At 63.7% G+C, this 131,622-nt stretch overlaps 11 protein-coding genes, 1 long non-coding RNA gene and 2 other non-coding genes across 24 annotated transcripts; 7 read left to right on the forward strand and 7 right to left on the reverse strand.

The window, feature by feature from the left end:
• Window positions 1-764: 764 nt before the first annotated feature.
• TIMM10B (translocase of inner mitochondrial membrane 10B) lies at window positions 765-2,089 on the reverse strand. The gene is made up of 3 exons (XM_075096822.1): window positions 1,959-2,089; window positions 1,560-1,655; window positions 765-1,469 (listed from the first exon to the last, which is right to left on the reverse strand). Exons 1-3 carry the CDS (start codon window positions 1,995-1,997, stop codon window positions 1,206-1,208), a joined length of 399 nt encoding a protein of 132 aa, XP_074952923.1. The 5' UTR covers window positions 1,998-2,089; the 3' UTR covers window positions 765-1,205.
• A 118-nt stretch (window positions 2,090-2,207) lies between these two features.
• On the forward strand, window positions 2,208-10,195 carry ARFIP2 (ARF interacting protein 2). 2 transcript variants are annotated; one of them, XM_075096691.1, is made up of 9 exons: window positions 2,208-2,267; window positions 3,627-3,734; window positions 3,879-3,987; window positions 5,623-5,733; window positions 6,750-6,865; window positions 7,369-7,590; window positions 7,893-8,050; window positions 8,151-8,325; window positions 8,690-10,195. In XM_075096691.1, exons 2-9 carry the CDS (start codon window positions 3,636-3,638, stop codon window positions 8,843-8,845), a joined length of 1,146 nt encoding a protein of 381 aa, XP_074952792.1. In that variant the 5' UTR covers window positions 2,208-2,267; window positions 3,627-3,635; the 3' UTR covers window positions 8,846-10,195. The 2 variants fall into 2 exon arrangements, with proteins under 2 accessions (XP_074952792.1, XP_074952706.1); XM_075096605.1 differs by lacking the exon at window positions 5,623-5,733 and having other exon boundaries at window positions 2,244-2,267.
• A 1,114-nt stretch (window positions 10,196-11,309) lies between these two features.
• LOC142052001 (uncharacterized) lies at window positions 11,310-15,381 on the forward strand. Its single transcript, XM_075081860.1, is given in 9 exon segments — window positions 11,310-11,444; window positions 11,660-11,713; window positions 12,128-12,230; window positions 12,519-12,584; window positions 12,669-12,801; window positions 12,803-12,917; window positions 14,005-14,071; window positions 14,231-14,511; window positions 14,604-15,381. Coding segments are annotated over 9 exon segments (1,659 nt in total). The 3' UTR covers window positions 15,309-15,381.
• Window positions 15,382-19,114: 3,733 nt separating this feature from the next.
• Window positions 19,115-26,269, forward strand: TRIM3 (tripartite motif containing 3). Of its 6 annotated transcripts, none has more exons than XM_075097399.1 (12): window positions 19,115-19,214; window positions 19,792-19,954; window positions 21,723-21,960; window positions 22,077-22,228; window positions 22,311-22,491; window positions 22,789-23,512; window positions 23,604-23,707; window positions 23,780-23,947; window positions 24,019-24,278; window positions 24,785-24,855; window positions 24,981-25,121; window positions 25,500-26,269. In XM_075097399.1, exons 2-11 carry the CDS (start codon window positions 19,824-19,826, stop codon window positions 25,106-25,108), a joined length of 2,157 nt encoding a protein of 718 aa, XP_074953500.1. In that variant the 5' UTR covers window positions 19,115-19,214; window positions 19,792-19,823; the 3' UTR covers window positions 25,109-25,121; window positions 25,500-26,269. The 6 variants fall into 6 exon arrangements, with proteins under 6 accessions (XP_074953500.1, XP_074953060.1, XP_074953331.1 ...); XM_075096959.1 differs by having other exon boundaries at window positions 19,116-19,214; window positions 24,019-24,199; XM_075097230.1 differs by having other exon boundaries at window positions 19,116-19,214; window positions 24,019-24,187.
• A 1,466-nt stretch (window positions 26,270-27,735) lies between these two features.
• Window positions 27,736-31,908, forward strand: HPX (hemopexin). The gene is made up of 10 exons (XM_075097542.1): window positions 27,736-27,864; window positions 28,129-28,199; window positions 28,346-28,426; window positions 28,961-29,115; window positions 29,546-29,699; window positions 29,985-30,197; window positions 30,396-30,503; window positions 30,746-30,876; window positions 31,351-31,495; window positions 31,575-31,908. The coding sequence occupies exons 1-10, from the start codon at window positions 27,791-27,793 to the stop codon at window positions 31,799-31,801; spliced, it is 1,359 nt and encodes a 452-aa protein (XP_074953643.1). The 5' UTR covers window positions 27,736-27,790; the 3' UTR covers window positions 31,802-31,908.
• A 2,128-nt stretch (window positions 31,909-34,036) lies between these two features.
• APBB1 (amyloid beta precursor protein binding family B member 1) lies at window positions 34,037-41,367 on the forward strand. Its single transcript, XM_075097664.1, is given in 15 exon segments — window positions 34,037-34,113; window positions 34,415-35,153; window positions 37,044-37,234; window positions 37,328-37,384; window positions 37,464-37,549; window positions 37,805-37,841; window positions 38,141-38,278; window positions 38,359-38,486; window positions 39,066-39,130; window positions 39,133-39,179; window positions 39,748-39,832; window positions 40,053-40,136; window positions 40,246-40,361; window positions 40,453-40,629; window positions 40,707-41,367. Coding segments are annotated over 14 exon segments (1,998 nt in total). The 5' UTR covers window positions 34,037-34,113; window positions 34,415-34,534; the 3' UTR covers window positions 40,875-41,367.
• Window positions 41,368-41,470: 103 nt separating this feature from the next.
• Window positions 41,471-45,136, reverse strand: SMPD1 (sphingomyelin phosphodiesterase 1). Its single transcript, XM_075097797.1, is given in 9 exon segments — window positions 41,471-41,907; window positions 41,910-42,011; window positions 42,092-42,237; window positions 42,497-42,573; window positions 42,654-42,825; window positions 43,415-44,178; window positions 44,863-44,906; window positions 44,909-45,068; window positions 45,071-45,136. Coding segments are annotated over 9 exon segments (1,821 nt in total). The 5' UTR covers window positions 45,122-45,136; the 3' UTR covers window positions 41,471-41,602.
• A 2,935-nt stretch (window positions 45,137-48,071) lies between these two features.
• On the reverse strand, window positions 48,072-51,609 carry CCKBR (cholecystokinin B receptor). Its single transcript, XM_075097934.1, has 5 exons — window positions 51,352-51,609; window positions 49,897-50,148; window positions 49,543-49,807; window positions 49,284-49,411; window positions 48,072-48,983 (listed from the first exon to the last, which is right to left on the reverse strand). The coding sequence occupies exons 1-5, from the start codon at window positions 51,512-51,514 to the stop codon at window positions 48,469-48,471; spliced, it is 1,323 nt and encodes a 440-aa protein (XP_074954035.1). The 5' UTR covers window positions 51,515-51,609; the 3' UTR covers window positions 48,072-48,468.
• A 791-nt stretch (window positions 51,610-52,400) lies between these two features.
• CNGA4 (cyclic nucleotide gated channel subunit alpha 4) lies at window positions 52,401-55,498 on the reverse strand. Its single transcript, XM_075081861.1, has 5 exons — window positions 55,368-55,498; window positions 55,012-55,122; window positions 54,774-54,880; window positions 53,140-54,135; window positions 52,401-53,063 (listed from the first exon to the last, which is right to left on the reverse strand). Exons 1-5 carry the CDS (start codon window positions 55,496-55,498, stop codon window positions 52,447-52,449), a joined length of 1,962 nt encoding a protein of 653 aa, XP_074937962.1. The 3' UTR covers window positions 52,401-52,446.
• A 1,122-nt stretch (window positions 55,499-56,620) lies between these two features.
• FHIP1B (FHF complex subunit HOOK interacting protein 1B) lies at window positions 56,621-68,658 on the forward strand. Of its 2 annotated transcripts, none has more exons than XM_075098063.1 (13): window positions 56,621-56,722; window positions 57,082-57,131; window positions 61,660-61,945; window positions 62,032-62,634; window positions 63,228-63,386; window positions 63,457-63,543; window positions 63,688-63,855; window positions 64,935-65,014; window positions 65,253-65,422; window positions 65,523-66,551; window positions 66,634-66,812; window positions 66,897-67,059; window positions 67,884-68,658. In XM_075098063.1, the coding sequence occupies exons 3-13, from the start codon at window positions 61,808-61,810 to the stop codon at window positions 68,177-68,179; spliced, it is 3,072 nt and encodes a 1,023-aa protein (XP_074954164.1). In that variant the 5' UTR covers window positions 56,621-56,722; window positions 57,082-57,131; window positions 61,660-61,807; the 3' UTR covers window positions 68,180-68,658. The 2 variants fall into 2 exon arrangements, with proteins under 2 accessions (XP_074954164.1, XP_074954247.1); XM_075098146.1 differs by having other exon boundaries at window positions 63,276-63,386.
• A 19,681-nt stretch (window positions 68,659-88,339) lies between these two features.
• RPS11 (ribosomal protein S11) lies at window positions 88,340-91,424 on the reverse strand. The gene is made up of 5 exons (XM_075098266.1): window positions 91,314-91,424; window positions 90,855-90,986; window positions 90,215-90,290; window positions 89,395-89,524; window positions 88,340-88,514 (listed from the first exon to the last, which is right to left on the reverse strand). Exons 1-5 carry the CDS (start codon window positions 91,326-91,328, stop codon window positions 88,391-88,393), a joined length of 477 nt encoding a protein of 158 aa, XP_074954367.1. The 5' UTR covers window positions 91,329-91,424; the 3' UTR covers window positions 88,340-88,390.
• On the reverse strand, window positions 89,092-89,184 carry LOC142052187 (small nucleolar RNA SNORD35). The gene has a single exon (XR_012658758.1). It is a non-coding gene; the product is annotated as a small nucleolar RNA SNORD35 (small nucleolar RNA).
• LOC142052186 (small nucleolar RNA SNORD35) lies at window positions 89,992-90,084 on the reverse strand. The gene has a single exon (XR_012658757.1). It is a non-coding gene; the product is annotated as a small nucleolar RNA SNORD35 (small nucleolar RNA).
• On the forward strand, window positions 91,421-97,038 carry LOC142059489 (uncharacterized). Of its 4 annotated transcripts, XR_012661437.1 has the most exons (3): window positions 92,640-93,597; window positions 94,385-94,430; window positions 94,621-97,038. It is a non-coding gene; the product is annotated as an uncharacterized LOC142059489 (long non-coding RNA). The 4 variants fall into 4 exon arrangements; XR_012661430.1 differs by lacking the exons at window positions 92,640-93,597; window positions 94,385-94,430 and adding an exon at window positions 91,421-91,521; XR_012661392.1 differs by having other exon boundaries at window positions 91,528-94,430.
• Window positions 97,039-131,622: the final 34,584 nt, after the last annotated feature.

The following is a 131,622-nucleotide window of genomic DNA, read 5'->3' on the forward strand; positions in this document are numbered from 1 at the left end:
CAGGACCTACAGCTTCAAGGACATTTGCATTAAAGTATTTCCAGGCGAGCATTCTCCATGAGTCCTCTGCTCAGCTCGGTGGCTGTCCCTTGAGGCCGGTTCCCAGCCCGAGCAGCCTGCAGACAGGCATGTGGGTCTGGGGCTGGAGCATGGCCTGGGACACCTCCCAGGCAGACCGCCAGCGCAGGCACCCAGTGCCCACACTCCACCAACACACGTCGGTTGGCACCAGCGAGAAAGGAGCCAGAGACAGCCGCCTGTGCCAGTCAGGTCCAGGCAAGTGCTGGGTGCTCAGGTGGGCGCCAGCAGAGGCAGTGCCCTGCGTGCTCTGCACCCATCACCAACGCTGCCTGAGTGCCATGCACCTCCCAGGGATGCGCTCGGCCTCTGTGGCTGCACCTGGCAAGGCCCGGAACGCCGCAGTCTCGTATCTGTCACACAGCCAGGGGGAACCAGCCTCTTTCCACAGCTCACCGAGTTCAGCCACCCCCAACGCCTCCTTGCCGTGCCGAGTGCCAGACCTGGCTATGCTCCACAAGGACGCTTCCCCTACCTCTGGGAGGAATGGCAAGTACCTGCAGAGCTGTGACCCACAGCTGTTCTGATGCCAACAGCCAAAGTGGGGACAAAATGGCTCCTGGAATAAGCGATGCCAACTCTCAGCCATGGGGAGGGCAGCCCTTGCCCCCGCAGGGCGCACTGGGCACGAGGGGCTGGTGGGACCAGGGCGCTGCTCACCGTCATGATGCGTTAGCAGCAAGACATTAATGAAGAGATGTTTTATTAGCGGTAGGAAACTGTTTCCTAGAAATACAAGAACCCCAGGCCTGGAGCAGGGAAGCCCAGCGCCGGGGCTGTTTAGGTAGAGTTCAGGGGGGGAACCACCCCCCGCAGAAGGGCAGGCACTGCAATTTCTTTCTCGGTGCCCCCTGTGCCCTCTGCCGTGCCAGGCACAGAAGAGACCTACTGCTGCCAGGAGGCCCTCGATGCCAATGCTCTAGAGGACACAGACCTGCAAGGCCGGGTCTCAGTGCAGAGTGGATCTGCTGCTCCAGACCAGGACTAACAGCAGCCTGCAGAGGCCCAGGCTGTGCCACAGCACCCAGAAGTTACCTTTCCTGCAGGTAACGCAGGGCCTGGGTCCATCATGCAGCCACTCCACCCGCCGCTGCCGTCGGAAGGTGTGACTCAGGACAACAGCCGTGCTACGTGCCAGCACCTGGAGCCCGCTGCAAGGGTGCAGCGGGGCCCACTGGTGGGTCAGAAGAGGCTGGGGGTGCCCCAGCCCCCGGCAGGGCTGTGGGTGCCGCCAATCCCGCCTGGGCAGAGTCCTGGGATGCAGGAGCTATGCTGGCCTCATAGTCGGAGATGCGGCGCTGCATGATGGAGGGCATCAGCGCCACGTAGGCACTCATCAGGCGGTGGTTGGAATGAACCAGCTTCCCGGCGCAGCTGTCGAGGCACCTCTCCTGCGGGAGCGGGGGATCAGGGTGGCTGGGGGCTCCCATGGCCCACCACCCCGTGCACTGGGCTGCCCACCAGACCAGACCCCGTCTCACCTCACGGCCGGTGAGCAGGCGGTAGTTGAGGTTGGAGACGCAGTGCCGGAAGCAGAGCTCGGTCATACGGTTGTAGACCAGCAGGAAGTCCCGCAGCTGGAAGGGAGGTGGCACCGCCGCGCGCTCACACCGGCTCCCGGGACTCACCAGGGCCCCCCGGGACACCCCAGAACCCGTCAGGGCCCCCCAGGGACCCCCGAGACCATTCAGCACCCGTCAGGGCCCTCCCGGGATCCGCCGAGACCCCCCCACGGTCCCCCCCAGGACCCATCAAGGCTCCCCGGGACCCCCAAGACCCCCCAGGACCCATCAGGGCTCCCCGGGACCCCCCGCCGACCCGGCCCCCAGCGCCCCGCCCCCCCAAGCCCCCACCGCCCCCGGCCGAGCCCCCGCCCTCACGCTGCGGAGCTGCTGCTGGTGCTCAGCCCCCGACTCCATGCCGCGGAACTCGGCCCTGCCCGGCCACCCTCGGCGGGGCCGCTCCGCGCCGCCCGCCCTCTCAGGCGGCGCTCTCGGACGGAAGGTCACTTCCGCCCCACTTCCGCCCGGCGTGCCCGTCACACCGCTGACGCCACGTCCGGCCCGTCTCGCCTCGCCTCCCGGCGGCCCTTGCCCGCGACATAACGCGGCTTCCGGCGCGTCCTGGTCCGAGGCCAGCGGGGCTGTGAGCTCCGGGCGGGCCGGGCCGCGGCGGCGGCGGCGGCGCAGGTGGGCGGAGGCTGGGCCGGGGCTGGGCCGGGGTGGGCCGGGCGAACCGGGACCGGGACCGGGACCGGGCGCTCATAGGCCGCTTTGGCGGGGGCTGCCAGGGGCGGCCGTGCCGGGGTCAGAGCGGCGGGGCGGGCCGGGACTGCGCACCCCTGGGTCGGTCTGTGTCCTCCTCTCCCCCCGCCCCCCGCCCCCGAGCCAGCGGGTAGGCGGCCCGAGGCGCTCCGGGCCCGCCCTACCGCGCCGCCCCCCGGGATGGGCGCAGCCCCTGGCGACCCCGCACGGCCCCGGCCCCCCACACCGCCCGCCTCCCCCTGGGGGTGACGGTCCCGGGCGCGGCCTGGTCTCAGGGCCGGGAACGGTGGGTGTCCTGATGCTGGTCCGGGCCCGGGCCCTGGTCCTGGCCCCGGCCGTGCCTCCCCCTTGTGCGGCCGCCAGCCTCGTCCCATCCGGCGCCGGAGCCGCGGGGTCTGCCGTGAGGGTCGCTCCCCGCTTCCCCCCCTCCCGGAGCCGGGCCGCCGTGAGGGTCACTCCCCGCTTCCCCCCCTCCCAGGACCAGGACAGCTGGCTGGTGGGGGGTGTCCTGGGTGACCTGGGGCAGTGGGGCCAGGCAAGGCAGTGTCCCCCAGGGCAGGACCCGGTTCTGGGGCCCCGGTGGTGAGGCCGCATCCCGTCCGGAGCGGGCACCAACCTAACGGACCCGGGGGGGGGCGGCCCTGTGCAGGTGCCTGGCGCCGCCTGCCCTGGAATGTGGCCGGACCGGTCTGGGCACAGTGGGGCCCTCGCTGCTCCCCCCGCCGGTGCGCGGCCAGCCTGTGGACGTGGCTCTTGGCTCCCTCCTCACGGACTCTGGGCCAGGAGCTGCTGTGTCGCAAAGCCCCACTTGTGCTGGGGTAGGGTCTGCTGCCCAGCCGGCACAGATGGACCACTGCTGCGCCCCGGAGATTAGTGAGGGGCAGGGGAGAACATCTTGTTTCCAAAAGGCATGAGCTGCGGGCCAAAGTGGGGGTGGGAGGGAATGTGGCGGCTATGCTGCAGGGTTGTGAGCAGCAGCTCGGGCTGGCTTCTCTGGGATGTGGAGGCAGGAGGCCTCAGGCAGGGCCAGGCAGCACATCCCGAGGGACTGCTGTGCCGTGGCCGCAGAGGCTGCTCGGTGTGAGCAGCTGCCAGCACAGGACTAGCTGTCTGCTCTCCTCTGCCTACTCTCTGTCGGGAGCTCAGCCTTGGCCCTGCGGGGTCCTGGCCTGGGAAGCCCGGGGTTTCCCTGACTGGCTGAGCACCCTGCGATGCTGGCCACAGGGGGTGGTCTCTGTCTCTGCCTGGTCCCCAGGCTCCAGCAGTGCATCTGTGTCCTTGCAGGCCCTGAGGATGTCGGACGGGATCATGAGCAAGGCTGCCACCATGGAGATCCCCATCAGCAGCAATGGGGACACGGGCAGCCTGCCAGAGGATGACGGCTTGGAGCAGGTTTGTAGCTGAGGCCAGGTGGGGATGTGCCAGACCCCCGGGTGTTGTTTTCCGGGCCATGCTGCTCTGCCCCAGGCCCACTGCATCCGGGCCACACATCCTGGCTCTGCGCCTCAGCTGCCTGCACTCCTCCCTCCGCTCCAGGACCTGCAGCAGGTGATGGTGTCGGGGCCCAACCTCAATGAAACCAGCATCGTCTCTGGCGGCTATGGGGGCACAGCCGAAGGCATCATCCCCACCAATACCATCAAAGGTAGGCTGGGCCGTGGCGCAGGCTCATGTGGACAGGCCTCGGGCTGCCTGCCAAGGGAGTGTTGCTCCTTGCGTGTCCTGGGCTCCATCCTGGGAAGGAGGGCACAGCTCACCTCGCCACCTTCCAGCTCCCTGCTGGGATGCTGGAGTCTACAGGGAAGGAGGCATGCTGCTTGAGCTGCTGGGCGTGGGAGCCTGGTCCCTCTGCCAGGGCACGGCCCGTGGTGGTGCCAGGCAGGGGGGTCTGGTGTGGGCCCACGGGCAGAAGCTCTGTTGTGCCTCGACTCAAGCTGGGCTGTCACCTGGGCCCCGCAGCGCATGCCCTCCCTGGTCCCAACGTGTGGTTCTGCCTTGGCCTGGCCATTTGGCACAATGCCTCCTTCCCAGGACAGCAGCTCCTGCCAGCACAAGGCAGCTCCTTCCCCTTCTTCATGCTGGGCTGGGGCTCTGCTGCTGGGCTGGCAGACACATGGCCCTGGCAGAGCCTGGCTGCCTCAGGGTGGGGGCTGCTGCCCCTCTAGCCCTGCTCCTCTGGTGCTCCCTGCGCAGGGTAGCTTACAGGGAGGCGCTGCGGGAGGACTGGGCCACCGGCACTCCCCTCTCGCTGGGGCCTCCTGCTGGGCAGAGTCTGTTCCGTCAGCCGGGGGCACCCCTGAGGCCATGGCTTGTGGCACCTGGGCTTCGCACCCTGCTGGGGCCGGGCAGTTGTTGGGTCTTTCCTCCAGTGGTGGGGAAAGACACTGGCGTCCCACCTCTTCTCCAGCCCTGGGTGAATAGGGACCTCTGGGGATGTGCTGGTGCCAGCGGTTGTGCAGCAAGGACTGGGGATGGCCTGCCCACGGGGGTGGGGTGGCTCTGAGCACCCCACTCTCCACTTATTTCCTCTTCTTGTTGCTCAGGCCAGTCCCAGGGTTGCAGGTGCTCCTGATGGCAAGGCCTGGCTGCGAGCGTCCTGCTTGCCAGGCAGCAGTGTGGGCAGGTGTACCATAGCCTGGGGCCCTGGTGGTCCCTGCACCCCCCAGGGCCCTGCCAGGCGCAGGGGCAGCGATGGCCCAGTGTGTCCATGGTGAGCATCGGTGGTGTTGGGCTGGGCCAAGCCAGCACTGCTGGGGCAGCTCTGGCTCTGGCCACCTCCCTCACCCCGTGTCCTTCCTGGTCCTGTTTCACACAAGCCTCTGTCCCCCAACTCTTGCCCCAGGTGTCTCTTGCAGCAGACAGGTGCTCAACCCCAGCCGCTCCATGCACGGCTTGAGTGAGTGGATTTGCACAGGCAGAGGGCACGTGTGCGCTTGCTCCCAGCCTGCTCTGCCGAAGAGCAGCACGAGTGGCTGGCAGGAGGAGGTGTGTGCCATGGTTGCCATCCCCCTGTCTCTGTCACGCCAGGCCTGTCCAGCTCACAGGGCATGACGACACCAGCTGACAGGAGGGAGGGAGTGGGGAGGGAGCGCCTAGGGCGGGAGGTGTCTGTCTGGCAGCCAGCCGTGTCTTCTGATTTCACATCACACTCATCTGCTCCCGTTGCTCTCCCCTGCTGCTGTCCCATCCGCACACTCATCCTCTGTCCTGGCTGTTCCTGCCCCCATGCCCATCACACCACCCCATCTCCTCTTGCCCCTCTCTGCTCAACACCCGCCAGCCCCTCCGTTTCCAGGCTGTCTTGTCCAACCTCACCCACCCCGAGGACCATCCGTCTCCCCCAGTGCATCTGCCGCCAGCAGGATGGCCAACCAGGCTGGTGCTTCAGCAGGTACTGCGGCCGCACAGCCCCGGCTGGTTCTCCACGGACCCCCCGCCTGGGCTTGGGCTCTTCACCCTGGGTTAGGGTGCCTGGTTAGTGCTGGGGTCCCTCAGGGCACCCCCACAGAGATGTGGCTGCAGGCTGGCAAGCCCGCTGCCACAGGAGGAAGAGCTTCCCAGCACTCGCCTCCCCAGCAGCTGCAGCCAGGTCTCGGTCCTGGTGCTGGCGGGGAGAGGACAGCACTTGACAGGTCCCTGCGTGGCTCGAAGGTGAGACCCAGGCGGTGCCCAACTGTGAGAGATCATTCCTGCATAAAGGAGCTCAAGGCTGTGCCTCCCCTGGGTGCTGCTGGTTGCCTTCTCTCTCCTCTGGCCTGCTCAGTGTCGAGGGGGGTCGGGCAGGAGGCTGCCCGGGGCTGTGAGGAGCACTGGGGCCCTGCCTGCAAGAGCAGAGGTGGCTGGGCTGGCGACAGGGCACCCCGGGGCCAGGTCCTACCAGCTCCTACAACCAGGCTGGGGTCGGTGCCTTCCCCTGTGGCTGCCAACGCCAGGGCCCTGCCTGGGGCCACTCTGGAAGGGCCCATAGGAGCAGGTTCCCTGCTGTATGCACGAGGCCTCAGGTCACGACGTCTGCAAGCCCGTTAACGGGCATGCACAGTGCGAGACCAGCTGGAGCCCGCTAATGCAGCCAGCTCATGCCCTCGCTGCTGGCAGGGGAGAGCTGCTCCAGCCTTGGGCCAGAGCGGGGCGAGGTGCCCAGTGCTGTGCCACGGCAGGCACAGTGGCAGCTTCCTAGGCAGGGCTGGGTGCTTACTGGGCCACAACTCTGTTGTGCACGGGCTTTGTCAAGTCCCAGTTCAGCCCCCTGTGGTCCTGCGCTCCTTGACATGCCCTCGGTCCTCCAGGCGCAGCTGCAGCACCCCACTGTGAAGGCACCATTGCTTTTGGGTGAGCAGCCTGGGCTGTGCCCTGGCAGGTGCTGCTGCCCTGCTGAGCCAATGCCGTGTGGGGCTGTGTCTGTTCCAGGCTCTGGGCTGCACCAGCCCCACCCCAGCCCGGCCGTCGGAGGAGAGGAGGTTGTCCGTGGCATCGCCGTGGAGAAGTTTGACATTGTCAAGAAATGGGGTATCAACACGTACAAGGTGAGCTGCTTCCAGGGACCTGAGGGAATAGCAGGAAGATATACCAGGGGAGGGTTAGGTTGGGTATTAGGAAAAGGTTCTTCCCCCAGAGGGTGGTGGAGCACTGGAACAGGCTCCCCAGGGAGGCATCACGGCACTAAGCCTAGTGATGTTCAAGAAGCACTTGGACAAGGCCCTCAGGGATGTGGTGTGAATTTAGGGTTGTCCTGTGCAGGGACAGGAGTTGGATTTGATGGTCCTTGTGGGTCCCTTCCCACTCAGGGCATTCTATGACCGTCGGCATGGCCCGGCTCACTGCTGGTGCTTGCAGCAGGCTGAGGGTCAAGCTGCCCCTGCACTAGGAGTGAAGGAGCAGTGGGAGGTGGAGGACATGTCCTGAGATCTCCCCACAGAACTTGTGGGGATGGCTCTGCAGCTCCCCACTACCGCAGCAGCAAGGAGCACTTCCTCCCCATCGGCCAGGGACCCAGGGCCTCCTGACGCCATCCTCCCTCACCCCGCAGTGTACCAAGCAGCTGATCTCAGAGCGGTTTGGCCGGGGCTCACGCACTGTGGACCTGGAGCTGGAGACACAGATTGAGCTGCTCCGGGAGACGAAGCGCAAGTATGAGTGTGTGCTGCAGCTTGCACGGGCTTTCACCAACCACTTCTACAGCCTGGTGCAGACACAGCACGCCCTGGGGGATGCCTTTGCTGACCTCAGCCAGAAGTCTCCGGAGCTGCAGGTATGCCTGCTGGGGAGATGGCACGTGCCTTGCCTCTCCTGTGCTCCTTGTGCCTGGGGAGGAGACTCAGAGACCCAAATCAGCCTCGGGCTGTGCCACAGTGGGGGGCAGCTCTCTGCATGAGAAGAAGCAGGAGGAGGTTGGGGATGAGAGTGCTCGGTGAAGGCTGTGGGGCAGGGGAGAGTGTGAAGGGCTGTGTCGCAGCACCTCCTTGGAGCACTCAGGGCCAGGCTGACTGTGGGGGCATGGGAGGCGAGAGTGGGCCTCGCTGGTACGGACCCTGATGACTCCTCCTCTCCCAGGAGGAGTTTGGTTACAACGCAGAAACGCAGAAACTGCTCTGCAAGAATGGAGAAACACTACTGGGGGCTGTCAACTTCTTTGTCTCCAGCATCAACACGCTGGTGAACAAGACCATGGAGGACACGCTCATGACGGTCAAGCAGTACGAGACAGCCAGGTAGAATGTCGGTGTGGCCCACAGGCTGGGGTAGTGTCGGGCATCCTGGGGGGAATTGCGGGGCCGTGGTGCAGCTCTGACACAAGCTGTCCCTGCACAGGCTGGAGTACGATGCGTACCGCACAGACCTGGAGGAGCTGAGCATGGGCCCTCGGGATGCCAGCACCCTGTGCCGGCTGGATGCAGCCCAGAGCCAGTTCCAGAGCCACAAGGACAAGTACGAAAAGCTGCGTGCTGATGTGGCCATCAAGCTCAAGTTCTTGGAGGAGAACAAGGTGGGAAGGGACGTGGGGCTGGGAAGGGGCTGCGGGGCGGGGGTCTGCTGCATGCTCGTTTTGTCCCTCAGCCGTGCTGCCTTGCAGCCCCCTGCTGAGATCAGTCCTTGGGTGGGCGGCAGCTGTGAGGGGACCAGAGCAGAAGGGCATGGGAGTGTCCGTCTCTGCCTGCCTCTCGCTGTCGTGGCTTCTGCCGTGGGGCCTTCTTGTGGCTTTCAGGGCCAGCCTTTGTGAGCTGGTGGCAGCAGCTCTGACCACCTCTCCCTGTGCAAGGCTGGGGTCACATCCCAGCTCCCTGCCCCTTCTCTGGCTGCTGGGTGGCAGGGCCGCCTCGCTGCGAGCTGACCCCTCATGCTCCTCCCAGATCAAGGTGATGCACAAGCAGCTACTACTCTTCCACAACGCTATCTCTGCCTACTTCGCTGGGAACCAGCAGCAGTTGGAGCAGACCCTCAAGCAGTTCAACATCAAGCTGAAGACCCCTGGTGCTGAGAAGCCCTCTTGGCTGGAGGAGCAGTGAGCCGCCCCCGCCACCCCCTGCCAGCTCTGGCTGGGGGCACCATGGACCTGAATTCTGGCTGCTGGCATGGGGCCAGACCAGCTGCTCGTGGGGCAAGGGGGGGGGCGCGGCTGGGGCCCTGCTGCAGCTAGGGGCCGCCCGCCGGGCATGGGGTCCTGGTCTGGGGGGAGCAGGAGGTGGCGAGCGGGACCCTGGTCCTGCCTGGGGAGAGGAGCCTGGAGCAGCTGCGGCTGCCCTGTCCCACCTCTCCCCTTCGGGGCAGGGTCCAGCACTGCCCAGCCTGATTGTGCTCCCTTAGCACAGACCCCTGGCGCAACTGCTGGGAGCTCCCCCTGCTTCCTGGCACCCCTGCGGGGCAGCGGACACCTCCCTTTCTGGGGGGCTGCATGCCCCAGACCCCACCACACACCTTGGTGTGGGGTGGGATGCTCCACAGCTCTCCCTCTGCTTCCCCTGGGGCAGGATGGGACTGTACCCCCCCTGCTGGGCTTCCTCCCTGCTCCCCCAGTCCCCTGGGGCCCAGCCCAGGAATACCCCTGCCCTGTGGCAGAAGTGTTCGTTTCCAAATGAAGGCAAAGCTGCGGAGGGGCAGCACCAGGATGGCTGCATCCCCTCCCTGTCCCCAGGGTGGCTGTGGGTTCCCACCTGCAGCAGGGGCTCCTGCCCCCTCTCCTGGCTTTGGGGCTGCTCCGTCCCCCCTTCTGGCTGTTCCCTGGTGTTCCCCGGGCAGCTGCTCTTGCACTGTCCCTGAGCCTCACACTACACTCCCCCATGCAGGGCGGGCTGCCCCGGCTGCCCCGCAGCATGGCAAGGCAGGGCCTGCCCTTCCTCCCTTGTGCGTCCCCTGACTGGAGCCATGCTCGCCCGGGGTGTGGCCGTCCTCGGGGCTGGGGACCCTGCGTGCCACAGCTAGCGTGGTGTGGGTGGGTGGCTGCTGGCCGGGCGCGGGTCCTCTCCCCGCCCTGATGCGTAGGCCAGGGCCGCCACCGGGAGCTGTGGAGACTCCAACCAAGGACCAAAGGCTGGCTGCGCCCTGGGCAGGTGCATGTGCATGTCTGTGTGCGTGTGCTGAGGGCGTGTGTGCCATGCGCCGCTGTGCCAGGGCCTCGGCCAGCGTCCCATGCGTGAGCGCTCTGTCCTCCTGCTCCAGCTGAGTGTTGCTTCCAGCCCTGGCCACATGCAGCACTTGGGCACTTTCCTGAGACAAAACAGTTTGTTTTTTTCTTGCTAATTTAATCCTTGGTAATTTAATGTCTGGATCTGACACTCCCTCCCCTTTCCTGGTGAAGGTCTGACCCTCCTCTTCCCTCCCAACTTCTGTAAGACTCCAGAATAAAACGGTACGGATCACTCGGGTCACTCGCGTATGCAGAGCTGGGAGCCTGGCCCCCTGGGCTGGAGGCTGGCAGCAGTGGGAACGCAGGGACGGCCTGGGGAGGTGCTGGTGGTGGGTGCGAGGCAAGGTGCCCCTCCCCGATGGCTGCGGACCTCCAGGCGCTGGAGCCAGGGGGCCTGGGGAGGCAACAGAGGTGCCCCGACGGCAGGGTAGCCCCTGCGTTCACCCAGCCCAGCTGCAGGGGCTCTGCTCCCTCGGCCCCCTGCGTATGGAGGTGGTGGCCAGGGGCTGGAGTGGTGACCCGCAGTGCCTGATCCTGCTGGTGCACAGCCTTGCCCAGGTCAGCGACTGCGCAGGAGCATGTCTCAGGGAGCTTGGGGCTCCTCCAGCCCGGCCTGCCCTGCGGTGGGAACGGGGCCGCCCGGAGCCGGTGGGAGGCAGGCCCCAAAAAGGCAGGGAACCTTGTGACACGGCCAGGCATCATCGGGTTTGGACAGTCAGCTGGTGCTGCAGAGACCATCGCGGCTGTGCGGCACCTTGCTGCGGGGCTTGAAAAAGTAGCTGGACAAGTGCGCAGGGGAAAATGCGTCAGGAGGTGCTGCAGGGACCCCTGCCCTGGCTCAGGTGGGTGGGAGGGGACGCTGAGGGCTCCTGCTCGTCCTAAAGCCCTCCCTGGGCATCTGCGGCTGTTTGCCGTCACAGTCCTGTGGGTCCTGGGGCCTCTACTCTGATCCCCCACAGTTTTCACCTTCCCGGAACGCCGGCGGCAATCGGTACCGGGCTGCCCGGGCAATTCCATTCCAGCCGGGGTAGCGGCCGTTGGGGAGCGACCCCAGAGGAGAGGGGTCGGCGGGGGCCGTTCCCCAGGGGCGGAAGGAGTCTCCGCTGCTGCCGGGGGTCTCGGCGCCGTCTGTCACCGCAGTCCCGCCGGCAGCACCGGGGGCTCGGCCGGGCGCGGGGGGTCCCGCGGGGCAGCCGCCGGGCGCCTGCAGCGGTGCCGGGCTCCCCTTCCCCAGCCGCGGCTCCGGCTGGGGCTGCAGTCCTGGGGAGGGCCGGGACCGGGGCAGCGAGGGGGCGGGGCGAGCCCCCCGCCCCGTCCCGCCTGCCCCGTCCCGTCCCGTCTCGGCCATGGGCGCCCCGCGCCGCCGCCGCCCCCGGGGCCGACCCCCGGCGCTGCCCTCCCCGCCGGCGCCCTCCCCGCCGGCGGCCGCGCAGGGCGGGCGGCTGCGGGCGCTGCACTGGGAGCCGGTGCCCGCGGGGCGGGTGCGCGGCCGCCGCTCGGTCTTGGGCCCCTCGGGCCGCCCCGCCGCCGCTCGACCTGCCGCGCCTCCGGCTGCTCTTCCGAGAGCCCCGCGGGGCCGCGCCGGGGCAGCGCCCGCCGCCCGCGGTGAGACACACCCCCCTCCGGGCCGGGGTCCCCCCGGGGTACCCCGCGGTGCCTTGACCGTCTCGTGTCCCGTGTTGTGTCCCCCCCCCAGGCCGCTCTGCTGGAGCCCAAGCGGAGCCTCGCCCTCGGCGTCTTCCTCAAGCAGGTCAAGCGGTGAGCGGAGCTGCCCCCCCGGGACCCCCCGGACACCCCCGCGGGACTCTGTCCCACCCCCCACGGGCGTCACACCCCACACCCCCCCCCCCCGGCAACCTGCACCCCCCAGGGGACTGACAGTGCGGGCCCCGCACACGGAGGGCTGGAGGAGACGCCCGTGTCTCCCCGATCCAGCCCAGGGTGGGACCTTTCCCCAGGGGTCCCGGCATGGGGGACGCTGCAGGTACCTGCTTCCCCCGCCGGGGTCCTGCAGACGTGCCCACTGCAGGGGTTGTGTTGGCATCTGACCCCCTGGGAGGGATGGGGAGGGTGTCTGCGGGCCGCCGGGGGGGTGCTACCCCATCGGGGGGCAGAGTGCTGCTCACTGGCTGGGGGGTCACCCGTGTCTGATGTGTCCCCCCAGGCCTGTCCACCAGATCGTGCAGGACATCCAGGAGGGCGTCGGGGCATCCTATGGGCCGGAGAGGCTGCTGGAGCTCTCCCGGATGCTGCCCAGTGCCGCAGAGGTGAGGGCTGGGGTGGGGGGCTCCCCCAGCGGCCCCCCTGACACCCCTCCCTGCCCACAGGTGGCCCAGCTCCGCTCCTTCCCCTGCAGCCCCTGCCAGCTCCCCGACCCCGAGCTCTTCATGCTGCTGCTGACAGAGGTGCCCAGGTGGGAGCCTGGGGGTACCATGCAGCATGGGGGTCCCATGTGCCGGGGGGTCCTGCGCACACACCTGCTCACCCTCACGCTCACCCCCAGCTACACTCAGCACCTGGAGCTGCTGGTGCTGAAGGAGGATTTCTTTCCCCAGCTCAACACCCTGCACAACTCCATCCAGACCCTGACAGACGCTGCCGTTGGTGAGCGGCACTGAGGGGTGCACTGGGACTGTGGGGTGGAAGGGCACCATCCCTACCCCCACTCACCCCTTGGCTGGTCCCCAGAGCTGCTGGAGTGTGAGGAGCTGCACACCATCCTCCACCTCATCCTGAGCACCGGCAACCACCTGAACACGGTGAGTCATGGCACAGGGGGCCAGCCACCTGCCTCCCACTCCTGCTGCTGCAGCAGGGCTGTGGCGACTCACCTGCTCTGCTCCCAGGGTGGCTACGCCGGCAGCGTTGCCGGCTTCCACATCGCCTCACTCCTGAAGCTGCCCGACACCAAGGCCAATGTGCCGGGCATGGACCTGCTGCACTTCGTGGCCACGGTGAGTGTGGTGGGGCCACAGCATCTGGCCTCCCCGCACTGCTGGGGCTGGGGCTGGGTTTACTGTGGGGGACTCAACCTTGGCAGAGCGTTGGGTCTGTGTCTGGAGCAGGCGTTTCCCTGATGGGGTTCCTAAATGGAAGGTGGTCCCTGTGCACCCCCTCACTCCTCTCCCTGGCCCTTGGGGCTGCTTCAGATGTGGCTGCGATGGTCAGGGCCTGTCCTTGTCCTCTGCCCGCCATCCCTGTGGCCCTTCTCTGGGCAGCGGCTGACACGGAGGTGCCCGGCTCCATCCTGGGCTGCAGCCACCAGCCGGCACAGGGAGTGTGGCCCGGCTGAGCCGTGCTGCTCCGGGGGGGCACTGGGCTCTGCGGCAGCTCCTCTGCCCACCGGCCACTGAAGGCCCTGGGCCAGCCCGGCCACGTGCGCCTGTTCCCTCCTGCTGGTGTGCCACCGACAGCCGTCCCCGCTGCCTCCCATAGCCCGGTGCTGCTGCTGGCCTGGGGCTCCCATGGCTGTGGGTGTCAGCATGTCCCTGGGGGGATCTGGCTCCCACATCCTGTGCAAGGTCGCTAGCCATGCCGCCCCAGCAGGGACGTGCCCTGCCCGCACACAGGGGAGGCTGTTTTCCCCGGCAGATGAGCTCCAGTGCAGTTTTTCCCATGCCCGCCCCTGCTCTGCCCAGTGGCAGCTGCGCTTCTGCCTGCAGGGACCCGGCGCTGCTGCCATCTCTCCCTCCTGCCCTCAGCACTGGCACGGCCCCCCCCCTCCTTGGCTGGGTCTGGACCCTCCGGTCACCGCTGCCACACCTCCCACCCCCCCCCAAAGCCCTGTGTGCCTTCGAGGACGTTTTTATCCTTCCTGGCCATTTGGTTGCAGGTGTTGGTTCAAGTCACTGCAACAGCAACCTGGCAGCGTGTCTGGCCAGGGGGACACGCCCCGGGCTGGCCCCCTGGACCCTCCAGGGAGTCAGGGGATTACCTCTGCCATCCCCCTGAGCTCTGGCTCTCCCAAGCTGGCGGCTCTGCCAGGGCCCTGGGGGTGCCCCGGGGACGGTAGAGGCTGCTTGCTGCCCCTCTCGCCTGCAGGAGGCGGCTAGGGAGGAGAAGAGCCTCCTGGACTTCCCCCACAAGCTGCAGCATGTGGGGCCCGGCTTTGAGGTAAGGGTGTCCCCATGTCCCAGGGCCGAGCGGGGACCCAGCCCCACGGGGTGGCACCCGCTGGGGGTGGAGCAGGGGGACAGGAGGGGTCCCAGCTGCGGGGGGCACAGTGGAGGGGGTGGAGCAGTGGGGTTTGGGCAACCCACGCATTTCCGCAGGATCGAAGTGGCGGAGGTGGAGGGGGAGCTGCGGCGGCTGGCGGGGCAGCTGGAGGGGGCCCAGAGCCTGGGCGCCGAGGGGCTGGGGCCGCAGCTGCAGCCCTTCCTGCACACGGCTGAGGAGGAGCTGTGCGGGGCGTGGGATGCCCTGGGGCAGATGCACCACGCCGCAGCCACCACCCTCGACTTCTTCTGTGAGGACGAGGCGCCCGGCGGCCTGCAGGAGCTGTGCTCTGTCCTGCACGGCTTTGCGGGCAGGTTCCTCGCCACCGTGCAGGTACGGGCCCCCCACACCCCCAGTACCCACGGGGCTGCTATCGGCTCTGCCACCCAGCGCCCAGCCGGCCCCAACCCACCTCTGCGCTGCAGGAGAACCGGGCGCGGGAGCAGGCACAGTGCCGGTGGCAGCAGCGGGAGCGGGAGCGGCTGAAGCGTCACTCCATTGCCACATGCTCCACATGGGACGTGGTGCCCGGGGATGCAGGGCGGCACAGCCCCTTCCCACTCACACCCCAGCCCAGCCGCCCCAGCATCTGCTCCCCATGCCCCATCTCCGAGCCCTGCCTGGCCACCCCGCGGGGGGATGATGCCCCCAGCCCCCGCCAGCTGCGGGATCCCCCCACTCTGCAGAGTCCTGCCTGGCTGCCCGGAGCCCCCCTGGCCCTGCTGCAGTGGCACACAACCCCCACGCTGCTGGCCCTGCCCGAGGTGGGGGGCTGCAACCAGCCCTCCCTGGGCACCCCAGCCAGCAGGCAGGGAGGGCTTTCCAAGCCCAACCTGCCCGAGCCACCCCCACCAGCTGCAGCCTCAGCCCCCACCAGCCCCGCACCCTTCTTCAACCTGGCTGGCCTCTTCCAGCGGCGTGGGGCCCCAAGGGGGCTGGAGTGTCCCCAGCCACCCTCAGCCACCCCCCCGAGGGCTCTGCCCTGCTTGGCTTCCTCCGGCGCCTCGCGGGCGGGAAGGGGCTTGGGGACCCTCCCAGCTGAGGGGCTGCCAGGGCGCCTGGCTGGGTGCTGGTTTTATCCTTCCCCGTCTCCCTGCTCCCATCTGGTTTGTTGTGATAATAAATGTTGAGGATCTCGCTGGTGGTGGCCACGCTCCGGGCCTGCCTGCTGCCCCATGCTGCCCCTCACCATCGCACAAGGCCGTGGTGGTGCCCAGCTGGCTCTGTCGGGCACGGCACAGCACAGTGCTGGCCCTGCTGCCCACGGGCCCCGTAGCTGCAGTTCCCTGCCTGCCACCGCCATGCTGCGGCTCCGTGGCCGTGCTGCAGCGCCTGGCACTGCTGCCGCAGCAGCCACGTCCCCTGCTTGGCACTGCCCTGGGGCTGGCCCGTGGCTGTGTCCTCGCTGAGCAGGCCCTCCGCCAGCCCTGTCACTGCGCCTGTTGTTGGGCTGGTGCTGGCCGTGCCAGGCGGCGCGGAGGCAGGTGGTGCAGGACCCTGTCCCCTGTGGGAGCTGTGCCCGGGCTGGCTACCCCAACCAGTCAGTGGGCCTGTGTGTGCCCTCCCATCACCGCGACCTGGCCTCAGGACCCCGGTGCGGGTCTCTCCCACCCTGGCAGCTGGTCCTGTGTGGCCATTGGGGGGGCCCAATCCAGCCTCGAGTGTGACCTGGGACGGGGAGTGGAGCTGAAGAGAGGGCCCAGGCTGGACAGGTGACCCCGGGGTGCGGGGGTCCCGGCACTGTACACCCCCTGCTCGAAGCAGGGGCAGCTGTGGAGTCAGAGCAGGCTGCTCTCAAGCCTCATCCAGTAGCATCTTGAAAACCTCCAAGGATGGAGGCTGCACAACCTCTCTCAGCAACCTGCTGCAATACCGGATGGCCCACACAGGGAAAAAAATTTCCCCTGGATCCAGCCTGAAGTTCTCATTTGAACCGATGCGGTCTCTTGTCTCCTATCGTGCACCACTGTGAAAAGCTGGGCTCTGTTTCCTTGCTAAGCTCCCCATCAGTGTTGGCAGCTTGCTGTTAGGTCTGCAGGCTTCTCTCCTGAAGGCTGAGCAAGGCCTGGTCCCTCAGCAGCTCCTCACAGGGCAGGGACTCCAGACTGACCGGCTCAGTGGCCGCCCCTGAACTCACCACAGTATGTCAAGGTCTTTCCTCTACTGGAGGCCCAAAACGAGATGTGGTGTCTAGATGTGGTTTAGCAAGGGCTGAGCGGAGGGGAGGATAATCCCCGCCTTCAACCTCCTAGCTGTGCCCCTGTTCACATAGGCCACGGTGCTGCTGGGCTCTCCTTGCAGCAAGGGTGCATCATAGCTTGTGTCCCACTTGCTGCCTGCCCAGACCACCAGGACTTTTGCCCTGGAGCTGCTTCCCCAGCCTGGCAGTCCCAGCCTGTGCTGTTGCAGGGGTGCTCTGCTTCCCAGAGCAGGACTTGGCATTTGTCCTTGCTGAGTTTCATGCGGTTCCTGTCAGCTCATTCCTCCCGCCCACCCAAGGCCCTCGAGGTGCTTCACCCTCCCCACGTTGGTGTCATTTGTGACCCTGACAAGCATGCGCTCTGTGCCTGCACTGGAGATGTTGAAGGCGATCTCCAGCTGAAGCTGTTAAGCAGGAGAGGTCCTGGGGCTGGTCCTTGTGGTGCTCCACTTTGTGACCTGCCTCCAGGCAGAGCATAAGCCACCACCCTCTGAGCCCAACCCTCCAACCTGGTTTTGTCCCCACCCCAGCTGTCCAGCCCTCCAAACCATAACATCCTGCCTTGAACAGGAGGATGGTGGGAGGTGGCGTCAACAGCCTTGGTGGAGTCAGGACCATCATCACCCATGGCCGTCGCCGGCCACCGCACCCCCGTCACGATGCCGTGGAGGGCAGGCAGGGTGGCCGGAGGGGGGGTGACTTCGCCCCGGTCACCCCCCCCGGGCCTCACTCAGCCACCACCGTGGCTGTGGCTGCGGTGCGACCCTGGCACAGCCCTGGCCGATGGCGGTGGTGTGAGGCAGGAATGCCGCCTGGCTGGTTCCGCCACGCGGTTGGGGACAGGCCCCCCCCCCCCCAGGGCCACCGCACCCACGGCCAGCACCCGGCGCGCAGCCGGCCCTGCACCATGGCCGCGCGTGCGCTCGCACGTGGGTGTGCGTGTGCACCCCGGGGCCCCCACGCCCGCAGCGTCCACGGCCACCGCCCACCTTCCGGCGCCTTTCCCACGCCCAGCACCCAGCAGTACCGCGGGACGCGGCCAGACCCGGCCGCGGGGACACCCTGCCGGACCCCCCGTCCCTCCCGCCGCCCACCCGGGGCCTGGTGCCGCAGCGGGATGGGTCCCACGGGCAGGTGAGCCGGCGTGTGCCGGGGCGCGTGGCGCACGGGCGGGGGACGGTGGCCCTGGGGGATCCTCGGGGGGGCGTCCCCCGAGGGCAGCAGAAGGCATGGGGACACACACACGCGTGTGCAGGCGGGAGCGCGTGCACACCCTGCGCAGGTGGGGCGTGTCTATATCCCCCATGTCACTGCTGGGGGGGTGCCGCCCCCCTGCACCCCCGGGGCCGGCGGCACCCCACATTTAAGCCGCGAGTGGGCTCTGCCCCACCTGTGTCCACACAAGGTGTGTGGGGGGGTGGGACAGGCGGCACGCGTGCCAGCCCCCCCCAAGGCACACTGCACCCCCCCCCGCACACTTTGGGGTCCCCCAGCCAGGACACCCCCCCTCACTGAGAGGGGGGCGGAGCGGGGCGGGATGTGGTTGCTGTGGCGACAGCCGGGTACCCCGGGATGCAGGAGGCGCGCCCGGAGCCCCCCCCACTGCAGAGCCACAGCCCGGACCCGACCATTCCTGTTGGGGGGGTGGGTCCTGCTCTCCCCCCCACGGACGCCCACGCTGGGCACCCCCCCCGGAACGGCGGACTCGGGAACGGCGATACGTCGCTCGCGACGCGTCGCCGTTCCCGAGTGGGGCGTCCGGGGGGGCGTCCCGGCGCAGTCCGGGGGGTAAAAAACGCGCGTCCCCCCCGGCACCCCGCCGTGGTGCGGCCCGGTCTGGCAGCTGCCTGCCCTGCCCATCCCTGGCGCAGTCCTGCCGCGCCGAGCCGGGCCGGGCCGAGGATGCGCGGTGCCGGTCCGTGTGGGGGGCTGGACCGAGGAGGGGGCTGCGTAGGGGGTGAGTAGGGCGAGGAGGAGGATGGGGTTTGCACGGGTGGAGATGTCACGCGTGGGGATGGGGTGTGGGACAGGCCTGCCCGGGGGTGGGGGGTCTGGCAGGGATGGGGTGGGGGCAGCGCCGGCCTGTCGCGAGTGGCGGGCAGCCTGGATGGGCTGGGGCTTGGGGGGACCAGGACAAGGCGGGAAGGGGGATCAGGGAGAGGAAGGACGGGGGACAGGGACAAGGGGGCGCCGGGGACAGGAGGATGCGGGGGGGGGACAGGGCTGCGGACGGTGGGGTGGGGGCCTGGACACGAGGTTGGGGGACAGGGGCAGGACGGGGGAGGACACAGGGACAAGGAGGGGCGGGACGTGTGGCCGTGCCGTGCCCGCAGCATCACGGCGGGGTCCCGCAGCCGCTGCGGCTCCCCGGGCCCCCCCCGGTGCCCAGACCTCCCCGATGCCCCGCTGACCCCCCATGCCCCGCTGACCCCCCATGCCCCGCTGACCCCCCCTGGTACCCCTCTGACTCCCCCGCCCCCAGTGACCAGATGCCCCCCCACGTGCTCCGCTGGCCCTCACACTGATCCCCCCCTCCGGTGCCCGGACCCCCCCGGTGCCCGGAGCCCTACCCCCGTGCCCCACTGACACCCTCCGTGCTGTTCCCCTCCCCGGTGCCGGGATCCCCTCCGGTGCCCCACTGACGCCCCCCCCGTGCCCTACTGTCCGCCCCGGTGCCCGGACCCCCCGCCCCGAGCCCTGCTGTCCCCCCCGGTGCCCGGACCTCCCCCTGTGCCACCGCCGCGCGGGGGCGGTGCCGTCGGGGCGGGCGGTGCCGCACAATGGCGGCCGGGGCGGGGCCGGGCCGGGGCCTGGGGTGCGGGGCCGCTGCAGCGCCGTGAGCGGGGCTGGGGGCGCGGGGGCCCGGGTGTGGGGTGGCTGTGGCGCGGGGGGCAGGCGGCGTGTCCCCGTGGGGCGGGGGATGCTGGGGGACCCCAGCCCGGGGGTGTCCAGGACACGGCGGGGGGCGGGATCAGCGGGATCCGTGGGGCGGGGGTTGCCGGGGGTGCTGGGGGGCTGGCAGGGGTGCCGTGGGGCAGGCGGGGGGGTGCCGTGGGGCGGGTAGGGGTTGTCGTGGGGCAGAGGGGTGGTGGGGGTGCCGGGGGACGGGCAGGGGCTTTACCCGGAACCCACTGCTTTGGGGCGGGGGGGCTGCGCACCCCGGCGATGGGGTGCGGGGCAGGGCTGTGGGTCGCAGAGATGTGTGGGTCTGGCTTTGGGCACCCAGGGCCCATGGGCATGGACCGGAGCAGGGGACCCCCACCCGTGGCCCCCAGGGCACGTGGGGCCGAGGGCTGCGGGCACCTCTGTGGGGCAAGCGGGCCCGGTGTGTGGGGCAGCGTGGGCCGTGATCGTGCGGGGCCGGGGGCTGTGGGGCGCCGTGGGGCTGCCCCACTGACTGCCCACGCCCACAGGCTGAGCGCCGTGGGGCCGCGGGGACGCCGCCATGGCCAAGCGGGAGGCCAGCGCCAGCCCGGTGGTGCGGCAGATTGACAAACAGTTCCTGGTGTGCAGCATCTGCCTCGACCGCTACCGCAACCCCAAGGTGCTGCCGTGCCTGCACACCTTCTGCGAGAGGTGAGACCCTGCCATGCCTCCCGCCACACCCCACCGCGACCTGCTGTGCCCCTGCCCCACGCACCCCACCGCATCCCCTTTGTGCCCTTGGGCCACGCTGCATCCCCGCTGTCTCCCTGGTGTGTCCTGTGCCCTGCTGCATCCCTGCTGCGTCCCCTCCGCAACCCTGGGCCTTGCTGTGTTCTCACCCTGTCCCCGCTGCACCCCTGCTCTGCCCTGCTGTGTCCCTGGGACCCCTGTGTCCTGACCGCGCCCTGCTGCACCCCTGGGCCCCCCTGCACACCCCCCGCAATCCCCCCATGCCCCCAGCCCTGCTGTGTCCTGCTAGGCCTTGCTGCATCCCCCAGCTTGCGTCCCTCTGCTGCACTCTGGGCCCTGTTGTGCCCCCCCACTGCGTCCCACTGCATCCCCCAGCAGCCCCTCACGCAGCTTCTGCAGGAGGAGGGCTGGAGTCCCCGCATGCAGTGTGAACTGCACCCCTGCTGCACCCCGTTGCACCCCGACTGCATCCCCGCTGCACCCATGTGGCACTGCACTGCATCCCCACGGCATCCCTGCTGCACCTTGTTGCACCCCCATGCATCCCTGCTGCCTCCCAGCTGTACAGCACTGCATCCCTCCAGCATCCCCCAAACCCGCAGCGGGTGCGGAGGTGCCCTCCTCAGCCCGCCCTCCCCACATGTCCCCCAACACCTGCCATGGGGCAGCCAGAGCCCCCTTCTACCCCCCGGCCTCCACAGCTGGTGGTGAGCCAGGACCCATGGCAGCCCTGTGCCCCCCTGCCCCTCCCAGTGAGAGCTGGGGCCAAGTCCCCCTGCACCCCCAGGGGTGGGGAGCCGGGGGCCCCCCCCACTCCATGGCTGCTTTCCGCCTGACACGGCCGCCCATGTGGGGGCCAGGACCCCGCTGCCCCTGCGCCCCCCACTTCTCCGCAAGGGCTGTGCAGCCTCCCCCTGAGCCTCGCATGGCCACCCACCCACTGGGCTGCGGCAGCCGGGGCTGATCTGGTGCTGGGTTCTGGGGGGGGCGGGGGGCTGCATGGCGGTGCTGGGGGGGCGGGGGGCTGCTGGGGGCACAGCTGGGCTGGGGGTTGCGGCTCTGGTCATCAGCGGTGGGCTCTGTACTGATGTCTGCTCTCTCTGTGCCCCCCAGAGACCCTCCCGCAGCCTCCCTCGTCCCCAGATCTGCCCCAGCCCCATCCCCAGCCTGGTCCACCTGGCCTGTCCCCTCCTGTCCGTCCGTCTGTCCACCCCTCCAGGCCCTGGCGGCGGCTGCTCATGGCACCGCAGCACAGCTCTCCTGTCCATCTGTCCTGCCGTCTGCCTGCCCCTCCGGCCCCCACACTCACTCTTGCGTCCCGGTGTGCTGCAGTGTAGCCCTCCTGTCTGTCTGTCTGTCCTGCTGTCTGCCCTGCCAGCCCTGTCCCTCTGCTCCTGCCTTGTGTGCCACAGTGCAGCCCTCCTGTCCGTCCATCCGTCCCGTCTGCCTCCCCCTGCAGCCCTGTCCCTGTGCTCCTTCCCCACGCACCCTGGTCCCTCCTGTCCGTCCATCCGTCCCGTCTGCCTCCCCCTGCAGCCCTGTCCCTGTGCTCCAGTGCAGCCCTCCTGTCTGTTTGCCTGTCTGTCCTGCTGCCTGTCTGCCCCTCTGGCCCTGTCCCTTTGCTCCTGCCCCATGCACCCTGGTCCCTCCTGTCCGTCCGTCTGTCCCTCTGCCCCCTGTCCCCGCCGCGTGCGGGTCCTGACCCTCTGGTTGTCCCCGTTCGCCCCAGGTGTCTCCAGAACTATATCCCGCCCCAGAGCCTGACCCTGTCCTGCCCCGTGTGCCGCCAGACCTCCATCCTGCCCGAGCGCGGCGTCGCCGCCCTGCAGAACAACTTCTTCATCACCAACCTGATGGAGGTGCTGCAGCGGGACCCTGAGAGCTGCGGCCCCCACCCCGGCCACGGCCTGGACCCCGTCAGCGCCGTCACTGGCCAGCCCCTCTCCTGCCCCAACCACGAGGGCAAGGTGGGTCATCTGGAGGGGCTGTGGGGGTCTGGGGAGGGGCTGTGTGGGTCTGGGAGGGCTGTGGGGTCCGGGTGCCAGGGGGGCCATCACGGGCAGCCCTGAGTGCCCATGCGCAGGTGATGGAGTTCTACTGCGAGCCCTGCGAGACGGCCATGTGCCGCGAGTGCACAGAGGGGGAGCACCGGGAGCACGTCACCGTGCCGCTGCGTGATGTGGTGGAGCAGCACAAGGCGGCCCTGCAGCAGCAGCTGGATGCCGTCAGGAGCAGGTACGGGGATGGGGGGGGCAGGGCTCTGGCAGGGTCTCCCCCAGTGGAGCCAGACGCACGCCCAGCGCCGTCTCCTCCACAGGCTCCCGCAGCTGGCGGCGGCCATCGGGCTGGTGTCGGAGATCAGCCAGCAGCTGGTGGAGCGCAAGAACGAGGCAGTGTCGGAGATTGGCAGCACCTTCGAGGAGCTGGAGACGGCGCTGCGGCAGCGCAAGGGGCTGCTGGTGCGGGACCTGGAGGCCACCTGTGGGGCCAAGCAGAAGGTAACGCCGCCATGCCCCACAACATCGTGCCCCACACTGTCATGCCTCCGTGCCACGGTGCCAGTGTCCCTCCCCTGTGCCTGCCTGGCTCGCCTGGAGAAGGGTGAACATGCCTTGGCCATGCCAGCAGCTCCGCCAGCCCTACTGGCACAGGTGGCTGGGCTCTGGGCAGCCCTTGCTCTGGGCAGCCGGGCTCCAGGTGCAGAGCTGCCGGGGCTGGCCGGAGCTGCGGCCGGGATCTGGGTGCCAGCGAGGGTCCCGGCCCGGCGGTGAGGGTGACGTGCCCTGTCGTGGCAGGTGCTGCAGGCGCAGCTGGACGCCCTGCGCCAGGGCCAGGAGAGCATCCTCAGCAGCTGCGCCTTCACCGAGCAGGCGCTGCACCACGGCACCGCCACTGAGGTGCTGCTGGTGAAGAAACAGATGAGCGAGCGGCTGAGCGAGCTGGCCAGCCAGGAGTTCCCCGAGCACCCCCACGAGAACGCCCAGCTTGACTACGTGGTGGAGACGGAGGGTGTCCGCAAGTCCATCCTCAACCTGGGCGTGCTGATCACCACCAGTGCCACAGCCCACAAGACGGTGGCCACGGGCGAGGGGCTGCGGCACGCCGTGGTGGGGCAGGCCTCCTCGCTCAGCGTCACCACCAAGGACAAGGACGGGGAGCTGGTGCGCAGCGGCAGCGCCAGCCTGCGCTTCCAGGTGACGGCGCCGGACGGCGGCACAGCCGAGGCGGAGGTGCAGGACAACAAGAATGGCACCTACGAGCTGCTCTACACCCCCCGTGCCGAGGGCGACTTCCTCCTCTCTATCCTGCTCTACGGGCAGCCCATCCGTGGCAGCCCCTTCCGTGTCCGTGCCGTCAAGGCCTCCGACGTGCCCCCCTCTCCCGACGACGTCAAGCGCCGTGTCAAGTCACCCAGCAGTGGGCACATCCGGCAGAAGGCTGTCCGGCGCCCCTCCAGCATGTATAGCAGCGGCAAGAAGAAGGAGAACCCCATCGAGGATGAGCTCATCTTCCGCGTGGGTGAGCGGTGGGGGCTCCCTGAGGTGGCAGGGGCTCCCTGGGGCTCCCCCGGGCAGGTGGGCCCCCCCTGACTGCCGCCTCCCCGCCGCAGGAAGCCGTGGCCGGGAGAAGGGGGAGTTCACCAACCTCCAGGGCATCTCCACCTCCAGCAGTGGCCGCATTGTGGTGGCTGACAGCAATAACCAGTGTGTGCAGGTAGGACCGTGGCCCCAGCCCCTGCCCCAGCCCAGCCCCCCACCCAGCTGACCCCCCCATTGCCCCCCGCAGGTGTTTTCCAACGAGGGGCAGTTCCGGCTGCGGTTCGGGGTGCGGGGCCGCTCCCCTGGCCAGCTCCAGCGCCCGACTGGTGTCACCGTGGACATGAATGGGGACATCATCATCGCAGACTACGACAACCGCTGGGTCAGCATCTTCTCCCCTGAGGGAAAGTTCAAGGTGAGGGGGCAGCGGCCAGGCGGGGGGGCCGCGGCTCCGCACCCGGCCATGACACCCCTGCCCGGCCGCAGACCAAGATCGGGGCTGGGCGGCTGATGGGCCCCAAGGGCGTCGCTGTGGACCGCAACGGCCACATCATCGTGGTGGACAACAAGGCCTGCTGCGTCTTCATCTTCCAGTCCAACGGCAAACTCGTCACCAAGTTCGGGAGCCGCGGCACGGCTGAGCGGCAGTTTGCAGGTACACTCGATGGTAATACACCGACTGGCAAGTCCCCTCTTCCTTACTGCATGCCTTTGGCTTCCCGCTGCACCGGGGCCGGGCCGGGCTGGTGAGTACCGCACACCTCGCTGAGGGCGGCTGGCACCCAGCTGGCACTGGGGCACCTGGGGCTGGGGTCTGGGATCTGCTTCTAGTTCTGGGCTTGGGTTTTGGTTCTGGTTCTGGGCTCTGGTCTTAGGCTCTGGTTCTGGGCTCAGGTTTTGGTTCTGAGCTCTGGTTCTGGGTTCGGGCTCGGGGCTCTTGGTTGTTGTTATGGACTCTGGTTCTGGCAGTGGGCTCTGTCCCTGTGGGTCGGGCCTCTGGGGTCTTGGTGCTGGTCCTGCTGTGGGGCTGGGCACCCCCTCCAGCCATGGGGGGCCGGGCACTGCCTGCGCTAACCCCCTCGTGCTGGCCTCACCAGCTGCTCGTGCAGCACTAACCACACTAACCGGGCACGGGGGCTGGGCTGCCCCCTCCCCAGCGTGGGACCGAGGGGCGTCCCCCTGTCCCCGCAGCACTGGTGCTGTGCCAGGCTGGGACCCCCCATCCCTGGGCTGAGCCCCCTCCCCTCCCCAGGGCCCCACTTCGTGGCGGTCAACAACAAGAACGAGATCGTGGTGACCGACTTCCACAACCACTCGGTGAAGGTGAGTGCCGTGCGGCAGGCGCTGGGTGGTCGTCGGCGTCCCCGGCTCCATGCCGTCCCCACACCCTCTGGGGCTGGTGCCGGTGCTGTGTGCTGGGGTGACCCACAGTGATCCGCTGTCCCCAGGTGTACAACGCAGACGGCGAGTTCCTCTTCAAGTTCGGGTCTCATGGGGAGGGGAACGGGCAGTTCAACGCCCCCACGGGGGTGGCCGTCGATGCCAACGGCAACATCATCGTGGCCGACTGGGGTAACAGCCGCATCCAGGTACCAGCACTGGCAAAACGCTGCCCCGGGGGGCGCAGCCCTGCAGCCCACAGAGCCCCCCGTGTGGCCCTGGCCCCAGGGGTGCTGGGCCAGCTCCATCCCCTCCCCATCCCGTCCCTGTCCCCATCCCCGTCCCACTGCAGGGAGCGAGTCCCGCCAGCAGCCCCGGCGCAGGCCAGGGGTGGCAGCCGGGGACCAGGGTTTGTAGCCCAAGTGCTGAACCACAGGGCAAGGCAGGGGGGGCTCAGCAGAGTGGGGACAAGGTCCTGGCAGGCCGGGTCCCTCCATGGCGGTGGGGTCCTTCCATGGCGGTGGGGTGCCTGGGCAGCAGTGGCAGCAGCAATGTTGGGGACAGCATGTCTCTGCCTGTCCCCGCAGGTCTTCGACAGCTCGGGCTCCTTCCTCTCCTACATCAACACGGCCGCTGACCCCCTGTATGGGCCGCAGGGCCTGGCCCTGACCTCCGACGGACACGTGGTGGTGGCCGACTCTGGCAACCATTGCTTCAAGGCCTATCGCTACCTGCAGTAGCTGCCACGGGGCTGGGGCTGGGGCTGGGGATGCTGCCACGCCAGGACAGGGCCTGCGGGCCCCCCGGGACAGCACCTGCAGCAGGGCATCCCGAGCAACAGCTGCCCCACAGCCATCGCTGCCCCACAGCCATTGCAGCCCCACAGCTGTCGCTGCCCCCCAAGCACCGCCCCGGCCTTCATGTGCACTTTATCCTGGGGGGCGGCCGGGCCCAGAGCAGGGGTGAGGACGGGTCTGGCTGGGGCGGGGGCTGATGGGGATCTGTGGTCATGCCCTTCCTCCTGCACCATGGCAGGGCTGGCAGCCCCAGTGCCCCTGCGGCTGGGGGTCCTGACGGTGCGTGGGGGCGATGGGAGCGTGTGGGGCATGGGGAGGCGCCGGGCAGGGCTGGGGGGCTGCGTGTGCTGCTGGGGGCTGTGGGGCAGCCATGGGGTGGTCGGTCCCGGAGCCCACTGCCCCACAGCGGCCCTGCTCCCCCAGCACTGTGGCCCCCTCCCCTGGCTCGAGCCCCAGCCGTGGGGCGACCGCGCGTGCCTGCCTGCCCCACGGTGGGGCTGTGTGGGGCTGCTGCCGCACGCTGACAAACTGTATGTACAAAATAAAGTATTCTGGAATTACCCTGCCTCCCAGCACTGCCAGCCCCACGGCGGGGGGTGGGGGGAGCAGAGGCAGTTCCCACCCCATGGATCCGTGTCACAGCCATGGCACCACCTTTGCTGGGGTTCCCTGGGTCAAAGCCTCACAGGATGCGGTGGTGGGACTGCTGTCCTGGGGGCTGGGGGTGATGGGCAGGGGCCCAGCACCGGGGGAGGGGGGGGCTGAGTGGGGCTGGGTGCCTGGATGTGCTTCTGGAGACACCTAGGCTGTGGTGGGCCCCCTAGGCCATGGTGGGACCCCCAGGCCATCATGGTGGGACCCCCAGGCCACAGTTGGACCCCCCAGGCCATGGTGGGACCCACAAGCCATGGTGGGACCCCCAGGCCATGGTGGGATCCCCAGGCAGCGGCAGAGGCGGGCAGTGCCGGGCAGAGCGGGGCCGGGCACCGTGCCCGGAGCTCCCCGGCACTGCTGGGCACCCGCCCGGCACAGCCTCCGGCCGGCCCTGACCCCGGCGTGGGGACGGGGTCGGAATCCTCTCTACTGGGAGCAGGGACTGGGTCGGACCGGTCCGTACTGGGAGCAGGCAGTGGGTAGGACTGGCCCGTACTGGCCCCGGGAGGGGGTGGGCTCTGTGTGCAACCTGGCCACGGGGCTCTGCACCCCCAGGAGGTGCAACCCACGGGGGTTTCGCCCGCACGCAGGGGCCTATGGGGCAGGTAACGGCGGGGGTGCGCCCCACAAGTGGGTGCGCCCCTACCCCGGCCGTGCCCCCCCCGGCCGTCCCCGCCCGCACGGCTGGTGCCAAAGCAAACAGGCGCCGCGGGGCCAAGGCCCTTCCCAGCACGGGGAGGGGGGGCTGCTGGGAAGGGGCTGGGGCGGTGCCAGCCCCTGCCCGCTGCACCCCAGCACCCTGCTGGGGGACCCCTCCCCAGCCCGCCGTGTCAGGGGCTGAGCCCCACGGGGGGGCTGAACCCCCTCCCCAGCGCTGCTACACCGGGGCCGGAGCCCCACGGGGGTCCGAACCCCCTCCTCAGACCCGCCCTGTCAGGGGCTGAACCCCACGGAGGGGCTGAAACCCCTCTCAGTCCCACCGTGTCAGGGGCTGAGCCCCGCTGGTGTTAGACCCTCATCTCTGTTCCTGTTCCATGAGACCCGAACCACCAGCCCCAGCCCTCCCGTGTTGGGGTCTGAACCCCCTGTCCCCAGCCTCACTGGGTTGGGGGTCTGAACCCTGCCCCCATCCCTGTCCCTGACACTTTCGGGGTCTGACCCCCTGTCCCCAGCCCCGCCTCGTTGAGGCTGAGGCCCTACCATCCCCCGCAGTGGGGTGTAAGCCCGTCCCCAGGCTATGGGTCCCTGTGCTGACCCCGCCGGGTTGGGGTTGATGATGGGGAGGGGCCTGCCCACGCCATGCACTGCCCTGCGGCCCCCCCGGCCCGACAAAGGTTGCGTGGGGCGGGCCGGGTTGAGCAATGGGGCAGGGCAGTTGTGCAACGGCCCCTCCTGCCCCATATAGGGTCGGGGGTGGCAGAAGCCCCATGCACACCATGGGGGTCGTCACAGCTGCTCTCTGCCTGGCCTGGGCCCTGGCCCTGGGGTGTGCCCACCCACTGTGAGTGGGGCTGCAGCGGGCGGGGGGCACGTGGGGCGCTGGGGAGGGGTGGGGGGCAGGGGGCTGGGGGGGGCATGTGGAGCAGCTGGGGGTGTGGAGCGGCAGGTGGACTGGGGCAGGGGCCTGCAGAGGGCTGTATGGGGCGGGGGGGTATGTGGGGTGGGTTTGTGGTGGGGTATGTGGCAGCCTGCGTGCTGATGTGGGGTGTGTACATGGCTGTTTGGGGGGGCTGCACTGTGAGCCCCCGGTGCTGCCTGTTCCCAGGACCCACAAAAAACCGGAGGCAGCTGGAGGAGGACACCCCCATGGGGCTGAGCCCCCCAGCAATGACACTGGTGAGAGCCTGTGGGATGGGGGGGAGGAGGGCAGAGTAACGTGTGGGGCACAAGGTGCTTGTGGGGCACGGCAGGCACCGTGGGGCAGTGGGTGGGATGCAGGGGGTCTGTCTTGGGGGTCCGTGCCATCCTGACCCCCCCACCAGACCTGGCCCAGCTCTGCACAGACGAGGCCAGCTTCGATGCCGTCACACTCAGCGAGAATGGCACCATGCTCTTCTTCAGAGGTGGGGCTGGGGGGCACAGGGCCGGGGGGGCAGGGAGAGACATGGGGCTGGGGGGTCACAGGGCTGGGGGCATGGGGATGGGGGTGCACAGGGCATTGGAGGAAAATTGGGTCTGGGGAAAATGGTGGGACATGGTGTCTGGCATGGGGGTGGGGGGAAGTGGGATATGGGGGGCAGGGGAATGGAATTTGTGGTGCTGGGGTAACTGGGGAAGAACATGGGTCACTGGAGGGGGGAGTGTCCGTGGGAAATGGGGGACGATGAGCTTGGCACTGGGAGGTTGGGGAGGGGGTAATGGGATGTGGGGGATGGATGGGGTCTGGCGGAAATGGGGAGGGGTTGGAGGGGGGAAAGATGGGGTCCATGGGGGCAGATCGAAATGGGGGACCTGGGAGGGGAAATGGGGATCTGGATAAACATGGGGTGGAGATGGGGCCCTGGGGGACAACAAGGAGTGGGGGGGCAGGGGGGCTGTGGGGCAGTGCCGTGGGCCCCCCGCTGCCTGCCGTGGGGCTAGCTGCTGTACCTGCCCAGGTGAGGAGGTCTGGGAGAGCTCCCGGGGTGGGGGGCAGCTCCATGTCCGCCCCCTGGCCTCCTCCTGGCCCGAGTTGGGGGGTCCTGTGGACGCAGCACTGCACCTGCACCGCCGGCAGCACCCCGAGGAGCACCAGAGCCTCTACCTCTTCCAGGCATGGCCACTGTGGCAGGCAGCGGGCAGCAGGAGTGGGTCAGCGGGTGGGGGGCAGCAGGCGGTGGGTGTGGGTCAGCAGGCAGGGGGTGGGGGGCAGAGGGTGGGGGAAGTGGGCGGTGGGCAGCGGGCAGCGTGTGGGGGTCCCAGGCTGGGTGGTGTGGATGTGCCACCATGGGGGACCAGGTGGGCTGCTCAGGGGTGGGGGTCTCCCTCTCTGCCTGGACCCCCCTGAGTGAGTCCATGGGGCCGATCCGTGGGGGTGGTTCTCGGGCTGCCGGGAGGGAGGGCCTTGGGGGGGTCCTGGCCTGTGGGTCTGGGGTGGGGTCTTGTCCTGGTGGGACTCCCATCCTGGGGTCTCCCCCTGCGTCCAGCCTCAAGGGTGTCCCCAGGGTGGTGCCTGTGGGTCTCAGCCTGTGGGGCACCTCCAGGGCGAGCAGGTCTGGGCCTACGCTGGGGAGCAGCTGCGTCCTGGCTTCCCCCGGCGTGTGGAGGACGAGTTCCCGGGGGTCCCTGGTGGGGTGGATGCCGCTGTCGAGTGTCACCCCGAGGAGTGTGGGGGCGAGACCATCCTCTTCTTCAAGGGTGAGCAGGACTGGGGTTGGGGGACAGGAGAGTTATGGCCAGGCGGCTGCTGTGGGGTGCAGAGGGGCTGCTGCGGGGCAGGGCTGGGAGCTGTACCCAGGCAGTGCCGTGGGGTGGCAGACGTGGGTGCGCGGAGGTGCTGGCGTGGGGGCGAGGGGCTCAGGTGCTGGGAGCTGTGCCCGCTGTTCCAAGCCGTACCAACCATGCCGAGCCGTGCTGTGCCGAGCGGCGCCAAGGCATGCCAGTGGTGCTAAGCCGTGCCAGCGGTGCCATTGCCACACGCAGGGGACATGGTGTACTCCTTTGACCTGGCGCTGCGGGTGACGAAGTCGCGCACGTGGCTGGAGCTGGGCCCTTGCGATGCTGCCCTGCGCTGGCTGGAGCGGTACTACTGCCTGCAGGGGACCCGCTTCCAGCGCTTCGACCCCCTCACTGGCAAGGTGCCCGCCGGGTACCCCCGTGATCTCCGCGACTACTTCATACCCTGCCCAGGGCGAGGTGAGCACCCAGCCACAGCCCAGGGTTCCCACACGCACGAGGGGGACACACCCTGGGGACCCTCCCGGTGCCCCCCTCCCACGGGGCCTTGAGCCCGGGTCCCCACAGCGGCAGAGGGACCCTGGACCCCCACCCCCCATCCCGTGCCCCCTGCCCGCAGCGCCGCGGCCCTGGTGCCAGCGCTGCCGCTGCCGGCAGGGCACGGGTCGGGGAACACCTCGTGGGGGGACGCCGGTGACCGCTGCAGCGGGACGCCCTTCCAGGCCCTCCTCTCCGACGACACCGGACGCATCTACGCCTTCCGCGGTGAGGGGCGGCGGGGCGGGGGGGGGGGGGGGGGGGGCTGCGGGGCTGGGCGCGGCAGTGACGCCTCACCGTGGCAGTGCTGGGGGCGGTGGGGCTGTGGCGTGGAGGACGGTGGCCCCAGCCGCTCCGTGCGGCCGTAGAGCGTGGAGCCGGCTGGACTGTGGAGATGTGGTGTGGGGGCGGCGGTTGTGGCTGTGCCGTGGGGCAGGGCCGTGCGGCAGGGCCACTGACGCAGCCCGCAGGGGGTCTGTCCTTCCGCCTGGACTCGCGGCAGGACGGGCACCATGCCTGGCCCCTGGGCCAGACATGGCCGGGGCTGGAGGGAGAGGTGGACGCTGCCTTCGCCTGGGACGGACGCACCTACCTGATCCAGGTCTGACCGCGTGGCTGCCCCCTCCCGTGCCCATCCCTGTCCCCGTCCCCATCCCCGTGCCCTGCCCCCCGACTCCCATCCCCCGGGGGTCCTGCCCCGGGTTGCTGCACCCCCAGGCCTGTGCCCGAGACGGGGCAGCTCAGGCACCTCAAACCTTGCGCGGGGGCTGCTGGGGGACCGTCAACCCCCCGGACGGGGGCTCCTCGGGCATGTCAGCCCTGCCCCGGGGCAGCCCGGGGATGCAGATGCATAGCATGCTGCAGTGCCCCCAGCCCCCCTGGATCCACCCTCCCACCCCACAGAGCCCCCGGGCACCCCTAAAACCCAGCCCTGAGCCCAGCCCAGCCAGCTGGCAGCCCCCTGTCCCTGCCGGTCCCTGCCCCCGCCCACCACCCTGTACCTGCCTGCACCTTCTCCCTCTCCTGCCACCCCAAGCCTGTCCCTGCCGCAGCCCACACCCTCCGCTCTCCCCAGGGCTCCCAGGTCTCCATCTTCCTCTCGGAGCAGGGCCACCGGCAGGTGCAGGGCTACCCGCGGGCGCTGCAGGAGGAGCTGGGGGTCCCCAGCGCCGATGCCGCATTCACCTGCCCCGGCTCCGCACACCTCTACCTCATCACAGGTGGGCAGCCAGCACGCTGGGACCCTCCGGTGCTGGGGTCTCTGCCGGAGTGCGGGGCTGATGGGTGCTGTGCTGGCAGGGAACCGTGTTCGGCTGGTGGACCTGCTGCAGATGCCGCGGCAGGTGGGCGAGCCGGTGCCACTGCCCCACGACCACGTGGACGGTGCCATGTGCACCAAGGATGGCGTCTTCCTCTTCCATGGCCCCAGCTATCACCAGTACCCCAGTGTGGCCCAGCTGCTTGGGGCCCAACAGCCTGCGCCCCCCCAGAGCATCGCCACTCACTTCTTCCACTGCCCCCAGTGACCGGGGCTGGTGCTGCCACCTGGGCCCCCATGGCACCACTGGCACCAGGACTCTGCTGGCCCCAGCCTGCCTGCACCTGGGATGCAATAAAAGCCAGGAGAGCCCAAGATCCCCCCGCTCTATCTGAGGGTGCTGGGGGGGTGTGTGTGCAGTGCAGCTAGGTCGCAGTGGCCGTGGGGCAGCATGGTGCTGTTGCTGCCCCCGTGCCTGTCCCCATGCCCGTGCCACCCCAGCCGGTCACACAGGGACAGTGGGGCAGCACCCAGCAGGCGCAGGTGCCCAGGGCCTTGTGGGGGTGTCCTGGGAGGTGATACCAGGGGACATGCTACAGGGAGGCAGTCCATGGTTGTGCTGGGCTGAACTGGGCCAAACTGGGCTGTGCCATGCAGCACTGCCTGGTGCTGAGCGACCCCTTACTGTGCCAACTGAAACGTGTCATTCTGTAATGTGCCACAGTGTACCGTGCTGTGCCATGACCCACGGCACTGTGCCATGCCATGCCACGCCGTGCTGCACTGTGCCCATGCTGTTTCTTTGTGCCACATGGTGCCATGCCATGTTTTACCCACCATATGTCCTGCACCATAAAGGGCTGCACTGTACCGCTGCACCGTACCATACCGACCCACTCCACCTGTGCCGTGCCATGCCGTCCTGCCCGGCGCTGGCAAGGGCACCCCTGGAGCACTGGGTCCAGCACCAGGCTCCCCAGTACAGGGATGCATGGGGCCCAGCCCCACCAAGGCCATGAGGTTCTGCCGGGGCTGGAGCGTCCGAGGGCCAGGGGGCATCGGAGGGGGGGCCTGGCCTGGAAAGGAGCCAGCTGGGGGTCCCATCCTTGGGCATCAGCATCTGCGGGGTGGCAGGAGGGGAAGATGGGCTCTTCCCAGCAGTGCCCATGCTAGGGCTATGGGCACAGAGCGGCACACGGTGGGTCCCACTGAGCGCAGGAGACCCTCATTGCCATGGGGGTGACACAGGCACAGGCTGCCCAAGGTGGTGGCAGGGTCGCCGTCCCCAGGGGCTGGACATGGTCCTAGGCCACTGGCTCCAGGGGAGCAGGGCTGGACCAGAGGGACACTGGAGGTCCTACCAGCGTCACCAGTCTGTGACTGATGCTGCGGTTCCCTCCTAGCCCACCCTACTCCTGCAGTGCCCCCCGTGCCATGCTGTACCAGTGCTGTGTCCGCCTCATGCTGTGCTGTGCCCATGACCTGTGTCTGTCCCCCGCCACCCCGTGCCATGTGTGCTGTGCCATATCAGCTCCCTGTATGTCCCCCCACGCTGTGCCATACCCTGCTGTGCCATATCGGCGCCCCTTGTCGTCCCCCCCCCCGTGCTGTGCCATGCTGTGCCGTGCCAAGCTGTGCTGTACCAGATGGAATGGTACCATGCTGTGCCATATCAGTGTCCTGTGTCCCCTCCGGTGCTGTGCTGTGCTGTGCCGTGCTGCCCTGTGCTCTGCTCCACTGCCAGTACTGCTCAGGGCTGTCCCATATGTGTGTCCTGTCCAGTGCTGTGCTGGTCCGTGCTGTGCCATGCCATATATCACCATGCCGTATGTTACACCACAGTGTAACACTGCCGCATGACCGCACTGCACTGTGTGTCCCAGCTCTGCACCATCCTGCCCTATGCTGCTCCACCTGTGCCATGCCATGCCGTGCTGTGCCGTACTATGATGTGCCATGCCATGCTGTGCTGTGCCATCCTGTGCCATCCCATGCTGTACCATGCTGTGCTGTGTCGTGCTGTGATGTGCCAAGCCTTGGCGTGCCGTGCCATGCCGTGCTGTGCCATGCGAAGCTGCGCTGTGACAGACGGGATGGTGCCATGCTGTGCCATGCCACACCGTGCCGTGCCATGCCATGCCGTGCCGTGCCGTGCCACGCCACGCTGTGCCAAGCTGTGCTGTGCCAGATGGGATGGTGTTGTGCCGTGCCGTGCCAGGCAGGACGATGCCGTGTGGGGCTGTGCCAGGCTGCTCCGCACCATCAGGGCTGCTACGGGCTGCTGTCCCTGTCCGGGCTGGGCCGGGCCACACCGCACGGTACCGAGCCGGGCTGTCCCGCGCCCCCCCGGCGCCGCCCGGGCCCTCCCCGCGCCGTCGCGGGCCGTGCCGCGACATCGGACCCGGCGGTGCCGGTGCCGGTGTCGGTGCCAGCATCAGTGCCGGTGCCGGTGCCGGTGCCGGTGCCGGTCCGTGAGGGTGGGGGTGCGGGTGGGGGCGGGGGCACTGTCCCCGCCCCGCCCTCGGAAGCGGAAGCGGAGCCCCCCGCCCCCCCCTCCCCCCACCACCGGAGCCGCCGCAGGTACCGGACGGGCCGCGACGAGGCCGGGGGATACCGGGAGGGGGGGCTTGACCGGCCCCGCTCTGGGCTGCGGGGGAACCGAGAGGGCTGGGGGGAGGCGGGGGGCTCGGAGCCCGTGGAGCCCCCGCAGCGCCGGGGCCGGGGTCGGGGTCCCGGGGTGGGGGTCCCGTGGGTGCGAGGGAGCTCTGACGGGGCCCGTGGGGCGGGTGGCCGGGCCGGAGCCGGGAGCCTGGCTGCGGGGCCAGCGCGGAGGGGCCGGGGGGCCTGGTGCCGCCGCTGCCCCTGCTCTCGCCGCCTGCAGGCCCCATGGACGCGGAGGCACCGGCGCCCCGGGGGCTGTAGGAGCCTCCCGCCAGCGACAGGAGAGGGGGCCTCGCCCGGGGGGGCGCCCGCCGTGTCCCCCTGCGCCCCCGGCCCGGCCATGTCGGGGTCCCTGAGCAAGCGGAGCGACCTGGCCAACGACAACAGCTGCCTGGGGCTGAGCCTGGGGCTGCGGGGCGCCCCTGAGCCCGGGCAGCTGCTGCGCCCCAAGGGCCCCGCCGGCTCCCCCCAGGGCCCCCCGCTCTATGGCGGCAGCACGGAGCTGCGGGGCGGGGTGGGGCCGCCCGCACCGGCGGGTGAGGAGCCGGCCAATGCCAAGTGGGTGAAGGACGGGCAGAACCAGCTGCGCCGGGCGGCTGAGCGGGACCAGAACCGCAACGAGCTGGGGACCCCCCCCGAAGAGCTGGAGGTCTCGGCCCGCAACGCCCGCAACGCTGGCGGGGGGGCTCTGCCCCTGCTTATCGACCTGCGGGCTGCCGCCGAGGACGAGGAGGACGAAGACGAGGACGAGGAGGAGGAGGGTGACGGGGACTCCACACCGGTGCAGAGCGACCCCATGACGGCCGAGTCAGAGCAGAGTGGGGAGCGGGCGCCCCGTGAGCACGGCCGCAGCGCCAGCCTGCTCTTTGGGGTACGCAGCGGCACCGCCAGCGACGAGGACTCCAGCTGGGCCACGCTCAGCCAGGGCAGCCCTGCCGGCAGCTCCCCCGATGATGCAGGTGGGCACCCGCGGGCACTAGACCCACGGCGGCCCCATGGCAGCCCCACGGCAGCCCCACGGTTACCTCTGACTGCCCAGACTGGCCCACAGTGGCCTGTGACTACCCCATGGCAGCCCCTGCCTGTTCCATGGCTGTCCCTGCTTGCTCTGCCTGTCCCGCTGTGGCCCCTGCCTGCCCCACAGCTGGGCCTGCTGTCCTGCGCCTGCCCCTGATTCCCCAAGGCTTCTCCTGACCACCCTGTGGTGGCTCCTGCCTGGCCCATGACTGCCCTGATTCCCCCACGGCTGCCTCATGGCTTCCCCTGACAACCCTCTGGTGGTCTCTGCCTGCACCACAGCGGTCTCTGCCTGCCCATGACTGCCCTGATTCCCCCATAGCTGCCCCATGACTTCCCATACAACCCATGGTGGCCCCTGATTGACCCATGGCAGCCCCTGCCTGCCTGCCTGTCCCTGCCTGCTCTGCCTGTCCCCCACCTGTCCATGCCTGTCCCCATTCACCATTCCTGGCCTGGTCCTGTCAGCCCCACATCTTCCTCCCCCTGCCCCTAGCTGTGTGCCCGCTGCTTCCCCTAGAGCCCCCCATTGCTGCCTGTGCCCCCCTTGTCCCTACTGTGTGCTGTTCCCGGCCCCCCAGCCCCCGTTAGCTCAATGGACCCTGCCGTGTGCCTCCTGCCCATGTTGTGACCCTCGGCACCCCTCCCTGCCTGTGCCCCTCTGCGCTGTTGCTGGTTGCACAGTCCCCGCTGTGCCCCATGGGGCGCGTCCTGCTGTGCCGTCACCCACCGCCACCCTCTAGGGGTGTGGCCCCACGGCCCCCCGGCACCTCCCAGTGCCCCCTGGGCCGTAGGCCCCCCTGTGCCCTCAGCTCCCTGTCCCCACACTGGCGGTGTGTGCCCCTGTGCCCCATCTGCCCTGCACGCACCATGGCACCCCGGCCCGTGCTGCGCCCCCCGCACCCCCCCAACCCTGCCCCCTGTTCCCCCGCACCCCATCCTTGCGCGTCCCTGCCCCGCCCCCGCGCATCCTGGTCCCGCTGGCGCATCCGCATCCCGCCGGCCCCGGCGCTGCCGTCAGCGGTTGCCGGGGAAACGCCTGGTCCAGCCCGGCCGCAGGTGAGCGCCGCTGCGGGGACCCGGACCGGGAGCGGCTGCCCCACAGCCCGCCGTGGGGCCGGGGTCGCCATGGGGCCGGGGGCCCGATCTGGGGCCCGCCGTGGGGCTGGGGCTGCGGGCGGGTCGGCGCTGGGGGGGGCCGGGCCCCGCGGCAGGGAGGGGGGCTGGGGGGGGCGGGGGGCCCCGGCGGGACAGGCCCCACGGCGCCCCGTGGCCGGGTGGGGCGCGGGGGCTCCAGGCTGCGCTCTGGCCGGCAGCCGGCACGACCCCCGGCATGGGGCGGTGGCACCATGTGCAGCACGGACTACTTCGTGGCCATCGTCCTGCTGGACACGCGCCCAGGTAGGGCCGCGGCGGGGGGCTGGGTGGGCGGGGGGCTGCGGGGCCGCCCGGCCCTGGGGACTCTGCGCGGCCCCGAGCCGCTGGGGGGAGGAGGGGGGCGTGGGGATGGGGCTGGCGCCCTGCCCGGTTGCGGGGTCCCGTCCCTGTGGGGCCTGGCTGGGGCCCGCCGTCCTCATGGCGGTGTGGGACCCCCTACTTCTAACAGCACCGGGGGTCCTGGGCCCTGCCTGGCCACAGGCCGCCGTCCTCAACGGCGATGTGGGGCCCAACGCCCTCCCGGGGTGGTCCCCCACCTCACTGAACACCAGGACGGTTGCGGGGTCCAGAGGTCTCCATAGGGCTGAGCGTGGAGGCCGTGCTGTGCCGTGCCGGGGCTGTGTGGGGGGCCCGTCCCCGCGGCACCCGGCCCTGAGCGGCCCTCGCTCCCCCAGACTCCTTCTGGACCCGCAACTCCTTCGAGACGGACTCGGACCTGCCTGCGGGATGGATGCGGGTGCAGGACACCTCGGGCACCTACTACTGGCACATCCCCACCGGCACCACGCAGTGGGAGCCCCCCTCGGGGCTGGCCCGCGGCTCGGCCCCCGGCTCCCCGGGAAACACCCCCTCCGAGGAGCCGCCGGTAAGTCCCGGCCGTGGGGCAACCGTGGGGATGTGCGGGGCAGTGGGGCTGCCCCACAGTGCGCGCCCTGAGCCGGCCCCGCTCTCCCCGCAGCTCACCTGGACAGGCTTCGCCCCGGCTGAGCGCTTTGGCGAGGGGGATTTCTGGAAGGTGAGAGGGAGTGGTGGGCGGCCGGGGGGGCAGCATCCCGCAGCACCCGGACCCTGCCAGCCCCCCACTCCCTCCCCAGGACCCTGCGGCAGAGGAGGGAGATGATGAGCCCGGAGCACAGGACTCGGAGCTGCCGTCGCCAGGCCTGGCCTCACCGGGCGTAGGGTGTGTGGGGGCCATGGGGTGGCAGGGGGTGCATGGTGGGTGTTGGGCTTGGGGGGGGGGGGCGTGGGGTATATCGGGGCATGGGGCCGCACCAGGGCCCCGCGGGGAGGGAGGACCCTGGGGATGGGCAGCAGGAAGAGGCGTGTGGGTTCAGTGTGGGGCCAGAGCTGGGCGGGCTGGGCGGGCAGAGTGGGGGTACTGGAGTCTCCGAGGTGCCGAGGGCAGCAGCCAGTGATAGCCCCTTCACTCTTGCAGCGTGGCCCTGACCGAGGAGGACAAGCCGGGCTCCAAGGTAGGCCTGGGGCCCTGGGGCAGTGGGTGCCCAGCCCAGACACCCCCATGCCATGGAACCCCTGCCGGCTCGGCTGGCCCCTTCCCCCCTGCCGGGGGGCGGCTGAGACCCCCACCCTAGGGCTGTAGCCTGACCCCAACACGGTTGCAGTGCCGTTGCCACCGTGGAGGGGGGTCAGCTGGGTCCGGGATGTGTGATGCCCCCGGTGCAGAGTCTGCCGTGCCCTGTGGTGCTGGGGGGTGGGTGGCCACTGGGGTCCCAGCCGGAGGGCCGTGTCTGCCCCATGCTGCCCCCCACAGTGCTTCGCTGTGCGCTCGCTGGGCTGGGTGGAGATGAGCGAGGATGAGCTGGCGCCGGGCAGGAGCAGCATCGCCGTCAACAACTGCATCCGGCAGCTCTCCCTGCACCAGCGTGGCCCCCCTGGTGCCTGGGGGGAGGTGAGTTCCCCCCACCCGCCCACCGCCTCGGGGGGCAGCTCGCAGCGCGGCCCTGGCCCCCCTGACTCAGCTCCCCCCAGGGCCGGGCGATGCTGCTGCTGCTGGAGAGCCAGACGCTGAAGCTGGTGGACCCACAGGATCAGGCCCTGCTGCACGCGCAGCCCGTGGCCAGCATCCGTGTCTGGGGCGTGGGGCGCGACAGCGGCAGGTGGGGGGCATGGGGTCGGGGGGGCCTAGGGACGGGCTGTGTGCCTGGGGGTCCGTGCCCCCAGGCAGGGGTGGCTGCATGGGATCCTACGGGGGCTGTGTGGGGTCCCACGGGTGCAGGGTGGGGCCATGTGGGGAGTGCTGTGGGGGTGGGGTGTCCCTGCATCTGCAGGTCCTGGGGATGGGGTGGGGTGTCTGTTGCCCACAGGGATGTGGGTGCGTGCAGGGCGCAGGGCTGGGGGGAGAGTCCTGTGCATGTGGGATGCAGGGTCTGAGCTGTGTGGGGTTCTGAGGCTGAGCCCCACAGCGGTGCCGAGGTGGGTTGGGGTCTCTCAGGTCAGGCACGGCCCCATGCGGGTGTGGGGGGACCCGTGAGGCAGGGGTTGTGGGGGGTGTGCGCGCCCCGGCCCCGCTAACTCTGCTCTCTGGCTTTCTCCTGCTGCGCTGGCCGGGAATGCAGGGAGAGGTACGGCAGCTCAGTTCCACGCCAGTTCTCCCAGTTCTGTCCCTTGCTGGGCTGGTGGTGGAGGCACCTGGGGTGGGGTGGTGGTGGGGGTCCTCAGCACAGCCCCTCCTGCAGGGACTTTGCCTATGTGGCCCGGGACCAGCTGACGCAGATGCTCAAATGCCATGTCTTCCGCTGCGAGAGCCTGCCAAGAACATTGCCACCAGCCTGCACGAGGTCTGCTCCCAGGTGAGCCCCTCTGATCTCCCTGGGTCCCCCCTGGCCACAGGTGAGCCCCCCTTTGGCCCCCCCGTCCAGCCTGCATGAGGTCTGCTCCCAGGTGAGCCCCCCGGGCTCCCCTGGCCCCAAGTGAGGCCACAAGGCCCCCCAGCCCAGCCTGCATGAGGTCTGCTTCCAGGTGAGACCTCCTGGCCCCCCCGGCCCCCCCAGACCCAGGTGAGCACCCTAAGGCCCTCCCTCAGCCTAGCCTGCATGAGGTCTCCTCCCAGATGACCCCCCTCCAGCTCCAGGTGAGCCCCCCAGACCCCCCTCTAGCCCCAGGTGACACCCCAAGGCCCCCCCAGCCTGCACAAGGTCTGCTCCCAGGTGACCCCCCCCAGACCCTGTGAGCCCCCCCCCAGCCTCCCCAGCCATCTCCAAGGTCTGTTCCCAGACGAGACCCTCCCCACCCTGGTGTCTCCAGGATGCAGCTGGCTGGTGGGTTGCCATGGGGTGCCATGGCCCTGTGTGGGGAGCAGGGGCTGGGGCCTGTGGTGTGACGTCTCAGGGGGGGCTGGTGCCCCCGTGCTCTCCCCAGATCATGGTGGAGCGGCGAAGCGCCCGAGCTCTGGCTAATGGCCTCTCCATGGACTCCTCCAGGCTGGTGGAGATCCCCTTCCAGGGTACGGTGACGGGGTCTGGGGGGGGTGTCTGGGTGGGGAGTGGCCTGGTGTGTCTGGGGGCCGTGTGTGCTGGGGTGGGGGGAGCTGGAGGCTGCGTGGCTGGGCGGGGGTGGCTGGGCAGGGGTTGGGTGTTGGGGTGCAGCAGGGGTGGGGGGCCTGGGTGGGGGCAATGGGGGGCAGCAGCGGTGGTGCCGGGCTGCTGACCCTCTCTGTGCCGCAGTGGAGTTCCCGGCGCCCAAGAGCGAGGTGGTGCAGAAGTTCCCGGTGTGCTACCTGGGCTGCGTGCCTGTCGCCAAGCCTGTGGGTGAGCGCAGGGCATGGGCAGCGCTGTGGGGTGGCTGGGGGCATGTGCACCCTGTGGGGCTGGCGCCCAGTCCCCGCAGAGCGCCCCTGAGCCCCCCACCTGTCCCCAGGCATGGATGTCATCAACGCGGCACTGGAGGCGGCGCTGGCTACTGGCAGTAAGGAGCACTGGACCCCCATTGTGGTCAACGTGGCGCCTGCCACGCTCACCATCACCCACGAGCAGGTGGGTCTGGCCCCGCGGCACCCCTCTGCCAGCCTGTCCTGTCCCGTTGGCGCGGCAGGGGCGGCGGTGACCCCCGGCTGCCTGCCCGCAGACGGAGGTGGTGCTGTGCGAGTGCCGCGTACGGTTCCTGTCCTTCATGGGGGTGGGCCGGGACGTGCGCTCCTTCGCCTTCATCATGGCCAGCGCCCCGGGCGCCTTCCGCTGCCACATGGTCTGGTGCGAGCCCAATGCCGCGGGGCTGAGCGAGGCGCTGCAGGCCGCCTGCATGGTGAGTGTCCCCTCCCGGTCCCCTCCCCAGCTCGCAGGCCCCCTCCCTGGCCCCGCCGCTCACCCTGTTCTCCCCAGCTGCGGTACCAGAAGTGCCTGGATGCCCGCCCCCAGGCCTCCAGCTCCTGCCTGCCCGCACCTCCAGCCGACTCGGTGGCCCGCCGGGTGGGCTCCTCCGTCCGCAGGGGTGTGCAGACCCTGCTGGGCAGCCTGAAGCCCAAGCGCCTCGGGGCCCAGACGCCGTGAGCCAGGATGGGGTAACAGACCCAGACCCCTTCCCCACCCGCCGCCCCTGGGACGGGATGGGGGAACAGGATGGAGGGGGCGTCAGCACCAGGGACGTGCTGGGTGCTGGCGGGGGGCTGAACCCGTGCTGGGGGGGCGTGTGTGCGTGCGTGAGTGTCCCCATCCACGGAGCCATGTGCGAGGGACCGCGGGGTATATGCCCGCACTGGGGGTGCACTCCAAGCACGGTGCCCGCCACAGCTCTGCTCCCTCCAGCTGTGCCCCAGGGCAGTGGGTGGGGGGTCCTGCCCCACACCCCGGGGCGAGCCCCCTGCCGCCCTGTGGGGACGATGGCACCAGCGCGGCGGGGGCATGGGGCCCGCCCTGCCCCGATGCATGCAGTCTAACCTGCGGCGTGGGGCTCCCCGGGGCCGCCGGCTCCGGAGCTGCCACTCCTGCTGTAACGAAGATCTGTGTTGTACTAAATAATTAATAAACCCATTCCACCAGCCTGGCCTGGCCCCTGCAGCACCCGCCCAGGGGAGGGTGAGGATGAGGAAGAGCAGTGGGGCTGCCTGCCCTCCTGGCGCAGCCCACGGGGCCTTGGGCAGGAGCCGCTGGGTCCATCACACCTTTATTGTACCATGGGTTGGGTGCGGCCAGTGGGAGCCCGCGGATGGGCAGGGACCTGCCTGAGCCCCTGCCGAGCCCGGGCGCTGCCTGTGTCTGAGGGGCTGATGTGGCCGCCCTCAGCAGAGCCGCTGCTGCCGCCAGAGTGCCTGGATGTGTGGGAAAGGCAGTGCCGGGCGCAGGGGCTGGCAGAGGCTGGGGTCAGCGGAGCGGCCGGTGCGCAGGGCGCAGAGCAGGGCTGCTTTGCAGGCGGCCAGGCAGGGCTCGCGGGGCGGATGGCCCTTGTGGAAGAGGAACCAGAAGCGCTGGAAGAGGAGCTCGTCGTCCTGGAAGCGGCGGATGAGCCGGTCCCAGTCAGCGGGGAAGGCGCTGGGCAGCCCGTAGGCTTCGCGGGCGCTGTAGAGGCGCTGCCACCGTGGCTCTGCCCCGGCACGTTGGCCTCTGTGAGGTTGAGGATGAAGGTCTCGTGGTCCAGGACGGCATGGGAGCTGCCGGGGTAGGCGCCATCCACCTCGTAGACACGGTACCCTGCGGGCAGGGTCGGCAGGGTCAGGGGCATGGCAGCCAGAGGGGTGGGCTGCGGTGGGGTGGGTGGGGTCAGGGCGCACCAGGGTTGAGGTTGATGTAGGTGGTGACGCTGGGGGCCACGAAGGCGATGGACACGGGGCGCGTCAGTGTCTCCTCATCGTAGAACATCTCGAACTCGTCCACGTGCGTGTGGCCGAAGAACTGAGCCGCGATGGTGCCCTCAAACCTGTGCCGGGCCAGGGGGTGAGGGCGGCCAGCCCCCAGACCTCTGCTGTGGCCCTGCCGCGCTGCCGGACAGCCGCCATGGTGCAGCTGGTCCCATGAGCCAAGCCCGTCACACTGGGCTCAGCTGACACCGCGTGTCAGGCCGTGCGTGTTGGCGCTGGTTCTGGCATGGCCGTGCCTGGCACGGGCAGCTGTGGGCTCCTGACGCCAGCTGCGCGGGTGGGGGGCCGGTGTGCGGGGTGGGAGGCTGCGGGGCTGACCTGCTGACGATGCGGTAGTAGTTCCAGCTCCAGCTGCGCAGGCAGTGGGCCGGCGGGATGTGCCCGATGATGTGCACCTAGGAGGCAGGGGGGCATGGGGGCACTGGCGGAGTGCCTGGGACCCCTGCGAGCGGGGCCGGCACCTCCCTGCCCTTACCTTCTCCCCAGCCTGCTCAGCGGCCGCCAGGACCCCCACCAGCCACTGCAGCTGCCCCGCGGGGTCAGTGGAGTTGATGAGGAGCCAGAAGTTGGCCTGGGAGCAGAAGTTCATGTTGAGGGAGACGAGGCGCAGCCCGGGCCAGACCTGCACGGTGTAGAAACCAGCAGCCCTGCGGGGACCGGGGGGTGAGCACTGCCTGCCCCTGTCCCCACACCCACCCTGGGCCTCCCGGCTCCCTGCCCCCGCCACCCCCAGCACCCCCTCCCCTCTGCCCGCCCACCCAAAGCACCCCGCACCCCTGGCCTGCAGCCCCCTATTCCTCCCTGCCCAAAGTACCCCACACCCCAACTAGCCATGAGCCCCCACCCCTGCCTTGCACCTCTCAGTATGGAGTCGTGTCCCCCCTGCCCCTGCTAACCACACTCATCTGCACCCTCCTAGCCTCAAGACCCTCCGAGCCCCTGCTAGCCTTGGCCCCCGCCTTTACCTGCCCAGAATAGTCCACTCTGTGCTCTCCAGCCCTGAGCCCCTGCTAGCTGAGACACCCCCCGCAGCCTGGAGCCCCCTTTGCCCCTGCCAGCCCAGAGCCCCCTGAGGCCCTACTAGCTCAGAGCCCTCCCCAGCCCAGAGCCCCCTGACTCCTGCTAGCCCTGTGCCCCCCAGCCCAGACCCCCGGCCGAAAGCCTCCTGACCCCTGCTAGCCCAGAGCCCCCCAGCCCAGAGCCCGCCGCCCAGCCCCTGCCAGCAGCTGCCCCCACCGAAGGGTCTGCAGTGCTGGGGCGGGTAGCCAGCCCTGCCAGGCCTGGGCCATGGCGTCGTACAGCCAGGCGGAGGACTGGTTGCCCCGCACGTATGGTGGGGGGAAGGCGTTGACAGGAGTGGCCTCGTGGTTGCCCACGGCCGGGTAGACGGGCAGGTCGCCCAGGTGCCGGCGCAGCAGCCCGGTGACGGTGCGCAGGGCCAGCAGCTGGTCCTGGCGGCTCTGCTGCCAGACGTCGTGCGCCGGGATGTCGCCCGTCCAGTATGCGGCGGTGAAGGGGGCTGTGCCGGGGAGCTGGGCCAGCAGCGCCTCGATGGTGTGCAGCGGCAGGTCACACTTGCCGTACTCGCCCCAGAAGCCGGCACCGCCGGGGCCGGGGCGGGCGGCACCGCGGCAGCAGAGCGGGTCGGGGCAGGCAGCCTCGCTGCCCGGCACATAGTGGCGGTCCCAGTGCAGGTCGGTGAGGAAGAGGATGCGGGCTGTGGGGGTGCCGGGTGGCGGGGGCACCGGGGGCTGCACTGGCGGTTTGGGGGTGTCGGGCAGGGAGACGTTCCAGTCGCTGAAGATGTCCCAGCGGCCACAGCGCCGGCCCAGCAGCAGCCCACACGCCTCGCCGGGTCGCAGCACCGAGCGGGCCCAGGCTGACACCACGTCGCGCTGGAAGAGCTGCACGGCCTGCCGGCAGACCTCGGGGCGTGCCAGCCGCAGGTCCTGGCACAGCCGGGCCGCCACGCGCCCCACGCGCGCCACGTTGGGCTCCAGCTGCGGGACAGGGACCAGCTGGGTGCTGCTGGCTTCCGGGATGGCCCCACCGCCCCTCGCCCCCCGCTGCCCAGACCCACTGGATGCTGAGGCTGGGGGACCGAGCCTCTCCCCCCCGCCCCCCCATTCCCCTTGCCTGGGCCCCAGCCCAGTTCCTCTTTTGGGGAAGGATGGGGGGGCCCTGGCGTCTGTCTCGCCCCAGCCTGTCCCTCAGAGCAGAGTCCCTCAGAGCGGAGTTGCTGGCTCGCCCCAGCTCATCCCAGCCCGTCCCTGTCCCTCAGAGCAGAGCCGCTGGCCTGCCCCAGCCCATCCCAGCTAATCCCAGCTAATCCCAGCCCATCCCAGCCCATCCCAGCCTGTCCCTGTCTCTCAGAGCAGAGCTGCTGTCCTGTCCCAGCCTGTCCCAGCCCAGTCCAGCTCAACCCAGTTCATCCCAGCCTGTCCCTGTCCCTCAGAGCACAGCTGCTGGCCTGTCCCAGGTGATCCCAGCCCGTCCCAGCCCACCCCCGTCCTGGTCCCGTGCCTGTCACAAGCCATGACGTGCCCCATCCCGTCCGCAGCCCCGTCACGCGGGCCCGTCCCTGTCCTGACCTGACCCCATCCCTCACCCCGTCCCGCCCCGTTCCGCCCCGTCCCCGTCCCGTCCCGTCCCCGTCCCCGTCCCGTCCCCGTCCCCTGTCCCACCTGCAGCGCCACGTCCAGCGCCCCGAAGAGCAGGTGACAGGCCGGCACGACACGTTGCGCCAGCCCCAGCGCGGCACCGCCCCCAGGAACGCCTCCCCCGCGGCGGGGGGCGATGCCGCGGCCGCCGACAGCGCCGTCACCATCATCATCATCATCAGCAGCATCACGGCCATGGCCGCGGCCAGCGGCGGACCACGGGCCCGTGCAGCGGCGGCACCCGCGGCGGGGCCGGGCCAGGGCCCTCAGCCCACGCCGCCATGGCGGAACAGCCCTCCGCGGGGCGGGGAGGGGCCGGGAGGGGCGGGGACAACGGGGGGCGGGGCTAGGGCTCTCAGCCCATGACGGACCAGCCCTCCGCGGGCCGGGGCCGGGGCGGGGCGGGACCATTGGGCGGTGCGGGGCTGGGCTCCTCAGCCAATGGTGAAACAGCCCTCCGTGGGGCGGGGCCGAGAGGGGCGGAACTGGGGCGGGGCAGAAGGGCGGGGCAGGATGGGGCCCTCAGCCAATGGCGAAACAACCCTCCGAGGGGCGGGGGCGGGAAAGGCGGGGCCAAAGGGGGGCTGGGCTGGGGCCTACACCGATGGCAGAACGAGCCCTCCGCGGGGCGAGGTCAGGAGGGGTGGGGCCGAGGCGGGGCATGGGCGGGGACCATGGGCACGGCCGGGTCGGGGACCAGACCCTGTGGTGGAACAAGCCCTCCGCAGGGCGTGGCCGGAGAGGGGGCAGGGCGTGGCCGGCTCGGAACAATGGGCGTGGCCGGGACGGGGACCAGAGCCCATGGCGGTAAAAGCCCTCCGCGGGGCGGGACCGGGGTGGGACGCGGCCGCGGCCGCGGCGCAGATAAGGCGGGGCGGAGCCAGGAGGAGGGCGGGGCGGAGCCAGGAGGAGGGCGGGGCGGGGCAGGGCAGGGCAGGACGGGGCAGCGCAGGGCAGGACGGGGCAGCGCAGGGCCGGGCCAAAACGGGGGACAGGGAAGGGGCGAAACCGGGTGATAAGAAAAGGTCAAGGGGAAGACATACACGGGAACGGAGACGGGGCGCCTTTAAAGCGCCGAGCATCATGGGAGATGTCGTCATCAACGACAATTGTGGGAAACTGAGTCTATTGGGGCACCGAGGGAGATGGAGTTCCCTGTGGGGCACCGAGGGAGATGGAGTTCCCTGTGGGGCACAGAGGGAGATGGAATTCCTTGTGGGGCACCGGGGGAGATGGAGTTCCCTGTGGGGCACCGGGGGAGATGGAGTTCCCTGGGGACACAGAGGGAGATGGAGTTCCCTGGGGGGCACTGAGGGAGATGGAGTTCCCTGGGGGGCACTGAGGGAGATGGAGTTCCCTGGGGACACAGAGGGAGATGGAGTTCCCTGGGGACACAGAGGGAGATGGAGTTCCCTGGGGGGCACTGAGGGAGATGGAATTCCTTGTGGGGCACCGAGGGAGGTGGAGTTCCCTGGGGGCACCGTGGGAGGTGGAGTTCCCTGCGGGCATTGAGGGAGATGGAGTTCCCTGGGGGCACAGAGGGAGATGGAGTTCCCTGGGGGCACCGAGGGAGGTGGAGTTCCCTGAGGGCACTGAGGGAGATGGAGTTCCCTGGGGGGCACTGAGGGAGATGGAATTCCTTGTGGGGCACCGAGGGAGATGGAGTTCCCTGGGGGCACCGTGGGAGGTGGAATTCCTTGTGGGGCACCGAGGGAGATGGAGTTCCCTGGGGGCACAGAGGGAGATGGAGTTCCCTGGGGGCACCGAGGGAGGTGGAGTTCCCTGGGGACACAGAGGGAGATGGAGTTCCCTGGGGACAATGAGGGAGATGGAGTTCCCTGGGGGGCACTGAGGGAGATGGAATTCCTTGTGGGGCACCGAGGGAGATAGAGTTCCCTGGGGGCACCGTGGGAGGTGGAGTTCCCTGGGGGCACTGTGGGAGATGGAGTTCCCTGGGGACACAGAGGGAGATGGAGTTCCCTGGGGGCACCGAGGGAGATGGAGTTCCCTGTGGGTCACCGAGGGAGATGGAGTTCCCTGGGGGCACCGAGGGAGATGGAGTTCCCTGGGGGGCACCGAGGGAGATGGAGTTCCCTGTGGGTCACTGAGGGAGATGGAGTTCCCTGGGGGGCACTGAGGGAGATGGAGTTCCCTGTGGGTCACTGAGGGAGATGGAGTTCCCTGGGGGCACCGAGGGAGATGGAGTTCCCTGGGGGCACCGAGGGAGATGGAGTTCCCTGGGGGGTACCGAGGGAGATGGAGTTCCCTGGGGGGTACCGAGGGAGATGGAGTTCCCTGGGGGGTACCGAGGGAGATGGAGTTCCCTGGGGGGCACCGAGGGAGATGGAGTTCCCTGGGGGGCACCGAGGGAGATGGAGTTCCCTGGGGGCATTGAGGGAGATGGCGTTCCCTGGGGGCATTGAGGGAGATGGCGTTCCCTGGGGGCATTGAGGGAGATGGAGTTCCCTGGGGGCATTGAGGGAGATGGCGTTCCCTGGGGGCATTGAGGGAGATGGCGTTCCCTGGGGACACTGAAAATGATTCCCATTGTGCGTCCACCTGCTGTCTCTGCCTGCTCACTACTCCCATCATTTTGTCGCTGCCTCCAGTGCATGTGGGGAGCTTCCCCTGGATGCAGGGTGCTGTGTCTGTGTCTTTGCCATATTTTGGGTGTCTTTCTGTGGAGCTTGTTGGGTCAGCTCTCTGCATCTGTGCACCTGTGTGTGCAGAGGTGTGCGTGTACAGAAGGGGGTCTGTGGCTGTGCTCTTGTGTCTGTGCAGGTGTGCCCTTTGTCTCTCTTTGTCCCTGTGTGTGAAGTTGCACAGCTGTCCAAACCTGCCCAGCCATATCCATGTGCACGTGGGTGCTGCTCTGTGAGTGTGTGTGCGAGCAGTACGTGGAGTGTCCGTGCGTGGGTGTGATCTGTCTGTACAGGTGTGTGCATGTCTGCATGTAGTTCTGCGCACCTCCTTGGGATGATGTGTGCAGGGCTGTGCTGTCCCAGTGCCATCCAAGGGCCTTGTTGTACGGAGCTGATGGGGATGTCCCAGATTTGTCCCGTTTCCTCAGCACGGACCCTCTGCTCCCACAAGCAGTACCAGCCGCAGCAGAGGAGCCTGGCCCTGTGGCCCCCCCAAGTCTCGAGTAATGCAGACCCCCATCGCGCATGGCTCTGGCCCACAGACTCCCCGGTGCCGGGAGGGGTCAGGCCCAGGGTGGTGGGAAGCAGCGGTGCAGGTGGGCGCAGGGCGAGTTTATTGTGGCCGGAGCCAGGGTGCAGAGTGGGGAGACTCCAGACTGGGCTGGGGCACCTCGACTCCCCCCACCCACAGCCTTCCAGGCCCTGAGGGTTCCTGGGGAGCCCCTGCCCTGGACCCTTGCCCCAGCCCAGCCTGGGCACGGTGGCATGTGGAGCTGGGGGCACTGGGCATGCCACGGGTTGTGCGAGAACTGGTGAGTCCCCGGGGCAGATGGGGCAGTGGGGGGTACGCAAAGGCACAGGGGATCCTGGGGTCTGGGGGTGCTGTGAGCTGTGCCACGCATGTGGGGTTCACAGGGGGTGCCGGGTCAGGCAGGGGCACGGGGGTGCAAGCAGTGCCTGGGGGGCAGCAGGGGCCAGGGTGTCCAGCTCAGGGGGGTCCAAGGCTGCTGACAGTGGTGTAGCTGAACTTGGAGAGTGAGGCATTGGCATTGGCCACCTCCTCCTCGAGCGGGCGGTGTGGGCAGGCGTGGCGGCAGCCAGCACAGGTGGCCAGGAAGGCTTTGCGGAAGCGGCGATTCATGAAGCAGTAGATGAGGGGGTTGGCGCAGGCAGAGGTGTAGGAGAGGAGGTGGATGAAGGAGATGGGCGTCCCCGAGAGCGCCCGCTGTGCTGCCCGCGGGGCGAAGGCTCGCCACGTGTTGGCGGTGAAGACGGGCAGCCAGCAGAGGAAGAACATGGCCACGATGACCACCAGCATGCGGATCACGCGCCGCTTGGCCACCAGCTTCGCCTCCGAGCTGTTGATGCGTGCCCGGTCCTGCTGCGCGCCTGCTGTGCCCAGTGCCCGCAGCTCCAGCGCACCACCCGGCCGGGAGAGCTGCAGGTAGCAGCCATCCCCCTCGTCGCAGGCGAGCGCTGGCTCCCCGCTGCCGTTGCGCTGAGCTGTGGGGCGGAGGGGATGCGGTCATGGCTGTGGCACTGTGGGGATCCACATCACCCCGAGGCCATGAGCGCATCCTCTGCTGGGGTGCAGCGGTGTGTCGGGATGGGACGCAACACAGGGCCCTGCGCAGGAACGTATTCCCAGGGAACACCCCAGCTGCGAGGACCCAGGGTGGGGGCTCAGCCCTCCCCCTTGTCCTGGGGCAGGGGGCTCTGCCTGTGTGGGGGTCACGCTGCAGGAGGTGAGGGCAGGGCCGAGCAGTGCCCCCAGCCCTGCCCTGTGCCAGCCTGGCCCCTCACCTGCAGCCTCCCCCTTGATGTCCAGCTCGAAGCGGATGCCTCGGTAGAGCTCGCGGGAGATGAGCCCGTAAGCCACGATCATCACCACTCCCGGGATAAAGAAGAGGATGAGCAGCAGCAGGACATACCTGGAAGATGCGGTGCCCATCGGTCGGTGGCCCCTCGCCAGCCCGGCTGCAGCGGTGGGGCTGGTGGCCGGACCATGTCCCACATTGTGCTGGGGTCTCTGGGGCAGATGGGGGTCCCAGGGCTGACTCACCAGGCCTGCCGGACGTGCTCACTGGGCCAGTCGTGGGTGCACTGGCTGACGGGCAGGCGGGTGCCACGGGCAGGCACGGCGCGCGTGGTGCTGTAGACAGCGTAGGGCAGCATGAGCAGCGCTGAGAAGAGCCAGGTGCTGGCAATGACCCGGCAGGCATGCGAGCGTGTCTGCCAGACGCGGGACTGCAGTGGGTTGCAGATGGCACTGTACCGCTCGATGGCAATGGCCACCAGGCTGAAGGTGGAGACCGAGACGGAGACGCCTGTGGGTAGCGAGGGTCAGCACCTGTGGCATGGCATGGCATGCTGTGGCTCGGCCCTCCCCCAGCCCCCGCCCGCCACCCCCTCGTACCCATGAGGTAGGCCATGAGCTTGCAGACGGCCTCTCCAAAGATGAAGGTGCCCATGAGGTTGGGGACAAGCGTGAAGGGCATGCAACAGAGCGCCAGCATCAGGTCGCTGAGTGCCAGGGAGAGCAGGAAGGAGTTGGTGACGGTGCGCAGGCGGCGGTTCAGGAGCAGCACGGCCACGACCAGGGCGTTCCCACAGACGCTCAGCACGAAGATCAGTGCGTACAGCAGGATGCGCACCGTCAGGTCCAGGTCTGTGGGTGGCAGGATCACAGGATGCCATGTGGGCACCCCAGCGGCACCCTGGCATGGGCGGGCAGCGCGGCCAAGGAGATGACCCCCCAGCAGCCCGTGGGTACCCCAGCACAGGCGGGCAGCGCAGTCGAGCACAGTCCAGGCACCCGGGCTCCGGCTGGCTCCAGTCATGTCCGTGAGGCTCGGTGGGGAGCCAGCAGCTGGCACCCGAGTTCACTCTGTGTGGCTTTCACTGCAGCGGACACGGAGCCGGGACACCCCAGCTGCCCCTGGCTCAGCTCTGCGGACGTACCGCTGGCCTGGCTGGGCTTCCGTGCCATGGCATGCCAAGCCGGGTGGGTGCTGGACCCGCGGTGCTGCCCCTGTCCTGCCCTCCCCTAGCCGAGCTCTCGGCTGTGCAGGCAAGACGTGGCTGCCTGCAGCCGCCCCTGGGCCTCTGCCCTCCCGGTGAGGCGGGAGCCCGGTGCCCGAGTCCCTGGCCGTGCTGGACTGTGACAGGGGCTGTTCGTTCCCCAGGAGCTGAACAACGGCCGGTGTTGGCAGCGCACTCCGCTGCCCGAGGAGCCCAGGCCGGGCGCGGTGGGGTAGGGTTGGGTGGGGGTCCTGACCCCCGGCAGTGGGGCAGGATGCGGGACGGGCAGTGGCAGGCGCCCTGCGGGGCCCCTGCCGGGGGTCCCTCTCTGCCAACCCGCTGTCCCCCGGGCCCAGCCCCGTACCCCCCGGGCCGAGCCCGGCTCGGGCCCTGGGCAGCCCCGCCGTGCTGGCCCGGGACCCCCAGCCCGGGGCGCATCCCTGCGGGGCTGGTGCCCGGTGCCGGAGACAGCGCCTGGTGGGGTGTGCCGGGCCTGGGGCAGCGGGACGGAGACCGGGAGCACCGGGGCGCACGGCGGGATGAACCGGGGTGCGCCGGGCGGGCGGATGGGGTCCACGGCGGGTTGCGTCGGGAGGCACGACGGCGTGCACCGGGATGGACCGGGTAGGCAGACGAGGGGCACCGGCGTGCATCGGGCAGGCGGGTGCACCGGGAGGCACGGCGGGGCGCACCGGGGCGCGGCGGGGCGCACCGGGAGGCACGGTGGGGCGCACCGGGGTGCGGCGGGGCGCACCGGGAGGCACTGCGGCACACACCGGGAGGCACGGCGAGGTGCACCAGACGGGGTGCACGGCGGGAAAGCGGGGTGTCCCTCCCGTCCCGGTCTCACCTTTGGGCGCCGGGGGCCCCCGGAGGCCCCTGCGGAGGAGGTCGCAGGCGGAGTCGTTGCCGGCGGAGCCGTTGCCGGTGCCGGTGCCGGTGCCGGTGCCGGAGCCGTTCCCGGGGCGGCAAAGCAGCTCTTGCAGGGACTCGTTGAGGCGCCGCGGGTCCATGGCGGAGCCGGAGTCCCCTCAGAGCCGCCCCGCGCCCATCGCGGCGGCCCCGGAGGAGCCTCGGCTCCGCTCCGCTCCGGAGCCGCCGGGAGAGTGAGCGGGGGCGGTGCCCGGCGAGGGGCGGGCCGGGGGCGGGGGGTGGTGGCAGGGTGCGGGGGGAGCCGGGGGGCGGTGGCGGGGAGCTGGGGGAGCGGGAACGGAGCCGGCGGGGAGGGGGGCGCGGGGACCGGGCTGCGGCTGCAGCCGGAGCCAAGGGGTCTCGGGGGGGCTCGGAGGCTCGGGGGCTCTGTCGCCCCTTTCCCGGCACAGCCCGGCGCCCCTCTCTGCCCACCCTTCCCCTGCCCGGTCCTGCCCTGCCCCTGCCATTCCCCTTCTCTTTGTCCTGCCTCTACCCCCAGCCCTATTCCCGATCCTCCCTGACCCTGTCTTGTTCCTGTCCTGCCCCATCCCGATCCCGATCCTTGCCCTTGCCCCATCCCGGCCCCATCCCGGTCCCGGTCCCGGTCCCATCCCCATCCCCATCCCCATCCCCGTCCCGCAGCCGTTACAGCGCTCTCCTGGTTCAGGAACAACTCACCGTTGCTTAGCAACTGCTGTCAGTGTTCCCTAGCAACGGTTGTCACTGTTCTAGCTATGGTTGTCCCTATCATCCAGCAGCCGTTGTCGCTGCTGTCCCACCCCCAGGTAACCCTCAGCGCCGGGGCCTGTCCCCCCCCCGCACCTCCGCAGGACCCTGCGCCCTGGGGGGACCCTGCATCCTGGGGGTACCCTGCACCCCACTGGGGCCCCACACCCCCATGGGACCCTGCACCATGGAGGGACCCTTCACCCTGGGGGGGGCCCTGCACCCTGGGGGGACCCTGTGCCCCTCTGGAACCCCGCACCCCCATGGGAACCTGTGCCCTGGGGGGACCCTGCACCCTGCTGGGACCCTACGCCCTGCTGAGACCCCGCACACCCATGGGACCCTGCACCCCACTGGGACTGTGCACCCTGGGGGGACCCCATTCTCCAGCAGAACCTGGTCCCTGGGCAGGACCCTGTGGCATCGCAGGACCCTGCACCCTGGGGGGACCCTGTGCCTTGGTGGGACCCTGCACCCTGGTGAGACCCAGCCTCCTGGCAGGACCCTGTGGCCTGGCAGGACCCTGTGGCACGGCAGGACCCTCTCCCCCTACAGGACCCACTCCCTGGGCATGCCGCCGCTGCAGCCAGCACTCGAGGCACTCAACACGCAGTGCCAGCTTGAAGGCGCTGGACTCCAGCTGGGCCAGCAGCCGGGCTGCCTGGGTCTGCAGCCCCTCCAGGGCCGTCTCCAGCGACTGTGCCTGGCGCTTGGCCTCCTCCACTGCCGCTGCTGCTGCTGCCTCGGCATGTACGTCCAGCTTGCCCATGCGCAGCAGGAGCTCACGGCCCCTGGCCTCCATCATGGCCCGGGCACTGGGGAACTCGGCCAGCACCTCCGCCAGGTCCTCCTTGGAGAGGCAGAAGAGGTCCGAGTAGCCGATGCTCATGATATTGGCCGTGCGCCGGTTCCCCAAGATGTTCCCTGGGAGGATGGGGGCTGTGGTGAGGCTGGGGGGGCCAGGAGGCTGCGGTGGGGTGTAGTGGATAAGGGGGCTCACCTTTAATGTTGATGAGGCTGATCTCCCCGAAGTAGAGCCCCTCGCCCAGGATGGCGAGCTGCGTGATGCCGTCCTCCCCCACCACGGCCAGCCGCCCCTCGCGGACAAAGTACATCTCGCGCCCCACGTCACCCCTGCGGCACACGAACTCACCGGGGCCGAAGACCTGGGGCCGCAGCCGCAGCACCAGCTGCCGCAGCACGCCGTGCTCCCAGCTCTGGAAGAGGCCGACGCGGCGCAGCGCCGGGAGGTGGACGCTGGCCACCACCTCGGCCTGCGGCCCCCGCGGCAGGTGCCGCAGCACTGCCTGCTCTGCTGGCAGCTTCCGCTGTGCCCGCAGGTGCTGGTGCCAGCGGGCCACCCGCCGCACCAGCTGCCTGCCCGCGCCCTGTGCTCGCAGGTAGCGCCGCACTGGCTCAGCGTCAGGGTAGAAGGTGGCGTCAGCTGCATTCATGTTGGAGATGACAGAGCTGATGCTGCCTGTGATGGTGGCGAAGCCCAGCACAGCCAGGAGGAAGCCAGCAGTGACGAAGAGGAACTCTTCCTCGCGCTGGGGCTCCGGCATGTCACCCACGGTGGCAAGGATGAGGGTGGAGAAGTAGAAGCTGTGGAGGTACTGCCGCAGCGGGCGGGCGAAGCCGGGGCGGCTGGCATTGGGGCAGACCCAGGCGTCGGTGCCCAGCCCCAGCCGGGCTGAGAGGGCAAAGTAGAGGCAGCCGTACCAGTGGATGGCGATGAAGACGTAGAGCATCAGCTTGGCGACGCGGAAGGCGTTGGGGTGGGCCGTGCGTGTCTCCCGGCGGTCGAAGGCCTCAAAGAGCCGCGGTGCCCGCAGGCAGCGGTTGGCACGCACCGCCGGCACGCCCGGCCCCAGCTGCAGGTAGAGCAGGTCGGTGGGCAGCACCGCGGCCACGTCCCAGGGAAAGGATGGGGAGCGCAGGTAGTGCCGCCAGATCCGGCCACGGTCCCGCACCAGGATACCATCCTCCAGGAAGCCTGGGGGGTGGCAGGTCAGGATCTGGATTGCTGCTGGGCCCCCCTGGCGGGGGTATGCTGGCACAGACGGGTCTCCCAGAGAGGGGGGTCCCTGGCTGAGGTGTGACAGGCTCGGGATTTTCCGTGCCAGGAGGAGGCTAGTGGTGGAGGACTGGGTCAGTGCCTGGGATGGGGCACAGGGGGGTCCCTGGGCCTGATTCTTCTGGAAGAGACCCCAGGAGAGGCATCCTGTGGAAGGTCGCTGTGGGCTGGGTGTCCCCTGTGCTGCCTGGGCTGCCCATGGGGCTGAGGGTCTCAGTGGTGGGACCTCAGAGTGCCCACCAAGGCCCACTCACCCCGTGCCGAGCTGGCTGATCGGGTGACGGCTGTGCCTGCTGGGTGGGGGTGCACGTGCGTGTGTGTGTGTGTGTGCATGTAGACATGGGCGTGCACACGTGTGTGCATGTGACGTGTGGCTGTTTGCAGGTAGCTCTGAGTGCACACATATGCCTGTGCACACAACATAGCTGTGCACACAGGTTAGAGTGCGTTTGCATGTGCAGCCACAGGAGGGTGTGAGGCAGGCGTGGGGCGGCATGGGGCCGGGGTGTGGCCAGGGCGTGGCGGGGGCAGGGGCACACCGGGTTGCAGGCACTGACCAGTGTGGAGGTGCATGGCGATGTCCAGCAGGTACAGTGTGTCACAGAGGTAGTCCAGGCTCAGCCACAGCACTGTGTGCTGCTCCTGCAGGTTGGGGAAGCAGGACCTGGCGGCACGGATGGTGTAACTGGGGCTGGGACAGTGCCGACAGGTGCCAGGACCCCCCTATGCCCCACCCCGTCCCCCGGGGCCCACCCTCACAGGGGCAGCAGTGCCTGCCCTGCACCTGCCAGGCACCTGCAGATGAGGATGATCCAGTTGTAGAGGACAGGCAGTGCCATGATGCTGATCCACCAGTAGTACCAGTCTCCAGAGGGGTCCAGGATCCAGCTCTGGGGGGCTGTGGTGCTGCCAGGGGAGGCAGAGGGACGTCAGGGCTGCCTCATCCTGGCTGGCTGCAACCCCTGCCCACTGGGCTGGCCCCTGGCCCCACCAGCCCCTCACCGTGCCCCCGCTGCCGATGGCTCCTTGGCTCAGCCAGCCCCTCGCCATGGCACAGCGTGCCCCACGCCTGCAGGCCCCATGGGACCAAGGGGGGTCCCCGCCACATGCTCCCACCCGGGCCTCACGGCACGGAGCCGTGTCACACTCACCCCAAGGCGTGTCCAGCGCGCTGGTACCAGGCTTGGCTGTGGCGATGAGCCCGCTGGTGCTGCATGGCTGGGGCCAAACCCAGCGGTGGGACAGCAGGGAGCTGAGGCTGTGCATCCTGCACTGTGAGCATGGGCGCTGGTGAAGGTCCTACACCCGGCCCCGGGCACGCAGTGGGTGACGCAGCCCAGCCATGGGACCGAGCGCAGTCCCTTGGCGGGACCCAGCCGTGTGGCTCTGACAGCACCAGGCGCATCCTGGCAACACGGGGATCCCTGGGGTGCTCACCGGCCCACTGGGATGTGGGGGCTGCAGCCAGTCGCATCTCCAGCCACACTGGGCATGCCGGGGAGCAGAGCCATCGCCTGGTTCTGCAGGGACTGTGGCAGGCTGGAGAGGGCACGTGCTGCGGGGTGGTATGGGAGCCCCTGGGCCGAGCTTGGGTGCAGAAAAGCACGGCTGGATCCTGGCCGTGCTGCTGGGGGGTGGGGGCACACATGACCCCTCTGAAGCAACAAGTGGTGGGGTCGGGGGTGCTTCGGGCAGGGCTGCAGCATTCAACTCCAGGGCTGTGTGGGGTGGCAGAGCCAGGGTGACACAGGGGCTTAGTGTCACCGCCGGACCGGTGGATGCCAGGGGACCCTGCATCACCCATGGAGGTAGCACTGGGAGAGCCGGCTCCGGGTCCGCAGGGCAGGGACACTTGCCAGAGCGGGTGCCCCAGGGCCCCGGGCAGTGGGAGCCGCTGGTAACAGCTGGGTGCAGGTGCTGTGGGGGGCACTGTGCCTGTGTGGGTCTGAGAGTGGGGCGCTGGGTGCCAGGGGGCACCATGCCCATGGGGGAGCCCCAGGGCTGCCCCAGTGCTGGCACCCGCTGCCACCGTCCCGGTGCCCCGGGGCAGGCTCCGGTGCCGGGCCGTGACCCCCGCAAGGCGCGGTGGAGTTCCTGGTACCTGGCGCACCGTGCCAGGGCAGTGCCTGGTGCGGGGGGGTACCCGGAGCAGGGGGTGCCTGGTGTGTGGGGGTACCTGGTGCAGGGGGTGCCCGATCCAGGTGGTGTCTGGTGCAAGAGGGGGTGTCTGGTGCAGGGGTGCCCGTTACAAGCAATGCCCAGTTCCCGCGCTCCCGCACCCCCCCGCGACCCTCAGCCCACCGCCCCCGCCGTCGCCCAAGCCCCGCCCCCCCTCCGCGCCCCGGTCACGGAGCAGCCAATGATCTCTCAGTGTCGGCGGGGCCCCGCCTACCGGGGCGGGGCGGGCGGGGCGGGCGGGGCGGTGGGCGGGGCCTGCGCGGCCGGTGCGTCGGGCGGCGGCGGGAAGATGGCGGCGGGCGCGGGGGGCCCGCAGCGGGGGCGGCCGGTGAGCGGCGGGAGCGCGGCGGGAGCGGGGCCGGAGCGGGGCCGGAGCGGGGCCGGGGGGGCCAAGAGCAGGGGGCCGGGGGCGCCGGGAGCGGGGCCACGCCACGCCGCGCCGCGTGTCGGTCTGGGCTCGGCGGCGCCCTTCCACCGGCTGTAACGGGGCGCCCGGGCCCGCCGCCTGCCCTTGCTCGTGCGGGGCCGCCGATCCCTACTTGTCCCCGTGCGGGGGGATCGGGCTGGGCGGTGTCTCTGGGGGCGCCCCGCTGGCAGGGGGCGGCGGGCCGGGGCGGGGGGCACGGGGGGGACGGTGGGGCCTGCCCGGGGCCGGGCCCGCGTCCCACACCTCCTCTGCTTCCCCAGGTGCGGCGCTGACGGGACGGGACCCGCCGCCACCGTCACCCTGAGCCCAGGTAGGGGGCTCTGCCCAGTGGGACGCACCGGGGTCCCGGTGCCCCGGGCCGGGGGTGGGGGGGATGTCCGGCGTAGGCAGCACCTCCCGCGGGTGCTGGGGGTGCCGTGGGTGTTGGCCGCGCCGAGGTGCGGTGTCGGCCTCGCACCGGGGGCGTGCGGGGCAGGGAGGGGGCTGCGGGACCCTGGTGTTCCCGAACGGGGGTCCCCGTCCTGCCTTTGCTACCGGCCCTGCGGCAGCGCCCGGCTCTCGGGACCCCGGCCCTGACCGTGGTGGGTGGTTTTGGGTGGGATGCCCCTGGCCGGGCAGCGGAGACGGCAGCTGGCTGTGGGGTGGCCTTCGGCCTCGCTGTGCGCTGTGGTTGCCCTGTGGTGAGCAGGGCAAGCCTTGTGCCATGCCCCTTCCTCCTGGGGTGCAGAGGAGGGGGCTGGTGCCCACTGGGTGCGGGGGGACCGAAATGCCTCCCCCAGGAGTGGGTGCCACCCCTCTGCCCGGGGCTTTGTCCCCATCCCTGGGCCCTGGCAAGGGCTCTGCTTGCAGGCCGGGGTGGGCGGCTGTGCCCACGGCATCCCTGCCCTCGCCATGGCAGCACTCCGCTGCCTCCTGATGTCCCTGGACATCGGCTGCCCGTCAGAAGAGCTGCCTGTGGGCAGGACCTGCCTCCTCTCAGCCGGGACACCTCGACGCAGTCTGGGGCTGGTGGGTGAAGGATGAGCTCCTGGTGTGCAGGTGGGCTCAGTGGCACCATGCTGTGCTGCGGCAAGTCTTGGCTGGTGGCTGGGTCCACTCCACCTGAGGCCGGGGTGAGGAGGGAGCGGTGCCGGGACGGAGGTGGCAAGTCCTGGCTCTCAGGGCTGCTGTGCGGTGGAGGGGTCCCTTGCCAGCCTGGCCGTGGGGCTGCCCGTCCTTGCACCTGCTGCAGGGCGGTGGCTGTCCCTGGTGAGTGACATCCTGTGGGTGCCACTGGGCCTTGCCTCCCTGTCCCCACTCAGCATGGCTTTGGTCTGCTCCAGCTCGTCCCCCACCCCGCATTGCCAGCCCCTGCGAGGGGCTTGTACGGTGACAGCGTGCCAGGGAGCCTGCCCACAGAGTGGCATGGGGCACGGCCGCAGTGCTGCTGTGCTGGGTGCTGCCCCTGCCCATGGCTGGTCTGCATGGGGGCTAGCCCCGGCGTGCTGGCCTTCAGCGAGGTCTAACTTTAGCAACTGCAGTCAGACCTCACCCGTGCTGGAACAGGACGCCGACTGTGCCGTGGTATAAATACATCTGGCCAGTGCCTGAACTGCAGGTGGGGTCTGTGCCCGCTCCTGCTGCTGGCATTGCTGTGCTTGGCTGCCCGGGGGCTTCGTCCCCCTCCTTAATATGCTCCGGGATGGCACCAGCACCAGTGCCCTGCCCTGCCTGTGTTGGCCTTTGGCTGTCCCCGCTCCCGCCCTGCCACCCTCGACTTCCTTCTTTCTGCCTCTTGCGGTTTGGGTTTTCTTTAATGGCCGCTTTTGTTTCCCTCCCGTCCTGGGGTCATGTCCTGGGCACAGCCCACCTTCTCCTTTGGGTGCACCTCGAGCTGGCTCCTTGCTGGTCCTGGATGAGTCCTGGTGCATGTGTGCCGCCGGCAGGGCCACAGTGACTCTCCGTGCTGTGGGTCAGCGCAGTGCAGGGCTGCTCCCAGCCCAGTGGCGCAGGATGGAGGCCAGAGCCGTGCCCTGTCCCAGCACAGGGGCCACCGGTACTGGCTGCTCCCTGCCACGTCCCCTGTGCTGGGCTGCCATCCCCCAGGGAGGGCTCTGTGCCTGCCCCCCTGCCCCGGCACCCTCCGGCATGCCTGCTGCGCTTGGCACGCGTGGCACCCGGCCCTGCTCCGGCTGTCCCTGCGGTGCATGCTGCCCGGCTGCCTGGGGAGGTTATTTCTGGCAGGGCCAGGCAGCTGGGGCTGCCGGCACGGGGGGGCTGCCAGCGTGGGGGCTGCCGGCACCAGCTCTCCATGCTGTCACTCTTTCCACACACTGCTGAGGGGTTGGCGGGGGCCGCACGAGTGCAGGGGCTCCAGGACGGGTGCTGTGGGGCTTCAGTGGCTTCTCTGGGGCCAGCCCCTGCCCCAGGCTCCCCGGGGACCCCAGCAGTGGCAGCGGGTGCAGGCAGCCAGCTCCCAGGGCGCTCTGTGCCCGTCCCCACACCGCAGTGGGCCTGAGTGGTGCTGGGGCCCTATAAATATCCCTGCTGGCTCCCTGGCAGCAGCGTCATGCCGCACTGTCTGTGGGTGCACCGTTGGTGCTGCCGCAGCTGCCTGGCTGGGCTTTCCCCACCTTTTTAAAGGCTGATGCTGCCAGAGCCCCTGACCCTGGGGTGACGGCAGCGTTGGGGCCAGTGGGAGCCCCATCCTGCACTCTCCAGGGCCTCGTGCCATGCTGCCCATTGGCCTTTGTGCTGGGCGAGCTCACGTTTGCGTCGCCAAGGATTTTGTTTCGATGACCCACAGCCTCCTCCCACGATGCTCCTGCCCAGGGGTCCTGCCTGTGCCCACCCCCTGGCCCCGGGGCTCTGCTGTGGAGGTGGGTCGTGCCTCCCCAAAGGGCTCTGGCACTGTGTGCTGGTGCCTCGGCCCTCCCCTGCGCTCCGGCTGCCGGGACCCTGACCACACCCTCTCCCTGCTTGGCCTTCTGTGCGGGGCTGGGGAGGGGTCAGCCCCAGCCTCCTTGCACGTCCCACCACAGGCTCTGGCTTTGGTGGCAGCCCGCTGTCGCAGCCTCGCTGTCCCCAGGTTCCTTGCTGCTGGGTGGGAGTGTGTGACAGGACTGGCATGGGCTCTGTGGGGTGGAGGTGGGTGCGATGGAGCTGGGGCACTGGTGGGGCTGGGAGAGCAGGCCCTGGGCTGGGCTGGGTGGACCAGGAGAGGTGCCAGTCTTGGTGCTGGTGCACGAAGTCCTGTCCCCACCGCAGGACCGCTGGCAGCTCCGAGTGGGGACGGGGGATCCCACAGCCAAGGGATGGGGACAGCCCCATGGCGAGCAGCAGGGCTATCTGCTGCTCCCTGTCGCCATCAGGGTGGTGGAAGGGCTGGTGATGCTGCGGTCGGGGGGGAGGGTGCTGAGCAGGGACCTCTGCTCGGTGTGAGGAGTCTGTGGGCATCCCCCCTCCCCAGGCAGCGGCCCCGGGGCACCTCCTTCCCCTCCCTGCCTGTGCGCAGCACCCGGGGTGCAGCCCGGTGCTGGGGTCTGCTATCATACAGTTGCTGGGGGGCCCGTGACCCCGAAGCTGGCTGCTGCTGGGCCGTCGGTCCCGCTGGGTGTGGGGTATGGGTGCGGGTGGCTGTCCCGGCTGTCCCAACCAGGTGCCGGGTGCTTTCCACACACCCAGGCTGGGCGCCGCAGTCCCGGGTTCAAAGTGCAGAGCTGGGTGTGGAGGCAGGGCCAGCAGCCAGAGCCCTCCCGGCCTGCGCCGCCCTGACACACTCACCTTTCCTCTTCCCCAGCGAGGCTCCTGGCGCTCCGGCACACCCTCCTCCTGCCGGGCCCAGGCCCAGCTGTGGGGCTGGCGGTGCCTTGAGGGGCAAAGCTGCTGGGCGCAGTGCTGCTGCCAGCTCCTGCTCACCGAGGTAGATGATGTGGCTGTTCTGCCCCGACCTGTCCTGCCGCCTGCCCTGGCCCCTGCCCGGGGAGCTGTGCCCGGCACGGGGCTGTGGGACGGTGTTGGCACTGACTCGGCTCCCACGTGCTCCACACCTCCTCTGGTCCGGCTGCTGGTGCCAGGCCACAGCCACGTGGCTGCACCAGCCTCGGCTCTGGTGCTGGCACTGCGCTGGCTGTGTGCCGTCCCTACGCTTGGTCCTCAAGGGCTTCCCCGGTGCCTCCCTGCCAGGCTTGCTCCTCCTGCGGTGACCTCCCTGCCGCACCAGTGGCCATGGCCGAGCTGGTGGTGTGACAGGGTGGTCGCTGCTGTCCCTGGGAGGGGTTGCCCCTGCACTGCTCCCCTCCCGCGCTCTCCGCCTGCCCGTCTCGTGACCAGCGTGGCAGCTCTGGCTCTGGGACGGTGCGGCAGCCCCGTGGTGCTGCCCTCCCAGGCATGCCGGGGCAACGCTTCTCCAGGGCTCTGGCTGCCCTCGGCCTGCATCCGTCCCCCACTGCCACGCTGGCAGGACTGTGGCCGCACTGGCCCGGCCAAGACAAACACAGGGGCCCGGGCAGCTTCGTCGCCTGCCGCGGCGCCGTCCCGGGGCCGGAGCAGCTTCCCTGGCTGGGGGCCGGGTCCCCCTTGCGAGGGTGGTCGAGGGCGATGCAGGCAAACAGGCAGCTGCGTTTGCCAGCCCTATCGCCGTGGGGCAGGATCAGTGTGGTGGTGCCCTGGGCTGGGACAGGGGTGTCGAGTGGGATCCAAAATGACCCTGTGCATCCCAACCACGTGGCGGGATGTGCTGCTGGGCCCAGGCTGCTGGTTGCCTGCCCTGCCTCTCGCATGGACACAGGGTTGAGCGCCCCGGCAGCACCGGGTACCCCTGGGACCATGCGGGCTCTGAGCCACCGCTCTCCCCACAGCCCAGCCTGGGGTGGCAGCAGCATGGAGAGAGGAGTCCTGCGGGCCGCCCGGTCCCCTGTGCCCCCGCGGCGCCGCCAGGCAGCAGTCGGATCCGTCCCGGCCCGCGGGGCGCCCCACCGCTGCCTGTGAGCGTCCCTCGCCCTGCCGATGGAGAGGATGAGCTGGCTGAGCAAGCTGAACCCGCGGGCGGCCGGGCAGCGTGCCCCCCGCAGCGCCAGCCTGCAGAGCCCTGTCACGGCTGACCCTGAGACCTGCCTCATGGTCTTTAAGAACCACTGGTCCCAGGTGAGCCAGGGAGGGGGCCGGGGCATGGCGCTGGCAGTGGGGTCCCGCCACCTGGCACTCAGCCCCGCTGTGCCCCCCTCGCCCAGGTCCTGCGCATCCTGGAGCGGCGTGGCTGCAAGCCGGCCCCGGATGACCTCAGCGCCGTGCGCAACAACACCTACCAGATGCTGAACCTGCTGGCAGAGGACCGGCCGCGGGGGGAGGCGGCCCGGGGGCCCATCCTGGAGTTCGTGGCCTCGGAGAACCTGCTGGAGCGGCTGCTGTGTTGGCACCTGCAGGGCGACTTCACCGAGGAGCGCAAGGTGGAGCAGCTGAAGCTCTACGAGATGCTCATCAGCCAGGCCCGGCAGCCCCTGCTGCGGCACAAGCCGGTGCTGACGCCGCTGCTGCGGCTGCTCAGCCTGTGTGCCGAGCCCGCCTCTGCCCCGCTGGAGAACAGCCTCGTCCTGCTGCTCAACCAGCTCTGTGTCTCCGTGGCCAAGGAGCCCTCCATCCTGGAGCTCTTCTTCCACAGCCCCACGGACCAGGGCCCCGCCAACCTCATCATCTTCTCCCTCCTCATCCCCTTCATCCACCACGAGGGCGTCCTGGGACAGCAGGCCAGGGACGCGCTGCTGCTCATCATGGCAATGTCTGCCAGCAACCATGCTGTGGCCAAGTCCATCACCGACAACTCCTACTTCTGCCCGGTATGGCTTGGGGTGGCCGGGCTGACCTGGAGCGGTGCCCCGCTCCCCGGTGCAGTGCCGGGACCCAGCCACTCCCTGGAGCTCAGCTGCCGAGGCAGGGCTTGGCTGTTGGGTCAGGAGCCCCAGCTGTCCCTGGGGGAAGGTCCTGCCCTGGCTGGGGAGCCTGGGCAGCGGAGCAGGCAGGGCTTCAAGAGGGAGGGCTTGGTGGTGATGGGCTGGGGGCAAGGGGACTGGTGCCCTGGGGACAGCAGGTGCGAGGGGCTGCGGGCAGGCAGGAGCGGGGCAGGCAGGGCTGGTGCTGGTGCTCCATGGTGCATGCTGAGGCACTGCTGCAGGCATCGGCACCAGCTTTGCTCCTGCTGCCTGCCCTGCTGCTCTCCCTCATGCGCCGGCTCCGGCGATCGCAGTTCCTTTCCCGTCCGCATGCCGGCAGGGCTGGGGGCTTGGGGTGGGTCCATTGCACTGGGTGGGCTTGGCTGAGGCGGCACGGCGGCGGCCCTCCCTGCGCAGGCTGCCCGTGCTGCAGCTTCCTGGCAGAGAGGCAGTGCCGGGGGGCCGGGGACTCTGGAGGAGCTGAGTGCCTGTCCCCCCAGGTCCTGGCCACGGGCCTGAGCGCCCTGTACTCCTCCCTGCCCCGCAAGATCGAGGTGCAGGGGGACGACTGGCACTTCCTGCGCCGCGAGGACTGGATTGGTGTCTCCTCCCTCGTCCTCTTCATGAACTCGCTGGAGTTCTGCAACGCTGTCATCCAGGTAGGGCTGGAGGGCTGCTGGCCCTGTGAGGGGCTGGCTGTGGACCTGACCCTGACCCCCTGTTCTGCAGGTTGCCCACCCCCTCGTGCAGAAGCAGCTGGTGGACTACGTCCATAATGGGTTCCTTGTGCCCGTTATGGGGCCGGCGCTGCACAAGGTGAGGGACCTCCCCGCACCAGGCGCGGGGCTGCCTGCCAGCCGGGGCAGGAGGTCTACTTGTACCCCTGCCGGTGCAGGCGGGTGGGAGCCCCTGTAGGCGCCCATGTGGCCCGGCCCCGTGCTGAGGTGCCACTGCCCGCAGACCTCCATCGAGGAGATGATTGCCAGCACGGCCTATCTGGACCTGTTCCTGCGCAGCGTCAGCGAGACGGCCCTGCTGAAAACCTTCCTGCGCTTCGTCCTGCTGCACCGCCACGACAACAGCACCATCCTCGACACCCTCGTGGGCCGCATCAACAGCAACTCCCGGGTGAGAGGCGCTGGGCGGTCCCTGCGGTCCCCTGAGCTCCTGCCCTCCTGCCCTGCTGTGGGGCTGCCCCATGCGACTGCCCAGCCATGGCACTGCTCTCCTGCCCTGCTGTGGGGCTGCCCCATGGAACTGCCCAGCCATGGCACTGCCCTCCTGCCCACTGTGGGACTGTCCCATGGGACTGCCCAGCCATGGCACTGCCCTCCTGCCCACTGTGGGACTGCCCCATGGGACTGCCCAGCCATGGCACTGCCCTCCTGCCCTGCTGTGGGGCTGCCCCATGGGACTGCCCAGCCATGGCACTGCCCTCCTGCCCACTGTGGGACTGTCCCATGGGGCTGCCTGGCCATGGCACTGCCCTCCTGCCCTGCTGTGGGGCTGCCCCATGGGACTGCCCAGCCGTGGCACTGCCCTCCTGCCCACTGTGGGGCTGCCCCATGGGACTACCCAGCCATGGCACTGCCCTCCTGCCCACTGTGGGACTGCCCCATGGGACTACCCAGCCATGGCACTGCCCTCCTGCCCACTGTGGGGCTGCCCCATGGGACTACCCAGCCATGGCACTGCCCTCCTGCTCACTGTGGGGCTGCCCCATGGGACTGCCCAGCCATGGCACTGCCCTCCTGCCCACTGTGGGGCTGCCCCATGGGACTACCCAGCCGTGGCACTGCCCTCCTGCCCACTGTGGGACTGCCCCATGGGACTACCCAGCCATGGCACTGCCCTCCTGCCCACTGTGGGACTGTCCCATGGGGCTGCCTGGCCATGGCACTGCCCTCCTGCCCTGCTGTGGGGCTGCCCCATGGGACTGCCCAGCCGTGGCACTGCCCTCCTGCCCACTGTGGGGCTGCCCCATGGGACTACCCAGCCATGGCACTGCCCTCCTGCCCACTGTGGGACTGCCCCATGGGACTACCCAGCCATGGCACTGCCCTCCTGCCCACTGTGGGGCTGCCCCATGGGACTACCCAGCCGTGGCACTGCCCTCCTGCCCACTGTGGGACTGCCCCATGGGACTCCTGACTGTGGCACTGCCCTCCTGCCCTGCTGCGGCTCCCTCACCTCCGACCTGTACCCAGCTCTGCATGGTGTCCCTGAGCCTCTTCCGGACGCTGCTCAGCCTCAACTGCGAGGATGTCATGCTCCAGCTGGTGCTCAGGTAACGTGTGCTGTGCTGCCGGTGCCGGGGGCCGACCTGCCGCTGCACTGTGCCCAGGGAGGCTCCTCTGGGGCGTGGGCCGCAGTGTCACGCCCAGCCGTGCATGGGGGGCACCCGCATCGTCTGCCCTGCTGCCAAAGACATTGGGGTCCGGTGGGGCTCCCCGGCCACGTACTGCTCCCTTGCGCGTGGTTCCTCCGCCTGCAGCCCCCTGTGCAGCCACGTCATGCTCCCCCAGGTACCTGCTGCCCTGCAGCCACGTCATGCTGAGCCAGAAGCGGGCCGTCAGGGACCTGGACATCTATGGGAAGACGGCCGCCAAGTTCCTCTCCCTCATCCCACGGTGCTGCCGTCCTGAGAGCCTGCCGCCACCCGACCGGGAGGAGGAGCACGCCGCCTGGTCCAAGGGTACGGTACCGGGGTCCCCGCAGCCCCTTGGGCCCGTGCCGCGCGGCTGCCGCCCCCCTCCCAGCTCCACGCTGAGCGCGCTCTGTGCTGTCGCCCGCAGGCCACGGCAGCCCCAACGTGGACACCTCCTCGGTGGTGACAGTGCCGAAGCCCTCCACGCCCTCCCGCCTCTCCTTCTTCATGCGGCAGCAGAGCGCGGCCCCCGAGGTGTCCAGCCCAGCGCCGCGCTCCCCCGGCACGCCGTCCGGCAGCCCCTGCCACCGGGCCGGCAGGTGGGAGGAGGTGTCGGAGCTGGACAGGAACTACCTGGAGTACCTGCGGGATGCACGGCGCAGCATCGACCGCTGCACCTGGGCCTGCCGCGTCTGGTCGGCACCCTACGACGGCGAGGCGCCCAGCGCCGCCCCCCTGCCCGACGGCGGCCCCCCACTCGGCCCTGACTGCCTCGGCACCCTGCGTCCCCCGGGGCCTCCCACCCCGCGGACTAAAAAGCGGGGCCTGCCGGAGGAGGGGGCAAGAGAGGGGCAGGGGGTCCCCCCGGGCAGCGGCGGTGGTGAGCCCCACGGTGGGGGGCCTGGCCCTGAGAGCCGGGACTCGGGGACCCTGGTGAATGGGGCGCACGGGCCGGTGGAGCCGGGCCGGCCAGAGGGGGACGTGGTGGTGAAGAAGGTGCGCCGGAGCGCCCAGGGCGAGGGCGATGGCGCGGGGTCCCCCCCTGAGCGGGAGCACCGGCCGGTCCTGGCACAGAATGGGGCTGCGGCCCCCCCGGCCCCTCGGCCGCAGCCCCTGGGCTGGGAGCCGCTGCCCTCGGTGGACTCGCTGATTGAGGAGCTGCTGGCCCGGGTGCCAGCCGAGCCCAATGGGGCCGGCGTCACCATCGAGGCTTTCACCGAGGAGCTGCGGGAGATCGAGGCTGAGATGAAGAACGGCAGTGGGGGGGCTCTGCCCCCCCCCCAGGAGCCCCCTGAGGCACCCCTGTCCCGCGAGGAGGAGGAGGCCTTCGCCAGCTTCGCTGCCCTGCCCGAGGGGGACGCCACGGGACGGCCGCTGCGGCCGCCGGACCCCCTGGCCCAACTGGTGGCCAGCCCGCCGCGGGCGGTGGGGCCGCCCCCCAGCCAGCCCTTCACAGGTGGGGCCGTGGGGCCGGTGCCGGTGCTGGGGGTATCCTGCTGCCCGTGGCCCTGCCTGATGGTGTCCCCCCCCACCCCCAGGCCCCTTCGTCTCGGTGCTGTTCGGGAAGCTGGAGAACATGCTGCACAACTCGCTCTACGTCAACTTTCTGCTGACGGGGCTGGTGGCCCAGCTGGCCTGCTACCCCCAGCCCCTGCTGCGCTCCTTCCTCCTCAACACCAACATGGTCTTCCAGCCCAGCGTCAAGTCCCTGCTGCAGGTACATCCCAGGCGGACAGGGGTCCCCTGGGACCCCCTGCACCAGCGCCCAGCCCTGCCATCATGACGTTCCCTCGCACCGCAGGTCCTCGGCTCGGTGAAGAACAAGATTGAAAGCTTCGCTGCCAGCCAGGAGGACTTCCCAGCTCTGCTCTTCAAAGCCAAGAAGTACCTGATCGCCCGGGGGAAGCCGGACTGGTCGGAGGCACCCAGCGCGGTGCCCTCCCTGCGCCGCGCCGAGACGCTGGGTGAGGGCTGGCAGGGCGGCCGGCAGCGATGCACGGCACAGGGGCCAGGGGGTGTCGCAGTGTCACGCGGGGGGCTGGGGGCTGCGTTCCGTGGAGGCAGGGCATTGAACAGAGGGCTGGGGGCTGCACGTGGTGTTGCACGGAGGGTTCGTGTGGCAGTGGCAGGGAGGATGGGGAGGCTATGCAGAGGGCTGGGGTGGCATGTTGTGTTGCATGGTGGGCTGCAATAGGGCCTGGGGGCTGCACGTTGCATTGCATAGAGGGCTGAGAGTGGTATGGGGGGCTGCACATTGTATTGTACAGAGGACTGGGGGCTGTGCGGAGGGTAGGGGCTGCATGTTGCATTGCATGGAGGCCTGGGGGCTGCACATTGCATTGGACAGAGGGCTAGGGGTGGCAGGGAGGGCTGGGGGGCTGTTCAGAGATGCTGGGCGCTGCCCCTTGCATTATACAGAGGGCTGGGGGCTGCCCCCCACATTGCACAGGGGCTGGGGGCTGCATGTTGCATTGCACAGAGGGCCAAGAGTGGTATGGGGGGGCTGGGGGCTGCATGTTGCACTGCACAGGGGCTGAGGGCTGGGGGCTGGGTGGAGGGCTGGGGGCTGCACCCTGCATTGCACAGGGGCTGGGGGCTGCATGTTGCATTGCATAGAGGGCCGGGAGGGGTATGGGGGGCTGTGGGCCGTGTAGAGGGCCGGGGGTGGCACACGGCACTGCAGGGAGGGCTGGGGTCCATATGTACGTCTGTACGGGGGCCTGCCTCCCCGTGGATGCTGGGGCGGGGGCTCTGCGCTGTCGGCACAGGACTGACCCGGTCCCCGCAGCGAAGAGCCGCAAGCCGTCCATCGGGGAGCTGATCCTGCGGCACGCCAACAGCCCGACGCGGGCGCGCCAGGCGGCACAGCTCGCCTTCCAGCACGTGCGGGACGGGCAGGTGCTGCAGGCGCTGGCCGGGGCCTCCCTCTTCCGCGGCTCGGCCGAGCGGCAGAGCGAGGCGCTGCGCGTCAAGAACGCCGTCTACTGTGCCGTCATCTTCAGCGAGTTCCTGAAGGAGCTGGCGGCCATCGCCCAGGCCCACGCCGTCACCTCTCCCTTCCTGACTGAGCCCCCCGAGGAGTGACCCCTGCCCCGGCCGGCGCCTTTTTAACCACCCCCAGGACACGGACCTTTTTAATTTATTGGGGACGAATGTTTGGCTGAGACCTTGCTGCAATATGTACAGGAGTGGCCGCCGGCCCACTGCCCCCGCGGCTCGGGGGGCGGCAGGGCAGGACCCTGGGTGGCCCCGGGCACGGCGGTGGGGGCTCGGTGGGGGCGTGGGGCGGGCTGGCTCTGCCCCCCTTTGCCTCCCGCTGCTCCCCAGGGGCTGTGGGGCCCTGCTCTGGGGTGCGCGGGGTGTCCCCGGTGCTGCGGGACGTCCTGGCCCTGCTGTCGTGTGTCGCCCACCCGGCCCCTCTCTATGCAACACCCACTGCCTGCCTGCACCTTGGGACCCCCAGGGGTGTGGGGCTGGGGGGGCTGGGCAGTGCATGAGGAGGGCTGCGTGTGTCTGTGCTGTGTGTAAAAGCCCTTCTGTAATAAAAGGTCTGGTCGAGGGCATCGCCTGCCTCTGCCTGCACTGCTGCCCGGTGGGAGGGGGCTGGACTGCGCACCGGGGTCCCCCGGCAGCGTGGGGGTGTGGGCCGGGTCCCCGATGTGCAGACAGTGGCGCCCAGCTGCAGTGCCTTGTTGGGCTGTGTTGGGGCACCCGGTGCTGGGAGGCATTGGTGTTGGACACCCAGCATCAGCAGCTTGGGAGCGGGGCAGCCCTGGGAGGGGCTGGGGAGCAGCAGCTGCTCCCGCATTGCCACCGCCCCAGCACTGTCCAGCCCTCAGCGTCCACCCAGTCCATGGCAGCCCCCCAGAAGAACAGGGTACGGACCACCGCGCCGTGGCGCATGGCGGCGTTGCCAGCAGTGCTGTGTGCCCAGCCCCGGCTGCCTCATCCCCGTCAGCGCCGCCCTCCAGCGCCAGCTCCACCAGCTCGGCGTGGCCCTCGTAGGCGCTGCCAGCAGCGGGTTGAGGCTGTCGCAGTCTTGCTGCCCCAGCAGCATCCAGGCAATGTCCCCGTGGCCACCCCAGGCATCTGCCCGCAGCAGCGTCCAGCCCTCGGCACTCGCCCCGTCCACCTCCATGACCGCCCACAGCAGTGTGCCCGTCCCAGGCGGCCGAGCGCGGGGCTGTCCAGCCCTCCCGGTTGGGCTGGTTGGTGCTGGCGCCGTGGGCCAGCAGGCCTTGCAACACCTTGGTGTGGCCCTGCTGGGCGCCAGCATCGGGAGCATCAGCCGCCTCCACCCCCGCACCCGGTGCCAGCAGCAGCCTGGCTCGTGGTGGCTGCTCTGCGCCATGTGGCAGCAGCGTCTGCCTGCCGGCATCCTGCTGTTTGGTGCTGGCTGCTGGCAGCTGCTGCAGGCAGAGGAAGGGGCCATTGCTCTCGACGTGCAGCTGGTTCAGCATCTCGGCTGTCTCGGGCATTGGGGACAGGGCAGGCTCGCGGTCCAGCTGGAGCGGGATGTACTGCTGCATGTCCTTCACCACGGCTGCCTTCCACAGGTTGTCCAGGCACAGGAGGCGGAAGCCTGGGGGGGATGCAGGACGAGACCCCCACCCCACTGTGCCCCAGCCACACTGCCCACCTGCCCCGCAGGCCCCAACCCACCTGCCAGCCCCCACCTCCAAGACCTGCAGCCCCCCACCTGCCCACCCAACAGCCCCCCAACTTGCAGGCCCAGCGCACTGGGGCACATCCCGGCCAGCACTGTGCTGTGCCACAGGCCGAGCAGACCAGCAGCGGACCCGAGGGCAGCAGGGCTTGGTGCCGGGCCGGCAGCTCCGTGATGGTGCTGCTGCACCCCGATGGCTTCCTCTGACCCTCGGCCGCTGGGTCCCCCCGCGTCCGGCAGCAGTGTGTCCCTGGCAGGGTGCAGGGGCCATGAGGCCATGCCGGCACCCTGGCCCCATGCTCTGAGTGCTGTGATGTGTCATGCATATGCAGGAACCCCCCTGCCCAGCACGGGGGTCCGGCCACCCCTCACCTCTTGAAGGCCTCACAGGGTCCCACTTGCACTTTTGGGGATGCATCCTCATGTGGCACTGGGCCGGGGGGGCAAGCTGTGCTGTGGGAACCCCATGGCTGGCTGGGTGGGGGGCTCCTCCAGCTACCCCCCATCTCCAGACCCCGCTGACAGTGCTGCTGAGGGCTCCTGGGGCAGCGGGTGGTCAGCATGGCTGGGGAGGCACCTGGGGGGGGGGAGGAGAGTGGGGTCAGGGTGGGGAGAGGGGCTGCGCTCACACCCCCACTCCTCATCCTGCATGCATGGTGCAGGGGGCGGTGGGGAAGGGGACTCAGGACACTTCTGGAGCCCAGGGCACCCCCTCAAGCAAGGGGCACGCTGGAGTGGTAACCCTGGGCCTGGGGTGCCAGAGGAAGGACGGGGTCCAGGCAGGCCAGGACCCTGAGGGCAACAATGGTGCAGGATCCAGGATGCCGGGTCCCGCTGATGGCCTGTCGCCCCCTGCCCAGGCTCCCCCCACATGCTGGGCTGGGAATGGCTGGGACCCTGCGACTGCCAGGGCTCCAGGTGGGTTCAGTCCTTGTGGGGCTGGAGCTCTCCTCCTGCCTCCCGCTTCTCCTAGGCTACACAGATCCCTCCCATGTCTGGGATCAGGCACCCTCATCTCAGGCCAGATGTGGGACAGGGCGTGGGGCCTCGGGGGGTGTCATGAGCGGTGTCTGGTCTCAGCCAGGCAGTGGGCAGCATCTGCCCGCCTGCCTCTGCCCACCCTGGGAGCAGGTTCCGTAAGGGGGCTCCTGGGTGGGGGGAGGGTAGCAGGAGAGTGGGGGCTGCAGGGAGGAGGATGGGGCTGGGCTCAGGGGTCCTTGGGGCAGGGGAGAGGGTTGGGGGGCAGTGGGGAGGCTGAGCAGGAGCTGGGCAGCTTGGGGGGATGGGTGGAGAGGGCTGGCAGAGGGAGTGTGGATGTGGGTGGCTGTGTCCCTGTGGTCCCCTGGCCTCCATGGTCCAGGGTGCTGGGGTCTGGGGTGAGCTAACCCCCCACCCGCATCCACCCCCCACTGCACACCCCCCATCCCCAGCTGTGCCTTGGCCACCAGCCCCACACATGTCTGTGAGGCGGGGGGGGGGGGCGGGGGGGTGGTGTGCACAGGCTCCATGTGGGGGCGGGGGGGGGGTGTGTGCACAGGCTCCATGTAGGGGAGGTGGGGTGCAGTCTCCACGTGTGTCTGTGGGGCAGGGGAGGTGCAGGCTCACTCCCAGATAACCAGGGTGTCTTCAGCGGAAGGCTGGTGGGGGTCAGCAAAGACCCCAGGCAGCAGCGTCAGGCTGGATCCTGCACCCACCCCATGCTGCCCACTGCTGCCGATCTGGGGCTGAATTGCCAGTTGCTCCCTGGGCCACGCAGGAGGGCACCTGCCCGAGGTCCTGCATGGCAGACACCCTGCCTGGGGCGCCTCGGCATCCCCCGTCCCTCCTGCCTGCCACCATACCCCCAGCCCAGGCACCAGCTGTACACTTGTACCAAGAGTGACATTAAATTCCCATCCAGGTGACAAAATGCCGCAGATGACCCTGACTGGCTGCAACTCCAGGACAGGAAAGTTGGTTCTGGGGGGGTTCTTCCCACGGGATCCATCACTTCTCCAGGTCTTTACATGGAAATATGTTTTATCAGGGGTGCCTAACATTAACAGCCCGGTGGACACTGTGCGGGGCCTCGCCACCCCCCACAGCACGGGTGACCTCCACATTGCATCTATCAAACCTTACCTTCATCAGAGCCGCTCTCAGCAGAGCGGTGTCCGTAGGTGTTAATCAGCTTGCAGGCGGATGGTGTCCCTGGTGCCCGTAGCACATCCCAGCCTGGCACAGAGCCACCCTCTCCAGGGTTTTGGGGTAGGCATCCACCACTGATCTCCAAATCACCTTTCCTGCCCCAAACAGCCCTCTGGCTCTGGCACACGTGGCTGTCCAGGTGGGCAGGCGGCTCTGCAGCCATCGGAAGCCACAGACACAACGGCTTCAGTGTGAACCCGGGAGGTGTTTCTCACTGCCCTGGGAAATATGGGGTGCAGCATCAGCACCCCCAGAAACTGCTGTGCAGGGGACCAGGGAGGCAACATGGTCGGTATCTCTAGCTCTGTGCCTGCCGCAGCGGGGGGCCGACGCTGGACACTGGGTTGGGAAAGCATCCACTCTGGAGGCTGGGGATGGCCGGGTAGACCTGTCTGTTTGTCTATGGGGTGTTAGAGCAGGTGACTCTGACTGGCGGGTCAGCTACCGGGGAAAGATGCCTGGCATCGGGTGGGCACAGAGCAGATGAGGCTCCCTCCTGCAGGAGTGAGATGACCTGGAGTTAGAACCCAAAATAAGGATGCTCGTGCACCACAGCAAACCTCCAGCACATGTCCCACTGCAGAGCCTGCCCAGGGAATCCCCCAGAGCAGGGACAGCGGCAAGCCCGGTGCCACCGCCTCAGGGAGAGACCACCAAAGACATCGGTTTTCCTGTGTCAGGAAAGATGCTGTGAGCTGGGTGGGTTCAGGAGGTGGAGGAGGTGGTCAGCGGTGGCCTCTGCGGTGTGAAGGACCATGGTGGGACAGGGATGATGAGGGAGGGTGGCACATGCTGTGGCAGTCACCGGCCCACATGCTGGCTGGGCCTTTGTGCCAGGGTGATGTGGAAGACGAAGCCTGAGGGAAACAGCTTTTCAGGGTGCATTTCGTCGGGTTCCATCCTCCCTAGCAAGCAGCACTGCCAGAGGGGTCCCCGAGGGTCCCACAGAGGGGATGGGTGCCATGCCGGACGCATTGCTGGCAGGCAGCAGGACGGCCTGGCTGCGTTCCTGGTGCTCACGCCTCCCTGGTGCACACAGCAGTCCCTCAGTCCCCTCTGTGCTAATTGGCATGTGTGGGGAAGGGGCTTCCTCAGCATCACTGCCTCGTGTGCCAGAGCCAGGCTCACAGGCAGCAGGGCTGGGATGAGCCCACTGATCGGGGGACCCTGGGTGCAAGGAGATGTCAGTGGCTGGTGGCACCTTCGTGCCTCCACGCCCACCTCCTGCTTTGCCTTTGCTGGCTGCTGCTCCGTGGGTGCAGCATGTCAGGGCTGCTTTGCACGCGGGGGGCATATGACCGGCCCCCAGCCCCACGCACGGCACTAGGCACACGTGACGGACGGGTAAACGCATCCTGGTTTGGCCGAGGCAGTGACAAACACGATGCGGGTGTTGGCTCCTGAGAGCGTGTCTTGGCGTATTGCAGGCCATCGCCAGCAGCGCAGCGACAATGCTGCGCAGAACCAAGTGCCCCCCTGAAAGCCACGTGGGGCCAACGTGGGGTTTGACTCCCGGCCAGGTGACGCGGGAGATGCACAGGCTCATCGTGCCAGCGGTCGCAATACGGGCGATGTTTTGGCAGCAACAGGCAAAGGCTTCGCACCGCTCCTTGCACCCAGGGCCGGCTCAGGGGGCTGGGCGGCTCGATCGTGGCTGAGCTGGGCTGGGGGCTGTGACAGGCCTGTGGGGTCCCGGGGGTCTGTCCTTGAGCCCTGGGGCTGTGAACACCCTCCTGCCTCCCTCTGCAGGCAGGGAGCCGGGCTCGGGAGCGGGGCGGGTGGGGGGGCAGCGGGTTGGGGGGTGTCTGTGTGTATGTGTACATGAGCGTGTGCATGCATGTGCATGTGTGTGTATGCATGTGCATGTGCGTGCACCCGTGCAAGGGGCTCATGCTCTGTCTATGCAAAGGCTGTGAGACCAGGTTGTGCTCAGAGCCAGGTGGGCAGCTGGGGTGGGCAGCGCAGGGAAGTGCTTGCCTTTGCCAGGGGGTGTCGGTGAAGGGTGGGCAGACACTGACCCAGCTCCAGCCACTGGCACCCACCCACCCACTCCAGCTCACGACGTCTTTACTGATACAGGAAAACTGATGTTTTTGGTGGTCTCTCCCTGTGGTGGTGGCGCCGGGCTTGCCGCTGTCCCTGCTCTGGTCCTGGCCCCTGGCTGGGGGCTACGGTGCTGAGGGAGGGGCACAGGGGTGCCGGGCCTGGACTGTGGCCGAGGGTGGGCAGCCCATCGCTCTACCTGGGGTCAAGAGCACTGCCAGATCGGCTGGGGATGGTTTGCCTCCTTCCTTGTCCCAGCCTCCTTTAATGAGGGACCGAGTAGAGAAACAGGCAGACAGACAGGCAGACAGACGGGCATTGGGAACTGCTGGGAGGGAAACAAAGAAGGAGGAATGGCTGGAAATGGCTTGTGTTGCAAACATACAACTCCTGCTGCAGCAGCGGTGGCTCCAGGGGAGAGCTGCCCACGGAGTCCACCGAGACACGGGCAGTGCCCGAGCGCAGCCCCCTCGCCCTCTGCCCTGTGACCAGCCCCCGGCTCCGAAACGCTGCAAAAAGCACCGTGCAAAAGCATTGCTGGAGGAGCGGGGTGACTGCTGGGGGCAGGAGCAGCCCCTGGTGCTGGGGGCAGTGGGCCAGGCAAGGCAGCAGGCAGGAAGGCAGGGCAGCGAGCAGGGTAGAGGGCAGGTAGGCAGTGAGCAGGCAGTGCAGAGGGCAGGCAGGCATGTGGTGGGCAGGCAGGGCAGTGGGCTGGGCAGAGGGCAGAGCAGAGGGCAGACAGGGCAAAAGGCAGGGCAGCGGTCAGGCAGGGCAAGCAGGCAGCGGGCAGGGCAGAGGGCAGGCAGGGCAGCGGGCAGGGCAGAGGGCAGGCAGGTGGCAGGCAGGGCAGTGGGCAGGGCAGAGGGCAGACAGGCGGCAGGCAGGCAGCAGGCAGGGCAGAGGGCAGACAGGCGGCAGGCAGGCAGCAGACAGGCAGGGCAGGCAGGGCAGTGGGCAGGGCATAGGGCAGGCAGGCAGCAGGCAGGCAGGGCAGGCAGAGGGCCGTGGGCAGGGCATCGGCCAGGGCAGAGGGCAACAGGGCAGCAGGCAGGGCAGAGGGCAGGCAGGCAGTGGGCAGGCAGGGCAGGCAGGGCAGTGGGCAGGGCAGAGGGCAGGCAGGCAGGCAGGCAGGGCAGGCAGAGGGCAGTGGGCAAGGCAGAGGGCAGTGGTCAAGGCAGTGGGCAGGGCATAGGGCAGGCAGAGCAGGCAGGGCAGCGGGCAAGCAGGGCAGCGGGCAGGGCAGAGGGCAGGCAGGGCAGGCAGGCAGCGGTCAGGAAGGGCAGACAGGGCAGCGGGCAGGGCAGAGGGCGGACAGGGCAGCGGGCAGGGCAGAGGGCAGGCAGGCAGTGAGCAGGCAGCAGGCAAGCAGGACAGTGGGCAGGGCAGAGGGCAGGCAGGCAGCGGGCAGGCAGGGCAGATAGGGCAGTGGGCAGGGCAGAGGGCAGGCAGGGCAGGCAGGCATTGGGCAGGCAGGGCAGCGGGCAGGGCAGAGGGCAGGCAGGCAGTGAGCAGGCAGTGAGCAGGCAGGGCAGGCAGGCAGCTGGCAGGGCACGGCAGCGGGCATGGCAGAGGGCAGGCAGGCAGGAGGCAGGCAGGGCAGTGAGCAGGCAGGGCAGCAGGCAGGGTAGAGGGCAGGCAGGGCAGGGAGGCAGTGGGCAGGGCAGGCAGGCAGGCAGGCAGCAGGCAGGCAGTGAGCAGGCAGGGCAGCGGGCAGGGCAGAGGGCAGGCAGGCAGGCAGCAGGCAGGGCAGGCAGGCAGGCGGCAGGCAGGGCAGTGGGCAGGGCAGAGGGCAGGCAGGCAGTGAGCAGGCAGGGCAGGCAGTGAGCAGGCAGGCAGGCAGTGAGCAGACAGGGCAGCAGGCAGGGCAGAGGGCAGGCAGGGCAGTGGGCAGAGCAGAGGGCAGGCAGGGCTGTGGGCAGTGAGCAGGCAGGCAGGGCAGGCAGGCAGCGGGCAGGCAGGGCAGGCAGGGCAGAGGGCAGCAGGGCAGTGAGCAGGCAGGGCAGCGGGCAGGGCAGTGGGCAGGGCAGCGGGCAGGGCGGGCAGCCATCGCTCCCGGGGCTGTCTGCAATGCAGGGCACAGGGTGCCCTAGAGAGGGACACGCTGGAGGCACTGCTCCTGCCCCGGCATGCCGTACCTGGGGCATGGGCTGGGGGGATGCGCTGTCCCATCCCACCAGCAGGAAGGGGCTGCCACCAGGGACCCCGCCTTTGGCGGCTGCTGGGGGCCGCAGGGGAAGAGGACATGCACCCCAAGCACGAGCACGCCGCAGGTTTCCTCTGCTTTGTTTTGTCTTTTCCTCTCTGAACGGCAGCCGGGTGTGAGTCATGTCCTGAGCCTGGGGAGGGGGGAGGTGGCACAAGGGTAGCCGTGACCTTGTGACCCCTTGGACCCCTGGGACCCCCCAGGACCTCTGGGACTCCCCAGCACCCCTGGGGCCCCCCAGGACCGTGCTGCCTGTGGCTCCCCACAGAGGTGCGGCAGCAGGCCTGCAGAGGCAGGGGTGGTTTGGGTGCGGGGGGGGCAGCAGCCCTGCGCTCACCCCTGTGCTGCCGTGCCCAGATTTGTGCAGTCTGGGTTGGGAGCATCCCCGTGACAAGTGCTGGCTCCTGGAGGCTCAGCTCCGCATGGAGTACTCCAGTGAGGGCTGGGAAATGGGGGAGTGGGAGGCGATGGGATTGGATGGGGATGGGATGGTGTGCTGATTTTGGCTGGAATAGAGTTAACTTTCTCCGTAGTACCTAGTATGGGGCTATGTTCTGGATTTGTGCCAGAAACAGTGCTGATAACTCTGGGGTGGTTTTGTTCCTGCTGAGCAGTGCTTACACTGAGTCAAGGGCTTTTCTGCCCCGCACCTCACCCCACCGGCAAGGAGCTGGTGGGGCACAAGGAGCTGGGAGGGGACACAGCTGGGACAGCTGACCCCAACTGACCCAAGGGATATTCCAGAATGTATCACCCCAACCAGGTGCTGACAGAGCCTGAGCAGGTACTGCCCACCATGGACGGTCGCAGGGATGTGGCAGGCGGGTGGGGGCTCCTGTGTGTGGTGCCTCAGCTGTTACACCCCAGGCTGGGGTGGGTGTGAGCTCTGGGGGCTCCACATCCAGGATTAAAATGCAAATTGCTTCAAATTCGAAATGATTTGTATAAAGAAAGGATAAAGTTTACTCTATAAAATGCTACAGGCCTGGGGCAGGGGGGCTGGGAAGTGCCCGGCAGAGAAGGCCCTGGGGGTGCTGGCTGACAGCCGGCTGGGCATGAGCCAGCAGTGCCCGGGTGGCCAAGGAGGCCACCAGCCCCCGGGCTTGTGTCAGCACTGGTGTGGCCAGCAGGAGCCGGGCAGGGATGGGGCCCCTGTGCTCGGCCCTGGGGAGGCCCCACCTCGAATGCTGGGCTCAGGTTTGGGCCCCTCGGGACAAGAAGGCCCTGGAGGGGCTGGAGCGTGTCCAGAGAAGGGCAGCGGGGCTGGGGCAGGGTCTGGAGCACAAGTGTGCTGGGGGGCGGCTGAGGGGGCTGGGGGGGTTTAGCCTGGAGAAGAGGGGGCTGAGGGGAGCCCTTCTCGCTCTCTGCAGCTGCCTGAGAGGGGCTGGAGTGAGAGGGGGGCTGGTCTCTGCTCCCAAGTCACCAGGGACAGGACGAGAGGGAACGGCCTCAAGCTGCGTCAGGGGAGGTTTAGGTTGGGTGTGAGGGAAATGCCTTCCCTGCCAGAGGGGTCAGGGGTTGGCACAGGCTGCCCAGAGAGGTGGGGGAGTCACCGTCCCTGGGGGGGGTTTTCCAAAACCATGTAGACGTGGCACCTCAGGGCATGGTTTAGGAGAAAATATATTGTTGGGTTGATGGTTGGACTTCATGATCTTAGAGGTCTTTTCCAACCTTAATGATTCTGTGATTCTATGCTCCTGGGGAAAGGGAGGGACCTGCCAGGGAGAGCCCAGGGTCAACAAACCAGCAGAGCCCAGCATTCGTGGTCAGGACTCCCTGGGGTCAGTGGGTGACCGGGTCCCCCAGCCCCATGCTATGCTGCCGGGGGAGAACATCCCACCATCTCGGCTACGCCCTACCCAGTCGGGGTTGGGGTGGGGGGCTTTGGCAGGCAACAGGTCCCAGTGGAACTGGGCACCCAGCAATGTGGTAGGTGCAACACACCTTGGTGGGGCACATGGCTGTTTCTTGTGGCTTTCGGCTGTGAGGAATGCTCTGTGCATCGTCCTGCATGGACAGAGAGTGGGCAGAGGCTGACAGGCTGCCCGTGGTCCATCGACGGAGGAGGGCCTTCCTGGGGAGGGCTCTCCTGGCGAGGTCTGCAGTCCAGCTGGCTCCATCGACACTTCCACCCGCGATCGCAGTATAAACATACGCCTCAGCCAGCGGAACCGTGGGGAGATGCTGAGATAAGCAGAGTGGAAAAGATGATGGAGATGGAGCGTTGCTGGTGCCACACAACCCCTTGGCAAGATGGGCCCCCTCTAACGACGCGCAGTGGAAAGCGGCATCCCCAGTGCAGGCTGGGCACGTGGTGGGGGCGGCATCCGGGCTGGGGTCGCAGCTGGTTTGATTTGGGTTCCTAGGCTGCTGCCAGGGCTTCATGTAGAGGGTCTTCACGGAGCCATGCTGGGCACAGGGGTGATGCAGGTGGGGAAAGTGCCTCCAAGCACAGGGAAGGAGCTCCGTCCCTCCAGCTTGCTGGGAAGGAGCCGAGGGTGAGCTGCTGGTGGTGCCGATGCCTCCATGGGGAGTGGGCGCCGGTGCTGAGGGCTTCGGTACCCTGGGGGGAGCAGCGGTTAGGGACCAGCAGCCAGCAGCTGGAGGCAGGCAAATCAGTTTGGGGAATGAGGCATCCATGTGCTAACTGTGAGGATAATTAATTAATCCCTGAAATGCTCCCCACAGTGAGCTGGGAATGAAGCTGCTTGAAAAGTTTTCAGAAACAGTTCCTAGGAGAAAATACTAATTTTCTGGGACTGACATGGGGAGAGATGCTAGCTTTGGCAAACCTCCCACTGTGAGGCAGGGCATTGCCCCAGGACCAACACCGTGAATGGGTATTTTGGGGGGGGCTGGGCCCTGAGCTTCAGCCCGATGGCTCGGCTTTGCAGGCAGCTGGGATCCCTGCAGCTCCCTGTGGCTCCCCATGGCAAAGAGCCCTGGGGTGGGGCTGGGGAGAGGGCGAGGGGCAGCTCCGGCTCCCCTGCCCAGCCAGTGGCTCCTTGCACTCTACATCCCTTGGTCTGCTTGGGGGTGACCTGGAGCTGCACCCTGGCTCTGCTTTGGCTTTGGCATGCCGTGCCCTCCCCAGCCCTGAGCCCTGGCCCCGACCGGGGCTGCGACTGGTGCTGCCAACGGCAGGGGGGCTTCGCTCCCGGGAAGGGGAGCTGTGCCGCGGCGGGGGCACACACAGCTCCCTGTGCGGCGTCGGGGTGCGAGCAGGCGGCATCGGCACGTCCAGGAGCGACGATGCTTGGGAGCGGCGGGGTGGGGAGGTGTGGGCAGAGCTGTGCCCTATGGGCAGGACCAGGCTGAGACTGAACGGGCCTTTCTTAGGGGCCATGACACGTGGAATCTTGCTGAGGAAAATTCCTAACAAAACGAGCTTGGAGGCACCGTAAACTCTGAGGAGATCAGGACTATCTTGTGGATGGGAGCAGACGTCCTTGAGGACTGAACTGGCAGGAACGGGATGAAGTACAATAGCACAAAATGCAAATTACTGCAGTCAGGGCAAAGGATAAAAGCTCCTGCCATGGCCTGGGAGCTTGTGATTTGCAAGGATGGAGAAGGGCAAGCCCTGGGTGTCTCCCCTGAAAATGATGCTCTGATATGGCATGCCTGAGACGCAGTTGCTGAAACCGCAACCTGCCCCAAGGGCCCCAGCTGGGGAGTGGCTCGCCCCATGGGGCAGGTAACTGAGGCAGTACATCAGCACTGCCCGGCACCGGGTGCCTCGCAGGGCACCGTCACCCACCTTCGGGTGCTGCAGAGCCGAAGGTGCAGGATTGGCCCCAGCGTCCTACCCACAGCCTGGTCCTGGGGGCCAAGAGGAGCATCTACGTCCCTTTCCCGGCCGGGGGGTGGGAGAGGGGGCCAGACAACATATTTTTGGGTTGAGCTGCGAAAGGCTTGAGGTTTGGGCAGGGAGTTTTTCTGAGAGTCACTTCTTTGTCAGCAGCAGGAGGAAACTCTTGCTCAACCTCGGCGGATGGGAAATTGCAGATGGCGTCATCTCCAGGCTCCAGTTGTCACCTGAAGCAGCAAGACCAGGAGAGGCAAACTGGGGACGCAGGGGGGCCTGCGGGCCCTGTCATACTACTGCTGGTGGGAGATTTACTGGCCCCAGTTTGGCTTTTCCACAAGTTCCAGGCGGTTTCCGACTCGCTCCAGTGGCAGATAACGGCACAGCTCAGGGCCGCGTGGGCACGACGGCTGCGGCTGCGGTTTTGAGAGCTGACCTGTTCCTGGCCAGGATAATCACAGTGCATGTGGGTAAGAGTCTGCTCGGTGGATAGAGAGCTAACGTGAACTTTTACGACTATTATTGCTAGCAATAAATATCCTAGGGCTACCGAGTGACGTTTATATTTGTTAGCTGGCAGCGCATCAGTCATAGTCCGTGATCCTTAGGGGTAGTAAGTTGTTTCACCATGGCGATGGCTTCATAATAATAGTTTCTTGGGATTTATGATTATTTTCTTTTTTTCCTCTTTTGGTCTCAGTTTATGCTGCTAAAAGAATGCTGTCTTGCTTTAATACCTGTAAAAGCTCCCCTTGTCCTGCAGCACAGCTCAGTCTGTGTCTGCTCCGAGACACCAGTACAGCCCCTCCGAGCACTTTCCGGGCAGCTTGAGAAGATGCTACAGCTCTGACCTTCCCTTTTAATTTCTTTCTTAGCAAATATTGCAATATTTATGTCACACTATGTTTTGAAACATATTTTTGTTTTGAGTCTGCATTGGTTCTAATCCCTGAGATGAAGCGTATCCTCGGTTGAGTTGTCTCAGACCCCTTGGCATGGCGGGATGTGCTGGACCCTGGAGTCCCCCCGTCCTCCTCCCCACTGCAGAGGTCTGGAGGGGGCCCAGCCCGGAGCTGGCACAGTGTGACGGGGGACCAGAGCCGTGGCGTCCCAGCATGGCCGGGCAGGACAAGCTGGGGCATCTCAGCATCGGTGAGATGTTCCCCTTCCTCAGTGGGGTTGCCCAGGATGTCTCAGACAGGCACCAGCACCTTCCCCGTGGGGTCCCAGCACCCACAGCTCTGCTTCCAGAGCTTTTTGCTGCCTTTTTTGCTGCCTTTTTTGCAGGTGAACCCCAGGCTCAACACAATGGTGGCTGCGCAAAACTCTCCGGGTCCTTCTGTTCTTAACCCTCATGGCACACGGAGGGGGGCAGGCCAGCATCTGCTGCCCGCGGCAGTCTTGTGAGGTGACTTTTGAGTGGGACAGGCAGGGATCGCTCAGCCCCAGGCACAGCTTGCTTTGGGGATGGTGCATGGAGCAGCTCTGCTGGGCGAGGTGGGGCTGAGTCCGGTGAGGCGGCGTCTCAGCAGGCGCCCGGCCAGAGCACCCGCTCCGCAGGCGAGCAGGGTTCTCCTGCAGCGGGGTGATGTGCCTCATCTTCTGATGAGCATAACGTAAGGAAAAAAATGATGGAATATTTCTGCATGGGCTTTCAAGCAAAGTTCCTGTCCTTTCCTGTAGATGCCCCAAAATACACTTTTCCAAGAGCTGCTGTACTCACATTTGCTCACTACAATTCCAGGGAAGAAGCTAAGAAGTCTGGGGAAAGAAATGGAGATGGACGTTACAGGGTGCCTTTGGGAAGGATGCCTGATTTTTCTCCCTCGGAGGGAAGAGCCCTGCTTGATGCTGTCTATGGGTTTGTCTTGACTGTAACAGAGTGAGTGAGTTTACTCTACTCAGCACTTGTCAGGCCACACCTGGAGTGCTGTGTCCAGTTCTGGTCCCCGCTGTACAAAAAGGATGTGGCCAGGCTGGAAGGGGTCCAGAGAAGGACAGCCAAGATGATCCAAGGACTGGGAAGCTGCCATATGAGGATAGGGTGGGAGAGCTGGGTTTGTTCAGCCTTGAGAAAAGGAGTACTTAAGGGGTATCACAGAATCCCAGAATCCCAGGTTGGAAGGGACCTCAGGGGTCATCTAGTCCAACCTTTCTAGGAAGAGCACAGTCTAGACAAGATGGCCCAGCACCCTGTCCAGGCGACTCTTGAAGGTGTCCAACGTGGCCGAGCCAACCCCTTCCCTGGGGAGATTATTCCAACAGTGACTGTCCTCAGTGTGAAAAATTTCCCTCTGGTGTCCCATCGGAACCTCCCCAAGGGCAACTTGTGTCCATTCCCCCTTGTCCTCCCCCTGGGACTCCGTGTAAAAAGGGAGTCTCCATCTCCTTTGTAGCTGCCCCTTAAGTACTGGCACATGGGGATGAGATCCCCTCTGAGCCTCCTTTCCTCAAGGCTGAGCAAACCCAGCTCTCCCAGCCTATCCTCATATGGCAGCTTCCCAGTCCTCTGATCATCTTGGTGGCCCTTCTCTGGACCCCTTCCAGCCTGGCCACATCCTGTTTGTACAGCGGGGACCAGAACTGCACACAGCGCTCCAGGTGTGGCCTGGCAAGCGCTGAGTAGAGCGGGATGATGACTTCTTTCTCTCTGCTGGCGATGCCCTTTTTGATGCAACCCAGCATCCTGTTGGCCTTCTTGGCCACAGCAGCCACTGTTGGCTCATGTTGAGCTTCCCCTCACCAGAACCCCCAGGTCCCTTTCCACAGAGCTGCTCTCCAGCCAGGTGGATCCCAGTCTGTACGGCACTCCCGGATTATGTTTTCCCAGGAGCATGACCTTACACTTCTCCTTGTTGAACTTCATAAGGTTCTTGATGGCCCACTCCTCCAGCCTATCCAGATCTCCCTGCAGAGCAGCTCTCTCCCTTTATTCCTATTCTTCCCCGCCCAGGGAGCCAGAGCTGCTGTGATGGGCACTGTGCTCCAAGGGCAGCCGTGGCAAGGTCCAGCCACACTGGGAAGCCTTTGCCTTCTCCAGCATGGATGGGATCCCAGTGTGGATACCGTATTCACCGTCCATGCAGTCACCGTGGTGGAGCCTGGTGGCCTCATGTCCGCCGCCCTGGACCAGGTCCTTGCCGCCTCTAGCCTACCCAGGCTGAAGCCCTTGGGGTTTCTGCCCCCGTCATCCCCAGGGAGCTGTTCCAGATCTTGCATCCGTGGTGCTGAGACTTTTTTTTTTTTGATTTCCAGCTCAGATCAATTTGTGACCAATTTAAACTCATTCATTTTTGCTCCAAGATCATCGTCTAGCTGAACTGGACTACGGTTTCCCCATTCACCCTGTTTTCTCCTCCTGTTCACTCTCTGTGGTATTTATAGCCAGCAAAACAGGCCGGACAGTAAGTTGCTGCTCCTAGAGTTGGCTGTTGATCTCCCCCACCACCCTGGCAGTCGTTCTGTGATCCCACTGGGGTCTGAGTTATCCTCCCTGCTACCTGGGATGATGAAACTGCAGATGCCCTTCCAGGTGAAGTCCTGCCACCGCCCTCTGCAATAGCTCCAATGCTTCAGCTGATGTGAAACCTTTTGCATTAGGCATCCTGCAGAAATCTTTCCCCTCTTTTTGCAACTATATTACATGTTTCTAGCAGACAAGATACCGGCATACAGAAAAGCATCCTTCCGTTAGGCTGCAGAGCATGGCCTTGTTCCACACAGTTAAATTTCATCTCCATTCAATTAATCCCATCTCCACCATCACTCGGTTATTTCTGAGCGGTACTCAGCCCTTTGTCTACATCAGCGGTGTCTCCTGGCTTTGCCTCTTCCTCCTCCGGAGCTTGCAAATGCGTTACCAACCGCACCTGCTCGCCACGCAGCTGGCGGAGCCGGCACCGAAAGCATTCATTTTCCTAATTCATAAATAACCACTGCTAAATATAAAATGTTCTTCTCTCCCCCTTTCTGAAATGCCAAGGCAAAGCGCTCTCACAGCCCCCGCTCGGGCTCATGCCGGCAGGCAGCAGATGAGCCTCCGTCAAACGGGGAACCTTGGCAGAAATCTTGCACAAAGGCTTTATAAATACCCTCCCGGTCCGAGGTGGAGGCGTGTTTTTCCCGTGCTGCGTGTGCGTGAGCTGTCAGACTGAGCGCTGGTGTCTCTCTGGGCTGCAGGAAGACAGTTTATTATTTGCAAATATCTCAAAGCTGTTTTTTGAAAAGATGGAAAGGATTTAGGGACATGTTTGGTAACAAAGCAGAGCGGCACAGAGCCCTGGCTCACTGGTGAAAGATGTTCGCTGTGTGCGTGACGGGGAGGGAACAAGAGCTCTGGGGGCAGCGCTTGTGCTGTTTCTCCCCGCCCGAGCTGGTCGGACCCTCCTGAACGGCAGCGGCTTGACTGAGCAGAGAGGATGAGGTCGGACGGGTGATGGCCGGTGCATTGCATCCTGCTGCGGGGCAAGGCGGGAGGGCAGAGCACCAGCCGCCTTTGTCCCACACGGCTCCAGTTCCAAGGTCTGGGCAGCCTCAGGAGCTGAGTCCTGGCTTTGTCCGTGGTCGATGGTTTTGAAGGTGCACCTGGAAGCCCTTGCAGAGAGATGAGCGATGGCCAAATCTCTGACAGGCTCCAAGACGTCTCGCTGGTTGTCTCCACGCGGGTGCAACACCTTACGCTTGTATTGGCAGCTGTAACGTCTGCTTGGTTTCATTAAATACCAGTTCAGCCTCCCTGAGGGATGCTGCCTTGAAGATGTCGGCCAGCAGGCCGATGCCCATGAGCTTGAAAACCACGAGCATGTTTGCTGTGATTGTATCGGGGTGAAGGAAAAGTCGTGATCCTCCAGCTGCCGGGGAAGGATCCCCCTGAGGCCATTTTCGGCACTTCTCGTACCCATCACACACCGTGGCCAGGGGCCGGGGGGGGCAGCCCCAAGAAGCAGCTTGGGGGTCTTGTGCCCCAATCCGGGACCCCGGACTGAGGCAGACTGAGTCTTGATTTGCAGACTGGAAGTTGAGCTAAAACAGTCTGTGCCGCAAGAGGCTGCCCCGAGGGAAACTGTTCAGTCTTTTTTCCCCCATCTTTGGTTTCTCACAATCATAACTGACTTTTCCTAATTTTCCAGGTGAAGGCCCACAACTCCCGCGTCAGGTGTACTCTCCCTGTGTACAAATGCAAAGACCGAATCAAGCTGATTTTCAGCCTCCCTGGTTTAAGCTAAGCAATTTGGCTCCTCAGCTCACATTCTAAGGCAATTTCCATTCCAACCTGCCTCTGTGGGCTCTCCCTGAACCCACACAGGGTTCATGGGGCGTTTGCACCGGTGATGCTCTCACCGTGCCACGTGTGCTCGGTAGAGCTGCCCCTGCTGCCGGCAGACCTCCCCCGCTCGGGCGGCCGGGGATGCCGAGAGCCGCCGATTGCCGCTCCCCCGGCAGCGCGGCTACAGCCCGGCAGCGGGTTCAGGAACAGCCGGGCGAGCAGTCGCCTGCCTGGGGAGAATGCACAACTTTCATCAACAGTGATTTCAGATTCCTGGTAATCTTAACCCAGCAGGACGGCTTCTGTTTGGATTCGTCAGCCCTTAGCTCGAAACTATTTAATATTTTACATAATTTAACAGATTTATATTTGATAACAGATTTATATTTGGAAATCTATTCACTTTGTAACCTACTTACTCTGTGACTTGCTGATACATTCTTAATGAGACCATTAGGCAATTGCTAAATAAAACTCGTTCCAGAAGTTAATTGGCCAGGATCTATTTTCCATTAAAACCAGGCTGAAGCATTAATTTGTTACCAAATTTTAGAGTCTCATTGACTGAGCTGTGTGTGAGATTTTCCTGTGTCTGTACGTGGCATCAAAATGAAACCAGCTCACCGCTGAGGACCCAGGTCATCTCTTGGTGGCTTAAACGGGGGCCACGGCTGGTCGCTGCTTGTCCCACTGCCCCTCCGCTCTGCCCTGGGGTCTGTCACCACATCCTGACACCGGTGGGAAGGGCCCCTTGTCCGCACCAGCCTCTCGCCGCATGTGCTGGGGGACCCGAAAGGCTCCCAGTGCCTAGACGTGGCCTCACCAGCAGCACAGGGCTGCTTTCGAGACACCCTCGTCCCCCTCAGCTCCATTCTAGGCCCCCTCCCTCCCTTCTTGCCGCTGTGTGAGATGGTTCAGCTCACCAAACCAGCAGAAGATGACCTGGAGAGAAGCCAGCTGTTTTCTGCCCGGTTAGTGAGCGAGACCCTCCGGGTGGGAGGCAGAGGAAAAGAACCCCTCTGCTCGGCAGCGGTGAGCCACCAGGTCAGCTCCACTGGGTCACGCAACCGGCCCCAGACGCTTCTTGGTCACGCTGCTCCTCTAGCTTCCATAGCTCCTGGGCAAGCTGGAAGCAGCCTGACCTCTCTCCTCCAACAGTTTCTGAGGGACAGAGCACACACTCCTGCAGCGGCAAAAGCTGACGTACTCTGGCCAAGAGTCTGCAAGCCGAGCCATGCTGAACGCTGGATCCGAAGCCAAGGGAGCACTTGTGTTGAGGAAGCTGCTGCAGCATGCCAGCAGCACCCAGACCTTCCAGAGGTAGCCTTGCTGTACGTGGAAGTGGTGAATAATTAGCATTTTACCTAGACTGGCTTGGTGCGAAGGCAGTGACCGAGGCACCCCTCAGCTGAGGTTGCGGATGAGCAGTGGGACTGCCCCCAGCGCTCCTCCCCTGCCAGCTCCACAGCTGACCCGCTTCAGCCCTTGCCTTGGTGACTTCTGGAAAGCACTTGCCACCTCCTGTTCCCGCTCCGGCACGACGGGCTGCCTCCCGCTGCTCCGCTCCAGGCAGACGGCGCAGCTGAGCCACGGCAGCAGAGCAGAGGAGCTGACGCACGTGCACCCACACGCCAGCGAGGCTGCGGCGTCCCCCAGCCCGGCCGAGAGCGTCAGCTCCGGAGGTTCAAGCAGAGCCCCGTGGACAGAGGGGAAGGCTGCTGGGAAGCCTGGCAGGAAGGACCCTTCCCACACAGAGACAGGGAAACCCTGGCTGCTCAGAGTTGACCCTGCTGGAAATGTTCACTCATGTCCTAGTGAAAGCTGGCCCAGAGTTTAAAAGCTTTCCAATCAGTGGGGCCCAACAAAAATATCTAGGTACAAAGACCCGCGCAACCCTGACAGGTCAGCCCCATTGGCAATGTCTCGAGCCCGCCACAGAGCAAGCGCTCCCCCAAAACCCTCCCAGGTGCAAGGGGACATTCCTGCCACAAGGGTGAGGCAGCACGAACCAAAAGCTCTCGCACAAACACTACCTCATTTTTGCAAGCCAGATGCATTAATAGAGAAGCCACCACGATGCAGCGCTTTCTGCAGGCTGTGGGGCAACAAATCACTCTTGCAGCGTTTTCCAGCGCTAACTCAACAGGCAATGCCACCAGAGCCAGCCCCGGGCCGAGGCAATGCTGCTGCAGCCAGCCCTGGGCCGAGGCAACGGTGCCAGCTGAACCATGCAGGTTTAAAACACCGGATTTTGATCGTTCCACCTCTGGTTCCCACCATACACCCTCTCCCGCTGCTCCACGAGCAGAGTGCCATCCACACCGTGCCACACCATCACGCTCTCCTGGTTTTTCCCCCAAACGCAGGATCAGTTTCCTACAGAAGGGCTTACTCTGTTCCCAGAATAACATTTCCTCACTGTTGGAAGCAGAAGCAACTATCACCTCTAAAAAAAATCTGCCAGAAAGAGTTTCTTCAGCATTAGTTCCCATTCCCGTCAGCTGCTAACACACCGCAGCCTTGTAAAATGCGATCACCAAGTGAATTGCTGTCACCAAGAGGCTTTATGTCATTCTAAACTAAGTTATTATGTGATCTCCAATCCGTTGCCACCTGCAGCTGCGCTGGAGGGGTGAAATGGCACACCAGAACACAGCATTCGGCTGGAAAGCCACAAGAACTCTTCCAGAGAGCACCTAAAAGCCGTCCAGGTCCCTTTTTGCTTTTTTTACTCCACCCCCATTCCCCCACATTAAAAATCTAAGCCTTGGTCAGCCTGTCCTGGAACAGAGAGCCTGGGGGGAGAGGTGCAAAGGCAGTCCTCCTTCAGCAGGGAGGCTCACCGACGGTACCGCTCAGACCACGTGTCAGCTCCCCGCGGCACGCAACACCCGCTCATCCCTCGCCCGAACTCCCACCACGTCTGAGCCGAAACCCCGGCGTCACTGCACTAACACCTGCATGGTACTCTCGTGTTTCCCGGTGGAGGCGCACTCTCATCTTGCCCGTTTCCATGGCCTGACGAGTCTGTTGCGCCCCCATGCTATTTATTTCAGATTACACCCACAGGGTACGTTTTTACAAAAGTTTTATTTGTCCGGCGTATCTTCCATGTGCCGTTCTTAAAACTTCTGGAACTGCTTCTTGGTACCAGCAGCCTTTGTGACTTTGAGGACGTTGAACCGGACAGTCTTGCTGAGGGGACGACACTCTCCCACGGTGACGATATCGCCAATCTGGACATCCCTGCAAAGTCATCACGGGTGTTTCAGCGGCTCTGAGTTCTCTGCGTTTACGTTTGGTCGCTCCGTAGCACAGGCATTTGCCTTGTGCGACGCCACTGAGCAACACCGCACCAGCAGCAGCACCGCAGCCCTGAGCTTGTGCAGCTGGAAGGTCTCGAGCGCTGCCAAGATGTGCGTGCCTAAAAAGCAGCAGTCGCCCCACCCAGCTGCCACAAGGCCTTGGAGTCTGTCACTCCATGCTAAGCTCAAGACAAGGCTCACAACAAGGCTAAACGCAAGCCTTTCAAGAGTGGGATGAGTGCCGAGCATCGAAGGGAACCCTTCAGCGATGGGGAGTTTCCCTCCCGGTCACATACAGCCTCAAAGCACTCCTTAAGCCAAATCAGCTGGACTCCCACTTTTTCAGGAAACCTGTGCTCCAAAGCCAGGCTTAGGAAACACATGGTAGGCAAAAAACCTGCCACTCTTTGAATACATCCCCTCTGGCCTCAGTGCTTACTTCAGAAACATCAGTTTTTATCTTTCTCAAGGAATGTAACACTGTGTGGTTTCAGAACAGGCAGAGGGACCGGAACCTGCCGTATGGTTCAGCAATTGCCACAGGCACTGTCAGCAGCCCCCCTCACCAGCAGAGGCTCTGAAGACCATCGTGAGTTTAAACATCACCACCAGTACGCAGGTTCCAGGCCAGAAGCAGCAATAAAACTGCAGTGGCACACAGATGTGCACACGTGCTGCAGTTTCTGCACAAAAGCCGAGCTCAGCGTCACAAACAGGCCCTACAAACACCCGTATGAGACACTGGGAGCACGTCCGGCACTCCCACCCACCTCCCCTCCATGGGGCAACTCCTCGCCGTCACCGCGGGGACCTGCACGCACCTGAAGCAGGGGGAGAGGTGCACGGACATGTTCTTGTGGCGCTTTTCGAAGCGGTTGTACTTGCGGATGTAATGCAGGTAGTCCCGACGGATGACGATGGTGCGCTGCATCTTCATCTTGGTAACCACACCTGGGCGACAGAAGAGGGAGGACATGCCAGCGATGAGCCTAAATGAGCACGGACCGACCCGTGGCACACTGGGCCGGAGATGTGGGTTGTAACAAATAGAGAACAGAGATTTTTACATGAACTATCCAAGAGGATCAGCAGGGTCAAGCGGTATTTGACAACTGAAGGCCGTACCCTTCAATTCCAGTAATTTCTCCTTATTTACCTTAATAATAAACTATAACACACCCTTTGAGGGGTGCTCCAGAACCTCTACCAGGATGAAAGGGCTTTCCCACTGCCATGCTACAATGATCAAATTTCTATCATAAAATGCATTATTCCTCTTGTCTTTTTGAAGACTTTGAGCACATTGCAACACCTTTTCTAAAACCAATGTTCCCTGCACCATCTGCTGCTGTCTCACATCAACATCTGCACCATGGAACAGCACATCTGGAAGGGTAACTGCCAGCAAGTGGTCCTTTCACTGGGCATCAGCAAAGCCATGTGGCATTGTCGTCAAAGCCCCTTCACTGTGAGGCTTGGAAGACCATCGTGAGAGAATGGCATCATGTGCAGCTCAAGGACCACGGCAGGGTTTCCAGGCAGCTCCAGATGGATGCTCACAACTCCTGGCCTTTGATTGCTTCAGGGCAGCCATGGGACTGCGCCTGCGCTGCTTCTCTTTAAGGAGCCTTCGCAACTCACCTGAGAGGATCCGGCCACGGATGGAGACATTACCAGTGAAGGGACACTTCTTGTCAATGTAGGTGCCCTCAATCGCCTGCAAAGGGGAATGGCTGTCAGCATTTCATGATCATAGCATGTCCTAAGTGGGAAGGGACCCACCACAAGTGTCATCAGGTCCAACTCCCATCCTTGTACAGGACACCCCAAATTCACACCGTGTCTCTGATGGCCTTGTCCAAGTGTTTCTTGAATATCACCAGGCTGGTGCTGTGATGCCTCCCTGGGGAGGCTGTTCCAGGGCTCCACCACCCTCGGGGGGAAGAACCTTCTCCTAATGCCCAGCCTAACCCTCCCCTGGCACATCTCCCTGCCATTCCCTCGGGTCCTGGCATTGGTCACCAGAGAGATCAGTGCCTGCCCCTCCTCCTACCCCCGTGAGGAAGCTGCAGACTACCATGAGGGCTGCCCTCGGCCTCCTCTGCTGCAGGCTGAAAAACCAAGGGACTTCAGCCACTCTTGGACAGGCAAACAGCTGAGGCAGCAAGGGAGCTTGGAGGAGCCATGAGCGGACTCGCCTGGCAGGTCTGCTGCAGCCTCTGGGGTGCAGCAAGAGCAGGACCGGGCTGGGGGTGGCCTAGGCCCCGCAGCCACCCCTTACCTCCTTGGGAGTCTTGAAGCCCAGGCCAATGTTTTTGTAGTAGCGGGGGAGCTTCTCCTTGCCGCCCTCGCCCAGCAGCACCCGCTTCTTGTTCTGGAAGATGGTGGGCTGCTTCTGGTAGGCGCGCTCGGTCTGGGGGGGAGAGAGCGGGGAGCATCACCGGCAGCTTCGCGGCGCCGGGAGCCGGCCAGGCCCCGCGGCACGGCACCCCGCCGACACACACCGCCGGCCTGCCTTGCCCTTCGCGGCCCCGGGCACGGCGCCTCACCGGGAAGGCGCCCGCCCGCTTCCGCCCACCCGGCCCACAGGGCCCCGGGCGGCCCCCCGCCCCAGCGCCCCCGAGGTGGGCGGCGCAACGCTGGGGGGGGGTGCGTGTGTGTGTTTGCCCCATGGGGGCGGCCCAGCGGGGTCCCAGGCCGCCCCGGGGGGTCCCGGCCCTCCCCGGCCCCGCAGCCCTACCTGCGTGTCCGCCATCTTGGGCCGCGCGGCGAAAGGAGGGTGTGGGTGGTGCGCCGCGCCGCTTATCCCCGCAGCGGGCCGCCGGAAGTGACCTCACGGGGAGGCCGGCCGAGGGCGTCACTTCCGGCGCTGCGCTGCGGAGCGGGGCTGGCCCGGCGGAGCCCGGGAGGAGGGGCGGGGGTGTTGGTGTCCTACTGGGAGAACTGGGGTAACTGGGGTGCGCGGGAGCGCTCGGCACTGGGCGGCCGGGCCCAGGGAGCTGTGGGGAGCGCGGCTGAGCCGGGGGCGGGGGGCCCCTGCGGAGGGACCGGGGCAGGCTGGGGAGCTGCGCGGTCACCGACCGTGCGGAGCTGAACGGGGCAAGGGCCGGGTTTTGCCCCTGGGGTACGGACGGACGGGGGAGTGAGGGGCTGGGGAGCAGCTAGGCGGGGACCTGGGGGCTCTGGCCGACAGCAAGTAGAACACGAGCCACCAGCGTGCCCTGGCAGCCCAGAGGGCCAGCCGTGCCCTGGGGGCATCGAGCCCTGCATCGCAGCCGGGCGAGGGAGGGGATTGTCCCGCTCTGCTCCGTGCTGGGGCGGCCTCACCCCGAGTGCTGTGGGCAGCGTTGGGCGCCGCAGGACATTGAGGGTATAAAGGTACTGGAGAGTGTCCAGAGGAGGCCACGGGTTGGTGAGGGGTTTAGAGGAGAAACCGTATGAGGAGCGGCTGAAGTCCCTTGGTTTCTTCAGCTGGAGCAGAGGAGGCCGAGGGCAGAGCTCATGGTGGATGAGATGGGCGGACTGTTCAGTGGATAAGAAGCTGGCTGGATGGCCGCATCCAGAGGGTTGTGGTCAATGGCTCGATGTCCAGATGGACACTGGTGATGAGTGGTGTCCCTCAGGGGTCTGTACCGGGCCCAGCGCTGTTTAATATCGTCATCAATGACACAGACAGCGGGATGGAGGGCACCCTCAGCAAGTTTGCAGATGACACCAAGCTGAGCGGCGCAGTTAACACACCTGAAGGATGGGATGTCATCCAGAAAGACCTGACCATGCTGGAGAGGGGGCCTTGGAGAAACGCATGAGGTTCAACAAGGCCAAGTGCAAGGTCCTGCACCCATGTTGGGGCAACACCTAGTATCAACACAGGCTGGGGGATAGAGCATGTCCAGAGAAGGGCAGCGGAGCTGGGGCAGGGTCTGGAGCACAAGTGTGCTGGTGGGCGGCTGAGGGAGCTGGGGGAGTTTAGCCTGGAGAAGGGGAGGCTGAGGGGAGACCTTGTCGCTCTCTGCAGCTGCCTGAGAGGGGCTGGAGTGAGGGGGGGTTGGTCTCTGCTCCCAAGTCACCAGTGACAGGGCGAGAGGGAACGGCCTCAAGCTGCGTCAGGGGAGGTTTAGGTTGGGTGTGAGGGAAAATGCCTTCCCTGCCAGAGGGGTCAGGCCCTGGCACAGGCTGCGCAGAGAGGTGGGGAGTCACCGTCCCTGGGGGGGTTCAACCACCGTGTAGCCGTGGGACTTGGGGCCATGGTTTAGGAGGCCTGGGGGTGTTGGGTTGGTGGTTGGACTTGATGATCCGAGAGGTCTTTTCCAACCTTAATGATTCTGTGAGTCTATGGTGGCAGAGGTGGGAGAAATGAAGGATGTGAGGAGGGCCTTTCCTAGGAGCAGGGCACCCTGGGTGATTAGGTGGGAAGGTACGAGACAGCCCGGTCTGGCCAGCAGCAGTTTGACAGTTCTGTTGTACGTAGCTGGCTCACACCCCACAGAACAGCGTGGCTGGTGCCTCGTGGCCGACCGGTGTCTTGGGCTGTGACTCGGGAGGTGCTGAGCTCTGTACAGCCCACGCCTGAATTGGGGCATGGTCTTTTCTGTGTTGGTTCCTTGTCAGGACAGCAGAGAGAGAAATTCTCAGAAGGATGTTATTTATTGATACAAAGACCTTGGGTTTGTAGTGTACCTGCCACAATTGGTTCCTCTGGGTGAGGGAAGATTTAAACATGACAGGATTTTGGTGGGAATTTCTTCCTGGCCTCAGGCTGTGAGGGACAAAAAATAACCAGCTGCGAGGGTGCATGCTGGGGAAGGGTCTCCAGGTGTACCTGTGGTGCTCGGCTTCCAGAACACAGGGGACCCTCTGGGGGTGTACCTCTGTGTCTGGAGAAGTGTTTATGTTTCTTCAAGGTCTTTTTCAGAACCTGTTGGCAATATTACCAGAATCGGATCTAAATTACTTGAATTTTCAGTGATCATGGCCTCTGACATGTATTGCACGCACTGGGGCACCTCAGAAAAGGCAGGAAAGTAAGCTTTACTTACTTTTATATAAAGGCAGCAGTATAATTTAACATTATTGTGATGCAAATAAAGTTATATTAAACCAACGGCATATGGTGGTACCCTGTTTATTGCATGCCACATCATTAATCAATTGTTTGAAGATTAAAGGGATAATAATGGCTTTTTAGAGCTCTTGCGCATTTTATTCTCTGTTAGTCATAATCTGCCTCATCAGGGGCCGAGTGCAGGCAGAATGTTTGTCTCTGAAAGCGAAGCCAGTTCTAGCCATGAAGAGTTAACTTGTGTGGATGGTGGCTGGCTCTTCTGGCCTGAGAAATGAGCACTGACGAGAAACAGGATGAAAACCTAAAGCGGCTCATTCTTTGTGCAAGAGTCAGCTGTGATGTCACCCCTCACTGTGGGATTTGGGATGCTAAAAGTTCACAGGGGCTCGTGGAGGGGCTGGGCAAGTTGGTGGAGGGAAAATCCACGCGTGTTTGCTGAGCGCAGAGCAATAACGTGCAGCTCGGGAAGTCTCGGCTGAAAATGCTTGGCGCTTGGATGTGGACGAGGCAAAGCAAACCTCGGCTCAGGAAGGGCTTTGGATCTGTGACCCGGGCGGGGATGCGGGAACATCCTGTTCAGTGGGCTGAAGTGGGATGGGAGTGTTTTTAAATATTGGTTGCTGGGACACGGATCTTTTTGTGTCTAAGTAAGTGCCTAGATGGGCTCTTGTGCCGGTTGCTGCAATCTCGCGGTCTTGAAGAGATGGTGGGAAGACCTCAAGGATTTTTATATTTGTTGTCTTCAGAGTCCTTTCACACTCTCAGGGGGAAGGCAGCATGAAATAGAGACACGTAACTAAATTATCTTGAAAATTACCATTCTTCTCCGCAAATTATCCATAAGCTGATGAATAAATAAAATAGCATTTCTTTACTCATCCATTTGATGCTAAAAATGAAACTGAGTCACCTCCTGCCTTTAACTCGTGCTGAATTGTGAAGAGTAGGGGAATAAAAAAATGATAGTCTTTCTCTCTTTTAGGTGGGCAAATGCCATGGGTGTTTTGTGACTGCTTGGACCAACCCCCTGCCAGTGAAGAGTCTCGTCTTCGGGCTCAGCGCCTGCAGCAGCAGTTGCAGAGCAGCCGTTTCTCCGTGGGGCAGGCCTGTCTCAGAACGAGGGGTGGCGGCGGGGCTGTCAAACTACCGACCTTGACCCTGAGGATGCAAAACAAAGCAAAAGGGAATCTCAGACCATGGCTTAATCAGGAGTCCCTGATTGAGCCCTGATTAACAGTGCTGCGGCTGTATGAGAGACTGTGAATAGCGGCGGGCTGCTGGAAAGTGAAGGAAGAGGCTCTCCTATCAAAACATGCCACCCAGACTGGGAGATGAGGAGTCTTCGAGAGTCAGTGGTGCCCCTGAGTCGTGGTGGTGGGGCATTGCCCCTGGTCCTGCCAGCAGCCGTTTGTTTTACGGCTAAGCGTTTCTTCTGATGGCCCTCAGCAGGAAAAGACTTAAGAACATTGCGTGCGTCCGAGGAGGAAATAGCGGAGGGAAAGCATAGGCATTGTCTGGCGAGAGAGGGAGTTTTCCTCTGGGCGTTGTCTGGCTGTACAAGAGCTTTGTCATAAGGAAATATGCAAAATCTGTATTGCCTTTTCAGAGGAAGCTCAAGGAAGCTTCAGTAGCATCGGAGTCAGAGCTGAGAAAACCAGTGACGACCTGGCAGTGTGCTGCTTCTGGCAGCTGGAGAGAAAGTTCTGAAGCACTTTGAAATGGTACAGGAATAAACCAGGATATGGTGCTCTTGTTTTATGACCTGCAGTGTTAGGTTATGATGAGAGATTGTGGAACTGCTTTCACTGATATTTTTAAAATGGACTGATAGCTACTGAACGTGCTCTGTCTGGGCCGCTTGATCCTTTCCTAGTGCGCAGGTTTGGCCCTGATGGCATCCTGAAGTCCCTTCCAGACCTGCGTTTCTGTGCTTCCCACCGTGCTGTCAGGCACGGCTTGATAAATCGGAAGCATGAAGGTGTGGTGTGATGTGGTGGGGAGGAGACTGGAGCGCTGGGGTCTGAGGGGGCTGTCCTCTCCCAACTGGGCCCTGCCGGCTTTCAGGGACTCCCAGCTCCCTATGGATGCTCCAGGGAGCAGCTTCTCGGCCTCTGGCCGTAGTGGGCTCTGCTCTGGGACCGGACTTGCTCTCAGCCGTGCTCACCTGACAGTACAGTCAGTGCTGAATTTGTTAGTCTGGTTTCTTAATCCTGGCAATACTGTAGATAGTAGGAATGACGCTGTATTGATGGTGAGTATGCGCTGGGGTCTAACTGTGCAGCAGAAATTAATTCAAACTGCAGCTCCTTTTTACTCTTGCTTAATTAGACCCCTGTTCATTGTTTCATGGTCTCTGCGAGTGGCGTTCCTATTGCCTGTCTGTCATGCACCAGGTGATCGGTTGCTTTATCTGTACACCAGCCATTCCCAAGCGCCAAACATTTATAGCACTGTGTGCTCAAACCATTTTATATTTTAATTGTTTAGTTAGACACTGAGGTACCTGCATATCCTCTGCTGTGCAGTGCCACAGATGTCCCAGTTAGACCTTTGTTAAGGTGTTGATACTTACTCAGTGTTTAGTATTAACTGTCTGGTCATCTTCATCAGCTCATTACTTCACTTGTAATACTGTTTTTCTCCAGTCAGTCCTGTGTTTGTAAGAAGTGGCCCCGCAAAAGAGCCAGGAATGCCTTGCCAGTCCACCCCGCTCCGTACTCGGGGCTGCAGCCTCCCCCGGTGCGACGGATGCGCTTGACCCCTTGACCACACTGGCAGTGGTTTGCTGCAGACTCCAGAGGAGGTAAAGGCCTGAGCCGTAACTGGGGCCAAGAACTTGGCTAGTTCCAGTCTGCTCCCTGATAACCCACAACGGAGCAGAGCGATGCAGCGAGCGTCCATGCTATGAGCTTGGAACGCCCGTCATGCGATTAACACGTGAACAGCCAGTGGCTTTTCCGAGACTCGTTTATCAAGGAACAAAGAAAGTTGTGGGTACAACAACTGCACACCTTTTCCGTCACGTGTAAATTGAGGACAAGCCAACCCCTTTATTCCACAGATATGGCAGCCTCAGCGAGCCACCTTTGAGCTCTCCTGGCTAAGCAGCTGGCTGCGTGGCGGTGATCTCCCCTTGAGCTGGGACACCCTCAGGGTTGCGCCTCAAGGCAGAGAGACCTTTCACCAATGGCAGACCTATGGTAAGCAACCGGTGCTATGCATAACCTTGTAGTATGGTAACTTTGATTTTGTGTCTTGGTAACTTTGATTTTGTGTCTTGGTAACTTTGACTCTGCCTTGGTAGTTTTGAATCATTGTTCAAATGATTGTGCAGTACAGTAATAGAGCAAACCTTGCCATCGAACTTTACAGCGTCTCATTAAACCCACTTTTGCCAATACCTTTGACAGTGATTCTTTAAATGACCTAAATCACCCATTGCGACAGCGGGGCCGGCTAGGGCAGCACCATTTGGCTATCCGGTGTGCCGAGGTGCCAACCGGGAGACTCCTCTGTGCCTTGGCAAGAGCCTGCAGCCTGCGCAGCATTTCTTGCGATGGGCTTCGCTGCTGTTCACTGCGGGCAGGTGGGATTGGCGCACTGAATTGGCTGAATCTGTTACAAGAAGAGAGGAACAGTTCAGAGATGACTTTCGTGCCCAGATGTTTTGATGTGACGGGGCAAGCTTCGCGCAGGGGTACGTGCAAGGCATCTGCCCAGTCGTGGTTGTTGGCTCACCCGGTGCCCTGCTGAGTCTGGCGGTTATGTTTTACAGCTGGGCAGGTAAGGCACAAAGCCTGTGGGGACACTTCTGGGCCCATTGGTATTTGCAGGGGTATGTTGCATCCTGGTGGAGTTCGGGAATTACTGCAGCCTGTGTGCCCCTAATATCTGGCTAGAAAACAGCTGGCTAATTTCAAGCCTGTGCTGGTCCTCAGCAGTCTCTACTCGTGCTACTTTTTGAGACCTCAACACTGGAGCAGTCCCTATTCCAGCCCTTTTTCACTCGATAAAGTCCTCTCAGGCCAGGTGAGCAAGGGTGCTCTGAAACAACAGACCCTGACGCATTTTTATAAGGGACCTCTGGGCAAAACTGGGAGAGTGGATCCCTCCTGCAGGTCCAAACCAGTGTGCGGAGGAGCAGGGCAGAGCCATGTGCTGGGGAGAGTACCCTTCTCTGGCCGTGCACTGTGCTCGCCAAGCAGAGCCAGGGAGCTCAGCAAGCTTACAGACAGCTTCACAGCAGCAGTTCTGCTCGCATGAGCCTTGCCAGCCACTAGGCAGAAACAGGGGGCATCAACCAGCTCTGTTCAGGGTTACCAGGAGCACTGTGTGAGGTAGAAAAGTCAAGGACATGATGGACTCGGAGCCAGGCAACCCATGGACTTCATCCTGTACCACGCCCAGGTACCAGGACAGCCCATTTCTCTGCAGCTTGCAGAAAGATGCTCTAGTCCTGCTGCCATGATGTGCCCATGCAGCCCCCTCTGGAGTGTCCCACGTGGACCCTGATGGCCGGGGGCCTCCCGTGCTGCCTGCCCAGCGGTGCTGCCCAAATTGAGCTTTTGCAGGACCTGGGGTGCAGTTTACAGCACCTACGTTCTCAGCTGCAATGCAGAGCTGAGTCGTGGCAGTCTGACCCCTTGACACCCCTTTTCCCCACCCTACCCTGCAGCTTAGCTCTTGAATAGTTGCGGTTTTTTCCTGGGTCTCAAGTCTGGTATGATTTTAAGGCTCATGTCTGTCCTCTGTGGAGAACTGGGATGACTAGAGGAATTCTCTGATAACTGGAAAAGGGCTAACGCAACTCCAGTCTTTCAGAAGGAAAAGGAGGAGAGTCGAGAGGGCCTCAGCCTGGAAAGAGCATGGAGCGTGTCCTCTTGTGATCTTGTGATCCCTGTCTCCAAACAGAGGAAGCACAGGAAGGCAATCAAGAGCAGGCAACCTGGGTTTTACCAACAGCAAATTGTGCTTGACCAAGCACAAAGTTAAGGCTTTAAGTGCTTTAAAGCAGTAGCCCATTAAATATTTTGTCTGTTATCTTCTTGACATCCCTCCTGTTAATGTCTCATTAGATCTTTCAGTGATTGTTAATAGCCCTGATGATGAGGGTTTTTGAAGCAGTGGCTTAACTGTGTTCCTGGCACAGCTCAGTACTCAAACAGGCACAGGCACACCTCTTCTCAGCTCCACAGAGCCACGGGGCGCGGTGTGGGGAACATGAGTTCTGCCAGAAATCCCCCCCGCCTGCTTTCCTCAGAGCACCAGGAGCTCCCCGCACTGCTTGTTGGGGGCTGGCAGGGGTTTATGCCGCTCTGTGGCAAGGAGCAGTTGTCCTGGGGTAAGGTGGTGCAGAAAGCCTCTCCTCCTCCCCAAAATGGCACAGGATGCCCGTGACCGTCCGCACCGCCACAGGGGTGGTGAGGAGAGACTGTCCTGCAGGGGTGCAGGAAGGCTGTGAACATCTCCCAAGTAGAGCTTGCTCAGTGTGGCGTTGCAGGTAACTGAGTTCTGGTGCTGTGCACGTACAGGCGTGGCAGCACCAGGAGGTGGCTGTAGGGTGAAGCTTGTTTGGGGGTCCCGGGATCTTGAGAGAGTTGATGTAAGTTGCTCTGAAAGCTAGGTTGACAGCAGTGGCATTTTAGGCAAATGAACTGTTCATCTTCCACAACATCCTGAAGAGGGCTTTAGAAAATTGCATCGCAAGGATGCGTGTGGGGAAGGCCACCCTGAGCCACTGTCCTGCATCTGACTTAATTTATTCTGTGGCTATTCCAGCCTAAGAATCCTATCAAAGAAGCCTGTCATCCATCTAATCCATGATTTAGGAGGCAGGGGGGAAGTCGGTGGAATTTCCCTGCCACCTGGAAGAAGCCTGGGGAGGATACCTCTAGGAGTGTGCTCCTAGCCTGCATCCAGCGAGGGCCAGGGCATGAATTGCCACTGCTCGCGGTTGTGGCTTAGTTTTCTGGTTATGATGTCTGCTGCAAAGGACCTGCGGAGGTGGCCCTGTAGACCTCTGCCATGGTAATATAACTGCCTGCTGTCTGCTGATGTTGGATAAGGTGAAGGGCGGGCTGAGATGGATTATTACCAAGTGCTTAGCATCTGGTTTGGTCAGGGGTATCATTCCCTGGCGCCTCGTAGGAGGGAGCATCTGTCCAGTGTTTTCCTCATCATACCCAAAACCCACTCTGAGGGAGCTTGCTCCAAAGCCTGGCCCCTGTGCTGACCAGGAGGCAAAACCTCAGGTGCTTCAGTGCTGTCGGACAGAAAGAAGCATCTTCTAGCAGTGCAGAGGGCTTCTGGTTTTGGCTTGGTCTTTTTTTCATCAAGGGAGCGTGGAAGCCTCCAAGAGTATTGCAGAAGGGAGCTGACAGTGCTGCAGGAGTCATCGTTCTCCTAATAAAAGGCACAGGGCAGCTGAATTGCAGCTGGTGTCTGGAGTGCTGACTGTCATTCTGAATATAATTAACCAAGTCATTGTCCCTAGCGATGCCGTTCTTCCAGGGTGGACAAGGACAGAGGGACCCACTTTTAGGGCAGCAAGTTCCCGTGTTTCGAAAGCCCATCTCTCAGTGCAACGCTCCAGCCAGCCCTACAGCACAGACTTTCTCTGTACTGAAGACCTGGTTCGGGGCATCAGTTTGCCCTGTCCCTTGTTCCGGCTCTTGCCCCCACAACATGCCCCTTTTCACACCCATTCTGAGTGAGCCTCCCGTGCCAGAGCACTGAAATCGCCTGTGGGTGGCAAAGGGTTGAGAAATGCTTCTTTGAGTCCAGTACTAACTTCTGATTAGCCAGCTCACGGGGGGAACCCCAGTCTGCTCATTACACCAGCTTTCAGAGGGTAACCAGTAAGAACCTCCAAACCAACTGGGGAATCTTCTGCACCATCGCTCAATGTCCCTGTAGGTCAGGTCCCGTGTCCTCTCCTGCTGTTGATGAAGCACTTTGCTCTCTGTTTTTCAGTGTCCCTGTGGCTCTCGCAGGTCTGCCTAAGTGACAGATTATCATTAAGCACTGAAGACCTGGTGAAGTTAATGGTAATTGCATGAACTTAGCTTGAACTTTGTGGCTAGTCTAAACTTAAAGTATAGCTGAAGGCTCAAACCCAGTCAGCTCCAGTCCATCTCCAAAGGCCTGTGGCTCACATATGGCCCTGAGCAGGTGGAGTCAGCCAGAGTTCTTGTGGCCGTATTGCAAACCATTTATTTTCCCATCTTAGGCAATTTTCTATTTGCCTGAAGTTTAGTATCGTGAACTCAGACAGACTCCAAGTCCTTCCTCTACATGTTACCATTTGAGATTTCAAGTCTGAGCGGATTTAAAAGTTAATTTGCAGTGGCACTCACTCTGCACTGTACTGAAGTTGTGCAGAGGGAGGGCACAATGCATTCCTCAGATGATTTGCAGCTTGGGCACAAAGGCACAGTTAAGTAGGGCAACAGCAACCGAGCAATCAGCAAAACATGTGTATATATTATTAATAGAAAATTATAGTTCAGCTGAGGCTGCACTTTGTATAAGAGAGGACTTTTAAGGACACGTGTCCAGAAAGCTCCTTAGAGCCTTCACCCTTGGCGATGGCTCTGGGCCATGCTCTGGGAAGGGCTTTTCCTGGGCCACACCAACGTATTACTAGCCTGATCTCCTCCTATGACAGGGTGACCCGCCTGGTGGGTGAGGGAAAGGCTGTGCATGTTGTCTACCTGGGCTTTAGCAAAGCCTTTGGCCCTGTCTCCCACAGCATCCTCCCAGAGAAGCTGGTGGCTCATGGCTTGCACGGGCGGACTCTTTGCTGGGTGAAAATCTGACTGGTGGCCAAGCCCAGAGAGCTGTGGTGAGCGGAGCTAGATCCGGTTGGCAGCTGGTCACGAGCGGGGCTCCCCAGGGCTCAGAGTTGGGGCCAGTCTTGTTTAATACCTTTATCAATGATCTGGATGAGGGGATCGAGGGCACCCTCAGTGACTTTGCAGATGACACCAAGTGGGCGGGAGTGTTGATCTGCAAGAGGGCAGGAGGGTTCTGCAGAGGGACCTGGACAGGCTGGATCCATGGGCCGAGCCCAACTGTATGAGGTTTAACAAGGCCAAGTGCCAGGTCCTGCCCTTGGGTCACACCAACCCCAGGCAACGCCCCAGGCCTGGGGCAGGGGGGCTGGGAAGTGCCCGGCGGAGAAGGCCCTGGGGGTGCTGGCTGACAGCCGGCTGGGCATGAGCCAGCAGTGCCCAGGTGGCCAAGGAGGCCACCAGCCCCCGGGCTTGTGTCAGGACTGGTGTGGCCAGCAGGAGCCGGGCAGGGATGGGGCCCCTGTGCTCGGCCCTGGGGAGGCCCCACCTCGAATTCTGGGCTCAGGTTTGGGCCCCTCGGGACAAGAAGGGCCTTGAGGGGCTGGAGCGTGTCCAGAGAAGGGCAGCGGGGCTGGGGCAGGGTCTGGAGCACAAGTGTGCTGGGGGGCGGCTGGGGGAGCTGGGGGGGGTTAGCCTGGAGAAGAGGGGGCTGAGGGGAGCCCTTCTCGCTCTCTGCAGCTGCCTGAGAGGGGCTGGAGTGAGGGGGGGGTCGGTCTCTGCTCCCAAGTCACCAGTGACAGGGCGAGAGGGAACAGCCTCAAGCTGCGTCAGGGGAGGTTTAGGTTGGGTGTGAGGGAAAATGCCTTCCCTGCCAGAGCGGTCAGGCCCTGGCACAGGCTGCCCAGAGAGGTGGGGGAGTCACCGTCCCTGGGGGTATTAAAAAAGCACGTAGGTGTGGGACATTGTTTAGTGGTGAACTTGCAGTCTTAGTTTAATGGTTGGACTCGATCTTAAAGGTCCTTTCCAACCTATACGATTCTATGTATTCTGTGTATTGCCCTGGCTTTACATGAAAGCATCCAGAAGAGACTTTCAGAGGAGAGCCTTTCTCTCTAGTTAAGATGCTTGAAGTCCCGTGGCAGATCTCTTTTGCCTCCACACCACCCACGGGGAGGTTCGGTGAGGGGGACATCGGGACATCAGCTGGCAGAGGTTGGCAGGGATGACGCTCGAGTGAGGAGCTGTCCTGCAGCCAAACCAGAGCAGAGGGACCGGGGAGAGCCCTGGCCCGAGGCTGTGAGAGCAGCAACGGGTGCTGAAAGCCTCGAGCCTGGCGTCCTGTGCAGGAAGGCATGCCAGAGGGCGAGCAAACCCTTGGGTGCGGCGGAGCAGTGAAGGGGTGCCAGAGGCGCTGGGGTACAGGCAGCGCTGAGGGTTGGGCACTGCAGGTGGTTGGGCTGGCGCGGGCCAGTTTCACTGCAGCGTGGGCTGGCCGTAAGCACGTGGGTGGCGTTGCTTCTGCAGAAGGGCAGCCGGTTGCCAAAATGGGTGGTGTTGTGACAATTAGTATCACTTAGTGTATTAGCAAAGCTGCTCTGACAACCACGACCACCCCAATCCTGGCTGTTGCTGCAGGGTGGCTTTGCATCTCAGAGGAAGGTGCTTCGCCAGGTAGTGATTAATTCCACAGCCATGAACGGGAAGCGTCTGGAGCAGGCAGGCACTGAATCTCATGTCACTGCTGCTGGCCAGAAGATGCACAGCAGAGAGGACAAGATCAATCACAGCGAAGATGTACACGGGTTTGCGGAGAGCCGGCTGTATCCTGACAACAAAAAGGATCACGCACCATCAAGGCTGGCGATGCCGAGTGGGATGAACACGTCAGGATCAGGAAGGGTGCCGTCAAAAGCAAACATCGTGCACTAATGGCAGAGCAGGTTGAGAAAACATCTTGTCATGTCGAGTAAACAAGAGCCCCTTGCTTAGAGATGCGTAACACTTTTGTGTTTCGTTGCACATGGCTTATGTTCCCGGCTGTGACTGCTGCAGCTCACAGGCGTTGAGTGTAAAGGGAGAGATTTCAGAGGCTGTGTGAGGGGAAGCAAGTATGAAATGAGCAGGAGGTGGGGAAAGCAGGAATTTGCTCAAGTGTTTACTGGGCTTGATACTGTACGTGCCCTTGCCAGCTGCTTCCCTGCCACTGCCTCTCAAAATCTCGGTGCTTGTCTTCTATACCAGAAGAAATAACATGCTTGGCCCTCAGTTATCTTCTTATTCTAAGCTAAAAAGTGAGGCCCTGTGAGAGACCTCCGGAAGGGCAGCATGTGCTGAAACGGGGCTGCCCAAGAGCAAAGCTTTGGCCAAACATGCAGCTCGATGGCCACCATCCTTGCAGAGTGGTTGTCAGAGCATGGCACCTCTCCGTGATGAGGCACCTGTCAGCCGGATGAAGCGGGTGTTAGCAGGAATGTCCTGCACCTGGACTAGCAGAGCCAGGGCCAGATGCAGCCTCTGCGCTGATGGTCCTGTTGGAGGTGGCAGTGTGTCAGAGAGGTGTGGGGTCTGGCTTGGTCCTACTGAAAGATCTGCCCCTCTTCCCAGTTCCACTAGGTGCACCGCCGTCAGCACTGGTGGGGTTTGGGAGCACTGGTCGCAGGGAAGATGGAGCGTGGGTGGGTGAGCTTTCACAGGCTTTGCGGTGTGCACTGGGAGGGGGGTGGCTCCCAGGGGCTGCTGCCTGCTGCCAAGCCTGGAAGCCTCAGCTGAGCCAAGCCCAGACAGCTGGACTCTCGGAGGGCGATACCCTGGAGTGGTCCTGGGCCAGGCTGGCTGGGGACTGTGTCTTACAGACTTCACCTGTGCAACGGGCAGGGCCGGGGGAGCCCAGACTCTCTGCACGCGTAAACTGATCTTGCTTTAAACATCGCTACGCGGTGAAGGTGTCCTCTTGTTGGGGTCATCGCGCAGAACCAGTAGCTGAGCCGTGGTCTGCTCTCAGCCTTTGCATTTCAGCACTTGACTCTCACCAGCAGTTGCCGTGGTCCACCAGCTGCGATCCACTTGCAATATTCCTGCTTAGTGAGACTCATTTCAGCGTGCCCCCGAAGCAAAATCCATTCGGTTTCCTATTGATGTGCTTCAGGCAAACTCACCGTGGCTCTTAATCTGGGAAAGGGAGCCTGCAGAGCGTTGCCTGGGGTGCTGCAGCTCCATGATCATTATCTGTTTGTCTGCTGGATGGTTCATGTCAACGTGAAGGCATGCAGGCCACGAGACGTTTATGTGGAAGGTTTAGGAAATTGGGGACTGTCTGGAGCTCTTTAGAGGAAGAAATTGCATCTCCCTGGAAATTTCCTGGAGATCTTAAAAAAGAAGCACTGCTGCTGTTTATCCCAATAACCCAATAATCCAATTTAAAATTCATAAATAAAACTCTGCTCAAAAGTTATTTTTATTTACCTTGTACCCAGGTACAAAATGCTACAGAAACACTGTATTGCACATTTATTTTTCTTCCTTAGTGTGCGTCTGCAAGGAGGCCGCAGGCAGACTTGATGTCTGAAGTCAGGGGTAGCACAGAGGAGAGAGCACGGAATATAAATGTGAGGGAAAATAACTTCTCTTGTAAAGAAGGCTCAGATGTACAGACTCTTTCCAATACATAATTTGGCTTCTGTCTTGTAGTTATACACAGGATTATGTTCTGCTTGGAGACTCCTAAAGTCTAGTGCTTCTCCCTTTCTTACCAAATAGTTGTAAGCCAGGAAATAGAGCTATAGATCCTCAGAGAAGACATCGAGATCTGTCATGACTGCAGGTGTGGGGCTGGAGGGAGTCTGACTTATCAATGATTATAATGCTATTCATGGGGACCAGTCATGGTAGCTTTCGATAATTTTTTTTCCCCAGTAGAAATTTCTCCCACTGCTATACAAATTGTTGTAGCACTACTGCAAGTCTGGATGCACGGTACCGAGTGCTCGCCCATGGGTCCCTGTGAGATGTGGGAGATAAAAGGGTACTTAACACTTTTGATAACAGCTGTGGTCAACTTCGGTTGCCCGCTGTGTTGATATCTTGGGTTGCTCAGAGATGGTGTGGTGTCTCCATCCTGGGGGCTATTCGGACACTGTTGGGACATGGTCCCGAGCAACCGGCTCTGGGTGGCCCTGCTTGAGCCAGGGCTTGGACCAGATGGACCCCAGAGGTCCCTGCCAGCCTCGGCCATTTTGTGCGTCCGTGAACTTTGCAGTTCTCCTCATCAAAGGTTATTTTGGAATTGCCAAACCTTGTCCCTGCCCTGCCAAGGACCGATGTCTCCTTCAGAGCTGTCTGCCAATGGCCCAAAGTCCTTTCCCCCTTCTCCACCCTCCAGCCAGGAGCCCAAGAGCTGCAAGGGCTGGGATGGAGGATGGTGGGCAGAGTCTCCTGTCGCTGGCTGCAGAAAGGCACCGGGGCACAGGAGTGGCTCTGCGAGGTGTTGGCTCGGCAGCCAGGATGGGAGAGGTGGCTGTGGTGAGTTGTGGGAGGTCTTGCACCACTCCTGTCTTGGTGCCGCCTCCTTGCTGGTCCCACTGCCTCCCCAGCTGCTCCCACTGCCTCCCTGCTGGTCCCATCGCCTCCCCAGCTGCTCCCACTGCCTCCCTGCTGGTCCCATCACCTCCCCAGGTACTCCAAACGCCTCCCAACCACTTTGACCACCTTCCCAGCTGCTCTGACACCTCCCAGCCACTCCCACCGCCTCCCCAGCTCCTCCAACCCCTTCCCCAGACTCTCCAACGCCCTCCCCAGCTGCTTCCACCAGCTCCCCAGCCACTCCGAGCACGAGCGAGGGGGTTGCTGCCCAGAGAGCAGCCCATGGCGTTTCTTGTGCAAACCGCCCTGGCGCTCAGTAGAGGTGGGCAGCACAGGCAGTGCAGGGGCTGCGGGGGAGAGTGTGCGGCTGCTCAGCATGAGGATTTAGCAGATCAGATGCTCAACTGTCTCTTGGATCCATCCAGCTTCACTGAGAGCGGGGATTAAGCCAAGGGAGAAACAAGCAATTAACGTAGCAGTCCCAGACAGTGCAGCTGGGCAGGAATCAAGCGAGGACGGCAGTCGCTCCTCGACTGGAGTGTCATCGCCCGGAGCACAAGCCAGCAGCAAGGGCTGGCCCGGTGGCTTTGTGCTTCTTCTGTTGCTCTGAATAAATGACGCTTTTCTCTGCTTAAGGCGTAAAAGGTTACCCCTTGTAGGCTGTTCCCTTGGAGGTGCTCTGGCAGTGACACAACTGTGGGGGAGAGCTCGGGGGTGCTTTATGAAAACACCCATTTATTGTTATTTATGTGAAAGAACACTTGTCTGCTTGCTGAAACTGGGCTTGAGGTGGCCCAGACTTAACCTCAAACCATTTGAAATGGCACTGATTTGGCCTTTGAATGTTGCTTTGTGGTCAGCTGGGAGGTAAGCACCGATTCCAGCATTGTGGCTGGGAAACACATATACCTATGCCTGTCAAACCCAGGCGAGTAGTGCTCATACTGCTTTATGCCACCTTCTCTGAAAGATATTCCATGGTAAAGGACCCCTCATCATCCTCTGTTCCCATTCTCATATTGGGTAGCATCCTCTTCCCGGCAGACCCGTCTCAGGCTGCCCCACAGCAGGGCTGCGCTGGTGGTACGGGGACTCCCAGGAGACCACCTCTCACGGCAGGACCTGACTGTGGCCGGGGGCCAAGGAGGGGAGGTTACCGGCGGTGGTCGGTTACCAGGGGAGGTCGCGGCAGGCTGCGCCAGCAGCAGGCGGGAGGGTGGCGGTAGGACTGGCAAGCAACGTCAGTTGAAGTCTGGCGATGAAATGAGATGTTCTGAATCTCATTTTGTGCTGTCCTGATAGCCATGATAACAGCGCTTGCTTTATCTGTCTGCTTCTCAGTTCCTGGTGTTTATCCTGCAGGTCTCCATCTTCCTGGCAGAGGAGTCGTGAACCGCGTTTCAAGGTGACTCTCCGGAGCTGCAATTCCCGTTCCTGGGTGGACCCAGGGCCACATCCAGGGGAGCCTCAGGAGGTCCTGCCTCTCCCTCTCTGCTGGGCTGCCACCAGTTTGTGGGTGTTTTCTCCCCACGCGTTCCTAACTGTGCGGATGTGGAGATGGTGCCCGAAGCCCCAGGGCCAGCAGTGATCCATGGGCTGCTCGGGAAGCCTCGGTCCCCTCCCAGGCCTTAATGCCCTAATTATTTTCTCCTTGGGAGATTAACCAGAGCCTTAGTCCTTCTCCTTCACTCCTGTGCTTTCCTTAAGAAGATTTATTGGGCTAACGTACCAGTCTTGTGAATTATCCCAACAAGCCTGTTTTTAACAACCAGATAATAACTTTTATCAGAGAATAGAGGCGCCTAAGATGAGGGGTGGCCTGACCCACCCCTGAGCCCTGCTGGGAACTTTTGCTCCCTGCGATGTTCCCGCTGAGTGACTGCCCATCAGCAATGGCACGGTGAACAGCTTGTGTTTAAAAGCCTTTCCCCCTAATCCCTTCCTTAAGCCCTTCCGAGGACAGCTGAGAAGCTGCCATGCTCAGGCGTGCTGTGATTTGGGTTTTTCTGGGAAGGAGCTCCCCAGCGGCAGCGGGGGGAGTGATCCGCATCCCTTTGGTCTGCGGGAGCTGGTGCTCCCTCCTCCTGTGCTGCCTCCCCCGCCGCGCCGGGGACAGGTGCCCCCACATTTCAGAGCTGTACCAAGACTCCTGATTTTTTCACTCATACTGAAAGGTCACAGCAACTGCAGTGTTGGAGGGCAAGTGACCAAACCCCTTCTGGAAGCAGGATCGGGGCTTTTTGTCCTTTATCCTCTTCCCCACGCTCCTGGGAGGGAAGCCCCAGCTCGCAGGCGGCAGGGATGGAGATCTGCGTCTCCTGGCAGTGAGCCCCACCGCGGCAAGGTGAGAGCAGCCGTTAATCACCCTGGAGGTGTCCAGGGCCAGGGCTATTATTGGTGCTGAGGTCTGAGTGCTGCGAGATGGCATGGCTTCTGCCTGGCAGGGGAGAGCCTGCCTGGCACGAGCAGCGGCCCCGGGAGAGCCGATGGTTGTTATATGGCCCTGGATGGATGCCCCAGTCAACCCAGACGCTTCACGGCGCAGAACGAATGATGCTTGTGCCACCCCAGATATATGCGAGTGGCAATTCCATTAATTACTTCAGTTTCAGGATTCACTTGATCAACTTCATCTCTTCATCCAACTTTCTCAAGGTCAGTGCTGTTCAGATACATTCTGGAATTAACTCTCCCATCAGGAAGCTCTGTTATTCCGCACTGCACTTGCTTCAGCTGACTCAGAAATCTCCTCATTCCCTCCCTGCCACTCGCAGCCCTTGTGCTGTGGAAAGTTAACTTGCCAGCCTTCAGACTGACCACGACACCTCAGCTACCAAGGACAAAGTTTCCAAATGCGTAAGCATTTCTGGGTCTGACAGGTCCTTTGATTTCAAGGTGGAGAGCTGCCCCTGGGAGATGTCTCCTGAAGACCCCCATGTGCACACGAGGCAGGGAGAACCCCCTGTTTTCATCACCCTTCCCACACAGTGGCCAGGAGGCACGACCCTTTCTAGAGAGGTGAACCCCAGCACGCTGAGTACAATCTCAGCATCGCTTTGCAGGTTTATTTTGAATAAATAACCTGTTTGAATTTGCAGTCCCCGACGCCTTTGCTCAGCTTTCCAAGCCAAAGCTGCGACTCACTCAGCACTGCAGATTCCCTGGCTGCTCTGGACGTGGCTGAAGCGCAGCACGTGCCTGTGCTTGTCTGCAGGGACGCGGGGAGCTGTCTGGGGCACCCCCGCCAACGACCGCAACCCGGAGCCGGCGTTTGTCGGGTGCTGCTCACATGTGGGCGGCGCAGCGTGGAACACACAACGGCAGCTTGTCGCGCTGCTGGGGGAGGCTGCTTGGTGATGATAATATCGAGGTGTGTATGTATGGTTTTTAAATTTTTTTTTTAATGAGGTGTGATGCCTAATGAGGGAAGTGTTTTGTCAGCTGAAGGGTCAGTTACATACTGGGCTAGCGCATAGACTGCTATTTTATCAGGCTTTAAAAGCAGAGCTTGTACCAGAATAGAAATATAAACGACAACTGAAGAATAAAAAAACCCCAACAAATCAAAGTAATAAACTGCAGAGAAATGAAAGATATTTCCTTTGGCAGCGGGTGCAATTTAATAAACTCGGAGGGCAGAGCAGATTGCTGTGCTTGCAGCCGGGGAGACGCTGTGCCGTGCCCGCTGTCTCAGAGAGCACCTTTAGCAACTTCCCCAGCTCCATCTTTAAGCATCGCATGCGTTCGTCCTCACGTGTGCTCCGCCTCGCTGCTCCCACGGCTGAAAACCTCCCTCCGGGGTCGGCTGCCTCCATCTGTGTGACAAATTGCGGGATGCCTCCTCCAACGCTCAGCACCGACACAGCGCCCCATCGCCCCGTCCCCTCCCATGCGGCGTCCCTGCCTGCGGAGGGTCCCTGCCCAGCACGGGGGGGCTTGGGGCCCTTGAATCTGTGGGGTTTCTCTGCCATGGGCAGGGCAGAGGAAGGGGAGGGAGATGGTGAGAGCTCCCTGCATTTGCCACGGGCAGAGGGCTGGAGAAACGGCGCTCCCGCAGGCCACGTGAGCCATCATTTCATTATTGCCTCCACTTCACAATGTATTTGGCCAATATTTTCTTTTCCGCATCCAAGTTTCTGGAGGTCAGTGTTTGTCAGAAGCAGCGCTGGGATGAAATCCCCCGCCAGGATGCTGAATTATTAACCTCAGCCCACGTGCCTTTGCCGGCTCTCCTCCCCCCGCACCAAATGTAGACACACACTAAAAAACAAGATTGAGAGAAAAAAAGAGCCACAAACCACCAGTGTGGCACGGTGTCATCTGTCTTAGGAACTTGCACTTTTGCCAAACCAAGCCAGTGACTTATCTCTCTCTTCCTAGCTCTCCCTACATCAAACCCAAGCAATTTTAGTAAGGCTGCATTTCAAAGACTTTGAGTTATGCCTGGTGGCCGTAAAGCAGAGCTGACTTTTCTGCTAGGTCACGTTGCAATCCTTCCCATTTCCTGCTGGTCGTTTGCTGCCTTTCAGGGTGGCGGGAGGATTTGCGTGGTCTCAGGAGCGATACAGGCAAACGTGGAAACCCAAATCTCAGAGAGGGAGAAGCCTCACTCGTGCTGGAGCAGGCGTGGCAGCGACGCAGTGGGCCCGCAGGGGGCTGTGCACAGGGCCATGCACAGCTGCGGCCCGGCTCTGCCATCCTGGGACGCCCCCTGCAAAGCTCCGAGACCCGTGCCGCCCCGCGGGCCCATCCCAGCTGCCCGCACCCGCTCTGCCTGCTGCTCTGCAGGCGCCGTTGGCCGTGGAGCTGCTCCCCGTGTCGGTGCTCTCCTGGCCAGCACCCGTTGGCGTCCCTGGTGTCACGGGCTCTGCTGCGCTGGTGTCAACCCTGACCCCAGCCCCTGGGGGCATGGAGGAGAAAGCCACAGCCTGCATGGAGCGCCGTCATCCCTTGCTTTAGTCTTTGCAGGTGACCTTTACCGTAGCCAACGTGGGAAGCGTCTCCAGCAGGTGGAACTTCGTTTCAGATGAGTGTTGGTACCGACCAGAAGGTTGGGTCTGCAGAGCCAGAGGTGCTGGTGAGATCCAGCTGCTCCGAACTGCCTCGGCCCTATCCTGGCAAGAGGCGGGTGGGAATACCCTGGGTTTGGGCAGGACTTTCCAGGGAGGGATGGAGCCGATCAGACGTGGCAGGCATGTTGGCCAGGACAGGGCTGCTGGCTTGCTGCAATTACTTCTGATACGCAAATGTGTGAGCTCCCTCTTCTGCATCCTCTTGGTATTTGTGCGGAGTCCACAGTCCAAATTAGCATGAGTGTCAGTCATAGTCTTTGGTAAGCAGGATTCTGGGTTAAATGTTGTCATCCTGGCAGGGAATGCAAGATCGGCAGCAAGAGAATGGGGGAAATAGCCAGCTTCAGAAGTATTTGAACGTGGGTGTTCATTTCTTGTTTGGTGTAAATCTGGGGAGGTTTACTTGAAGGCTGAATAATATAAATGCAAACATACGCCAGAGACAATCTCTTTACTGGTACCACTGCAAAGCTTGACTAACTGCTTGACTAACCTGATCTCCTCCTATGACAGGGTGACCCGCCTGGTGGGTGAGGGAAAGGCTGTGCATGTTGTCTACCTGGGCTTTAGCAAAGCCTTTGGCCCTGTCTCCCACAGCATCCTCCCAGAGAAGCTGGTGGCTCATGGCTTGCACGGGCAGACTCTTTGCTGGGTGAAAATCTGACTGGTGGCCAAGCCCAGAGAGCTGTGGTGAATGGAGCTAGATCCAGTTGGCAGCTGGTCACGAGCGGGGCTCCCCAGGGCTCAGTGTTGGTGCCAGTCTTGTTTAATACCTTTATCAATGATCTGGATGAGGTGATCGAGGGCACCCTCAGTGACTTTGCAGATGACACCAAGTGGGCGGGAGTGTTGATCTGCACGAGGGCAGGAGGGCTTTGCAGGGGGACCTGGGCAGGCTGGATCATGGGCCAAGGCCAACTGTATGAGGTTTAACAAGGCCAAGTCACAACAAGCCCATGCAGATTTTGGGGTGACAATCTGGGTGTTTCATGAGCCGGATGGACTCAGCCTCCCCTCTGTGTAATTGTTCTGTGATGGCTTTGCTCTTTTCTGTTCTCTGGGAGGAACTATGCAAATGTATCAACTGCATTTAAAAAGATTATTAATTAATTAATATATTATTAAAAGCATGCTTTCTTATGGCGATGCAATGATAGATGCATTTTTGTAATGAAAAATACACTCCTGCTGAGGTTATCAGCACCCAGCTTCCGCCTGAAAGACGCTGCAGATATTTTTGATCTAATTATTGGTTTGTGATGTCAACCTCTCTACAACGGTGAGGTGGGATGGGTGTGGTTCTCCTGCCGCCTGCTGCAATGTCTTTCCTCAAAGAGCAGGTTAAATATGAGTTTTGAAAAACAGCAGCAGAAAAAGTCAAAATTATGTTCTCAGGCAGTTTAAATTCATTAAATACAGTTCCTGCCTTTTACCAAGGAAATATTGCTGGTAGTGGAATGGTGTTTATTAGAAAAGGGATGTGATAAAAGCGTTTTGCAGATGACAAAATAAAACATATATCCAGGCAAAAAGGACAGAAGCGTAAGTGATGGAGGATAAGGAATGAGTGTGACAATGTTGGGTGGAATTCAACACTAAAATTTGATGCAGCGAGCGTGCTGGGTTCAGATGAGCCTTCCCCTTCAATCAGATGCAAGCAGTGAACATGGTGGAAGGAGGGGACCTGTTGAATTTGGGCAGTGCTCTCCTAGGGCTTTCTGGTCCAGCCACTGAGGCCGGGAGCACATCACACATCTTAGTGCTGCACTTTTACCTTCCTCAGGAGGGTCATGAAGAACACCCTCAAGATTAGGTCGTGATGAAGGCACATGATGAAGATGCTGCCCAAAGCCTCCTAGAGTCGCTGAGATTGCTGGTGGACATGCTTTTGAAGAGCTGAGAGAAGAGGAAGAAGCTGTTCTGTGCCAGGCACAGGCTGGCGGATGGCTGGAGAAGCTGGTCCTGCTGAGGTGTGCTCCATGATGTTGGGAGGCAGCCCACTGCCCAAGGAGGGTCTGCCAGGGGACTCCACTGACTTATCCTGGGGAAGCAATGATCTATCAGTGATCAATGCAAATAATTCACCCATATTCAAAGTCCCCATCCACTCCAAGGGCCCCCTTTGGCCAGGACCACCTCTTGTTCCTGTGAGCTCTCTGGCATGCTCCCTGCTCTTGATGTATTCGGAGAAGGGTCTAAGGCTGGTTTGGACCTCCTGTGTTAATTGCTTGTCCAAGTGACTTTCAACCTGCCTTGCACTTGCCCACCACAGTTTGCACCGATTTTCTTCTCTCAGAGGTGCCTGCAGCATTTTTGGCTGCCCCACCCCTCTGTTTAGCCAGACTGGCTCCCCTCTGTCCTTCCTTTGGCCGCCTGAGTTGGAGGTACGCCGTGGCCAGTCTTCCAGCACCAGGTCCTTGTGTAGTCTCAAGACTGCCAGCGCGGATTTCCTTCTCCTGGGACGGAGAATCCAGCTCCCCATGGTTGCTGCCGGTTTGCTCTTACCCCCAGCAGCTCCTGGTGGCCAAATCCAGGTTGTGTTTCCATTGAGCTTCTGAAGAGCTGCTCTGTGAGACACTGAGTGTGCCTATAGCCTTGCCCCCATGTGAGGTCTGCCTGGTGCCCCCCGCTTCCCCCAGGGTGGGCTGCTGCTGCTGCAGATTTAGCACTAAACTCATCAGGTTTGAATATCAGCCCATGCGTATCTCATTATTTGTTGAGGAATTTAATTTGCTAACTCAATTTAATCTAAAGATCTAGATGTGGAGGTGTGCTATGCTGCCAGCACGGGCTCCTTCCTCTGTCTGTAGATTTCTTAGGATCAGTGTCCACGTGGCCGTCTTTCTTTTGTTGAGTTTCTAAACCTATTACTCTGGTGCTCTCAAAGCCAGACATTGCAGCTCTCGTCTTATTTCTTAGCCTGATAGCCGCCCTGTAATGCACATGTACCGCTGGTTTGGTTCCCTTCTCTGCACCTCTGTTAAGTGACACAGGCTGGGATCCACCTGACTGGGGAGCAGCTCTGTGGGAAGGGACCTGGGGGTTCTGGTGGACAGAAAGCTCAACATGAGCCAACAGTGGCTGCTGTGGCCAAGAAGGCCAACAGGATGCTGGGTTGCATCAAAAAGGGCATCGCCAGCAGAGAGAAAGAAGTCATCATCCCGCTCTACTCAGCACTGGTCAGGCCACACCTGGAGTGCTGTGTGCAGTTCTGGTCCCCGCTGTACAAAAAGGATGTGGCCAGGCTGGAAGGGGTCCAGAGAAGGGCCGCCAGGATGATCAGAGGACTGGGAAGCTGCCATACGAGGACAGGCTGGGAGAGCTGGGTTTGTTCTGCCTTGAGAAAAGGAGGCTCAGAGGGGATCTCATCCCCATGTGCCAGTACTTAAGGGGCAGCTACAAAGGAGATGGAGACTCCCTTTTTACACGGAGTCCCATGGGGAGGACAAGGGGGGATGGACAGAAGTTGCCCTTCGGGAGGTTCCGATGGGACACCAGAGGGAAATTTTTCACAGTGAGGACAGTCACCGTTGGAATAATCTCCCCAGGGAAGGGGTTGGCTCGGCCACGTTGGACACCTTCAAGAGTCGCCTGGACAGGGTGCTGGGCCATCTTGTCTAGACTGTGCTCTTCCTAGAAAGGTTGGACTAGATGATCCCTGAGGTCCCTTCCAACCTGGGATTCTGGGATTCTGTGACACACACTTTTATTTTTTACCATTTCCAGCCCTTCACCTGAGGAGACCCAGTTTCCACCCTTTCGATCCTAAACCCACAGTCATGCCTTCTGCCAGCACTGGTGGTGCTCCATGCTTGAGTATAAAGCTCCCCCCTCATGACCCTCCTTGTACTTTCATGGCTTATCTGAAGTCTACACGGGCTTCCTTTCTCTCCGATCCTAGCGATGGGGGAGAGGGCACCAGCTCCTCCACGCAACTGCCCAGCAGGCAGAGACCTGTGCCCCACCTCTGGGCCGCGCGGGATCTGTTGGCAGGTCTCGCTGCCCACAGGACCTGGTGTCAGGGAGAGGGAAGGAAAAGGCTGGACGGACCGCCACAGAGGCGGGTGCTCGTTCTGGAAATGATGTCCAACCAACATTACTTACTCATACAGGATTCGCCCCTCAAGTTTGTTTTCATATGCGAAAATATTCCAACCAAGATGCCTAAAATGAGACAACTAATAAACATTGAGGCACTATCATGGAGTAAGCTTGTTGCTGACCTCATCAAGGCTCCAGTGACTCAGTGTGCACTGGAAAGTTTCTAGACTTACTTGGGCTGGTTCCCCCTCCTCCTCCTGCCTGGCGGGGACCAAGAGAGCTGGGTCCAGGCGCGAGGGATGGTTGTGATCATCATCACTGCTCTCATCATTTGCACATGGGGCTGCCGCTCAGAGCAGAGCGTGGGTGATGAGCCTGGACAACTGTGCCACAACCTGGAGTTTCTGTTCTTATAAAGATGGGAGCAAAATAAGCCATCTCTGTGGTTAATTATTCAGCTCTTGATGCAAATGCCAGAAAGCAAATGCCGCCAAGGAGCCTGTGAACCGTCAAGCTCTCTGTCCACAGCCTTGAATTGTATTTTCTGTGCTCCTTCCCTTTTCCCTGGAGAGCAGTACAGACCGACAGACAGAGAGGGCTGTCGCAGGGTGATTGCTGCTCGGGCAGGGCTCAGCACTGGGTGGGGGGTCCCTTCCAGCTGCACAGGGTCTGCAGCAAGACTGAGCAATTGCCCGCTACCCTTATTGTCCCAGGTCTGTCCCCAGAGACACGGCTTCCCCTGTGAAGGGATTTTAGATAATCCTTCCTGACTAATTAAAATTTGCTGAAGTAATTAGGAGATAACAACCTCAGCACTTATTGGGATATGAGGCTTAAAAGCCTGATCATTGCATGATTAAATCTGTGCTGGCTATAACAAAATTCGAACATCATGTAAATTATGATACTTTCAGCTCTGCAGAGTAACGAATTTTTAAAAGTCCTGGAGCCACCACCTATCCCCTCCACCGAGGAGAGGGAGCACGTGCGTGTGGGCACCAGGGCCAGGACACCCTTCCTGGCACCGTCCCTCTCCCTGCCCTTTGCAGGGAGTTGGGGCACCTGCCGAGGCTCTGCCTTCTGCTGGTGTGGTGCTGCCAGGTCGGACGGACGCCAAATGGGTTGGGAACCTGCGGCATTAGAGCACTTCAGGTCCCATCATGGGAATTGCTAAATGCTTCCTAAGGCAGACAGGGGACAATATCCATCATCTCTTGGAACAATATCCGCCATCTCCTGGGGGTTGCTCAAGACAGTGCAGGGTCACATCCAAGAGGAGTTTCTCCATCAGCCTGCAACATCCAACTGCGCGCTGCAGCTGCCGTGGGGACAGGCACCCGTGTGGCCCCTGGGGCTGTGATCCCTTCGCGCCTGCGCTGGTGGCTCTCTGGGCCTCTGGTGCTGCAGGTGCAGCTCTTGCCCTTTCGAGGGTGATGCCCTGGGAAGCCCCACTGGGGTCTCCCACCCTGATATATAGGGGGGAGAGGCACATACGTGGGAGAGGCATTGCTGCTGCTGGTACCCGCCTGCACCCCACAGCCGCCACTGTGCCAGGGAGCAGTGACGCCACGTGGCGCTTCAGGAGGTTTACAGAGGTCCCTGTGAACTCCTCCCTACGAACTTCTTATTATCAGATCATAAGATGGAGCGCGTTGGCTCAGGCCAAGGGTCTTTCCAGCGCTGTACTTCACCAGACAGGGACCCCGAGGGAAGAGCATGAATGTGGCAAATGCTTCTCCCAGGCTGCTCCCAGCTCTGGGTGCTCCCTGAGCTGCTGCAGCCGTGCATTTGCCAAGGTGCAGAGTTGCCAGTAGAGGCCACGCTCCCAAGCCTGCGCTCCAGGGTCTTCATTCACAGCATGTGTCAATGAGAATTTGCTCTCTGCAGGTTTCCAGGCTGTGCTGGGCTCACTGGTAAGACCTGCTTTCCTACTGGAAATCCCAGCCCAGGTCTGGGATTACATGAATTGCAGGGGTTACTGCTTGACCACCCTCATGTTGACAGTATTTCCCCAGTATCTCATGGAAATTTCCTGTGCTGCTGCTTGCTGCCTCGTGTCCTGTCCCTGTGCCCCTCTGTAAGAGCCTCAGCATCCCTGGGTTCCCGGAGAGGAGCACTGCAGGTCTGGGGGCTGGCTCCCTCGCAGGATGTGTTGCACAAACCCTGTGCCACTGGTCTGTGCAGCCACGTCCAGCCTTCGATGGAGCCCACACCTGGGGAACCGTGCCTTCACCCCACGTGGGGCAGCAGGGGTTTGGTACCCCATTGCCAGGTACCTGCCCCGCGCCCTGGTGCAAGCTCTGAATCCCGGTGCGGGGCTGGTCCCTCCTCCCTAAGGATGCGGGATTGCCCCCGCGTCCCAATGAGGACGGCACAGGCTGGTGTATCCGGCAGGGGCACATGCAGCCCTCTGTGCTCCCTGGCATATCTGGCCGCAGCACCCTCCATTTACCCCCCAAGGAGACCCACACAAGGAGGGCAGAAGGATGCAAAACTGTGGGGAGCCTGGCAGGGGCAAACCCCAAGGCCGGACGGATAGAGCTGGGTTTTGCACTTGGATCTGGGGCTGTTTTCCCTCATGTGTGTCACACCACATTGATGCAGATCGACTTTCATCTGCAATTTCAGAGCTCGCTGTTTTGCAGGATCCCTCTGCAGCTCCCCGGGCTTGTTCCTCCCCTGCGCCACCCTCAGCTATGCACACTGACTGTAAATTAGCAGGGATAATGAAGTAGAAAAAGAACGGTAAGTGTTGGGAGGGAAAAATCAGATAACAGAATAAAATGCAAAATGCAAAAATAAAAACAAACCCCAGAACAATTATATGCTGTGATTAAGCTCTTTAAAGAAGCGCAAACAAGTTCCAATGAAAATGAAAACAAGTGGTGCTTGCAGGCAGCGCCAGTAATAATTAGAGCAAAAGCACCTAAAATCAGTGACATTTTAAACTCATAGAACAAACTGAAAAAACGCTATTTGAAACAGAAAACAAAATGTTGTGTTGGAATAAACAAGTTTTAAAATGATGAATTAACAAATGAAAAAACTTGACTGTTGAAAAATGCTTATTTAAAGCATGGCCCTGGCAGTGCCCGCACTCACAGGGCTGGCGCAAGCATTGGCCACCGCAGTTTGAAGTCTGCAGCGGCACGAAGGAGGGGAGAGGGTGTTTTCCAGCCACTGCTGCTGCAGGGATGGGCCTCCGTGTGTGCCGGGGAAGTCCCCGGGGCAGGCTGTGTGCGCTGCCTGGGCTGTGTGTGGGTTGATGCAGGTGTCACCCAAGCCTGGACACCGCGTCCACTGGGAGGTATGTGCAAGTAATAACTTTCTCAGTTATAGCACAGTATTTACAAAGGCAAGAGGAAAAAAAGCCAGCCTGCAGCTAGAATTAAATTTTAAATTAAATAATAACATGTGAAAGGCAGTTAAGAGGCTATGCAGGGCTTGGCGAGCCCCTGGGAAGGAGACCCTTGCTTCTTGTGCTTCATTTCAGACCTCAGAGCCCAGCAGCAGAGCAGGGGTGCAGGAAGATTTGAATTTGCCATGTCATAGGGAGAAATGCCACTTCGGGACATACCCATGAGAAATGTGGCTGGGACCATGCCGTATGCCTGCGAGAGGCATGCAGCCCCGCCAGACGGAGAGGTCATTTCTGAGGCTGTTGATCTGCCAGGGCTGCAGTGGACCCCCCGGCACTGGTGGGATTTGGTGCTCTCCTCCTCCCATGGAGAGCGGCCATGCGCTGGGTTTGGTGGCAAAGGCAACGTGAGGGGTCTGCAACGTGCAGTCCCTCCAGGCAGACAGAGTGTTCAAGCCCGTAAGCCCTTGCCAGGCACCGATGCAGCTCCCCAGGCCAGTGCAATTTTACATACCTTCCTGGATGTCTGCTCAGACCAGTTACATAGCTGGGCTGTCGCTGCACGCTGGCCTGGGCTGTGGCTTCCCAGCCAGGTCCCATGGCGTGGCATTGCCCCACGGTCAGTGAAAGTCAACCTCACTCCCTTTTCTCCCATAATTTTGCCAGCCTGTCTGTCCTGCGCCGCTTGGCTTGCACATCTCCAGCCTTGCGTGGGCGGCTCGTCTCCTGCTTTGGGAGAGGGACGGCAGGGACTGATGCTTATAGGATCATTGTGCGTGTGCCAGCACGACCGGCAAGAGAAACGAGCATTTTGGTCTTGGCTGGGGCAGGCAGGACCCTGGGACCCTCGGGCACAGCCAAGCATGGGGGCAGAGCTGCGCTGGCTGTTGGGGGCTGCTGGGAGGGAGGTGCGAGGGTGGCACAGGGGACTGGAGATAACAGGTGCTAAATCTGCAAAGAGGAGCCGTTGCCAAAGTGGTCTGTCAAATGATACCTAGTGGGGAGGTAGCTGCGGCTTTGAAAGGGCGTGGAAGAGGAACACTCAAAACAAAAAATTATGGCTCTAATACCATCAGTCCCACCGCAGTGGCCTGTGCTGTGCTGGGGAGGATGCTTTTGGGACCGCCAGCAATTGCCCTCCCACTCTGCGGAGCAGGGCACGTGAAAGGATCTTCTCAAAATACAGATGCACTCAGAAAATTACCTCTGCTCAGCAGCATTGTGGGGCATGCCATGTCACACAGAAGGAGCAGCAAATACTTTCAGCTAGTGAGTAATAATTAAAGAAGGCTTGATTGTTTTCACTGGCTGCTCTGCATATGCCCAGTGTCAGGCTGAGATTTCTGGTTTGCTCAGGCAGAAATGAAGATGGATTTTTAAAATAATAAGCCTTGGCAGGAAGGTCCACAAGCCTCACGTGCTGCTGCGAGCAGGCAGCACGGGGAGCCTGGAGCCCAGCCTGGAGCTACAGCCTGGTCCTGAGAGCGGCACAGCGAAAACCAGCACGGTCTCTGCAGGGGGCCATATGCATGCCATACGTGCTCTGGAGTACATCAGCCCCTGCCCACAAACCTGATGAGAGGTTTTATGTCCATTCTCCCAGCAAGCCCCCAGAGCAGCCCTGCCCTACACCAGCCCCAGCGTCCTGGCTGCCACCCTATCAAGGGGGGCAGCACGCTGGGGTCTCCGTCCCCATCTGTACCACACGCCTACCACACCTCTGGGACCCCTGGCTGTTTCTGCTTCTTGCAATGGGGCAAAGCCATCCTGATCCTACCTTTGCTTTCCCCTCATGCTGCTGCAGCGCCCAGGGCATGGCGCATCTTCTGGTTGAGCCCGAGGACCCCGTCCCTGCCTGTCTCACCTGGGTGGTCCTCCTTCACGCCACGTTTGTGGGTGAATCGGCTGTTTTACAGCCGCAGCACCCAACCACTCCTGCCCATCTGCACCGTCCTGGCGCGGAGCCGTGCTGTGCGCCCCGCGATGCTCCAGCACCTGGATGGGTGCAGCAGCCAGCAATGCCACCGGCGTAGCAACCCCCTCCTCACAGCCGTCTGAGTGCTCTGCTGTTGGGACCCTCGTATGTGCAGCTCCTGCCACCAGGGAGATGCAGCGCGAAGCCCTCCACGCCTGCAGCATCATCCTATGCTGGCAGCACCCTGCGCTGCCGGTGTATTTCCCCATCCTCGCTCCTGCTTCGGCTGCCACAGCCCTTGCCGTGTCCGCGTCCTGGGGGCATACACCAGGCAGGGAGGTCCCACCTTCAGCAAGGAGCAGCCAGGAGCTCGGGGGCCTCCAGAAATGGGCTGAGGGACTTTCAGTGGTGTAATTGCTGTTTATCCAACTTCTGGGAAGCTGCTGCCCTTCATCTGCATCTGGCAGATAAGAAAGGCTTTCACTGTTAGTGTGAGTCATGTGCATGTAATTGTATGTAATTCTTTGCCATTTTACGTATGCTGTGAAAATATGTGCTATAGTTAATTCAGCACAAGCTGAGATAGCATTTCACATGCGGCTGCGTGCCATGAGACTTTCCCTATGGGATTTTCTTATCGTCGCTCTCATCTTGCTGTGGCTGTATGTATAGACCTTTACAGCCCCTCAGCACTGTATTAAGGTGCACTGGGCACAGAAAGCAAGTCCTGTCTGTGCATGGGGATTCTCCTCTCTCTCTGACAGACACCCCCACACCCCCACTGCCCTTGAAGGATGGAAATGAAAAGTATGTGAAGGCAGAAGAAATCACACCTTTGCTCTGTGCTCCAGCTTCCCTTCTGCAAACCCAGCTTGGAGATCCTGACCCTGGAGATGCTGTGAAGGGTCAGGATGAGCTGCTGAGTCCTCCCTTATGGGCAGGAATGTGGCACGTGGAGATTTCAAGGGCCCTTGGATGGTGCTTTTATATTTCAGGGTTGCAGAGTATTGGGAGGCAGTTTCCTGGATGCCTCTTTAAACAAGGCTGGATACCTTTCTTCCAGAATCTGGACTGAATTTTGCCTTTTAGAAAAACCTGTCATTCTGGGGGTGCACGGGAAGGATCAGCTGGGGGTATGTAAAGTCCTTTCTCCACTTAATCTGTGAGTTGATTATTTCAAACTGCCTCTGTTCTGGTGAAGGTGTCAATGGTCAGAAGGTCGGGTTTCTCAGGAGTGAAGCCTTTAAATACTCCCATCTCTCCCACGTGAGCTCTGGAGATGGTACGTGCTCGTGTATGCCAGCAGCTGCGAGCGGATGCTGGCGGTGCCGCCTTGGAGATGCACCCGCCGAGTGGTGAAGGCTGGCCGACGCAGAAGCGATGGGGCTCCCCTCTGGGGAGAGAGGGACCTGCCTCGCTCAGGTTCCTGAAGCACCTCTGTCCCTTGCACGCAGAAATCACAGCGGCGTGGGTAGGGCTGTTCCTGTCCTCAGCGGCTCCCCTGCCCTCACTGCGCGTTCAGCCCCCGCGCGTTGTGGCGCGTTGTCCCCTCGCACGTTGGCTTGTGCTCTGGGAGATGCTGGTTCGGCTCATTTAACCAAAATTAGGGACTCGGATCCCAGTTCCATCTGTGGTGTCTGCTGGGAGGGGAGGGGTTGGCTCCTTTTCTGGGACACCGTCAGGGATGGACTCAAGTAGGTTGTGAGCGTGTTGGTAGATGTGATGGGTCTGCAGAAGTCAGCCTGTTAGCAGCAGGGCTATTTTTTTTAAGAGGGTTGTTGAGGACCGAGAACCAGATATTAACTTTGGGACTACTTCTAGGTCATTGTGTATGCCTGAGGCTTGATTTCACACCAGAGTCCAAACTCCATACAGGTCCTTGCTGGTGTGTGGTATGTCGGGGAAGAGGATGGTCCATCAAGCTCTGCCCACCCGGGAGGTGTGTTGGCAGCTGGCCACAGTGGTGGAGCTTTTGTGTTTCTGTTGGCACATGAGATGGTCAGATAAAGCCTCTACTTCTTGGAGCATTACGCTCCTTGAATCATGCTGCAGGCAGGCACCGTGCCTGAGGGAGGGAGACCTCAGTCTCTGGGCATCCATCCTAACACCCGCCTGGACGAGGGCTCACCTTCAAAAGGCTCTGCAGCTGCCTTGCTGTGCGGCGGGTGCGCAGCATCATCGCCATACCCCACTGCTGCACCTGGGTGCTGCTTCACTTCGCTCTGTTCCCCCATGAAGTGTCACAATGAACCCTCAGCTTAGTGCGGCGTGGAGACCCTGGTTGGGGGTCTGCCGCAGCGAGACGGACAGGGCGGTCCGGCTGAGGAAGGGAAAGGTTCTGCGTGAACAGGGAACCAAAAAAACCTGCATCCCAGAAAATGGTGGCAAAAAGGAAAAACACAGCTTGAAATGCAAGCCAGATACACAGTCAAGATCAAAAACAGGAGGCCAAAGAAAAAGTATTTTTCTCAGCAGCCACAAGGTCTAAACACTCCCACATCTTGCATATTAATGTAACCATGATCCCCGCATAATGAAAAATACCAGATGGCATTAGCTTTGTAAGAAGTTCGCAGGGTCTGATGACCCTTCCACCTTGCCTCGGAGGGGCTGCCTCAGCTGTTACGAGTGATGGATGGAGAAGGACAGCTACAGCTCCAAGACAAGCAGCTATTTCTGATGTGATGAAAGCAAAGCAAAATGTCTCATTTCTACTGTGCTCTGTCTGACCCACTAAATTCTGCCAGCTCCCGCCTGCAGGATGCTGCCTTCCCTCTGCATGGCAAGCAGTTACTACTCCAAAATTATTATTTATAGTTTGTACTAGTTTTCTCCTCTCCGCACTCTCTCCCTTGCTTATTTGGATTTGCAAACAGATTTGCTTCTACCACCTATATTGCTAATTGGCTGATTTGCATTTAATCGCCTGAATCTAGAAGAGCAGAGCCCGGGTGCTCCCCTCGGCCCTAAGCATCCTCCTGGGACTTGCAGCGTAAACGTGCTGAGGTCTAAGACATCATCACTGGCAGATCTTCCACCACGGCCACCCACCACGGCTGCTTGTTCCTGGTCCAGGCAAGGGCTGGTGAGTCCCCTTGTTCAGCCCTTGGCTCCCGGGCAGCTCCGTATTGCCACGGCACGACAGCTCTGCGCCATCTCCCCCAAAACCAGGGGCTGTGAACCCATGAGGCAATGGGGATGCTGCCGTGCTCCGTAGCAGAGCAGGGGGTGAGTGTTGGGGTCTGGTGGAGGTAGCAGGTGCAGCACCAGGACGGAGGCCTCGTGCTGCATGTTCTAGCAATAGGAAAGTGCAGACGTGTGTTTTAGGCAGGTCCCAGCTCCTGAGGTGGACATGACATATCCTGTGTCAGGCTTGGATAATTGCAGCTTTCAGGGGACGCAGGCCATGGCTGAGAGGAGGGTGCAGTCAGGTGAAAATGTCCCTGTCAGTGAGCTGGTCCCAAGGCTCACTCCCAGCCCGGTCTGGAAGGACACTGGCGGTGGTGAGCTGTGGTTTCAGCCCCCAGCTCAGCAGGGCGGACTCCCTGCCCCAGAGCCAGAGGCCTCCAGCTCCTGCTGAGCTGGGGACGTGGAAGCACAGGGACCTCTGGGAGATTTTGACTGTGCCAAACCACGGGATATCAACAGCCAGGCTTGAACAGGGGCGATCTCTGCCCCAAGAGCTGGGTTGCCTGCGCCCAAGCAGGGTCTGCCTAAGGGCAGGCTTAAACACCCCTCCCCATTTGTGTTTGTTGCCCTGAACATTGCTGCTGCAGCGACGGCATCCACGTTGCAGACTGGGCTGTCACTGAATTTCCTCCCCCCCTTTCCTCTTGCCTAATCTAAGTGCCTGTGCAAGCATCGCTGCGTCTCCTCCCTTTCCGTGGTCACAGGGGGCCTGGAGGCACCCGCTCCTTCCTCTCCTGGAGGATCGATCCGGGTCGCCTTTCCTCTGCTCCCAGCCTCCCGTCCAGGTTTGGTCCCAGGCGATGCTTTGGGGTGGGGGTGGTCGGGTGCTCACCTGCCCACAGCTTCCCTGGCAGCCCAAGAGAGCCCTCGGTGCCAGATAACTCCTTGGGGCTGGAGAGACCCTGCAGAGCACTGCCCGTGCTGCCCAACTCCCCACCAATGTCACTTCCCCTGGGGTTAATCTGCTTGGGCAAAAAGATAGACTAACCCTCCGGTTTCTGGTTTTCTCCACCTGAAACCAGTGACCTGGAACGGATTCAGCAGCTTCCCCGTCCCTCATCAACATGAGGACCGAGGGGCAGAGAAGCTGCCGTATGAAATCAGTCCAGGGTCCAGCTCTGTACAGCCTCTCTTGATTCTTCACATCACGACGGGCTTCTGGTGTGAGCACTAAAACTCACACTGGGGCCGGGAGAGACTGCAGCTCGCCCCCAGTGAGCGCTGCTGAGTTCTGCTGGCATCCGTGGTTTATCTTATGCTGTACTTTATTTTTTACATGTTTTTAAATAGAATATCAAAGACCCCTATGGCAGCTGTCAGTCACACTGGTTTTGAACCCAGAATGTCCATCCTTGTTCAACACCCAGGCGTGGAGAAGTCTCACCTCTGGACTTCTCTCCCCTTCTTTTCCATGTATATTATTGCACTTCTAGGCACCTTCTTCTTGTTCTTTATCATACCGGGACAGCGAAGCCTCCCCAGGCCGATGCACCTTTTCCTTTCTGCATTAGCAGTAGCAGGGTTGCTGTTACCAACCTCCACTGTGCCCAGGATGTTTTCTGTTTCCTGGGTCAGGGTGAGGGATGTTTCTTTCCGTGCCTGCCTTGCCCAGGTGCTTCTTGTTCGTTTTACTTTCGCTGCCGAGTCAGCAGTTCTGCTGCCTATGGCGTTTGATTGAGACGTTGCCATCTGCAGTCCCCGGAGACACACGACATTATCGACCCACTCAATCCCACAGAGACAGAGCTGGCAGCTTTGCCAGCAGTCTCTGCGTCATCCTGCCCTTCGTTTTCCTGCCTCAGAGGTGGCTGCCGTGCTGCAGGAGCCGCGTTATCCCTCATTCCTGCTGAGAGTGTTGGGTGTTGCCGGCCTGGCCCGTGCAAACGAGGTCAGCGTTGTCTGCGGTTGAGCAGTCACACTGCTGCCAGCAGGCATTATCGCCATCTCTTGCAGACCGAGTCTCAGGGTCTTCCAGCCCCCGCAGGTGCCCACCACCGGGCGATCAGCACCGGGGCTTCTGCTGCGGCGTCGTTTCAATGTTCCACACGTTGTAGAAAGGCCGGCGCTTTCTCCTTCACCCGCCAGTTTGGCGGTCACAGCATCCCCGCCATACGCGCACCGTCTTGGACGATGTCAGTGTGGCTGTTCCCCCATGCTGAACCCCATCACTTAGGGAGTGAAAACCAAAGTGCGCCGTCTCCAGGCTGCGCAGCCTGCGACCCTCGCGTCTGGGCTCTGCGGTGCACCGAGGCCAAGGACCACCCACACAGATTATCTGTGCCATTCGGGGGCCTCTGAGGCAGGGATGAGGCTCCAGTGGTGGGCAGAGAAGGACAATCCCAGCAAGCAGCGACTGCAGAGAAAGATGAGCTGCAGCGCTCCGGGTCTGCAGGGCGAAGGAGTGAGCAGCCCTCCTACGCGCCAGCCTGTCCTGCCGGCGTGTGCCTTATCCCCAACCCTTGCTGGTGGTCCTGGCTCTGTGACTGTGTCCTGCTGCATCCTGTAGCAAGACTGACTTCACAGAATCCCAGACTCCCAGACTGGTGGGGGTTGGAAGGGCCCTCTGGAGCTCACCCCGTCCCACCCCCTGCTGGAGCAGGCACACCCAGAGCAGGGGGCACAGGGCCGCGTCCAGGCGGGGTGTGAATGTCTCCAGGGAAGGGACCCCACAGCCTCTCTGGGCAGCCTGTGCCCCTGCTCTGGCACCCGCACAGCAAAGGGGTTTGTCCTCATGTTCAGGTGGAACTTCCCGTGTTCCAGCTTGTGCCCGTTGACCCTTGGCCTGGCGTTGGGCACCGCTGAAAAGAGCCCGGCCCCATCCCCCTGACACCCACCCTTCAGATATTGATAAGCATTGATGAGACCCCCCTCAGCCTTCTCTTCTCCAGGCTGAACAAGCCCAGGTCTCTCAGCCTTTCCTCACCAGGGAGATGCTCCAGCCCCTGATCCCCTTGGCAGCTCTGCGCTGGCCTTGCTCCAGCAGCTCCCTGCCCTTCTTGACCTGGGGGGCCCAGACCTGGCCGCAGCCCTGCAGATGTGGCCTCACTGGGGCAGAGCAGAGGGGGAGGAGAACCTCCCTTGCCCTGCTGGCCACACGCCTTTCCATGTACCCCAGGGCACCACTGGCCTTCTTGGCCCCAAGGGCCCGGTGCTGGCTCAGGGTCACCTCGCTGCCCCCCAGCACCCCCAGGGCCTTCTCAGCAGAGCCGCTCTCCAGCAGGTCACCCCCAGCCTGTGCTGGTGATACAGAAATACACTTTTTTTTCACAGGATTTCCCTCTGCCTTGTGGGCAGCTTCTCTGTGTCCCCTGTCATGCCCGAGGAAGCATTTCACAAGCCCCGGAGCTGGGAATCGGTGGCCAAATGAACTGCTGGATCGTGTTGGACCATCCGTGCTTCAGAGGATGCGTGAGCCTGAGCCTGAGCCTGCCGTGTACGGCGTGGGCAAGGTTGCCAGCGCAGGACGTGAGGGTGGCACTTGCCCAGCCCTGTGGAGAACAGAAGGACACCAGAATGTGACATCCTCATTGCTGAGGGATGGTTTTGCCATTTTCCTGGAATCAGTTTGGGCAACGACAATGGGAAACGGGTTGCTAAATTTAACTGCCTGGAAGGAATGCTTTGTCCATGTAAATGGATTCAAACCTTTGTATTGCCAGATACCATAACAAGGAACAAGGAGGATCAGTCTGCAAAAAGCAATGAGCCGTGGCTGGAAATTTCAGCTGCTGGTATCATCCAAAAGGCTGGTAAATCCCTGTTGCTTTTGAAGATGTCAGTGCCTGTGTGCTTTTACTCAAATCAATCTCTGCTGCGGGGTAGCTCTGCAGTGATAATGATGCTGATAATAGTAATTGCTTCCTATCTTAGGATACATATTTTGTCCTTATTAAGTCTTAACTATTTTTTATGTTTTGGTCAGAAAATAAATTCTTAATATAAGGAAGTGAAACCTGTTCTCGATTGAATGCACTCGAAACAAGAACACGTGTTGCCTCTCTCAGACCCTTGTTTCCGCAGGGGTCTGACATGCTGCTGTGCTGGTCTCATCCCTGCTCACCCCCCTCCCACAGAGCCGGGGCCAGGGCTGTGCTGGTGGTTGTGGGAGAGGATTTCCCCAGCAGGAGCCCCCATGCCCTGGACGCGGCACCAGCACAGCCAGGGGAGTCCTTGGCCCCAGAGAAGCCACCGCTCAGCTGGCATGCAAAGCAAGAGCAAAATGCACAGGGAAGTCCTCATGTCAGGCCGCGCAGGCACGGGGAGAGCACGGCCTGTGATGCTGGGTGCTGCGGGGTCCTGGCAGTGCTCGGCTCATGAGCTGGCTCAGGGCAAAGAGGGTGCCCTGCTGCTCCTGCACAAAGCAGCTACCTATTTAGTTACTTAGCTAAATGCAACACAACCCCACCAGCCATCAGGCTGGCTTGGCCGTCCCAGTGCCCTTCTCCCCTTATTTCCCTGTCTGTGATGCCCAGGGGTGAGGGAGGCTTCCCGGGAAGGCTCTGTTCCTCTCTCTTCCCTGAGAGAGGCTAAATGTCCCATCCTCACACTGGGCTATCGCTGAGCGGTGTCACTGGCGCTGCCACTGGGTTCTGAGGTCTGGGCAGGACCGGGCTCAGCCGCTGCTTGGGAGCTGCTCGGTCCAAGCCCTCGGGCTTACGCTGCTCCCAGCGTCCATCTAGTCGGTCAGGTTTACGCTTGAACACATTGCCTGTCATCATCGTGGGCAATGGGCGGCAGCTCTCTGAACACAGCTCCGTTTTTTGGCAGAGTCCTCCTCGGCTTCCTCGTGCCTCTGGCGGTGGAAAGCCTGGCTCGCCATGAAGTGGGTCAGGATCAGCAAGTGGATTATTTCTGATGTCTGCCTTCCGCTTCCCAGGGTTTCCAACACAAACTGCCACCTGGGCTGTGTTATCTGAGCAACGTGAGCCCTTTGCTCCTGCTTTTCTTCCGGTACAAGATATATTCTGCCCCAGGTGTGGGCGATCCGTTTGGAGCCTTTCTCTGTGGCATTCAAAAACGATTCACAGGCCGTGTTTACCCTGCGCATTCGGTGCAGCTTTAGGCAAACATTTCCCTGTGAACACAACGTGCTGCTTGTGGTGAGCTGAGAGGGGGGTCTCGCCCTTGTCCGTGCTTCTGTCACCGTCGAGGTGCCAGCAGGGAAAGGGGTGGACATCAAGGCAACTTGCAGAAGCGCATCTGGTGCTGCCCCGTGTTGATGTGACATGAATTGTCACTTGTTCCTTTGAAGTTACGTGAGCGTGTCCTCGGTGTTGGTTAGGAACAGCCTCCGCTGTGGCTCTGCCTCAGCTGCAGCAAAGAGCCAGCGCACTGCAGCATGAAACTCCCAGCAGCACTGAAGTGATGCTGGCATGAACTCTGGCACACCATATACCACAATTTTCACCTGATTTTCAGTTTTGTCAAACTATTTTTCTTTTCTTTTTTTAAGTTCTTCTCAGGGAAGGAGCACTCTGCAGAAGCACCGGAGCCTGACGCTGGTTCTGTCACCCCTCACCACTGTCCAGGGCCAGCCCGACAGCGGGGCAGCGTCTGTGACAACGGCCCCGTCCTCCACACTGCCACTGTAAAAAAGAAAACAACGAGGCAGCAAGCAAGGAAAGTCCTGCAGATTTATGGGGAGTTTCAGCCCCCAGACAAGTTTTTATCTCAGCTGGCTTCAGCATCCTCTTCCTTCTCCTCTGAGACGTCTCTCTGGGGCTGCAGTCAAGTTTAGCTCCTGGAGCAATGGGAAGACATGAACTTTTCAAGGGTGCTTAAGGTGGGGAGCCATGTACATCACTGCCATAACCCAGGTTTTTCCCAAGTGCTCTTCACCCAGGCAGGGAGGAGAGGGGGGCAGCAGTGTGAGGCCAGGCTGCACTCAGGCTGCCCTGCACAGGTGGGGAAACTGAGGCACAGGGCTGCACGGAGCTGCTTTGCAAAAGCCACCGAGGCCTCAGCTGTAAGTCCAGGTCAGGCAGGAGTTGGGGACACTGCTGGGAAAGCCTGTGACGGTGGCCAGGAGGCGAACCCCAGCAGCCCCAAGCCCTTTGCCTCCCGCAGACCTGGGTGGAGGGCTGACGCGCTCAGCACACCTTGCGGGGAGCACAGAGCTGGAGCAGCCCCCGCAGCGCCGGCTGGCCAGGGCCCCCCTCTTGCTGCCTTGGGCTTCCATTCCCAAGGCCCCAGCCCTGCACACCCCATCCCATGCACCCTGTCCCCAAGCCCTCCATCCCCAAACACCCCATCCTGGGCACAGTGAGCTGGGTACCCCTCCCCACATACACTGGCCCACGCACCCTTTTCCAGGGACCCCCATCCTCAGGCACCCATCCCATGTGCCTGGTTCCCAGTGCCCAGGATGGCATTACGAGCAGAGACCCCTGCCCAGTTGCCCGTGCCTGGTTCCCAGTGCCAGCAGAACTTCCCCACGCAGTGCCCTGCTCTCTGTGCCAGTTTCCATTCCCGGTTCCCCATCGCAGTTCTTGTTCCTGTTCCCAAGGCCAGCAGCGCCCGGTGCCCGTTCATGTTCCCAGTTGCCCCCCAGTTCCTGGTGCCCATTCCCAGCACCCCTTCCCAGTTCTGGAAGCCCCCCAGTTCCCATTCCCAATGCCTGTAGCCCTCCCCCCGCCCCACTGCTGCAATCCCAGCCCAGGTGAACAGTTACCGAGGGCTGGCCTGGGCAGGGGGATTGTGCGTGGCTGGGGGTCTGTGCATGGTTTGGGGGGGTCTGTGCATGGTTGGGGGGGGGGCTGTTCATGGCCAGGGGGAGGGTGCATGGACAGGGTGCACTGTGCATGGTCAGGGGGGTGGTGCATGGCTGGGGGGCTGTGTATGGTTTGGCGGGGGCTGTGCATGGGCAGGGTGCACTGGGCATGGTTGGGGGGGACCTGTATGGTTTGGGGGGGCTGTGCATGGTTGGGGGGGGCTATGCGTTGTTGGGGGGCTGTAGGGCTATGTGGGGTGGGGGCACTGTGCAGGGTCGAGGGGGACTGAGGGGGACCAAGGGGGCTGCTGAGCAGGTCTGGGGGGTGCTGTGTATGGTCAGGTGGTGCTGTGCTGTGTTGGGGTGGGGGGTGCTGTGCTGTGCTGGGTTGGGGGGTGCTGTACTGCTGTACTGTTGGGGCTGGAGGGGGGCAGATGCCCTACAGGGCTGGGGGGATCTGTGCTGGGCCAGATGAGGGATGCAATGTGGGCTGGGGCAGATGCTGTTCTGGGCTCGGGGGGTGCCGTGCAGGGCCCGGCAGGGCTGCCCATACTCAGCCTGTCCCCCCACTTGCCTGCGGGGGCGGCTGGTGCTGTATCTGGCCTGTGCCCTGCAGAGGAGCCGTGGGCATGAGCTGGGGGCTCAACTGTGGAATGCTCTGAGGTGCCTTCCCTGGATGCTGGCGCTGCTGCGGTGAGAGCCCAGCTAAAGGGCTGTGTGGTAGATTTTCCTCTGACAGACTAACCCTGAGCCCAGCGTCTGGCTACTGCACTGGGGTTCCTGGCCCGTCGTGCTCCACTGACATCCTCACCCCCGGGGAGCCATGCATGGGCTGTCCTGCGTGATGCTGACACTGCACGTGCTGTTAGCACAGGGCCTAAGCACCGAGCGCCATTCATCGCCTTCCCCTGTGATGGTGGTGTGGTGCATGCCGAAAGGCAAAGGATTTGCAACTACCTGGTATTAATAATAATTTATTGTGCTGCTGGTTTACCAGACAGAGGTGTTTTTGCTGAATTAAGCTCCCTGTTGCTAAGACCTCTGGCTTTCAGAAAAGCTACTTGGTTGGGAAGCAGAGAAGTCTTCTTAACACTGCTGGATGCACTTGGATGGGAGTTCAACCCTCCTCCCGCTGCAAGTGAGCTGCAGGTGAAGTGTTATAAGCACATTTATCTCCCCACTCCTCGGTGCCCTTCCTGTCTTCCTTGGACCCGCGGGGTGCTGGCAGTTTGGGCATCCTGCCCACAGCTCCGCAGGTGGGTGATGGCACCTGGGCTCCTGGGATGACGGTGGTTTGCAATAAGCCGAGAGCTTGTGGGATGCTGAGGC

The sequence above is a fragment of the Phalacrocorax aristotelis genome, chromosome 1 (assembly GCF_949628215.1).
Source record: "Phalacrocorax aristotelis chromosome 1, bGulAri2.1, whole genome shotgun sequence".
Classification (NCBI taxonomy): Eukaryota; Metazoa; Chordata; class Aves; order Suliformes; family Phalacrocoracidae; genus Phalacrocorax; species Phalacrocorax aristotelis.

What these genes read in the sequence shown, in the direction of transcription:
- TIMM10B (XM_075096822.1), bottom strand. Translation starts at nt 1,997, where the DNA reads ATGGAGTCGGGGGCTGAGCACCAGCAGCAGCTCCGCAGC. An exon ending in ACCAGCAGCAGCTCCGCAGC is followed by an intron (nt 1,656 to 1,958) that starts GTGAGGGCGGGG and finishes CCTCCCTTCCAG; the next exon opens with CTGCGGGACTTCCTGCTGGT. An exon ending in GCCTGCTCACCGGCCGTGAG is followed by an intron (nt 1,470 to 1,559) that starts GTGAGACGGGGT and finishes CCGCTCCCGCAG; the next exon opens with GAGAGGTGCCTCGACAGCTG.
- ARFIP2 (XM_075096691.1), top strand. Translation starts at nt 3,636, where the DNA reads ATGTCGGACGGGATCATGAGCAAGGCTGCCACCATGGAGATCCCCATC. An exon ending in AGGATGACGGCTTGGAGCAG is followed by an intron (nt 3,735 to 3,878) that starts GTTTGTAGCTGA and finishes CCTCCGCTCCAG; the next exon opens with GACCTGCAGCAGGTGATGGT. An exon ending in AGTTCTTGGAGGAGAACAAG is followed by an intron (nt 8,326 to 8,689) that starts GTGGGAAGGGAC and finishes TGCTCCTCCCAG; the next exon opens with ATCAAGGTGATGCACAAGCA.
- TRIM3 (XM_075096959.1), top strand. Translation starts at nt 19,824, where the DNA reads ATGGCCAAGCGGGAGGCCAGCGCCAGCCCGGTGGTGCGGCAGATTGAC. An exon ending in CTGGATGCCGTCAGGAGCAG is followed by an intron (nt 22,229 to 22,310) that starts GTACGGGGATGG and finishes TCTCCTCCACAG; the next exon opens with GCTCCCGCAGCTGGCGGCGG. An exon ending in GCAATAACCAGTGTGTGCAG is followed by an intron (nt 23,708 to 23,779) that starts GTAGGACCGTGG and finishes TGCCCCCCGCAG; the next exon opens with GTGTTTTCCAACGAGGGGCA.
- HPX (XM_075097542.1), top strand. Translation starts at nt 27,791, where the DNA reads ATGCACACCATGGGGGTCGTCACAGCTGCTCTCTGCCTGGCCTGGGCC. An exon ending in CACCATGCTCTTCTTCAGAG is followed by an intron (nt 28,427 to 28,960) that starts GTGGGGCTGGGG and finishes GTACCTGCCCAG; the next exon opens with GTGAGGAGGTCTGGGAGAGC. An exon ending in GACGCACCTACCTGATCCAG is followed by an intron (nt 30,877 to 31,350) that starts GTCTGACCGCGT and finishes CGCTCTCCCCAG; the next exon opens with GGCTCCCAGGTCTCCATCTT.
- CCKBR (XM_075097934.1), bottom strand. Translation starts at nt 51,514, where the DNA reads ATGGACCCGCGGCGCCTCAACGAGTCCCTGCAAGAGCTGCTTTGCCGC. An exon ending in GCTCATGGCCTACCTCATGG is followed by an intron (nt 49,808 to 49,896) that starts GTACGAGGGGGT and finishes CGCTACCCACAG; the next exon opens with GCGTCTCCGTCTCGGTCTCC. An exon ending in CATCAAGGGGGAGGCTGCAG is followed by an intron (nt 48,984 to 49,283) that starts GTGAGGGGCCAG and finishes TCCGCCCCACAG; the next exon opens with CTCAGCGCAACGGCAGCGGG.
- CNGA4 (XM_075081861.1), bottom strand. Translation starts at nt 55,498, where the DNA reads ATGCTCACAGTGCAGGATGCACAGCCTCAGCTCCCTGCTGTCCCACCG. An exon ending in CGCGCTGGACACGCCTTGGG is followed by an intron (nt 55,123 to 55,367) that starts GTGAGTGTGACA and finishes CTCCCCTGGCAG; the next exon opens with CACCACAGCCCCCCAGAGCT. An exon ending in CGCCATGCACCTCCACACTG is followed by an intron (nt 54,136 to 54,773) that starts GTCAGTGCCTGC and finishes GCCACCCCCCAG; the next exon opens with GCTTCCTGGAGGATGGTATC.
- FHIP1B (XM_075098063.1), top strand. Translation starts at nt 61,808, where the DNA reads ATGGAGAGGATGAGCTGGCTGAGCAAGCTGAACCCGCGGGCGGCCGGG. An exon ending in TTAAGAACCACTGGTCCCAG is followed by an intron (nt 61,946 to 62,031) that starts GTGAGCCAGGGA and finishes CCCCTCGCCCAG; the next exon opens with GTCCTGCGCATCCTGGAGCG. An exon ending in GCATCAACAGCAACTCCCGG is followed by an intron (nt 63,856 to 64,934) that starts GTGAGAGGCGCT and finishes ACCTGTACCCAG; the next exon opens with CTCTGCATGGTGTCCCTGAG.
- RPS11 (XM_075098266.1), bottom strand. An exon ending in CCGTGGCCGGATCCTCTCAG is followed by an intron (nt 89,525 to 90,214) that starts GTGAGTTGCGAA and finishes TCTGTCGCCCAG; the next exon opens with GTGTGGTTACCAAGATGAAG. An exon ending in CACCTCTCCCCCTGCTTCAG is followed by an intron (nt 88,515 to 89,394) that starts GTGCGTGCAGGT and finishes ATGACTTTGCAG; the next exon opens with GGATGTCCAGATTGGCGATA.